The sequence below is a fragment of the Acinonyx jubatus genome, chromosome C1 (assembly GCF_027475565.1).
Source record: "Acinonyx jubatus isolate Ajub_Pintada_27869175 chromosome C1, VMU_Ajub_asm_v1.0, whole genome shotgun sequence".
Lineage (NCBI taxonomy): Eukaryota > Metazoa > Chordata > Mammalia > Carnivora > Felidae > Acinonyx > Acinonyx jubatus.
In genome coordinates this window covers 196,596,743-196,740,921 of record NC_069381.1, presented here as the reverse complement: position 1 = coordinate 196,740,921, position 144,179 = coordinate 196,596,743, and the positions used below count along the sequence as shown (strand labels likewise).

Sequence of the window (144,179 nt, the reverse complement as noted above, 5' to 3'; positions counted from 1 at the left end):
CTTTGTACCTCTAGCATATCCCATAAAAATGGGTGCTTAATAAATATTCTTGATATAACGGAGGAAATCGCTATGCACACTACTGCTTCTTTAGCACTGGGTGACATGCAGAGTCACCGACAACTTCAGGAAACACTGGGGCAGAATGACCACACACAGTGCTACTCATGTCCTTTCCAAAAGTAGAGGAAAAAGTAGTATACTTCAACTGCATAGACAGGAATTGTGATACCATAAACCCAACCTAGGACTTGGGGTCACAATGAGGAAAATCCATCATGGCAAATTTCATAAAGATCAGAACATGCCACACTTCATCATTTTCCTCTACCTGAAATGTAGAAAAGACCCTGTAATGGTAAGGAGGAAGGGTGGGAGGAAGGTACTTATTCCAAGATGATTTGCTTCCTCTAAATCCATGAGAAACATATTTTGGAATTTTCACTAGAAGACTAAGGTCCTTAGATTTAAAGTCATATGAGTTCAGGAAATTGATACTTGGCCAGGAATTTAAAGACTGCTTTTTTTATTAGGTAAGAAAATAATTTCTGAATTTACTAATGTTTTTGTAACATGAGTCCTTTTTTAAAAATCTAAAATGTGAAAAAAAAATTTTCTATTTTAAAACATTTAAAATGTGGGAATAAACTTTGTAAATGAAATGGCTAATACTCATCTATAAAGTAGCTATTTTTAAAAAAAAAATCAGTAACAGACTGCTGCTGATTGTCTTACATTTGAAAGAGCTGAAAATGTGGAAAAATTCTTTATAATAAAGAAGAATATGCCATTAAAAAATAAAAATCTGTTTAGGAAAACATAAAAAAAAAACCCAACAACTAAGAATGATATGATGTGGTAGAATTTTTTAAAGACAAATAATCCGGGTACCCGGGTGGCTCAGTCAGTTGAGTATCTGACTCTTGATTTCAGCTCAAATCATGATCCCAGGGTCATGGGATTGAACCCTGCATGGGGTTCTGTGCTGAGTATGGAGCCTGTTTAAGATTCTCGCTTTCTCTCCCTCTGCCTGTCACCCCTCTCGTGCTCTCTCTCTCTCTCTCTCAAAAATTAAACCAAAATAAAATAAAGATAAATAATTCTTCCATTTGGCAAATAATTATTGGTGATCTAGTATATGACAGGTATTATTCTAGATGTTGGAGATCAATAACAAAAAATTCCCTATCCTCATGGAGTAATAATCTAGTATAGACAGAAGGTAAACAAAGCAAGTAAATAAAATATTTAGTATGTGATAAGGTGATAAGCACAGATGAGGGGAAAAAGTACAGAGGTGGAGGATTGTATTAGTTTCCTGTTGCTGCCATAATAAATTGTGAGGTGGCTTAAAAAAATAACATACACTTCTTATCTTACAATTCTGGAGGTCAGAAGTCCAAAAACGGTTTCACCAAGCTAAAATCAAGTTGTTGGCAGGATCGTGCTCCTTCTGAAGGCTCGAGGGGAGAATGTTTCCAGCCTGTTCCGGCATCTGGAGGCTGCCCACATTCCTTAGCTCCTGGACTCCATCCAGCAATGGCATCACTCCCTGCTTCTATCTGCTTCTATCATTTACCCTTCTCTGATTCTCACTCTCTTGCCTCCCTCTTATGAGAAACTTTGGGACTACCTTGGCCTCACCCAGATAATCCAGGATCATCTCTCCATTATAAAGTTCTTACCCAGCTATGGATTCCAGGCACCCAGTATTGACTGCCCTGCATTTTGTGAGGCTAAAACCAAGATTTTCATCTAATCTATTTTCTTTAGAGGTCTCCAAGTCTCTGTAATGTTCTTTGGCAACACTAAATATTCAGTCCTGGGTACATCATTTTGCTAGGGATGATTGCTTTAAGGGGTTGCATATTACTTGTTTCCTACAAATGATAAACTTGAGGCCAGTGCTATGGAAATCTTGTATGTCCTACTAACTCTTTGAGTCCCTTAGAAAGTGAGAGATGGACATTAAACTAATAAAACTTCTGAGGTTCCAAGAGAATGACTCCTCTCCCTGAAAAAATAGTTCAGGCTTCACATGCATGTGCTCAGAGAACCTCACCCCTCGCATGTACCCAGAGCTCCCACGCCAAGACTACTAAACTGAATAATAAATTGGAGAGAATGGCTTTTGAGCTTTCATTTTAATGTTCTGAGCTTCTTTTTAGCCCACAAGGATAATGGCATTTATTTATAGAATTTAATTTTGTTAGATTTTAATATCTACAAATTGTAACTTAAAAGGGAGGCTTTGTTTATGGAATTTATAATTTCTTCCTAAGACTATGATCATTGAAAAATGTTATATTTGTGAAATGTCTAAATTGTTGAAATTGTACTAGTGAAATTTCTATGCATTTTATTATTGGAATGTCTTTATGGTAGTATTTGATCTCTGAAATGACCTGGGATACCATGTAGGTTAGGAAATAGAATAGGAAATGAACACTCAGCCTTGGATCCAAACTGGCTTTGAAAGTAGTTGAATTAATCTATTTCTCTGACCCACTTCAGAGCTTTCTGCATCAAAACTACCCTACTCACTGGAAGTCCCAGAGGGATCCTCGGTGGAGGGATGCTTGGTATTAGGAGTGACCCCATAAAAGAGGGAGCAGGATTGTCCCTGGAGGGGGGGCAGCCACACTCTTGGCTGCCCATGGATTCAATGGTGATTTCAGTGGATTGAGAGAACTAAGACCCAGGAAAGACTAGGAAGGAACTGTCTCCACATCCATGACATTTCTTTCCATATTGAAGTTGCTCCACTAATAGAGGAGCAGTCCTGGCTTTTCTGCCCCTCCTCAACCTCCCCCCATCCAAGTTTTCCAAGGAAGGGTGACTTACCTAATTGGTAAATTTGAGAAGAATAAATTTGGTACATTCACCAGACTTGTCTGCTCACTGATAACCCTTTGGGAGGCCCAGCCCAATGCAGAACTATCTTGACCTGGAACCGGGTAGAAAAGTCCACCCAATTCTATGGTTCATATTAAGAAGTCCATGGGGCTTTAATGCCAACTGGTAGTCTTTGTCCGTAATAAAGGTGATATTTGGGCCCCTTAATGTTTTCTTATATCTCAGTTGACTCAGAACCTAGGCATGAAAGAGTGATGCTATTTGCTGGGCCCCTGAAAGATTCCACCAACGGAGAGAAAGAAGTGTTCTCTCTGCTGGAGTTACTAAATTAGCAGATTAGAAACCCGGAGCTGCTGGTAGACATCTCATCATTGTATTTGGGAGTGTGGGAAGTTCTTCCTGAAAACGAGCCCATTTGAAGAAGACAGAGTCAGGAGTGTTGGAAAAAGAGGGATCCTTATGCCCCATACTATGTGTATGTATCCAGCTGGGTCTGATGCCTGTCAACTTTTCAGTTATAGGGACCAACACATTCCCTCTTTTACTAGGGCCAGTTAGATTGTGGACCCTTGCATCAAAAGAGACTTGGCCAATACTGTTTAGGGATGGGCTGTTTTTCTTGACTCACAGTTATGAAAACATCTGCCTTTTAATTTATTTCTGAATTAGATAAAATGTAAATTAAAAAGTTGTAAACCATTAGCATGAGCTTAAGAGGTTAATGGGAACAGAGTGAAATGTGATAGAAAAATTAAATATGTTTCCTTAAAGAAGGTGTCAGAAGAAAAGGCACATTAATTAGAAATTACCAGCATTAAGAGTTTCAAACTGATCTCATGTTTGTCTCATTAACGTTTTAGGTGTACAAATATGCCTATCATCATAGAAAAGCTTCCTAATGACTCTCTTATCGAGACTCAATTGTAACACTCAGAATATTTCTCTGGGCAAAAGAAAATCATGTGGAACAGCAGAGGATGGAGATTCTACTAGAGATGTTCTCCACCAGCATCAGAGCCATTGGGTCATAGCTCTGAAATGGCAAACCCACTGCAGTACATGATTTGGTGATCACAAGGGAAGAAAAAAATAGGCCTTAAGAGACCAACAGGATATCTAAACACAGACAACTCACTTAACTGTGAAATTGGTTGCATAATTGTTGGTCTGTCTACATCCACATGTAATCATGCATAGGAACGGGAAGAATAAACAAAAGATGGGGGTGAGAAATAGGCTACCCTTATGCCCAAATTTAGGAAAAGAAACCATGTGTAAATCAGATAACTCCTAGCATTCATAATTAGTTATGTGCTTTCTTAGGTTTTCTTTCTTTCCTTTAAATTCAATGGATTCTTAAGGCTATTTAAACATGGTTAATACCACCTCTGAAAGTCACAGGGTGCCTGGGTGGCTCAATTGGTTAAGCATCCAGGTCATGATCTCACAGTTCCTGAGCTGGAGGCCCACGTTGGGCTCTGTGCTGATAACTCAGAGCCCGGAGTCTGCTTCGGATTCTGTGTCTCCCTCTCTCTCTGCCCCTCCCCTGCTCATGCTCTGTCTCTCTCTTTCTCTCTCTCTCTTGCAAAAGTAAATAAACATAAAAATAATAAAATCACTGTCAAAATTGAATGGCTTTATTTCATTAATTTTCATTAAACCTTTTCGTGAATACCCATAGTAAGAGATTTTTGTAGGGAAGCTGCCATCTCAGTCTTGAAGTGGATGAAATGGAAAGTTAATCTACTGAAGTAATACAGGTTGATAAGAAATTCTTTTTTTTATCCATCACAGGAACTAGAAAAAATTCACGCAAAACAAAAAAGAAACATGATATTGTGTACCTGACACTAACATAACGTTGTATGTCAACTATACTTCAACAGTAAAAATGCTTCAATTAAAAAATTAAATGCTACAAGCAATAAAGAAAAGAAGCCAAGTAAAATCACATTAATTACCCTGGGGAGAAAGTCTAGCTAACTTGGGTTCAATCCATACCTATCAAATGTTAACTGATGTAAAACTTTCAATATTAACATTAAAAATTAGATTCCAAGATACTCAGGAAAAAAAAATCCTTAATGACTATAAAAATGAGACAAAAATTTTGATTGCTTTTTAACTTTATGTCCAATAGATGTGATTTGATATGTCAGAATAGATATTTCTTTAATAACATTCAGGCATAGTGTTAACACTGTAATTTTTTTCTACATAATCTGTATTTTTTACAACTTTAATCCACAATGACAATGAATATAATCCATTTTAAGGAGACTATTTCACATTTCATTTTTTCACTGAAGAACACGCATGTATAATCATTAAACTGGGCACAGAGGCCTTGCAGTTCAGGCCGCTCAACATGCTTCCAAAAAGGATGCAGAATCAGTAAACTCTGACCATTTTGCTGTGTCTTTATTCGGTAAATTAAACTGAATTTGTATCTTGTGTATGTGAATTGATGTCATCCTCACTGTTACTTGCATACTATCACATTAGTTTGGGTTCTTCATTGCAAGCAGCAGAAACCAACTCGGGCTATTGTAGACCAAAAGGAATGTATTGAAAGAATATCAGGGTTTCCTAGAATCAGCATGAAATTGAAAAACTGGGTTTGGGGTCAGAATCTTCTTTGAGCTCTAGACCTATAACATCTACAAGTGGATTTCTTTTCTTTTCTTTTTTTTTAATGTTCATTTATTTTTGAGAGAGAGAGACAGAGAGTGAGCAGGAAAGAGACAGAGAGAGAGGGAGACAGAGAATACAAAGCAGGCTCCACACTGAGCTATTAGCACAGAGCCCGATGCAGGGCTTGAACTCGCGAGCCAAGAGATCGTGACCTGAGCTGCAGACACTTAACCGACTGAGTCACCCAGGTACCTCAACAAGTGCATTTCTTAAAGGCATCTCTGAATCACTTCCTCCCCTTTCCAGACAAACTTCCATCCTGCTTAAAACCCTTCTATGGTTCTCCACTGCCCCCAGTATAGTTGGGTATCCTCAACAAGACGTCTGTGACTTTATTGACCTCGAATGTGTTGCTCGCACTAAATTCCCCGTCCCATTTCCCAGTCACCTCCCAGTCCTCTCCAGTCCAGCCCCTCTCTATTTTGTCGGCATCCATTCATGCCAAACTTCCCAACTGGTTTGCCAAAGTCCAAAGCGCTTCTGCAAATTGATTGCAGATATGCCAAGATGTTGAGCCTTTGGACTGCCAGAGGCACAAACTGGCCCATCGACTTGCATGCAATGGTGTGAAAACTACCAGGAAACACTGCTGAATTCCAGCCACGCTGATCTCCCTTCAAGTCCACAAATGCATCAGCCTCTCTTCCACTTCAGGGCTTTTACTTTTCCCCAACCCTTCACCCAACTTTTGCATCAGTTCTAGGCCTTCCCTGACTGCCCACATTTGGTTAGCACACCCTATCATTCAGTCCCACAGAGCCTTTTTCTCCTCCTTTTGAAATATTTGTGGCACTTAAAATGAAATCACTTTCCTCAATGTCTGAGTTCCCCCTCTATACCGAGTAAAGCAGAGATGCAATCTGGTTCACTACTAAATCCCCAGCAGCAAGAACAATTTATGGAATGGATATTCAATAAACTTTGTGGCTGAATGATTGTTGGCAATCTTGATTTCCCAGATTTATGTAAATAAAAAGAATAGTAATTACTGCCTTATATGTGTGTGCTCTTTTAAAATTGGTTTTATGATTAAAATGCTATCTTATTTGGAAATAAAAAAAAAGTGAAGCATTGAAAACAAAAAATTGGCAACATGCCTAAGTGCAACCCACCAGTGGGTGATCAGTAGTGAGAACTTGGGTTTCTTGCCTTTCCTCTGTGTTAATTAGAAGTTTGGGAAAACTTTGGACACATCTGTGACTTTTTAAACCTGAAATTCTGCAAGCAACTAGGATTCTTTTTTCAGAAAACAAACATGTTTCCACAGACAGACTTTTTTGGTAGCATGATGTGTTGGCCTGACAAAGTATACCAGTCACCACATGCTCATATCACTTCCTGCTGGTCTGTCTGAAGTTTCAAGAATTTAGGAGAGATTTGTTACGAAAATTCTTGATTTTCTGTTATCTATCAATCTTGTGTTTTGATTTAAAAAATACACCTCAAATGTGTTAATTAATTAGATGGAGGGATCTTTGCATAATGAATACGTAGATCAAATTGCCATGATGTACACTTCAATATCTTGCATTTTATTTGCCAATTGTACTTCAATAAAGCTGCAATTAAAACACAAATAAATAAATGTGATAGGCAAAGTTCTTCTGAAAACTTTAATTCATTCATTAAAAGGGGAAATAATGCATTCAAAAAGATAAGAGTTTCAAAAATATGCTATTGTGATGGTTAGACAAAGAATTCTTTTTTTTCTCTACAATTTTATGACATTGCTGGCTCTCCACTTGGGCTTTTTTCTAATGATTCCTCACAATTTACAGAGGTAACCTGCAGGGAAAACCTTCTGGTAAGAAATATAAGGTGGTAAATGATAGCAATGATGCATAATTCTGATTTCTTTTCAGTGGATCATGTGACATTTCTGATTATAAATATACAGCAGACAAACACTGGTATGAAAAAATGTACTGTTATGTAACGCATGACAATATGTCAGATGGAAAATGTGAGTCTTTTACTGGAAAGTGAGTTATCTGTTCTTTCCATTTGTGTTTATCTTCAAAGCCTAAATTAAAAGCAGAAGATGTACTGTATGCATTGAAGATCTGAAAGCCTCTGCGGTACTCCAGAAATCTCTCAGCAATGTAAAGGAGAGCCTACTAAGCTGGCCAGACAGACTCTTATATTTATTCTCTAGTATTGTTGTGGCACGTTGAGATGACAGGGTTAAGGAAAAATGTACCCTGAAATGAGAATTTCCAACTTCTAAATATTCAACATGAACCCTAGGGCCAGACAGGGATTATTTTAGACTGTTCACAATGCCCTGGGAGGCGCATCGTGCTGAAAGTTTTCTCATTCAGAAAATATTTCAGTCTTTCATGGTTTTGCAGTGCCTATATGAAAGAGGACTTGATATACGGAGAAATGATTTCCTATATGGCCACTTGAAATGTATTTATTTTATTTTCATATCACCTGAATAATTTATGTGATGTATTTTGCTACTCAGAGAGATGAGGAACTCAAAGGCAATTTTTTAGAGCTAAGAAATCTTTTTTCTCCCATAAACATCAAGCTACTACTCAGAATGTCCTTATGAGCAATATAATAAAATAAAAGATGAATATTTAATGTATAAGTAGAAATAGAAAAATTCACACTTACATTATTCCCATACACCTCAATGAATAAAAGAATTACAAACCGTGAAACTAAATGTCAAGATGACAAAACCTCCAAAAGGAAGTCGTTCCAATGGCCAAGAATGTATAAATTATTTCTACTTTCAATACTGGAATAGAAAATTGTACCGCACTTTTTAAATTTGGAAACTAGGAACTAATTTTAAGGTAGCATATGTGATGATAACAATGGGGAATATGAAGTGCTTACCATGCTCCCCAGCCCCTCCCACATGTAATTGTCATACTAGCCTTCCTACAAAGCACAGTTCTGAACATATTGCTCCACAGGTTACAAATATCCAAAAGTTTCTCTTATCTATAGAAGAGTTAAAAACCTTTTTTCTTTAGAGATATATAGGAAATATTTATAGAAAATTAATGGTATGACTGAGATTTGCTTCAAAATAATCTGGGAGCATGGATAGGTGGGAGGAGTTGGAGACACAGATGGACTAAAACTGGCCATGAGTTGATCATAACAGAAGATGGGTGATAACTACATGGGCTTCATTATCAGATTTTACCCACTTTCGTATGTTTCATAAAGTTTAAAAGAAAAGAAAGAAAAACTCTTTACATTGACTCAGAAAATTTTCTATAACTGCGACTTAATAATTTACCTTTCCTAAGTTTACAGTCAACTTCCTCAAGCATTGGAAGCCATGTTCAAATTCATTGTCAAAAATGTTTTCCCTGCAGCACCTGGGTGGCTCAGTCGGTTGAGTCCAGTTCTTGGTCTCAGCTTGGGTCATGATCTCAAGTTCGTGGGATCAAGCCCCACATTGGGCTCTGCACTCATAGCGCAGAACCTACTTGAAATTCTCTCTTTCCCTCTCTCTCTGCCCCTCTCCTCCTCATTCTCTATCTCTCACAATAAATAAATTTAAAAAATAGTTTTCAAAAATGTTGTCCCTGAGTGTAACTTTTCTCAACCCAGTGTCTTTGTTCTAGTTGTTTTTCCTTCCTAGAATGTTCTTCTCATTTAGCTTCACTTATTTTCTGAGCCTGGGTACCCTCTTCTGTAAAATAATGCTGTTAGACCAGATAACTTCCAACATCTCTTCTACCCTATGATGTCTGAGCTTGGTTGACCACTCAATCCTAAAGAAAAAAATTTACTTAGGAATAAAGGCTATATACTTAGGAACCAACTAGCCACAGTCTGATTTAGAACCGATAAGCACCTCCAATATCAAGTTGTTTGGGGATTTTTGATAACATTAGGTTTCCTCCCTTTTTTTATATCTCATAATTATTAACTTCTTAGAAACATATCCCAAATGAAAGCTGTTCCAAATAGTCTCTAATGTCTACTTAACAATACATCAGATGATTTCATGGAATGAGTGTGCCTTAGGGAGAGAAGTAGTTAGAGACAGAACAGATCACAGGGACTGCCAATAGGAATTTGGCTGAAGAGCATGAGACTATGAAACATGGAAAGGAAAAATGCCTAACCCGATTTTGGCTGTCTACATATCATCCCAGCACTGTTCCCCTTGTTTCAAATGACTTAAAGGAAACATTTTTGCTGCATGGATTTCCATTATTAAATGTTAACTAAAATTATTTGAAGAATAAAAACTCCTAACAGCCACTGAATTTAACAAAAAAGCAAGATTTTTTCCCCCTTTTCAAATAAATGTTCTTATATTCTGATTATAAAAGTCACACACATTTTACTTGTTATATTTTATGATAATTAGAGAAAATTCTCTTTTATAATTATTCTTTTCCAAAATGTTCTTAGAGATTGAAACCAAAGGACTTTTGGTACATATCTCTATCCCTCTTTGATGAAAGTACCTCTCTTTACCCACCTCACCTACTGGGGTAAGCATCAACAACAGGCATGTTTGGGCTCTGTGAGTTTATCTGATACTAAATACAGTTGATTGGACTAGGAGTTAGAGATTCTGTCCACCAGGATTCTATAATTGGGACTGAATTTAATTAATCTGGATGGGTAATGCCCAGTATTAAATCTGAATTAGAACACATTTGGTTGATAGTAACAGAAATAAAAATTCAAATGTGTTTATACAACATATAAATAACTTATTGGCTCATAAAGTTAGAAGTCTAGAGGGATTTTAACTGCTTTGCTGGATATAGGTGTTCAAATGACACCTTTAAGACTGAGTCTCTCCATTTCTGAGTTTGTTTTCTTTGGGCTGTCTTCTTTCCCAGGCAACCTCTTTCCCTATGGAGAATGTTACCCACCAGTAGCTTCACACCTACATTCTACTATTTTAGCAGCCCTAAAAGAAAGTACAATTATTAATTAATTCTATAAAAATTCTCAGGAAAGATTTAATTGGCCTAGTTTGGATTGTGAGTCCATGAACCAAGAGCAAAGGCTAAGGCATTTCAATGCTCTGATTACCCAGAGTCAAGTCAAAATCCCACATTTGAGGTCTTCTATGCCTAAAAATCATAGATGGAAAGTGGAGAACGAATGGTTCTTCAGGGGAAAGTCAAGGTGTTTATCTCATCATGGGATCATATATTGAAAAAAGAGATGATTGCTTTGGTTAATTGGCTCTTGGTTAATTAGTCTGTGGACTGGCCATGTAGGGCCAGTCTTAGATTAGTCTGTTCTTGGATAGGAAATATATAAACAAAAGTTATTAGCAGAATGGACTAACCAGATGGCTATGAACCCAGGCTTTTTGTTATCTAAATGGCTATGATGCTTTCCCATTCTTCTGACTGGAGGTTGAGGCTTAAGCAATGGTCATTGTTCATCTTGGCTTGGGTTATGTTGGAAGGGAGTGACTAAGGCATTTGTACCAATCAACTGATGATGAAAAAGCATACACAGTACTCCTGGGTAGTCGAGATAAATATTGAAAGTTCGTTTACCAATTTCCTGGGTTAAATCTCATACATCAGGAACGAGCCTGCTTATCCAATATAACACAGTGTCCTATTATTCCAGTGGGCCTTATTGGTTTGTTTGCTTGTTGCTATGGTCTGAATGCTTGTGTTCTCCCAGAACTCATATGCTTAAATCCTAATGCCCAAAGTGATGGTATTAGGAGAGGGTAACTTTGTGAGGTGATTAAGCTGCACCCTCATGAATGAGATGAATTTTTTATGAGACCAGAGAGAGCTCCTCAGCCCCTTCCATCACTGTGAGGACACAATAAGAAATTGGCAGTCTGCAATGCAGAAGAGGGCTTTCACCAGAATCCAACAACACTGGCACTCTGATCTTAGACTTCCCGGCTCCAGAACTGTGAGAAATAAATTCTTTTGTTTATGAATCATCCAGTCTGTGGTATTTTGTTATAGCAGCCTGAATGGACTAGGCACTTGTTTACTTATCTTTGAAGAAAATGAAATTATACAGACCTAGTATTTGCCAACAGGCAGAATACGTGGATTCAGTGTCCAAAGAAGCAGATATAATCAGTTTCTTATTGCTACAAAATAAACACTTTTTTGTGAATTTGAAATAATTTAGAAAGAATAATTTCTCCTCAACAACAATTGCAGTTGACCCTTGAACAACATGGGGGTTAGGGGTGCCAAACCCCACATAGTCAAAAATCCACATGTAACTTTTGACTCCCCCAAAACTTTCCAAATAGCCTCCTATTGATGAGATGCCTTATTGGTAACATAAATAGTCAATTACAATATATTTCATGTGTTACATATATACTGTATTCTTACAATAAAGTAAGCTAAAGAAGAAAAATTTTTGTTTATTTATTTATTTTGAGAGAAAGTTCAAATGGGAGAGGACAGAGACAGAGAGAAAGAGAGAATCCCAAGCAGGCTCCACACTGTCAGCCCAGAGCTTGATGCAGGGCTCAATCTCACGAACAGTGAGATCATGACCTGAGACGAAATCGAGTCAGATGCCCAACTTATTGAGCCACCCAGGTGCTCCAAGTAAAGAAAATGTTTTTAAGAAAATCATAAGGAAACAATAAGAAAAAAAAAGAGACTCCTAACTATAGAGAACAAACTGAGGGTTGATGGAGGGTGGGGGTGGGGGATAGGCTACCTGGGTGATGGGAATTAAGTAGGGCACTTGTGATGAGCACTGGGTATTATATGTAAATGATGAGTCACTAAATTCTATACCTGAAATCAATTTTACCATATATGTTAACTAACTAAATTTTAAATAAAAACTTTAAATAAAAAAAAGAAATCATAAGGAAGATAAAATACATTTACAGTACTGTACTATATTTATGAAAAAAATCCACATATAAGTGGGCCCACCCAGTTCAACCTTATGTTGTCATGTTCAAGGATCAACTGTATAAAAATTCAATTTAATTCCATTCAAGTCAAGTTTCATCTCCTTTATAAATCCTTTCTTGATCACTCTGCCTGTATCAATTTCCTTCCACTTTTTCTTCCATCTTCTTTTCCTCCAAAAATATTATTTATTAAGTTTATTTATTTATTTTGAAAGAGAGAGAGAGAGAAAGAGCATGAGTGGGAGAGGGGCAGAGATAAGAAGGAGAGAGAGAATATCAAGCAGACTCCATGCTAGCTATCAGAGCAGAGCTCGACTTGGGGCTTGAACTCACGAACCATGAAATTATGACCTGAGCTGAAACCAAGAGTTATATGCTTAAATGACTGAGCCTCCCAGGTGCCCCTCCTCAATAATTTATTAAATGTGTTACTCACTGAGCAATTGCTATGTACCAGGCAGGCACTGTGCTAATGATTTTCATAGATTATCTAATCCATTCAACAAGTAGGTTACTGAAGGTGATGCTTGTTTCACAGAACCACAAAGATGCTAAAAAACCTTGTCCAGTATCATATAATTAGTGAATAAGCATAGCTTTGAACCCAGACAGCTTGATTGCTGAGCCCACGTCTTCAGCCACTTCCAGCTCAACCTCTTACAGCACTTTAGTCTGGACCATTTATCTATACCACAGTGCCTGGCACATAATAAGCAGTCAGTAAATGGTGGTCATTGATTTCTTTATTATTACATTGCAATATTAGGTTCTCAAAAAAATGTCCTGTATTTTCTTCTCCCCATAACACAGCCCCCTACAACTTGTTAGGCATGCATAACACTTAATGTGTCATTGGATTTAATCTATCAAATAGACCAGAAGTGGAAACATTCTAAATATCACTGTCTATTAGCAAAAGTAATGCACACTTTTTTCAAATTTAAAAAGGAGAGGTCGTTTGTAATTTCTTCAGTTCATAAATGTACTAATTATTTCAACTCTTAACTATTTTTTTGCCGTTAGACTTGCTGTTATTTATTGCATACATGTTACCTCCCTTGCTTGACTATTCCAGTTTTTTTTTAAGTTTTTATTTAAATTCCAGTTAGTTAACATACAATGTAATATTAGTTTCATGTATAGAATATGGTGATTCAACACTTCCATACAACACATGGTGCCACAAGTGCCCTCCTTAATCCCCATTACCTATATCACCCATCCTCTCACCCACCTCCCCTCCAGTAACCCTCAGTGTGTTCTCTGTAGTTAAGAGTCTGTTTCTTGGTTTGCCTCTTTCTTTCCCCCGCTATGTTCATTTATTTGTTTTGTTTCTTAAATTCCACATGAGTGAAATCACATGGTATTTTCATTTTCTGATGACATTTCACTTAGCATAATATTCTCAAGCTCTGTCCATGTCATTGCAAATCGCAAGATTTATTCTTTTTTATGACTGAGTATTATCCTTGGCTATTATTTTTAAAGTGGTGCCAGGTAAAAAATGTACCATGGATTCTCTGGAATACATTCTCAGATTCTTACCAGATTTATAGTATTTCATTTTATTTTGTTTCCAGCTTTATTGAGATATATTTAACATACAACGCTGCATAAGTTTAAGGGGTATAAGGTAATGATTTGATACATATATATATTGCAAAATGAGATTAATTTTATAACATTTTCCAACTATTTTTAATATTGACTCATGGAATAATGAGTATTATTTTATAATTTAGAATAGAACTAAGGTTAAAATTGAAATGTGTTAGGAGAACACTGACTACATTTAACACATTAGAAAAATCCTCCAAGGGTTGCCATTTCCAAAAATACACCCCATCCTCTAGTGGACATCTTGTACTTGGAGAAAGATCCCAAGTCATGGATAACACAGTTATGATACTTGAGGATTTTACATCCAAGACATTTGGGATCATGTTTAATATATGTGGTAGACAAAATTCTAAAATAGTCCCTTAAGATTTCTCACTCTAATATGATGAGCTATCAAGCCCAGATTAGTTACATTATATAGCAAGAGGGATTTTGCTGGTGTAACTAAGGTCACCAATCAGGTGTCTTTGGGTTAATCAAAATGATTATCTGGACAGGACTAATCAATCACATGAGTCCTTTAAAAGAGAGTGCTTTCTCAGGCTTGCGGCAGAAGAAGTCAGAGATTTGAAGCACAAGGATTCAACATATCCTTGCTGGCTTGAAGATGGAGGGAGCCACATCGAGGACCAAAGAGGAGCTTTGAGTTCCTGGCAACAACCACAAGGAACTAAATTCTACCAATAATCTGACTGAGCTTGGATCCCTGCCCCACCTTGATTTGGGGCTTATAAGACCCCAACCAGAGAATCCAGGCAAGTACGCCCAGGCTTCTGATATACTGAACTGTGAAATAATACTTAAGTCTTATTTTAAGCTGTCAAATTTGTGGCAATTTGTATACAGCAATAGAAAACTGAGGTAGGATTTTTTTTAATTGTTATTGATTTACACATATGACATTGCCAATAGTCACTGTTCATCTATAGAAATAACGATTTCATTTCATTCAAAGTAATATTATTTGGATGTGTTCAATCTGTTATTATTTGGCTGATGGGTTCTCATAACTTTGGCATTGTAGGAACATAGCAAAAAAAAAATGTTTACCCACTCCCTTATCTTTTACTCTCCAAGATGCACACATCAAAAAAAAATGCATATATGTTTATGATCTCATCAGTCTTACACCAGAGAAAATGTCTCCTACCTCTAATTATGTTGTTTCTAACTACTGCTATTACCAATTTTGAGCCATATTAAAGCTTTTGTCTGTTCTCAAATGTAATCTTGAAGTATTTGAGGCCAGAAACTATATGTTTATTTCCAATATAATTTTTTTACATAAAACTCTCTTAATAAATGAACATGGCAGGGGTGTCTGGGTGGCTCAGTCAGTTGAGAATCTGGCTCTTGATCTTGGCTCAGGTCATAATCTCAGGTTCATGGGATCAAACCTCACATCAGGCTCTGTGCTTACAGCGCAGAGCCTGCTTGAGATTCTCTCGCTCTCTCTCTCTCTGCCCCTCCCAGTTTTTCTCTCTCTCTCAAAATAAGTTAATAAACTTAAACAAACAAACTTTGCAATGTTTAGGTTTCCAATGGTGACCTTTTGAAATTCAAAGAGTATATGATTCAGTTATGCAGAGTGATGTGGGGGATTTTGTTTTGGCATGACGACAGTGGGGGTGGGGTGGGGGGGGAGATGTTTTACAGTTGAAACTGTAGATTGAAACATTTTTTTCCTACAAAGTAAGAAAGCAGTTGAGAAGTATGGTAAGCTCCTATGCACAGAAACAAGACTCCAAGAGCTGATGATTGAGCTGAGAATTTAACAAGCCATCTTTTCAAAACAATTCATGAAAACCTTTAAGAACAAAAAGGAGCAGAAGAATCTTCATTGGCATAAATAATCCCAGCAATCGTGTTTTCTTTACAAAACATGTATTTTTTTGTATTTTACATGTGTGAACCAAAAGACTCAAAAAGTGAACTCAGTGTAAGTAGGCACGTTTTGATGCCACAGTGAGGATTTTGAGACAGAGTAAAGACCAAACAGCTCCTCCTAGTTGTCATTGAGGGTGCGGCATTTACTATCAAATCAGGAAATGTGTTTCTGGTGAAGCTTAACTCTGGGATGCAATAAAGAAATTAGTCACGTGTTTTGACCACTGTTGCCTCGATAATGCTAAATCAATGTAGCTCCATCCATCTGGATAAAAGAAGCTGTGGCTAATTTATTAGAAAAGTTATAGCCAAGACAGTAGAATCCATCTACTTACCAAATCTTCAAGACCATGCTTCCAAATTGATAGCGTCCATTCTTTGGGCAGCTTTTGTTCATGAGTTTCCTCTCATAAATTTTAGAATTTGTCAAGTGATTTCACCAACAAAATTTTGATCATTTACAGCATTGTTTTAGGAGTAATACATAGAAACTATTTTCAGAAGTAATAAAGGAATACTAATAATATAAAATACTTCATACTTGCAATAATCTTTTAATCTTGTTAGAAAATAGATATTGTTCTCAATACTTTAATTTGCAAAAATTCATTTCCAATGGTCCTCTTCTTCCACTTAGCCGATTTTAAATGTTCCTGATTCTTTTTTGTTATTGTAAGCAGAGGCATGATGGTTAGTTTTAGTATATTCTATTAACTAACATAAAAGGGAAAAAAAAAACTTTGAAAGAGTTGACATCATTACATATTTCAATAGCTCTTACAGAATATTAGAATTGGAAGAGAATTTGGAAGTCAACCAATAGAATACAAGCATGAATGATTCTCCTTCAAGTACCATCACCAAGTGATCATACAGCCTTTTTGTAACTAAGGCAGCCCATTTCAGTCTTGGATAGCTCTTACCATGAAGAAGTTCATCCTTATGTCGAAATAAAATCTCTACCTCCCTATCATTTCTATCCATTGTCATGAAGGTCAAACTGTACTTAAGATTGTAGCTATTTTGTTCTTATCTTGCTAGTTATTATTTCATTATAGATCTTTATCTAGTCACTGAAAATTCTGCCAACATATTCATTCTATCAAGCCATATTCTACATCGTACACTGACATATATTTCCATAGAAGCAATTCCCACAAGTAGGATTTTAATTTCCAAGTGGCATACTCTTAAACATTGTCTCAGAAGCCATTTCATTCTTTAAATTCATGGACAGCCATTCTGAAACACTTCTGAAACACTCACATGAACTCCAAATTGTGAAAATGAGTTATATTGCCTTTGAAGTCAAAGGTATTTTAATTCCTCCAAATAGAAATGTTAAAACTAAAATGTCAGAGTAAGCAATAGTAATGCTAACACAGTTAATACTGAAGATAAATGTTAAACATGTGCACACATTTCTTTGCAAAGAGCATCTGCAAATGTAAAACCAAGAGTGGTTTCATTATGGACGAATCTACCTGAGAAGTTCTATTAAATTGCTTTACATGCCATATCTTGGCATTCTCTAAAATTTAAAAAAAATTCACAAAGGTTTATTTCCGGAGAACATAGCCAGTAATGACTGTGACCGTACGTTTAGAAAAGAAGCATCTTTACCCTCTTCCTGATGATTTTCTGTAAGCACAGTCCTGGTAATTCTCCTTGACCTTCATCTCATTTTGTCTCATCTCTGGAGAAGTGAAGTGAGTTACTGGATTGGTAAATTTGGAAAGCATAACCAGACAAGCCAGCTGAACTCTGCACTCCTTTTTCCCCCTAGGTATGGAGGCTGGTCATTGAAATCTTTTTTGCCTCTCTGCTCCTCCATGCATCTGGCCTTGCTAGGACAGTCATGTGCCCTCTGTGGGTCACTCCAGTCCAGTGGTGCCTTCAACCGGCAGAGGAGCCTCCCTAATTCCGGGCACAGTTAGCAGGTCCATCGTGAATCGCTACCTCCATCCTAGCCCTCATTGGCTGTCTCTTTAGGATGCAGGCAGGGAAGAGATGCCTGTTTTGTGAACTGCACTGCCCACCTCCAGGGACCCCCAAAAGAGGAAACCATGAGGTAGAGTAACAAAGGTTTTCTGATGACTTAAACAGAGGGGAGAAAAACACAGTTTTTACTCTTGCTAGAGATAAAGCTTTATCTCTTCAACTTTTCTCTTACTTAGAAACAAAGCAAGTTCAGATACAAACCCATATTCCTTGCTAAAATATGTATTTCAACTTTCTGGGTATAGACAAAATATGTACATGAATGGTTAACAAGTGTAAATGTGTCATTATTTTACATTCAGCCATTTTTGAAAGTGAAGTTTAAAAATTGCAAGTGATAAGAGCTGTTTTATAATGACGTACTTTTTTTTGCCCAGAAATACTATAATTCAACATACCTGTTTTGGACATAAGGAAACTAAGGCACAAGTGTTTTTTTTTAAGCATAATCAAGGTGACACAGGTGTATGTACTGATAAAGCAAGGACCAGAGTGCCAGTTATATAAAACTGCTAATTGATAAATATGAAGCCAAAAGCTGCCGTAAATGCCACTCTGCAGACCACTCTTTGCAATATACTAATGATGTGGAGATGTAGACAGGTATAATTTTATCCAGTTTTCTTAAAAAGAGGGTGAAAAAATAAGTACTTTCCCTGAAATCATAAGGCAAATGAAGAATAAAATTAATAACCTAATTTTTGTTAGGTTTCCCATACCCGAGTACACATATTTAACGTTTGACAATTAATTATACATTGAGTAATTATACGTTGCAGTATATACCTTGTCTGTATACAAAACTTTTGGTTAATTGGCAACCCAAAAGCATTTTTGTCTTAGGGTAATAAGGACCCTTAGACTAGGCTGCTCTACTACAGATTTTTAATCATATTCCTGAGTAAATAAAAGTGAAAACAGTTGAGGCAAGAATTATGCAAATTACATATAACGATTGGCCTTCAAGGCAGCTTTGTTATTGTTGTCGATATTAATGACATCTTATAACTCAAGTTTTCGGCAGCGTGCAGCAAACTCTCCCATCTCACCAAAACTGAGCAAGCTTTCCACTGCGTCCTCCTCTTTGTCAGGAACAATAAATAATGTGCCCATTTTCAGTCACATTGTTTTATGCGCTATGAAGTCGTTTGAACCTTATGGCCTTCTTTCACATCAGCGATTCTGACAGGAGGCTTTTCTTTGAATGCTGCTGCTTAGGCAAGAGTCCAACATCGAGGCGGTAGATGAGAAAGCATAAAAATGAATCAGGAAAGCTGAAGTGTCATTTGGGAGAATGGCAAAAAAGAAATACAGCGTCACAAATCAAAACAGATTGAGGGCCTAAAATCCGTGGTTGAGCAGACCTGTCTGTGTGGCTCTGAGAACTGACTTACCCCAGGCATTGTCACCTCTGGCTTGTGGAAGCTTCACTATCTAACCTCCCATCGGGACACTCTAACTGAACGTTTGTGGCGCGTTCCATTCAGCATCCCGTGCTTGGGGAAAGGATACAAGAGAAATGTGAAGATGACCCCCTGCCCTTATGGGGTTCATACTTTAGTTGGGACGAGAATGCCAAACAGCGGAAATAACCAGACTACAATTTCAAAGTAAAATCTCTTAAACAACTTCCACTCCATCCATGCACCGTATTGGCCTGTGCTCTGCTTTCTGTCCATGGAACGTAACAGTGATGCCACGCATCCTCAAAGCCATGGTCCTGTCCACATGTCAATCAATGCTCTTCTGCTCCAGTCAGTCGGGTTTACCAGGGCTCAGTTCTTGGCTACCAAACTGTTTATTCCATTTCTACTTGTTTTCATAATCATGCAATTTAATTAAATATTTTTGAACCTTTGAGGTACAGAAGTGTGAAAAGAGCATTTTCTTTGAAAATTAATTTGAATTACTCTGAAAAGACATGATAAAGTGCAGAATTTAAAGTATTGCTTTGGAATTGGGTGTGAACAAGGCAACTAAAAAGATTAGAAGAAATATTATAGTCATCGGGAAAGATACTTCACTCAGATGGTCAACAAACTTTTCTTAAAGGGACAAATAGTAAATATTTTCAGTTTTGTGGTCATGTGGTCTCTCTCCCTATATAACTCTGACACTGTAGCAAGAAAGCAGCCAAAGGCAATATGCTAAAAAATGGGCATGGTGGTATTCCAGTAAAATGTCATTTGTGAACACTAAAATTTGAATTTTATATAATTTTCTCATGTCATAAAGTATTATTCTTTTGGTTTTAAAAATATATGGGGCGCCTGGGTGGCTCAGTCAGTTAAGCATCAGACTTTGGCTTAAGGTCATGATCTCATGGTGTGTGGGTTCGAGTCCCCCGTTGGGCACTGTGCTGATAGCTCAGAGCCTGGAGCCTGCTTCCGCTTCTAGGTCTCCCTGTCTGTCTCTTCACCTCCCTGCTTGCACTCTGTCTCTCCCTCTCAAAAATACAATAAACATTAAAATTTTTTTTTAAATTAAAAATAAAAATATAAAATCTGTTCTTATATCACAGCCTGCATAAAAAAATGATGGGCTAGATTTGGCTTCTAAATTTGCCGATCTGTGGGTTAGGTTAGGTATCTTAAAAAAAAAAAAAAAAAAGACAGGAATTTGGGATCGCTGTATTGAAAGACGTGTGCATGTTGTTTCCAGTGCTTATTTAATTTCATTTAATGCAATATAGCCCTGGTATAATTTTGAATATTTTTAATAGGTATACATTAGATCATCAACACATTCTAAAAATAATAATGAATCCTCCCTACAGATTTCTGATCTAGTGTCTACGACAGAAATTGCTTAGGTAGACTAGAGGAGAGATGAAGAAATTGTCAAGTGCCTCGTTGTTCAAATGTCCTCTTGGTCAGGATGTGTCAAGGTATCTGAGCTCTAGGAACAAGACTTTTGCTTCCTTCCCAAAGAGTTGAAATAAATCTTGTTTGCCAAAGACAGCTTGGGTAGTGGATTCTCTCGCTTGTCCTGGCCTCTCATCGGCCTTCCAATTTGGAAAGCTACTGAATGAGAGATAAGTACAATATCTATCTCCAGTACTAGAATTAATACAAACATTCAGTTTAAATCAAGTGTTTTGATAGTTCTTTTTCTTTATTATTTTGCTTTTTTATAATTTTATTCTATTTTTATCAAAAGATAATGAGTAAAATTTCTTTTGAAGTTTATTTGTTTATTTTGAGAGAGACAGAGAGAGAGAGTGGGGGAGAGGCAGAGAGAGAGAATCCCAAGCAGGCTCACACAGTTAGCGTGGAGCCCCATGCGGGGCTTAGATTCACACCATGAGATCACGACCTGAGCCGAAGTCTGACACTTAACCAACTGAGCCACCCAGGTTCCCCATTAGTACAAAGTTTTTTATGAAAAACAGCTGTTCTTACCCCACCCCTCCCCATCTTTCCTCCATTACCTTACCCACCCCCCTGTAAAGACACTTCCCAATTCCACCATAATATCTAATAAAATCAATATTCAGAGTTTCTGCTGCCCTATTTTTTTTAATTTGTGAGTTATTTCTTGCTCCCTGAAGGCCCATACATATATAGATTACTAATGTTTTTTTATTCATACAATAAATCTCTTCTCTCTCTACAGTCACTGATTTTCGAGTTTTCATTTATTTTGTTTTTCATTTTCTCCTATTTCTTCCATTGTCGCTCATTCAAATCTTTTATTTTGTCTTCTGTGTAAGTCCATTCTGCTCTTTCTTCATGTAAGAGGTTTTCCTCAAATGTTTGGTGACCATTAGCTATCTATTGAGATTGAGAATTGAGGCACCAAAGATCTGACTGGAAACTCTGTGCACATGACGGAGCCTAATGACCGACTGACATCACTATAGGTGATTGGGGTTGACATCTGGCTGTTTCATTGTATCTGCATATCACTCTCTCCAAAGATACTTAATCCAGAGAGAAATTCTCCCATCTGCCACATGGAGAGTAAGCGTGTCGATTTTCAGTCAATCCTCCTGTTTCAGCACTGGGTTTCCCTTCTACCACTCTTCCTGTTACTGCATTTGGTATTTCTGGGCCATCTATTCAGTAAGCCAAATTCCTAGCTCCTGCTTCATGAGGTGAGGATGTGGCGAGTTGGCCCTTGGTTAGGTAGACTAGAGGAGAGATGAAGAAATTGTCAAGTTCCTGCTTATAGAGAGACATTCAAGTACTTCTCAGTCCTTCACTTCTTCCCTACCTTTAGAGGTACCCGGTGCCTCCAATTACTTGTTTTATTATTTCTTTAACATTTGTTCACTTTTAAAAGACAGAGAGAAAGCATGAGTGGGGGAGGGGCAGAGAGAGAGGGAGACACAGACTCTGAAGCAGACTCCATGCTCTGGAGCTGTCAGAGCAGAGCCCAACACCGGGCTCAAACCCATGAACGGCGAGATCATAACCTGAGCTGAAGTCGGCCACTTAACCGACTGAGCCACCCAGGCACCCCTCTGGGGCCTCCAATTATTGACAAGAGACATGGCAACGGGGCATCTAAGGAAGACTGAGATAGACCCCCACTGTTGGTTAATGTGAAAGCTGGGCTGCTATAAAAAAAAAAAAAAAAAAAGATGATCAACAACACAGAGGCTTACAGCATAAAGGAGTGTACTTCTTTCTTATGCAATTGTCCCAGAATGAATGGTCCAGGTCAATGGTGAAGCTGTGCTCTGCTCACATGAAGAGCAGAGTCAGGTCCCAACCTGTTTCCAAGACATTTTCATCATCTGCAGGGTAAAAGCTGGATGTTTTCCAAGCTTGCGTGGTTTCAGCTGGTGGGAAGGAATAAAAGAATCTGGAGGAGGTATGCCCATTGAATTAAGTCCCAGACCCACGGTAGAGACACATCACTTCTCACATTCCATTGGTGAGAACTATTTCCACTGCAATTTCTAACCGCAGAGGAGGCTGTGAGATGTAGTCTCGCTGTGCACAAAGCAACTAACTGTGGAAGAAGAGAATGGATCTGGTTGGACAGTCTCCACTGTATTCCTTACAAAACCTCAAATAATAGAAAATTTAAAAGACTTTCTAGTAGAAGTGAATTCAGTGCTTACCATCAAAGAGTTTACAGTGCTATTGAAGAGAAAAGAATCCATGCAGATTTTTTTTCAAGAAGCCATAGAAATATGCCAGTGTATGTGGAAAAGAATGTAAGTGTAATCAAAATAAGAAAAATATCAGATTGGGCCAGAATAATCAGAGAAGGCCTATAATTGTTATCATTGCCACTAATAATCATAATTTTCCTATTGACTTTCTGACTTGCAAGCAGAGATAACAATCAATAACAACTTCACACAGAACACAAGTTATGTCACATTATTTACATACTAATTATATTAAATGATAATAGATTCCAGGACTATCTATCAATTAGCTTAATAACCATTTAATTCAACACCTAGAGAAGCCCCATGGTTATAACATTTATTTCCTGTGGTGTCTTTTCCATGGATTTGAGCTTAGACTTTCTTCCAATTTCAGTCTTTGACATCATGTTCCAAGAGAAATAAAATTTATTGTCAAAGAGTAAAGTGATAGAAAAGGACATAATGCTTTATTAGCTAAAAGGAAATATGAAGACAATAGTAAAAAAAAACCTATGTAATAAAATACTGTCAAAAGTAATATTTTTTATTGGGCACAAAATAAAAGAGACACAAAACTACCTAAAAATGCATATGTAATACATATAACTCCAAGTTATATTTGAAATAAGGCATAGTATTTTTTCAAGTTACTGATTAATATATTTAAAATATCTGAAAACTGAAGAGCAGTCCCACTCTCAGCTAAGATAGGATCATAGGAAACAAATTTACAATCTCACCCAAAACAACTTTTTAAAAAATTGGGGGGGGGGTGGAGAGAGAGATTGAGAGAAAAAGAGAAAGAAAAAGTGTATGAAACCATGATCTTCAAGACACTGGGTATCAGGCAACAAGGGACAATGATCCTTAAGAGACTCAAAACAAATGGCATAAGAAAAAAACTGTAAACTGTACTTGATCAAATTAGAAAAGTTTACTCTTCAAAAGATACCATTGTAGAAAAAAAAAAGACAAGCTATTCATCAGGAGAAAATATTTTCAAAGCATATATCTGATAACTGATAGAATATATAAAAAGTTCTCAAAACTCAATACAAAAAAAAAAAAAACAAAAAATGAGAAAAAGGTTTGAATAGCCACTTTATAAGAGAAGATGTATAAATCGATAAGCACTTTGATCCTTAACATCACTGGTCATTAAGAAAATACAAATTAAAATCACAAAGACATCACTACATACTTATTTAAATGGCTAAAATATAAAAGATGGAACATAGCAAGTGTTTTCAAGGATGTTAAGAAACTATAGTCCTCATACATTGCTGGTGGGGATGTAAAATGGCACAACTAGTTTGGAAAACCATCTGGACTTTTCTTAAGATGTTAAAAAAATATATACTTATGATATGGTCCAGCCATTCCACTCCTAAACGCTTACCCACAAGAAAAGAAAGTGTATGTTCAAACACTTACATGCAAATATTTCTTACGGTTTTTATTTCTAGCCATCAAAAACTACTCATATGTCCATCAGCAGATCAATAGATGAATATATGGTGGTAAAACTATTTAATTGAATACTATTTAGCAATAGAAAGAATGAACTATCCATAAACGCAACAGGATAGATGAATCTCAAAATAATTACACTGAGTCAAAAAAGTCAGGTACTGAGGAATATATACTGTATGCTTCTATTTATATAAAACTCTAGAATGTGCAAATTAACCCATAGTGACAGAAAACAGCTTAGTGGTCACCAGGGGATAGACAAGGCAGGAGGGTGGGACTGCCCAGGGAAACAAGGAAACCTTTGAAGGTGATGGATAGGTCCACTATCTTAATTGTGGTGATCACTTCTTGGGTGTACACATATACCAACATTTATCAGATTGTACCCTTTAAGTATGTGCAATTTATTATATGTTAATTATACCATTAAACAGTTAAAGAATCTTAAGGGAACATTTTAGAGAAAACAGTATGTCCTTGTTTTTTAAATGTTAAAAACTTCTTTAAATACAGCTTTCTCTAAATAATCTGTTATTATTTGGGAATAACCAAAAACATAATTTGCTGGAATATTAGAGCTGGCTGTCTAGATTATAACTTTAAGCAATTTTAATTTACCCACAATTAAACAAATTTGGTAAAGAACAGAGAATGAAAAGATAAAGATTTTCACAAGTAAAGGAGAATACCTACCTTCTAATTTCATATTATGTGTGCCTAAATTGAAAAACTTGGGGCACCTGGGTGGCTCAGTGGGTTAAGTGTCTGACTTCGGCTCAGGTCATGATCTCTGGGTTTGTGAGTTTGAGCCCCGTGTTGGGCTCTGTGCTGACAGCTCAGGGCCTGGAGCCTGCTTCGGATTCTGGGTCTCCCCCACTCTCTACTCTTCCCCGGATCATGCTATGTCTCTCTCTGTCTCTCAAAAATAAATAAACATTAAAAACATTTAAAAAATAAAGATAACTTCCTCAGAGAAGTTAGATAGTATCAGAGCAAATTTAATGCTCTAATCATAATTTATGCTTAGTATTTCTCTCTTCCAAACTGAAATGAGTTTATAATTTAGGGTCTGTAAAAATTTGTATTATTTTGCTTCAAAACTTAATTGGACAAAGCAAATGGGAAGATTAATTAAATCTGTAAGTTGTTAAAGTACCAGGAATCTTTCAAGAATTTTGTACAAATTGACAAAAATGTGACCACTATGCTGTAAAAAATAGAGAATAAATTATCAAGTATCTTTAGGATGAGCTACAACTGATCACACAGAACTGACAAAGATGTGATACATATTTTGATTTCCAAATTAATAAAAATAAATAGATTCTCTAGGTTTTTTTAATTTTTTATTTTAATGTTTATTTATGTTTTTTGAGAGAGACAGACACAGAGCACAAGCGGGGAAGGGGCAGAGACAGGGAGACACAGAATCCAAAGCTGGGTCCAGGCTCTGAGCTGTCAGCACAGAGCCTGATGGGGGGCTTGAGCTCATAAACCACAAGATCATGACCTGAGCCCAAGTCGGAAGCCTCACCTACTGAGCCACCCAGCCACCCTTGGATTCTCTAGTTTTCAAAAGATGATGAAGAGTCTCCAAAAGGTATAAATGATTAGTGATGCATCAGGTCTGTCTAAGAAAGTTTGTTTCTGCATAAGGAATTTATCTACACGAATGTTGGTAAGACCTTGGTATTTACTGCTCACAGGAGTAGAGCAATCCAAACAAGCTTTCCTTGACTTTACAAGCTCTCAGCTAAATTATTTCAGTATCTGAAATGACTTAAAAAGCAAAGCTCATCTTTACACATATGAAAAATGTGTAAAAACTTCAGCTTTTCCATACATGCCATTTGTAGATTTATGAGGGATTTTTAAAGATAAATTTCCCTTTTTGATCTGGTAAGTCTCTTGATCCCATATTCTTTGCATGAACCAAATTGCTTGGTGGATAAATCAAATTATTTCCAAGGGAGTTAGGAAGTTACAACACATATACTTAAAAATAAAATCTTGCTTTGTTTTCTTTTCTTTATAATTTATAATCATTAGGTCATGTGCTCCTATCATCAGAGCATTTTACTCTGGGAAAGATATAATATTTGAGGGGCACATATTCAGCAGAGAAAAGGAAAACATAAAGGCCAAGACGTGGGAAATGCAAGAAGAAATCACTGACTGAGTCATATTAGTTGCTAAGTTTGGAAAAGAATTCATGTGTCCTAAATCTATTTGGCTAAAATTTACAACTTAAACCATAGCTTATGTGAACTATTCATGTTATCCTTAGAAACTGTTGGAATCTGTATTATTAGAGTTCAGCAGGAAATAGAATTCAAATGATTTCCTCTGAGACACTTTGGTGAAGGCCTGTTAAAGACGTATGGGCATAGCCAAGGGATAAAGAAGAAGGGATGTTTGAGGCTCCCAGGGACCAGGAAGGTATGAACTTTTATTACTTCTAGGGCTGTCATCATAGGAGGGAGCCAGGGAGGGCTGGAGCCTCAGAGAACAGTCTGGCAGGAGACGTCGCTCCAGAGCAGAGTTCCTCTCCATTTCTTTTTAGTTACCCCCACTTCAACTGCCCCCACTCCAAAAATTAAATCTAATTCAAATTTTACCTAACAAAATAAATTAACAACAAAGGAATAAGATTTTATCAGGTAGGGGTGTAGGGGTGAGTTGTTTGGGTTCTTTTTTTTAACCCCCACTCACTTCTCAAGAACCAGTTTTACCCTCTTGGGCGCAATATTGCTCCCACTGAGAAAGAACGCATGTTCTAGAGACAGGCAGCTGCCCCCCAGAACTGCGGCCCTGAAACAGGAAACAGACTTCAAAAGAAGCACCCTGACCTCTTTGTCCTCCTGCCCTCCAGCAAGCAGAGATTTCTGCCATACAGTCCAAGGGGTCAGCCCCCAGGTCAGAGCAAGGCAGTGACAAGCAGAGCATGAAGATCTGCGAGGAACCAAAAAAAGTAACCACCAAAGAATTTTTCCAAATTTCTTAACACTTATAGGGAACAGATCTCTTTGGGGGAAGCCTCGTACGCCTTGGCAAAGAACATGGATTTTGTGTCAGGAAGAACTTGATTGAAGTTCCAGCTTTGTCCCTCTCTCACTACACCAGCTTAAGGACCATCTTTAATCTCTGGAGGCTCAGAGAGAAAAATGAGGCTATTTATATCTATTTCTGGCAATTGCTTTGACAATAAACTATAATAACAGAGGCAGAGCACTTAGTAATGTGACCGGCTGGATAAATAATCACTAAATGTGAATTTGAGAGTGCCTATCGTGTGCCCTTCTTTTCTTTCATTCATAGGTGCCAAGTACTTACCCAATAGTGCCTTGTGTCCAGCACTGGGCAGACAGAGTAAACAAGACAGAGACTCTGCCCCACCATGCTGGTAGTCTACTGGAGTCAGGTAATGGTCTTCTACATGAGATTCACAATATCAGAACATAGGCTGTTGGAAGGAAATTGGTTCACAAAAGAATGGCCCCAGATACCACAGGTGACAACTGGTAACATATCAGGTAACAGAGATCTGTGTGACATCTTCTGAATAAATTAGTCTTCTGTTGACTAAATCACCCACTAAATTCTTTAGCCAATTGCTTTGCCTATACATTTGTTCCAGAGGAAGATCCTTAAGTGATACCACAATTTCAATAGGACTGGCAATTCAGAAAACATCCTTCGAGTTACTTTTCTAAACCTCAGACCCTTATCTGTAAAAGTAAGTGAGTAGAGAATAGTATTTACTTCAGAGGGTTGTTGATGGTTGAATGAAAAAAAAAATGCGTGTAAAGCACTTAGTATCAGGTCTCAGAGTTAAGTGCTTAATAAAATCTAGCTATTTTTTATTTCTCTTTTGGTGCTAGAATCTTTAAGGCCTGATGCAGATACTTAGACTTGCCTTAGTTTTCCATGTTTGACACAGTAATGATTTTAGATTTTTTTTTTAAGATTTTATTTTTGGGGCACCTCGGTGGCTCAGTGGGTTAAGTGTCCAACTTTGGCCAGTTCATGATCTCATGGTTCATGAGTTCGAGCCATGCTTCGAGCTCTGGGGCTGACAGCTCTGAGCCTGGAGCCTGCTTCAGATTCTGTGTCTTCCTGTCTCTCTGCCCCTCCCCCCCCTTTCTCAAAAAAATGAATAAACATTAAATTTTTTTAAAAGATTTTATTTTTAAGTAATCTCTACACCCAACATGGGGCTTAAACTCCCAACCCCAAGATCAAGAGTCACACATTCTTCCAACTGAGCCAGCAGGGAGCCCCAACACAGTAATGATTTTAAATGTTTATTGCATCTCAGTAAAATTTTATAGTTAATGAGAGAGTATCTTAAATTTATCTAGAAAATGGCTCAGCAAAGATTTAGAGATAAATATATTTATGCTTTCACTTTTATAATTGAGTTGAATGTCTTTAATTTATTGTAACTAATTAATCATTTAAAAAAGTTGGTAGAAAGAGTGCCTACTGACCACCTGTATGACAATAGCCTTTTGTTGGCTTGAAAATTTATTTAAGAGATAATGTGTACAGTTATTTTTAAGCATCTGACACAACCTTCATGATCAGCTGCATATCAGAAACTGAAAGTATGTAAATGTAAAAGGATATAAAATAATTTAAATAGTGGAAATCTTTTCAGTTTTTTAAAATATTTTAAGTTTTTATAATTTACTTATTTATTTTTTTAATGTTTATTTTTGAGAGAGACAGAGAAAGAGAGTACATGCTGGAGCAGGGGAGCAGCAGAGCGAGAGAAGGAGAGAGAGAATCCCAAGCAGGCTCCACACTGTCAGTGCAGAGCCTGATGCAGGGCTCAAAACCCACAAACTGTAAGATCATGACCTGAGCCAAAATCAAGAGTTGGACTCTCAACTGACTGAACCACCCAGGCACCCCAAGTACTTTAAGTTTTTTTTAAATAATTTGTAATGTTTATTCATTTTTGAGAAAGAGAGAGGCAGAGATAGAGGGAGACAGAGGGTCTGTGCTGTCAGTACAGAGCCAGATGCGAGGCTCAAACCCACAAACTATGAGATCATGTCTTGAGCTGAAGTTGGATGCTTAACTGACTGAGCCACCAGGGCACTCCAAGTTTTTAAAAAATTTTTTCAGCCTTTCAAAACAAACCTTTAAAGACACTAACATAAAATAAAGCAAAACTGAAAAAAGAAGCAACACACAAAAATAAAAATTTTCCCAGAAACTGTTACCCATCTTGGGAAGCTGGAAATGTTCTCTTAGCGTTGGTTAAGTGTTCCAGCTACACAGTAGTTAGTTCTGTTTTACTGGATGGATTAGACTTCTTCGCAAAGCCTTTTGGGAGTTAGTCTAATGAGAAAAGAGTACTCCTGTTTAAAAAAGTGGCGGGGGGGGGGGGGGCTTTGATTAAAGCTTTTAAAAGTGCTGATTAAATAATAAAGTAACTTAAAATATAAACAAAATACTTATTAAGTGGAAGCTGGCTAGCTTTCAAGGAATAAATTAACGCCCTTATCAAATGTTTTTTCCCTGGTTGTAGGTGCCCTGTCAATTACAGACAAACTGCTTAGACATTCAACCCACGTCGGCTGCCCTTGGGGCAATTTATTTTTCCTTCTCACACCTGTGTTTAATGAGTAGCAGTTTTGCAAGCTTGGCCATTTTCAAGGGAAGAAGATGGGAAGGATTTCATGCCAAAAAAATAAAATCAAGATAAGAAACAAAACTACTGCAATTTATCTCTCTCCAGCCATGAAATAGAAAAAGACACTACAGTCTCTTAAGGCAGAAAGTTCCAAAGGTCTCTAGTCAATGGCCTTCCCTCTAACCGGACTGAAAGAGATTAAGAACAGGATAAAAGCCAAAGGTTTTCAGGAAAAACAGCCTACCTTCCTTTAAAGTAACCTTTGGGTCAAGAAGTTATTTCTTATCAGGGCTAAGGTTTTTTTCTAATAGAAGGGTTTCAGGTAGCAAGGGTATTTTCTGCCATGTGTGTATTAGTCTTAAAGGAAACTCATTTTCACTTGGAAAAAAATTGCCTTTTAAAATTTATCCCTTAAATTGTTTTTTAATTTCAATCCTCTTTAAATGACTGGATCTGATAAATTCTTTTTGTGCTTAACCATAATCTTCCACTAATAGTCAATTCAACTCAGATTTCCATAATTGTTCATAATCCTCAATATCCTCCTCTAATAACAAAACATCCAAATAACACCCCCCTCCCCACACACGAGTACGTGTGTTCCTTTTTAAGTTGCTCTCAATAAATTCTGGGAAAATCCTATCACCACGGCACCTCCATGGAGAAACAAGGCACAGTCCTAAGTAACGATTTGTTCTGTCTTGAAACATACATGTCATCTCACAAATACTGGGTGTCTTAAGGAGTTTCTGGCATAGAGGCACAGAATCTGCTACTGTATCAAAGGCAAACTTCCTCTCAGAAAGATGAAGACATGAGGCCACCTTATGTATGGCTGCAGCCTCTTGGGAGTGTGTCCTTGAAACAAAATCAGAAGAGGTACAAGTGAAAAGAATAAAGAAATACTACTTTTTGGTCAATTTGGTAAAAAACAACTTTATTGAGGTGTAATTTACAGAATGTCATAATTTTCACCCTTTTGAAGTTACAACCCCATGATTTTTAGGAACTTTGCCAGGTTGCACCCGTCCCAGCACAGTCTGGTTTTAGAACATTTATTTTCATCACCCCAGTAAGATTTCTTGTTCCCATTTACAGTTAATTCCTGGGCCCAGCCCCAGACACCTATGAATTTACTTTCTGTCTCCTTTGTCACACTTTCCTCTCCAAATCAAGATGAGGAAAAAGAAATCCAAGGATATATCCTGCAAGTAGAAGGATACTATTTACTGAAGAATCCATCCTGTCCAAATAGTCTCCAGAATTCTTAAGAAATGCAAGGGAATCTTGGACCCTAGGCATATCAGTTGAGTTAGAACAGAATCAGAGAGGTCTTCAATATTTAATTAACTCGCTAGTAAGAGATACTAGACTTACATAGTTACAAGGGATTTTGATAATGAAAGAATACCAAGGCAAGCCTTGTTATCTTAACCAAAGAAATGTCTCCGTCTCCAAAGTTTAAGAATAACAACAAAAGTTCAAGTAAAAGGGTAAACTTCCAAACATTCCTATAAAATTCAGTCTCATGTTTTTATATTTTTGCTTGTAAGATATTAGAGATGTACTATTTCCTGAAACAAATTATATTTCAATAGGATTGAAATATAAAAGTTTCTTCTCAAATGTAAGGTGGTCCTTTTTCCACCAAGCTCTCATATATATATTATTCTAATGTATTTTGAGTACAGCAAATATATCAAAATATCATGCTGTTGGTTGATGAAATACTTTTCTAACCACTTATTTCCTTCCCCCAGAATCTATGTATTTTAAGAAAGCTTTAGTTTCAGGTTTATCTTGCTTTCATCCTGATTTCCAGGTATCCTTCCCTCTGGCTTCCCAGAAATTTACTAGGCATTTTACAAGGGGCCCTTTTATACTTGAAAGAGAAAACTGCTTTGTTGAATGATGATGAGAAATTAAAACAAACAAACAAACAAACAAAAAAGTCTAACCCAGACGGGGCTCTAAATTTGGGGAAACCCATGGCACTCTCTCAACTTGAAACGTTGGTCACAAAGATTACTCAAGGAGTTATTTTATACTACTTGTAAGAAACTGATATTTGCTGTGGGGTTTTTTTAATCCCTGCGTTAATAAAAGCAAATGTTAGTTTTGTGTCTTTGATGTGTTGGGTATTTTATAACCATAGAGTTCTTTAACCCATGGCAGTTACTGGAGGTGGAACTTTTGGAGAAAACAAGTACTTGCAGAAATAAACATTTTTCCAGTACTTTTCATAGGTTCTTAAAGCAAACAGGAGGTCTGCACCACGAACATTACTTCTGGAAGGCAGAACTTTGAGTCAGGGTCTCTCTGGAGTTGCTGAAGAAAACTAGAGTCTTCCTTTTGAAGACCTTTTTAAAGCCGAGTGTGACTCTGGTTTGTCTGAAAACAAACTGATGTGATGAATTGCTAAATGCTAGTCTTCTCAGATTCCCTTTCAACCCTCTGCATTTAGAGGGAAAGAGGGAGAGACCTTAAATGGGAACTTTCCACATTCTTGGAATATGTAACAATTGAGATGTATTTTTTTTTTTTATTGGCAGCAGGGGCTGGGGGAAGGGCATTCTGTGATGAAACTGATGTCTACCAAAAGAAAATGCCAAATAAAAGCAAGGAAGGGACTATTGGGAGGCAAGGCTGTGAATGGTCTTTTCTTAGCTTTTAGTGAGTCAGACAAGATCTCTCCCCCGTGTGCAACAGGCTTGGTGAACGTGGGCAAAGACATGAAGACCTTTCTCTCTCCAGGTTTCAGGTCATCCACGACTGATTTCACTTTGAGTGGAAACAGGCACCCCATCCCCAGGAAAGAGACTTTCCCGCACATTTTTTAACTGCTGCTTTGTCCTTCCAAAAAGAAAACTCGTTCTCTGAATTTCCCCCAGATCCTCCAAGCACCCCGCAGAACTTAGTAGAAGCTCATTAAAGAATCGCTTTCTCCCCCCTTCCTCAGAACCCGGCAGGTACAGCCTTCAGAAGGGGAGAAGTCTTGAATAGGAAGCTGTGAAGGCAGAGAAAGCCAGTCCCAAGTCAGTGCACATTAGACCAAAGAGAGGGAACAGGAGGGAAGCCAGCCCCGCCCTGGGACTGTAAAGTCTACATTCCTCCAGCTGCAAGGTGGTGGCTACTTTATGGTTTGTCCTCCCCCCAAAATACACTCCAGTGAGCAGACTTTTTTTTCTCAGAAGTGATGCAATTCCTCAACTTCCCCCCGCCCCAGTAAAAAAGAAAAGGAAAGGCGGGGGGGGTGTCTTGCAACCCCTTCGCCTCGCTCAACTCCAGCCCCTCCCTTTCCTCCCAGTCTACCCCTTTCCAGCCGCTTCCCATCCCTCCCCCTCAGCCCCAAGAAAGTTTGACGACCGCAAAGGAAACCAAAAAAAAGTTCCTTTGCCCCAGTCCTGGCGGGCGATCAGCATCTCTTTTGTTCGCGGCGAACCCACAGTCCCCTGACGTCACCCGGAGTCCGGGCCAATCGGCGCGCGGTCGGCGGCGGCGGCGGGGGCCGGAGGGTGGGGGGAGCCGGGCCGTCCCTCCTCCCCGGCGCCCGGGGCCTCGTGGGGGGCGGGAGGGGACCGTCCCATATAAACCCTGGCGCTCGGGGCTCGGCCGCCCGCGCCGGCAGCGCTTTGCAGGGGGAGGTGAGGGAGCTCCAGGCGCGAGCGCCGGAGAGGGGACCTGCAGCCACAACTTCTCTCGTCCTCTCCTTCCCCTCTGTCCCTCGGCCGTCCCCTTCCCCATCCCCTGGCCCCTATTTTCTTGGGGTCACCAACCCGCAGAAGGCACTGGAACCTTCTCCCGCAGGTTGCAAAGGGAGACAAACTTGGTGGCAACTTGCCTTCTGGTGAGGGCGTCTCCCTCCCGCACCGTCTCAAGATGCTCAGGGGTCCGGGGCCCCGGCTGCTGTTGCTGGCCTTCCTGTCCCTGGGGACAGCGGTGCCCTCCACCGGAGCCTCGAAGAGCAAGAGGCAGGCTCAGCAAATCATTCAGCCCCAGACCCCAGTGGCTGTCAGCCAGAGCAAGCGTGAGTACCGACCGCGGGCTGAAACAGGCTGTCCCCGGGACGGGACCCTGAAGCCAACCAAAGTTGTGGCTGAAGTTTTGCGCGCGCGCGTGTGCGGCGTGTGTGTGTGTGTGTGTGTGTGTGTGTGTGTGTGTGTGTACGCCTTAATGAGAGTTGCCGAACGAGGGCACGAAAGGCTCGGGGTTTGAGCAGGCTGGGTCCGAGGGCCTTAGAATAAAACAATGCATTGGAGTACAGGGGCTCCTGCAGCGCTCTTGTCAGCGGTACCTATTAAAGTCGTCCTCCTATGAATTCATCCAAACTTGCTTTTAAGGAGGAAACTGCCTTTACATTTTCCATTTGGTATTAGTGTGATCCTTACGCTTCAGATTTTCTTTGTTACTAAATAATTGGTTAAATATTTTCAAAATGGGGATGGTAGGAGGGTGTCCAAATAGTTACATTGTTCCTAACGAACTTGAAAGCGATGTGATTGGTTCACAGTGCTTTGGGCCCTTCAGGATACTTCTCCAAGAACAGATCTGAATTCCTCTTCCAGTTTTTCAAAGACACACCCTCCCATAGCCTGGGCTAAAGGAAACTGCTTAAAGTTGTCCTTCTTGACTTATTACCTCAGAAAAGCATTGAAGGTCTTTGCATATTTTAAAATGTAATTCCAGGTATCTGTCTTCCAAAATGTTTCCACTCCTTTGATGTAGACCCCTGGCCAGATGGAAATGACATCATTGTATAACATTTAGCTAAGTTAAAAGAGAGAAAAAAGGAATACCTAAATATCTACATGTACGAATTGTGGTTAACTCCCTAGATAGCTAATTTCTATATATTTTAGAGTGGAATATTCTGATCCTCTGTTGATTAACTTATTTTTCTATGTTTGTTGCTTAGTCTTGTCAATTTAGTTGTGTAAGAAAATTCCATAATTTAGAAAAAAGAGAAGATGGAGATGTAATCACTTTTTTCTTCAATCATTTATAGCTGGCTGTTATGACAATGGGAAACACTATCAGATAAACCAACAATGGGAGCGCACCTACCTGGGAAATGCCTTGGTTTGTACCTGTTATGGAGGGAGCCGAGGATTTAACTGCGAGAGTAAACCTGAACGTAAGTGGTGGGAGCCTGGCAGTTAGTATCTTTTGATATATGGGGAAGTGGGTGCTTGTTAATTAAACTTAGCATTGGTAACAAAAATATGTACACCATTTTCCCAGTAGAATTATCTATCATTTCCTCTTTAAATAACTGTTAGTAACTGCTTTTATTTGTCTTTTACATGTTACTTCTACCTTTAAAACCAAACAACTAGTGTATCTGAAAGTAGTTTCTTGAGTCTACTTTTTGTTTATTCTCTCAAAGTTTTTGATGAGAAAATGAAAGATTTTGTGTTTCCCCTCCAAAGAAACCACTTATAAAATTTTAGTTTATTAGAAAAGAATTTCAAATCTTAAACTACATGTAAGATTATGGGCCAGAAAACACTTTGGGCACTCTATTATAAAGTGATTTGTCAGTTACATAAAACCAGGAGCTGCTTACTTCAAAGTTCTCATTCTTTTGTGACCATTTTTCTGTTTCTTGTAAATTATAACAACACCTGGAGAGAAGCACGGATGAGGCTAAAATGGAAATAGGATTAAGCCATGACAGTGCCTGGTGGGAGGTGGAGATCTTCAAATTGTTTGCTTTTAGTGTGGACCTTGGTTTGAGTGAGCCAGAGATTACAATGGAAGCCTTCCTTCACAATCTAACCAGTCCTAAAGTAGTGCTTAATACAGTTTTTTCCTAAGGGCCTGAGAATCCTTTACAATAGAAATTAATTTACAGAAAATCAGACAACTGGTCAAAGTTCAAAAGTTGAGCTTCATTAAAGCCTGCAGTAAAATCTAGGTCTCCCATTTTAATTTTTTACATACTTCTGTTGTACTGTGCTACTCATAGAATGAAAAAGTGAGTTTTTCTTTGGATGGGATTAGTGGAATAAAAAAGCTTTTATATATGTGAGGCTCACATGAACTTTCTTTCTCTCCTCAGCTGAAGAGACTTGCTTTGACAAGTACACTGGGAACACTTACCGAGTGGGTGACACTTATGAGCGCCCTAAAGACTCCATGATCTGGGACTGTACCTGCATTGGAGCTGGGCGAGGGAGGATAAGTTGTACCATTGCAAGTAAGGAAGACATTCTGCAAAATGTCAATAAAATAAATGAATTTCTCCATTACCGTCACTGTCACTTTCTGCTATCCATGACTGGATATTCCTAATTTGGGGCTTTACCCCAGGTGACTGGGTGCTCTTATGTGATCACCCAACTGGATCCTGTGCTTCTGGAAGATGGCTCTGTGCACAGGTGGAAACAGTGTTTAGTTTGTATGGACTTGTGAGTACCCAGTGGATCTCTTGAGTTCCATTTCAGTAAGATATGCTTGGAGGAGTTGTTCATTTTAATTTACCTGGACATCTTCAAGCTAGACTGACCAAGTGATTAGGAAGATGGTCAAGAAGAGGAGAATTAGCCATTGTGTGGTCTGCTCTTCTTGTTTGTGATGCACAGACTTCTTACATCCCACAGATACAGTCTAACTTCATTGTGACTTATAGGATTTACCCAGGAAACAAATCTCTATTCCCAGGGATAATATGGAATGGTTAGCCTACTAGTGTTTCCAAGGACCTTTGGGGACTGTGTTGACTCTCATTAATTCCCGTTTAGCTAAGGCAGTCTTTTCATTATTATTCACTAGGCTACCAATAGACTCTATTAACATAGCATTTAGTGGGGCACCTGGGTGGCTCAGTCAGTTGGGCATCTGACCCTTGGTTTCGGCTCAGGTCATGATCCCAGGGTCATGGGATAAGCCCCGCATCAGGCTCCACACTGAGCATGGAGCCTACTTAAGATTCTCTCTCTCTCTCTCTCTCTCTCTCTCTCTCTCCCCCTCTCCCCCACTCTCTCTCTTTCTGTCTCTCTAAAAAAAATAAAAAATAATATATTAATTAAATTAAATTTTAAAAAGAAAGCATTTAGTTTTTTTAATCCATCCTTTAAGTATAAGTTACTTGAAAGGCTTCTGTCCAAAAGAACAAAGCAGTCCTTTGTGAATAGACCCAATCAGCTTTTCCTGTACTTAATGTTAGGGTTTATTCAAGTTTATTAGCAGTCTTATGAATTAGTGGTCCATAGTGCTTATAATCTAATGGACAGTTTGGCCTCTGATGTGCCACTGTGTTTAATAGCTTAGAAGAGTACCCAGATTTCCACACTTGATAGGTGTGCATCTATGTGATTTCCACCAATGTGACATTTTTTATGCTGGGGTAAAACATGGGCTCTCCCACTCCTGAAAGCTGGAAAGCTATGCCCAATGTGGCCTTTTCATTCCGTCAGGCTCAATCTGCCTGCCAGCCTTTCTTTTCTGCCTTAGGACCCAATTTCCTGTGATCTCTCCGAGGAACCAGGATTTATGACCCCTTTCTTTGCCATTCAATTTTCTGTGTGATTTCCCATCATGCTTAACCAAGACCCAAAGTGACCAGACCTGTTAACTTTCCCCCTGCCTCTGATGGGAAAGCTGTTGTCTGTGTTCTTGCTTTGCCTAACCCAAGTACCTATCCTGGGTGGAACATGAGACCTTTTTTTTTCTTTCTTTCTCTTTCTTTCTTTTTCTTTCTTTCTTTCTTTCTTTCTTTCTTTCTTTCTTTCTTTCTTTAACTGAAATATTCTCTTGTCTTTTTCTCTAACATTTGCTTTTTGTCTTGAACAGACCGTTGCCATGAAGGGGGTCAGTCCTACAAGATCGGTGACACATGGAGGAGACCACATGAGACGGGCGGTTACATGTTGGAGTGTGTGTGCCTTGGTAATGGGAAAGGAGAATGGACCTGCAAGCCAATAGGTGTGTGGCTCTGAGGGACGACGAAGAGGCGGGGAAGCACAGCCAACATGGTGGATTGCACCAAAGGCCCTGTGGATGCGAGATCTGAATTCCAATTCAAAAAATAGGGAAGTGGAAATTTTATTTCAAATACTGAAATAAGTTCATAATCCACAGCCCTGAAGGAATCAGGCCCAAAAGTACTAACATTGGTAGATGTCTTAATTTTGTTTCAAAAGGACAGGATCGAATTGAAAGATTTAGGAAACAGTCATTTCTTTTGTCTACTGTCTCATCGCTGCTTTCTCCTTGGTCAAGATATAAATTATTTAAAAGAAAAAAAATAGCACTTTTGACATCTTTCTTTATTGGAACACGCTGGACCGAAACAATACTGTGTGTGCTCTGTCACACCTTGGTAATTTTTCTTTTTCAAACTCAAACTTTTTGAGCTTCTTTTGGCCTTAATCTTAAACTCTATAAACACAAGTCTAAGTCTCTGCCTATAGATTTGAATATATAAATTGTTCTTGAATCAGACTTTTTGTGTTGTAGTTATTACAGAAATCAGATTTTAAACAGCTTTCTTGTCTTTTTTTTATGCATTCATAATTAAGATCGGAATTGTGGGTGTTTTGTCCCCCACAGATGAATACATATACAGATCCTTTTCACTCAAATACTTGTGTGAGAAATGTTACTAGCTGAATATATATAGTCTATGTACTTAGTAGGAGAATAGAATTTCCGCCTGCCGGCTCGTCTTGGGCTTTCTTTCACTTTGGTTACTTACTATGTGCTTAGTTATAGGGCGTGCCTTTCTTTTTGAACAGAGTACCACTTAAAAAAATGTGGCTGGATTTTTGCTTACACAATATACTTTAAATTACAAGGAGCCTGCACAATTCAAAATAACCCTTTCCCCCCCACCCCTGTTTTTCATCCAAATTTCCTTACAGCTGAGAAATGTTTTGATCATGCTGCTGGAACTTCCTACGTTGTTGGAGAAACTTGGGAAAAGCCATATCAAGGCTGGATGATGGTGGATTGTACCTGTCTGGGAGAAGGCAGTGGACGTATCACCTGTACTTCTAGAAGTACGTCTTAGTTCTTTTGCTCAAGATGAGGCGAGGTATTGTTTTCTGGATTCCTAGAGAGACCTGTAACGTGATGTCACTTATAACACACCCACCACACCAGCATGCTTTGGTAACATTTGGATGTCAAGAAAAATTCCACAATCAACTTATTCTATTTCTTCAAAGAAAACTATAAAGTTTATTAATAAGGTCTTCGGCTATGAGTGACTAAGAAAGATCCCAAATATGCATTAAAATGCCAAATATGCTGTGGACCTGAATTAGTTGCAAATGTTTGATTAAATTATCACTGAGATATTTTCCAAGTATTAAAAGCAAAGAAATCATTAAAATCCATGCAAATATATCTTTGGGTATGTAGGTACTATTAACAGAGAATGGAGTGAAGCTCTAAAGTTTTAGGTTTCCTTCTATGTTTGAAATTTAACTGGGGCATATTCACTGGCAAAACTGATGAAAATAAAAAGTACATATAGGTTGAAATTATGTGTCTACGTGGGACTAAGGACAGTGTCTCTTACCCAAAGCTCTTAAATAGGCTTCTTAGTGCCATAAAGAAGCTGACCTCTAGCACCCCAGCTGCTCCTTCCAGGATTGCCTGGAGGCCCTACCTGTTCCCTAGGGATTCAAGGCTCCTCTTTTGAACTTTTCAGACCAAAGGCAACTAGTTTATTGAAGCAAAACAACCATTAATGTTGCTGTTATAAATAAATTCTAAGTCAAATCTCAATATATTGAACCTATTTTGTTTATCTAGGTTAAAGTGTTTAACATCTTAAAATGTTCAACCTCTAAATTTGAATTCTTTGCTAACAAAAAAATGAGTCTTTCATGGAAAGTGATAATAATTCTGGCAGACTCTTTCCCAGAAACTTGCTTGTTCATTAGATCTTTTGCATTTAGAATGTTATTATGATCATCAGACTTTCAAGACCTTGGTGGCAAAGTTTTAGCTCAAGACAAAGTAAGTGTCTGACTCAAACCCTCATCTATTATTTAAAGTTCTTCTAATAGCAAGTTGGGGGAAAGTTCCTCAAAGAAAAGTCATGTATTGCATGAAATTTTGTAAGTCCCCAGTTTATACAGGATGGTATAGGAATGCAAAAAATAAATTGGACATTAGTACAGCCTCCAAAAGCACTTAGTTAGTCGGTTAGGGAGATAAGAAAGGCTTAGACATATTCATTTTCTACAAAGTGTAATATTAAGGGCTTCAAGAAAAATACTGAAAATAGTGTTACAGGGGTTTAGGGAAGTACTTTTCCCTGGGATATGGAGAAAAGCTATAATATCTTCCTCCAGACCTCCATTCTGATGCTAGATCAATGTGGGTGTGTATTTGTGTGCACTTACATCAACTGTCTAATTATGGTCTCTTTCACCTCGTGCTGTGATTTTCTGATTCATACAGAAATCAAATCCTCCCTCCTCACATTGTAGCATATGGACAAAACTGGATTATAACTGAAACAATCTATTTGCCAGATAATTGAACACATACACTAATGGCAATTTAGTTACAAATGATCACTTTATGTTAATAATTCCATTTTTCCATGAAAGGTTCACACTGAGCCATTCAAAAGAAGCCATTTGACTGGTAATTTTAAATAGGTGTGTGTTGGAGGAGGTTAGAAGAGAACATTTTAAAGAAGTTGGCAGTACTCTGAATTTTCTTACATAACAAATGAAAAAAGAGATGCTACTGTTTTTTATAGCTTCTTTGGGGCAGTTGGGGGAGACCTTTTGAAACCTACTTGCCTCCTATTGCTTCTCACTTTCTAAAGAAAGTCCCCTGTTGAAAGGCTGGTCATATCCAGCAATTACTGGGAGAAAGCTGGGAGAGCATGAGAAGGAAAGAGAGGGGGAAAATAGAAAGCCAGAGAATGAATTTGAATGAATTTGATCAAAGGACCAATGTGAAAACAATTTTTTTTTAATTAATGGACGAAAGATGATGAAAAAGTCCTTTGGCAAAGGCGAAGAGGAACGAGACTAAATCCTACAAAGTCACACATCTCCCTTTCTGCTCTAACAAATGGAATCCCATCTTTCAGAAGGTTGACACCTGTGCTACCAGAGCCACATAGAAACCTACCACCAGAGAATAGCTCACCAAACTTTAAACCACTACGTTCTTTTTTTAGCGTTGACTTGAGCATTTGCCCAGCTTGACATGACGTGTATATTGAAATGCTTCCTTTCTGATACAGACAGATGCAATGACCAGGACACCAGGACATCCTACCGAATTGGAGACACGTGGAGCAAGAAGGATAATCGGGGGAACCTGCTCCAGTGCATCTGCACGGGCAACGGCAGGGGGGAGTGGAAGTGTGAGAGGCATGCGGCTCTGCAGACCACGTCCGCTGGTGAGGCACAGAACTAGCCAGAAACCGCAGCACGTTTCGAAACCTATTTCTGCAAATCCATCTTTCCTTTGACACGCCATTTGAGGATGAGTTTGCCATGTTTCTGCTAATAATCTGAGTTCATTTACAGACTGCTAGTTGTTAAAAACTTTGTTTAATATCAGGTTTTAAATTTTTAAAAAATGAAATAAAAATAGATCTTAGAGGGAACAAAAGGAGGTTTAGCCCCAAGAGATTAAACGATGTTTAAGGCAATGCCAATGTTAAAAAGCCCACACAATTAATATATAGATATATATGTAGATATGCACACATATACATTCACATACATATGCATTTTTTTGCCTATGCATTTTTAATACCTAAAGTGCATTTTAATGGAAATGAAAGGGTTATGATGGGTTACACGACTACTTAGTTCTTCTGCTAGGAAAAGGGAAAAAAGTACATTTGTTCTTTTCCCAACTGGAATATATTTCCTTGTCCTGACATTCAGCTTTCTTTGTAGCGGAAACAATTCTTTATGCGTGGTTTCCATGCTCCAGCAGACTTTGTTGCATTCCATAAAATAATGCACAATCATTTTCTTCATGTATTGGCATTTACAATTCGAGAAATTCAGAGGAGGCCTAGGGATGAGAATGAATGACACAATGTCTAAAGCACTTAAAAAAAAATAAAAAAAGTAGTTTTCATTATTTCTGGCACAAGAGCAAGATCGTTGCATTGTAACTTGTTTTGTAAGAGTCTGAAGACAGAAATAATGGCGATCACGGTGTGTGCTTCTGTTATCCTTCTTAATATGTTCTCATCAAGTTTTCACTGCATAATGTACTAGCATTATTGTTTAGCCCGTTATCAATCAACCATTTAACCATAAATAAAAATATTATTTGTTTAGATTTTTCTCCCTTTGATGAATTTTCGTCTTGCTCTGAGCACTTCCAAAGGTAAACAAGATTAGACTTGATAGTATCTTTGAGTTATTTGATTATTTTCATTTTTATTTTATTGATTGATTGGTTGATTGAGAGAGAGAGAGAGAGAGAGAGAGAGAGCAGGTGAGGGGCAGAGGGAGAGCAAGAGAAAGAGAGAGAATCCCAAGCAGGCTCCATGCACAGTGTGGAACCTGAAGGAGGGTTCCATTTCACAATGGTGAGATCATGACCTGAGCTGAAATTAAGGGTTGGACACTTAGTGACTGAGCCACCCATGCATCCTGAGGTTTTTTATTATATCAGTGAAATTACTGCTAACCAAAAAAACAAACAATTATAAACATCAATCTACTGAAATAGTTTGTTTTATTTTTTTCCCCTCCTCCAGCTCCCCTACTGAAATAGTTTAAATTAAAAGGGTAATTGAGGTGTAACAGGATAAGGATTCAATAAATGTTATCTAATTTTATTAATATTACTAATATTATACAGAAAAGGTTCTATTTAAAAAGTTTGAGAAGTATTGGGTCAAACAAAATGGATCCTGCTTCTATGAGATCTTTATGTTACTTTGTACTGTGGCTCTTCAGTGGGGTATATACAGATGCCCACTCCCCGGTGTGTATGACCTTGGGACCCATTGTATGTAAAGTGTCTTTGGGTTCTAGTGGTGAGCAGGGCTTAGAGAGATGCTGAATTCAGTCCATCAGTTATTCTGGCGTTCATTCTGACTCTTCTCCTGTGGGCCTGGCCTTTGAGAGAACAGATTTCCAACAATTTAGAGAAAAGATCAACATATTGTGTTGTCTTACTCTGAAAACAAAGCTGTGTTAAGCGGATTGATTGGGTTTAGAAACACACACACACACACACACACATACACACACACCAATTCTCAAATAATCCTGGGGGGAAACAAAATGTGGAAGGAGGAACAACTTCTAGAGAATCCAGAATGGCTGCCCAGGATGCTTTCATTGAGATCAGAGTTAAACAGATGGCCACAGGTCTGCCGCAGGGTGTCAGGGACTTCTCAAAAACAATATTGGCAAGAGAAATGCCTAGTTATATTGAACATATAGAAGCTGCTAAGAGAGCGAGGGTGAGGCAGACCATTCCAGGAGAAGGGAAAGACATAAAGACAGTACAGGGTACAATGAGTGAATGAGGAGACAAGGCTTACACCAAGGAAGGACGTGGTCAGAGGTGAGCTGGAAGAACTTAAGTGTGGGGGATTATGAAGCTGTGGACCATGTGCTTCCTGGATTGAGTGAGGAATTATTGAGGGCATCTGCTCTGTTGAGTGGCAGGATAATTTCTGTGATTTAGAAATATAATTCAGATAAGCTGGAAGATGGACACCCTTTGGTTAGACTCTTATAGGTTATTTCCTAGGCCGAACGTAAAAGCTAACACAGGGAGGGGCATTTCTTTTCAGTTCCAGATCAGTAACACCATGGATTTCAGAGTGATCTGTATGGGACCCTGAAGATCCCCACTCCAGAAAGTAGTTAGTTGGTTTCTCTTACCCAGCTTTATGACTTCCCTTTCTCATGCCCTTAGGATCTGGCTCTTTCACAGATGTCCGAACCGCCATTTACCAGCCCCAGCCTCACCCCCAGCCTGCTCCATATGGTCACTGTGTCACAGACAGTGGTGTGGTTTACTCTGTGGGGATGCAGTGGCTGAAGACACAAGGAAATAAGCAAATGCTGTGCACTTGCCTGGGCAATGGTGTCAGCTGCCAAGAGACAGGTCTGTATTATCTTTTCAAAAAATAATACTGATAGCTTTTTATTATTAAATTTTTGAGAAGCAGTACATTCATTTACAAAAACAAAAAAAAAAAAACAACAAAGTAAAACAATAAAGCAAACAAGAAAAGCTTATAATCTTACCACCCTGTGATAACAACCAGGGTTGGCATTTCATATATTTTCTTCCAATCTTTTTAATCTATGTATTTTCTTTCCTGTAGTGGGGATTAAACTGCTATGTATTATCTTTATTTGTCTAAAATGTTGTTATAAGAGGGCTGCTTTCTGAATAGCAAACCAACCATATTTTATACTCTGAATCTCAAATTTTTGGAGCTTCATGATGTAAACTTTCAACAACTTAATACATTGCTTCTGGGCTACAAGAGTGATAGTAACCACTATAGTGGTATAACTATATAATTGGTAGTAACCAATAACAATTGGTACCTTTGACTTTTTCCCTAGAATAATCTCATGTATTAATTATTATGGCACCAACAGAGTTCTGTATATCACTCCAGTATACTTTGAACAGCATTCTTAACTAGTCTGTATTAATACACCATTGCAAATGGGGAAACTGAGGCACGGCAGCAAAGGTGGCAACAAAGGACATGGGCAGAGGAACTCCGGTATCACTCTATTCACAAAAGATAGGTTTGTTGAGTAATACATTTGGACTGACTAGGTGATTCTCTGTGCTGGCCGCTTGAAGGCACAAGCTTAGTCTCCATTAAGCTATAAAGAAGCAGCTACTGGTGGGAGATAAATGCAGCTCTATTTACTGAGACCCTTTTGGTTGTGCTTGTAGCTGTAACCCAAACCTACGGTGGCAATTCAAATGGGGAGCCGTGTGTCTTACCATTCACCTACAACGGCAGGACTTTCTACTCCTGCACCACAGAAGGGCGACAGGATGGACATCTCTGGTGCAGCACAACTTCCAATTATGAGCAAGACCAGAAATATTCCTTCTGTACAGACCATACTGGTGAGTCTCCCAGGAGGAAAGCACAGCAGTGAGAAAAACCCATTTCTCACGCCCTATTTTTATTTGCCAGCCTTCTGGGCATTCATCTTGAGGCTGCAGAAGACGTATCACTTTTGTTCAGTCTGGACCCAGGAGACATGAAGCGAACTTAGCAGCTGAAGATCCTTCCATGTTCCCCAGGACCCTTGGGAAATGACACCGAGGGGAAAGCCCTCCTGTTCAATTATTTCTGACACACTGGGATTATGATGTGATTAAAGATACGGGTATATTAACATCCGTAGGCAATCCCCCAGCACTAAAGAATACACAGGATGAATGCCTGAGTGCTTCTGCTTCTCTACTGGTTAACACTATGTTTTATTCAAAGCGACCATTTGATCTTTTCTCTTTTGGCTGGGAAAATGAGAGTGAAATTGGATTTAAATCTGTTTTGAAGGTGAAGGTGAATACGCTAAGGAAGCTTGAGACTATATTATCAGGCATCCTTTCTTCTGAGGTAGACTCCCCGTGAATTAGCTGCAGAGACCTGGCTCGCTCGGAACCTTCCTGTGGTAATTCCCCACTGTAAGCTGGGGTCATATGAAGCTGTGTGCTTAGTCCCCACTGTAAGCTCAGTTGTCATATTATTTCTTCCTATTTGTCTGTTATTCTGGGCAGTTTTGGTTCAGACTCGAGGTGGAAATTCCAATGGTGCCTTGTGCCACTTCCCCTTCCTGTACAACAACCACAACTACACGGACTGTACTTCTGAGGGCAGGAGAGACAACATGAAGTGGTGTGGAACAACGGAGAACTACGATGCTGACCAGAAGTTTGGATTCTGCCCCATGGCCGGTAAGACAAAGCCCTGTAGACACCCATTTACGCAGTAAGACAGAAGAATAGTGTCCGGTTTACTCCTATTTTACCCATTAAGTCTTAATTTTCAGATAGCATGCAACTTTGTAAGATATATTTATATACATATACTTATATAATATCATATATAATTATTATATATTATATAACCATTCATATAATTGTAAAATCCTTTCGATATAGTTGAATTCCAAAAACATATAAATGCAATAAAAATGCTTTTTTTTAAAGTCTGGAAATGCACATATTTTACAGGTTTGTCATTTGTAAAGAGCATACAACTTACAGCATTTAATACATAACTGCTGTAGTCACAGACCCATGATATTTACAACATAATTTTGGTTTGATTAGAATAAGCCCGGTCACTTATTAAACACCAAAATGACCAAAACTCTGCTTTTCTTTCAAGTATGGGATCTTTTCTTTTTTAAGGGGGATCTAGTTTGTAAGGATAGAGAAAGGGGGGCCAACCCCTTTTCTTTGTTCTCAAATTTCAAGAACGCCATAGGTTACAGTTGATCTTGTAGTTTTGGAACTGAGAAGCCGTGCACCGTATGTTGTGGAATGTGAGGCCATGAAACATAAGAAAACTAACTATACTTTTATTTCTCTCAACACAAGAGAATGTCGGATTTAGAAGAAAAACATGCTCTAGCTTACAATTCTATACCCAAATGCATAGTTTCCCTTCAGGATAGAATAAGCTGGAAGTAGAAAAAATTATGAGGCAGTAGTCAACATCAGTCTTCTACGACAATGCAAACCCTCTACATGAATGTGTAGGCATTATTGTGGTTTAACAACCCTCAACCTTTCCTGTAATTATTCCCTACAACATACTTCACCTGTGGACTATGTTTGCTCCCTCTGGTACTTAAAACTCTACACATGCAGAGAGCAGCCCCGAGACTTCTTTGAGGCACACCAGACTGCTTTCCAACCAATTCTTGGTTATCCTATTAGCCTAAGGACTGATAATACTGCACATGTTTTTATACCTTGTGATCATTTCTCCATCCATTTCTATATAGCCCACGAAGAAATCTGCACAACCAATGAAGGGGTCATGTATCGCATTGGAGATCAGTGGGACAAACAGCATGATATGGGCCACATGATGAGGTGCACATGCGTTGGGAATGGTCGTGGAGAATGGACTTGTGTCGCCTACTCTCAGCTCCGAGGTATGCTTGCTTATTAATGAGAGCATGTGAAAGGACCGAGACTGCAGAGAGGACCAAGTTTTGTGGACGTTTGTACTTTCCAAAAGCAGGAGGGGAAATGTGTGACGCCATGCCATCAGTCTATCGTGCTAGATAGGTTTGTCATGTTAGGCAGCCAGTGGAGAGAAGCTGGCAGAGCACTTCTAAAATTTGAAACATTCCCAGGATGTAAGTACTTAGGCTGAGAAGATGACTTCAAAGGCTAGAACACAATTATTTGATCCTGTTAGCTTTTAGTTACACCATTGGATTCATGTCTAGAAAAGATTGAATAATTTCTGTGAAGAAAAGAGACTTCGCTATTCTAAAAACAGATCCTTGCAGATCCAAATTGAAGGTGACAATCAGAGAGACCTATTTCTTTTGCTCAGCTCAATTTTTTTTCCCTTGAATCCTGGGATATAATATAGGGATATCGATTTATGAAAACCATGTTGGTACTTCTGTTTCTTTGATTTGAAGAGTATGATTTAGGTACAACTCTGAACCAATAAATAGTCCATATAACTGGTGTGTTGACCTTGGCCTGAACTTGTTCTCCTTTTGTGGGAAACACAATACCAGAGTAATAATAATTCCACATGATGTTGCAGAACAGAAAGGAAAGACATACAGACTAACTCTTCATTTTACAGAGGAAGGAGCTGAGACCCAAAAAGGGAAAGTAATTTTCTCAGGATCTCTCAGAGAGTTTGGAACACAGTTGGCCTACTCTTGTGTTTTGTTTTGTTTTTAATTTCACAAATGCCATCAATGTTATTTTATTTCCCAAGTCCAACTATCTCCCCACCCCAGCCATTCCAGAGATCAGACCATCACACCATGCTGGGTACTCCATAAGTATGCTTAATTTTCCTCCTATTTCTCATAGCACGCAGAGATCTAAAGGACATTATCAAATTAGCAAGAACTTTTCCAAAAGTAAAACATGTATTTATTTAAAAATTACCTTTCCACAGGAAGGTGTATTTTACCACATTCTTTACTTAGTTGTATAGACTTTGACCTCTGATATTTAAGTTTATAAAAAAGTTGATAAGACAGAGAATTTTTTTTTTCCAAATCCTGTATTCCTGACTAAGGTTTGAAAAAATGTTCTTTCTATGCTAGTAGAAAAGTTATTTTAGTGGGAGGTGTTGGTAATTTAGTGGGAAAAAAACTGTATGCTTTGAAAAACATGACTTTTTTTTTTATCTCATCGTGAAACTTAAAACAGTTCTCCACCATCCCACTGTCTCCTAAACAGATCAGTGTATTGTTGACGACATCACTTACAACGTGAATGACACATTCCACAAGCGTCATGAAGAGGGGCACATGCTGAATTGTACCTGCTTTGGTCAGGGCCGGGGCAGATGGAAATGCGATCCTGTTGGTAATTAGCCTCATGTCTCTAGGAGGTTTTGGACGCTGGGACTAGTTAACAAGTTTCAGATAAGGAGAGCCATTTGATATTACATAATGGAAGTTGACTCCAGACTTTGATCAATGGCTTGCAGAGAGCTTTGCAAAGTCTTTTCTCTAATCATAGACCAAGATACCAGTTTGATAGTGACAGTTATCTATTTTTGTTGAGTTTGGTAACACATGCAGGTTTATTTTAATGGAATGGAATTAGTTCTTTGGTTCTGAATCATAAAGAGAATCCATGTTATGAAAGAGAACTTTCCTTTGCTGACTGTGCAATAACGCGGGCAAGTGAGCATGCCAGTAAATACCTCCTTCCAAATACTTTATTTTTCTTGGCTGCCCTTTATAATGGATCTAAGCAAATAGTGAAGGTTGAGCCTTAAAAGAGCTGCGTGGCCAGCCTTAAGGTAATCCATTAATATTCCCTTACCAAAGGAGACCTGTTGCTCACCACGAAAACAAACTGATCAGATGAGTTTGTTTGACATGAGATTATCAAAGCTGAGAGAGAAGCCTGAGAGGTATTTTTTTAGAAACTGCTCAGCAAGTAGTCGTTGTTAAAATCTAGTTCATCCATGTGCATGTAAAATTAAGCACTGCAAAATTTAAAGAGGTATATAAAGTGATCCTTTGTTCTTACTATTCAAACGGTAAGTCAGTGCATCAATATAGGTTAAATATAATATCTAATTTATTGTTCCAAAATTGATATTCAGAATTTCAGTATATACTGAAATCTAAATCATAAATTTTTTATTTAGAAATATCGTCTTTTTTGGGGCGCCTGGGTGGCTCAGTCGGTTAAGTGTCTGACTTCAGCTCAGGTCATGATCTCATGGTCTGTGAGCTTGAGCCCCGGATTGGGCTCTGTGCTGACAGCTCGGAGCCTGGAGCCTGCTTCAGATTCTGTGTCTCCCTCTCTCTCTGCCTCTCCCCAACTCATGCTGTCTCTCTCAAAAATAAATAAAACTTGAAAAAAATAAAAATAAATTTAAAAAGAAATATCTTTTTAGAAAGCTAAACATTTCTCCCAATGGGTACTTTTTTTTTTACTACTACTAATTGCTCTGTAAGGTAAAAGATATGAACAAAACATTTTGTAACCACATATATTTGTAAGGACAGTTGCCTCTCTGCCCCTCCCCAGCTCATGCTCTGTTTCTCTCTCTCTCTCAAAAATAAAAAACATTAAATTTTTTTTAAATGTAAGGACAGTTGCAAGTTTCCATTAAAATTAAGAATATACGGTCTGAAAATTTACAAAAAAGGAGGGGGAGGCGTCTGGGCTCAGTTGGCTGAGCATCCGACTTTAGCTCAGGTCATGATCTTATAGTTTGTGGATTTGAGCCTTGCATCAGGCTCTGTGCTGACATGACAGCTCAGGGCCTGGAGCCTACTTCAGATTCTGTGTCTCCCTCTCTTTCTGCTCCTCCCCTACTCACACTCTGTCTCTCTCTCTCTCTCAAAGATAAATAAGCATTAAAAAATGTTTTTTAAAGAATATAGGAGCGCCTGGGTGACTCAGTCAGTTAAGAATCCAACTTTGGCTCAGGTCATGATCTCACAGTTCGTGGGTTCGAGCCCCGCATTGGGCTCTGTGCTAACAGCTCAGAGCCTAGAGCCTGCTCTGGATTCTGTGTCTCCCTCTCTCTCTCTGCATGTCCTCTGCTCATGATCTGTCTCTCTCTGTCTCTCAAAAATAAATAAACCTTAAAAATTTTTTTTTAAATAATATATGGTCTAGCACACTGAAATTAAATTTGTACCTCCATGTCTTCAATGCTGCTTCTTCTACTTGTTTATATTTTAGACCAATGCCAGGATTCAGAAACCCGAACATTTTATCAAATTGGAGACTCCTGGGAGAAGTACGTGCATGGTGTCAGGTACCAGTGTTACTGCTATGGCCGTGGCATTGGGGAGTGGCATTGCCAACCTTTGCAGACCTATCCAGGTAAGTACCTTTCTTAATGCAAACTGAGAGTCTTTAACGGAGTTTCCAAAACAGAGCAGCATCAGTGTTTTTAATACTCTGATGCCTGCATTGGCCTCCTCTCTATTTTCTTTTTCTCTTGTCTCTAATAATCAGATTTTTGACTAAAATAATTTTCCTTTCTCCTCCATCAAGTTAAAGGTGTGCTCAGCTGTGAAAATGTGCCTGTGTGTAAATTTGTTTCTGAACACTGTAGAGCGTTCCATTAGGTTAAAACACTCTGGCTAATTTCATCTCACATCCCCACGTGGAAATAGAAACCATACCGTGAACTATACTGGAGGTAACGTGTGGGGTTGTATGTTACAGCTCTTAACAGAAAGGTTGCCTAGAGAGATTATGTGAAATACAATATAGGGTATGTGTGTTCGCTCACCATTTCATCTGGGGCTTCTTTGTGTCAAAATTTTCATTTGTTTGATCAGTTGGAGTCTAGAACAAACTATCCTGGGTCAAGAGTTGAGTAATTTGGTCAATTTTCTGCCTACGCAGTTCAAATATTCTCAAATGTTTATTGCTGGGTTTGTTTTTTTCTTTTTCTTTTTCTTTTTTTTTTTCTTTTTTAGGTCACAGGACATAATGCCTAGCTGGAGGTGTGATTAATTCATTTTAGACAAAAAAACATTTTTTAAATTTAATTTTCACTGAGAGATTATAATAAGACACGGTGAATTATGAAGCTCAAATTTTTAGGCACCAGTTATTTGAGCAACTACTAAGCTGCAAAGCCTCCTAGGCCTCTGTTACCCTTAGACCTAAAACATGGGCCACATTCAGAAACAAAAAGAAGTTGGGAGAGCATCAGATTCTGCCTGTTGCAGAAATTAAGATTAAGTGAACTAGGGACACCTGGGTAGCTCAGTCGGTTAAGTGTCTGCCTTTAGCTCCAGTCATGATCTTACGGTTTGTGAGTTTGAGGCCCATGTCAGACTCTTTGCTATCAGTGAGGAGTCTTCTTGGTATCTTCTGTCCCCCTCTCTCTGCCCCTTCCCTGCTTGTGCCCTGTCTCCCTCTCTCTCTCTCTCTCTCTCTCTCAAAAATAAACAAAGAGAAAAAGATTAAGTAAACTAAATCCCTCCATAATGTCATAAGAGATTAGTATCCCTTATTACACATATTCACTATCACAGACAACAGGATATGGAACAATTTGGCCAAAGGTAGAGTTTGCCAAGACATGGGTCCTGGCTGTAGGCTGTGAAAGAGTTCCATGTCAAGCTTCACTCACTAGTTTCTCATCTGTAAAATGGGGATATTAAAGTTGATTGCCTTTAAAGTTCCTTCTGCACAAAGAACCTAACAATCTCTGATCCTAAACACTAACCGCCCAGATACACCCTTCCAACAAACTTGGAAGAAACACTGCTCTCCCCAGTCCTCAGTCACTGCCAGGGCCGTACAAGGTGACTTTGCTTAAACAAGCTCACAGCACAAATTGACCTGGCTCTTAAATTGTATTCATGGTGAATTTAGGTGTAGGAATCACTTAAAATATATTTTTTTATTTAATAACGTTTAAAATATCTGCTTGCAGAAGAACTTTAAGTTCAGAAATTATATATATATATTTTTTCCTTTAATGAGGCAACTAAAGGGTAGAGCCTTCTAAAGAAATGCTCCTGAGTTTCTATGTTTATGGTTGTTATTGTTGTGTTAACTTGTTGAAAATCGCCCTCAATGATTTAGAGAAAAAAATTTTTCTCACCCTTTTACAATGAGCCTATTCACAAAACTGCTCGCTGGAAACATTTAGGTGAACCGGACAGGGGTGAAATCTACATGGGAAGGAAGCCTTCTGCTTTGGAGTTTACTTGTTGACTTTGTTCCTATTTTTTAAAAAGGGTAAGAAGAATGCTCAGGGAACACAGAGAAGGAGATTTGGAGAGGGGATTGGTGTTTGCCCTCAGTACGTGTTTGGGTGCTTATCTCCATGCCTGGTTTGCTCAGTGGTTCATGCCTAGCACGCAGGGCTTCATGAGGTTGGGGAGAATAAAGGAACCACAGATGACCAGTAGACTGTCTCTGAGCCTTGCCCTGTTTGCTCCCGTCTACAGAGGATTTGGTGGAGTTGTTCAAACTCAGAGAAGATAAGAGGCATTTGGTTTGTCAATAAACAGCCAGGGAAGCACAGATCTCAGCAAACAAAATAGAGAAAAAAGGACTGAGTCACAAACTCATAAATATTTAACTTCCCCAGGGTCATCGTTCCTGGAAATGATTCATTTCGGCCTTATTTTAAACTGATTTTAAAAGCATACACATTGTGTCATATCTTTACTTAACTATTTTATGGTTAGCCTGACCAGATTGAATAAGAGAGGGAGTAAGGTTTTTACTGGTAATTGCTAGTATATACCAGTTAGGTTAATTTTAGTTTTACCAAATCTAACCAATGTAAATGATGTCAGAATTTTCAGATGTCCTGTCTTCAAATCATATGTAGATTCAAGTCTAGTGGTAACCAGAATTTAGTTGGCCTTACAAATGATGGACACGGGCTCTTTACTTTCTGATAAAAAATACACTAAATGCATGAAATCCACACTGATGTTCAGTGGTCTATGGTACAAGCCTAAATTTTAAAACCTACAATTTCAAACCAGTGCTTGAAAGTTTAGAAAGAGAAAAAACTCCTGTAGTTTTGCTCCATCACTGAGGTAAAAACGAGTGAGTCACCTTTTTTGTTTCCCTCCCCTCTCATTCATTACCTTGTGGACCCAGGAACAGGATTAGGGTTAAAGGTGGACAGTAATTGTCATTTGTATTGTCTTTCTAAAACTTAATAGACATTCAACCATCATAAACTTTTTCTTTTAATTAAAAGCTAATTTTTTTTTCGAGCAGTTTTAGGTTCACAGCAAAATTGAAAGGAAGATACAGAGCTTCCCATACAGCCCCTGCCCCACACGTGCCCAGCCTCCCCTATTACAAACATTCCGACCCAAGCAGTGCATTTGTTACAATCAATAAACCTGCATCAAGACACCATTTTCACCCCAGGTCTTTGGTTTACATGAAGGATCACTCTTGGTGTTGTACATTCTATGGCATCATAAACCTTTTCCTCCCTCAAAATCATGACTGTCAAACTAAATAATATACATATCAGAGGTCTCTTTACCTAAGGAAATTATAGTAGGAATTCCTTAAAGGATTGATATTTGAACAACCTTATGCCAATTATTGTAAATAATGTAAGGACCTGATATTCCTGTATTTACTGATGTTCACAGAAGTCACATCTCTAACATACTGCTTCACCATTTGTCTTTAAAAATTTATTTGTATTTTTGAGGAGCTTCATGAACAGAAGGAGTAATTCAAAGAGTGACATGGAATTATAGAAAACTAAGAATTCTGTACATGGATTTTGATATTTAGGTGACTTAGAAATAGGTGCATTAAATGAAATTAAGATTCAAAGAATCTTAACTTGTTAGTTTTCAACCACTTTGAATTATTCTCAGTGTGGAAGTGAGCATATTATTGTAAAACTTTTAAGTCTACACAGAGATGCAAGTTATATATTTGTTCTGCTACAGAAAACTTTGTTTTCAAAGAGAATTTGACAGCAAAGATAATTAGGTTTGAAAATCAATATTTTTTTTTCCTAAGAGCTTTCAGAAAACCTAAATCTGTTAACAATCTGGTGAAATACTTTACTAAACTTGCAAGATTTTGCTGTCTTTGATAGAGTGGCAGTTAGAAATTCTTGGAAAGGTTATGACAAGAAACTTTGTTTTCATTTCAAAAAAGTTGAACATTGACATCATGAAAAAGACAGTGTTTAGGGAAAAGATGTGTTCTGCTCAGCAAGCATAAATTTTCTAGGTAATTCATTATTATCCTAAGTGGAGTCTACACTATTAAGAAATTAATTCCATTTTCCTTATATTGTTTTTTCTTTAAAAAAACATACTTTAAATTTTGTAGGAAACAATCATACATACTGAGATGTGGAAATACTGAATTTAGTATATACTTCAACCTGTCATTTCAGCTGATAATTGCTTTTCAAAAAAAAAAGTTTGATCTCTTAATAACGTGGCCCATCAGTGATATGATTTTAGAGTATACTTACTAAGTAAAAATAAAATGAAAACTTTTTCCCTAATGGGATGTGTAGGCTGATAAGAAATAAAACTGAACCTATAATTACTGCTTTTGTGTATTCATCTAGGATTCTACTCCATTTAGAAATATGGGTGTTTTATGTCATGTCATATGACCTTTAGAATGTTGTTTCCTTCTTAGTGGGTGGATTCATTCTAGATGAAAAGCTTCACAAATGAGAATTTGTTTTAAAGTAGCTTAGTATGATAAATAAATGGGAGTTTGGGTTCTTTGTTACTTTATTTGGGTTAGGGTAGTTTGGCAGTTTTCTCAATTCTTATTTTGAAAATGGAGACAAAATAAAACTAAGGCATTTTTCAAATTTTATCTTATTTGCTATAAACAAGTTCTATTTGCATTTCTCATGTGAATGACAATGACTTATTGACTAAAAAGGATTTTATTGCATTGATTTCCAAGGACAATATGTAAAAAAGTAATCCCAGAATTTTTTTTAACTATACTCACCCTTACTGATAAGCAAAACTATCTTTTAATGATGGCCATCCACGTGCACTAACTTTTAAGTTGAAGCAAGTGAATACCCAAGATCACCAAATCTCACATTCTCATTTTCAGGCACAACTGGTCCCGTCCAAGTCATCATCACTGAGACCCCCAGTCAGCCCAATTCTCACCCTATCCAGTGGAATGCACCAGAGCCATCTCACATTTCCAAGTACATTCTCAGATGGAAACCTGTAAGTATCCCACCCACAAATAGGACATTGAGGGTTCTGAAACAAACACATTCTAAATATTTGTTTTCCAGCTTTCGAGCCAACCGATCTGATGAACTATCTGTGATTTGATATATAGATTTAGCTTTTTTGGTATTTAGAAGGATTTAGAAAGATTTGTTATTTAGAAAGATCTTCTTTTTTTTTTTTAATTTTTTTTTCAACATTTTTATTTATTTTTGGGACAGAGAGAGACAGAGCATGAACGGGGGAGGGGCAGAGAAAGAGGGAGACACAGAATCGGAAACAGGCTCCAGGCTCCGAGCCATCAGCCCAGACCCTGACGCGGGGCTCGAACTCCCGGACCGCGAGATCGTGACCTGGCTGAAGTCGGACGCTTAACCGACTGCGCCACCCAGGCACCCCTAGAAAGATCTTCTTAACAAGGAATTAGAGATGATAATGTCTGAAACAACTCTTCCCCGATATGGGAAGGGAATCTAAAGGCTTTGTATATCTTGCACCTCTGTCAGAGGAAGACAGTTATTGGCATCATTTCCATGATTTGAAAAAATTAATATTTAGCTATAGAGGTTCACTTTTTAAGGGATCACTTCTTAAAATGTTACTTTTGTTTCTCTGAAGTTATTTAGGTAGAGGGGGAAAAGAGATGATTCCAGGGAAGAAAATGAGGGGAGATAGTTGGCTTGTTTAAAAAGTGAACCTTCTGAGTTTTTAATGAGAAGCATCTAGAAATTGAAGAAATCATACTGAGGAAGATGTTGATCTAGTAAATTTTAGGATTTCTTACCCTTCAAACCTGCCTGTTAGATCTCCAAAATTCATGACTCATAACTTAAGAAACACTCTTTTAAACCCAGGAAAAAAAATGTCCACTTTTAGTCACAGCTGTTAAATCCTAGCAATTAAAAACAAAATAAAACAAAATGCTGGACCAACTCAGGCAATTGTATTTAAACTCTTTGGGAAAAATTCAAGCTGTGAAATCATTCTTTTTTTAAAAAATCTTTTAAATGTTTATTTTTGAGACAGAGAGAGAGAGAGAGAATGAGCATGAACAGGGCAGAGGCAGAGAGAGGGAGACACAAAATCCAAAGCAGGCTCCAGGCTCTGAGCTGTCAGCACAGAGCCGGACATGGGGCTTGAACTCATCAACCATGATATCATGACCTGAGCTGAAACAAAGAGATGCTTAACCAACTGAGCCACACAGGTGCCCCAAAAGCATTCTTTTTTGTAGCATACTCAGTATTCTTGTCATAGTGTCCAGAGCAGCCATTTCCAGAACTTTGTATTTAGTGATGTTAGCCAGTGGGATTACTATATTTTCCCCTCCAATACCTTCTTGTCTCTCATCTTTACATCTCACTCCCAGTTTTATTTACTTTAAAACTAATTCTGAAGTATTGCATGAGATCACTGTAATAAGGGACATTTATAGGGAAGTAATAAGATGTACATTGAATTGGAAAATCTTCAAAGAAGCAGCAGTGATTAATTTCTTTAAGATTTTTAACGATGAAGAATTTTCAGGTTTTTCCTCAATGGATATTATCCAAGAGTGTATTTTTGAATACTTTCTTCTGATGCCTAACCTTCTAGAATTGAATAAAACAGTTATCATGAAATCTGATCTAATTGTAATGACTAATTTGAGATTTTTTTCAACGTACTTGAGTTAAAATTTAAATTTAAAATATACTACGATCCATTTCATTTATTTCAAAAATATAAATGGGGGTGCCTGAGTGACTCAGTCGGTTAAGTGTCCGACTTCGGCTCAGGTCATGATCTCACAGTTAGTGAGTTCGAACCCTGCATCCAGCTCTGTGCTGACAGCGCAGATTCGGATTCTGTGTCTCCCTCTCTTTCTGCCCCTCCCCCACTCACACTCTGTCTCTCTCTCTCTCTCTCAAAAATAAATTAACATTAAAAATTAAATATATATATGTATATAAATGGACACTTGAGTATTTGAATTATTGAGGAACTGGTTGATTGGATAATTTTAAAAAGTCACTGGGCATTAAAAATGTATTTTGACTTAGCTTAGAATATTTACACTTAAAAGGATCTCATCTTGTTTGAAGTAAGTGTGTTTCTTTTCCACACATTTTACTGCAATGAGTTTTGTGATCCATGACATATTAATGAAGCTGGACGGATGTGAAATGTAAACTGGAAGCAAAGATTAAATAAACCGAAATCACATTCTTCTGCAGTCTTGCCCAAAGTTGGCTAACCGCTTTTGATGGGGTAAATCATATCCAAGAATGAGTCATACAGCCAGACCAGCTGAACCTTATATGTGATGGTTGCAGGAACTGAGTCACAAAGTAATATTATATCTTTGACTATTTCTGCAAGGCAAGAAATTTGTATCCTACCAAGTGAGAAGTAAAATATCTGGCCGTTTCCCACCTAAGAAAAGAATATATCTCTGTGCATCATAGACATTTAAAAAATGGGAGAGGCAAAACTTAGGCTCATCGTATTTTCTTGCTAATATGAAATAAATTCGTCTGGCAAAAAGGAAGGTGCCCCGTGCCTGTGACTGTGTGACCTTGGACATGTCATATAACTGTTTCTTCACCTGTAAAATGAGGGCATTTATACCATGAAGTTGCAGAAGGGAGAGATGAAGACTGAATGAGAGAATGCAAGTAAAAGCATAGGGTGTGGTACACAATAAGCTATCAGTAAATATTAGCCATACTAATAATTATTATTGACATTAAACTCTGCTACAGGTCCCTATTCTGATTTCAGTTTTCCACGATTTTCCTCCACAATGGAGCTGCACAGGTCCCTCGTTCTTTGAAGATTACTCATGATCATCTCTGAATCTTCATCCTTGTGAATACTTATGTGATTTTTTTCTTTTAAATCTTTAGAAAAATTCTCCACGCGGTTGGAAGGAAGCCACCATTCCTGGCCACTTGAATTCCTACACCATCAAAGGCCTGACCCCAGGTGTGGTATATGAGGGACAGCTCATCAGTGTTCAGCACTACGGCCACAGAGAGGTGACACGCTTTGACTTCACCACCACCAGCACGAGCACAGCAGTGACTAGTACGTACCCGAGCCATCCTCATGCTCATGCCTGTGTTCCTCAGAGCTGCGCTGTCCTCAGGGAGTGGTTTGCTTCTCAAGTCCTATTCTTCCATGGATGGCCCCAATACTGTTTTTAAAAAATGGTGTTCTGTAGATGACAGTAGGACATTTTCTTGACGGCTGAAGGCTCCCTCTCCCCTTCCCGTGGCTGTCTAGGCAACACTGTGACAGGAGAGACGACACCCCTTTCTCCCGTTGTGGCCACTTCTGAATCTGTGACCGAAATCACGGCCAGCAGCTTTGTGGTCTCATGGGTCTCGGCATCAGACACCGTGTCAGGATTCCGTGTGGAATACGAGCTAAGTGAGGAGGGAGATGAACCACAGTACCTTGGTAAGCTAAATGTGTTGCCATGACAGCTTTTGAGTGGCTGATGGTGACTCTATGTGTATGTGGGTTGGGGGACCTCCAAGAAGGTGTTCATTGAGTTTTGGAACTAGTTGACAGCTCAGACCGAACAAACTTCCAATGTGAGGAAGGAGAACAGCTGACCCTTTCTAGAACTGAGCTTGGATTTTTCCTGAGCCATGCTCACATTTTCCTGGTCCCAGTGTGAGCTGCCTTACCCGTTTGCCTGGGCACAAGTCTGTACAACCATAGTATTTTCTCCAGGGAAGTGATTGCCAGTATGAGGACCACAGCAGAAAATGTTAGCCTTTGGGGGTGTACTCATGCTTTTCAAATTCTCATGGTTAGGGGCTTTTAAAAAACTTTATTGTAGGATAACATATCATAGGCATACAGCTTGATGAATTTTTATAAAGTGAGGACATCCATGTGAGCAGCACCCAGATTAAGAAAAAGAACACTCAGGGGCATCTGGGTGGCTCAGTTGGTTAAGCTTCTGACTGTTGATTTCAGGTCAGGTCATGGTCTCACAGTTCATGGGATCAAGCCCCGAGTTGGGTTCTGTGCTGTTAGCAGAGCCTGCTCTCAATTCTCTCCCTCTTCTCCTCTCTCTGCCCCACCCCCACTCATGCTCTCTTTTGCTCTCTCCCCCTCTCTCAAAATAAATAAACTTAAAAAAAAAAGATCATCCCTCCTACCCCACACCCCCTTGTCCCCTGACCATAACCGCTACCCTGACTTTTAACTACAGAGAGCTGTTTTTATAAATTTGGGGGTGGATTACAAAAATTATATATCTTCAGAGAAAAAATTCAGAAAAAAAATGGTAAACAAAAGAAAAATCTCATAATGTATTGATAATTATCGATTACGCATTAGTACATTTCCTTTTAGACTTTCCCCTTCCCTTATGAATGTACAGTTTTAAAAATATCCCCTTTATAGGTTGTGGAGTGATTTGAGGGATTGGTTTGCTCTGATTGGTAACCTTTCCTTTTTTACTTTAAAGATCTTCCAAGCACGGCCACTTCTGTGAGCATCCCTGACCTGCTTCCTGGACGAAAATACATTGTAAATGTCTATCAGATATCTGAAGAAGGAGAGCAGAGTCTGATCCTGTCTACTTCACAGACAACAGGTACATGTGTACTACATGCTGTTAGAAGAATTGTTTGTCTGTAGAACAGGCCTAGAGTGATATTTCCTGACTGTTTTCCTCATTTGCCCTTTACTTTTTGTTGTTAGCGCCCGATGCACCTCCTGACCCTGCCGTGGACCGAGTCGATGACACCTCGATTGTTGTTCGCTGGAGCAGACCCCAGGCGCCCATCACAGGTGAGCTTGGCCTCCTCTCCCTGGCTGCCATGTTAGTCTTGATGGTGTAGGTGGCGAGGTGGCCGATTCTAACCTGTGGACAGGGAGGTCACATAAATCTTCTGCATAATTACTAGTCTACTAGGGTAGAGGGGTATGTGTGTGTGTGTGTGTGTAATAGTAATTCACAATGTGATTATCACCAAGGCTTACAGCTCAATTTTCTTATAGATCATTTCCCATCATATCCATTTTATTGACCCCCATACACACAGACACACACACACAGACACACACACACACACACACACACAATTTCTTAAATTTTTTTTAATGTTTATCTTTATTTTTGAGACAGAGAGAGACAGAGCATGAGTGGGGGAGAGGCAGAGAGAGAGGAAGGCACAGAATCTGAAGCAGGCTCTAGGCTCTAAGCTGTCAGCACAGAGCCCGACGCGGGGCTCGAACTCGTCAGCTGCGAGATCATGACCCAGGCTGAAGTTGGACGCTCAACTGACTGAGCCACCCAGGCTCCCCAAGACACACAATTTCTAAAGCCAGCTCATGGACTTATTTAACCAGGCATTTCTGAGGCCGAAGAGGGTTAATTTTTCTGAAAACCTCATTCTAAGACTTATTCTTAAAGAGGTAGCTCAGTTGCCTTCTTAGCTCATTAAGTGACTCAGCTGCCTCTAAAGTTTCTGAAAGAGACAGTGCTAGACAATCTGCGCTCAAGGTAGTTCACTAATTGCTTTCAGTGCTCAGAGCTCAAAGAGAAGAAATCATTTTAACATGAGTATTTTCGCCTCATGGCATCTCTAATAGACATTTATTAAGGATATTAGGTCTTCAAGGATATTTATTATTTAAAAAGGTTTGCACGGCTGCTCTTATTTTACCTTTGTACTGAATAGTCCTTATGAGAAGTGGCAACATCTCTGGTTCTTAACTAATCAAGCAAGATGCTAAGGGTTTTTCTGATAAGAGATTTACGACTTACGAAACCTCTGTTTCATAAAACAGTGTGGCTAACGTTTCCCCCTTGAATCTGCAGGATACAGAATAGTGTACTCGCCATCAGTTGAAGGTAGTAGCACAGAACTTAACCTTCCTGAAACCGCCAACTCCGTCACCCTCAGTGACTTGCAACCTGGAGTTCAGTATAACATCACGATCTATGCTGTGGAAGAAAATCAAGAAAGTACTCCTGTTTTCATCCAGCAAGAAACCACTGGTGTCCCGCGTTCAGGTAACTTAAAGTCACTTCTTATGGCATTGTATCTCTTAGGGCTTAACGAGGAAACACGACTAACCGCTCTTTTGTTGGAGAAATAAAACTATCCTTGGACTGTGTTCGTTTCCTTAGCATGCTAGGGAGGACCAGAAATGTTAGACGAAAGAATAGTTGTTTCTGTGGGAGGGTTGCTTCGTCTCTGTCAACATTTCCTCCATGCAAGTGATCTTATAGATTAGTTTATCCCTAAACTTAAGAAATATGACTGAAATGTCCACACTATTAACTGACTTATCAAAGCTGGCTATTGGCCTTCCCGAATAAAAACTGACACCTTAGCGTCTTCACATTTTTCTCTAGAAACTTAAGGCTCACTTTCTCGATTCCTTTGAAATACTATAAAATGGTTCAGTAAAATACAAACCACATTTTTTTCTGTTGTCACAATAAGGGTTTATTTTATTTTATTATTGTATTGCATTGTATTGTACTGTATTTTTTGCATGTTTATTTTAAACTACTTGATAGGGCACTTAATATGTTGGAAACTCTTCGGTTTACCTACATATTTTAGATAAAAACTTCAAATGTTCTATGTAAGCAGTATGTCAGAACCGTGAAAATATAAGAAAAAATTCATATTTTCTAGTTAAGAGACAAAACTTGGCATTAGTTTGGAATGAGAACCCCTGTGAATTTCCTTATATACATCTAGGAAATTGGCTTTTAAAAAAAAAACAAAAAACAATAGTCTTCAGTAGGAATTGTGACTGACCAATTGGCTCTTGTCTGTTAGATAAAGTTCCCCCTCCCAAGGACCTGCAGTTTGTGGAAGTGACTGACGTCAAGATCACCATCATGTGGACACCCCCTGAGAGCCCCGTGACGGGTTACCGCGTGGACGTGATCCCCGTCAACTTGCCTGGGGAGCACGGACAGAGGCTGCCCATTAGCAGGAACACCTTTGCGGAGGTCACCGGATTGTCCCCCGGGGTCACCTATCACTTCAAAGTCTTCGCTGTGAACCAAGGGAGGGAGAGCAAGCCTCTGACGGCAGAACAGACGACCAGTATGTTCTGCTCTCCTCCATCTCCACCCCGAATCCTCCACCCTCATTCCCGATCTGTGGTGCATGTGCAGCAAACCATTTACTCCTAGGTTTATGGTTAGAAATAGGGAAATACCCAGTAGATAAGGAAATGCAGAGTGGACGTAAAGCACATCACACCTGAAAGCAAAACTGAGACCCACTCCATCATGCTAAATGGTAACCCGTGCCCCAAATTCATGCACCCACGTAATGGCACTGAGAGAGGACAACTTCAGAGAACCTAATTTTCTTTGCTAACAGACACATGGATTGCAAACCTGAGTGTATTTTTTTTAACTACATTTGTCTCCGTCAAACTTGAAATGTATGCTCTTAACCCTTCTATGAGAGAATTACTTACGAATAGTGATTGCTTGAAACATTGCTTATTAAGTGCCAGGTCCTCTGCTCAGTTCTTTACAAGCGTTGTGCTTATATTTAATACTCTTTTGGATCTAATGAGGAAGGTCTTATTATCCTCATTGGATTCATGAAGGAATTGAAGCTCTTAAAAATTTCTGCAATTTGTAAAGTTCCAGAGCTAGGAAGTGATGGAGCTAGATCTACAAAGACGTAATGGCATTTTGGCTCTATGTCTCATTCTTTCAGTGATTATCCTTGACTCTCTCCTAAGCATTCCCTTCATCTGAAAAGCGTTTTTAAATTACTGCAGGGAAACCGCTAGTAATCATACTCAAGGAAACTCACGATGTGTGTGATTCTTTCTGATAGTGCACACTCACCAGTGTCTTACCATGATTCTGATGTATATGTTATAATTATTACCTGATAGGAATCATGGGAAAATTACTTTTATTTCTCTAGCAAAGGACTAGTCATTCAATAAATGCAGAGAATACTGTTTCTGTTCCTTGTAGAGGTTATGTCTTGCCCTCATTTTAGTGGGCTTGTCTCTCATTTCTTAACCTGTTTGGCTCAGAGCAGAGTCTAATTGTAGCCTTCACAAGTATTTTCGTTTTTGTATTTTTAATGCTATCTCTATAATGTTAGTACAATTTCAGAGGGTGATGGGAAAGTCAGGATGGAAAATTAGACCTTCCTCAGGATCAAAGTCAAGCAAAAAAGAAAAAAAAAGCAGCAATTTCTCATGACTGACACAGTTTTGCAAAGTTCTGTGTAGCACTCCATTTCTTAATGGCTCAACATTTCCAAGGTTTTGACTTTTGCTTAGTTTCAACCTTGAGAAATCTTTAGAAAATTCAGCTGGGCTTTTAAGTTTCAGTATGATCATTACCAAGGTTCAAATATTTCTTGATGTGTTTCATCTTTTCTTTCTAGAATTGGATGCTCCCACTAACCTCCGATTTACCAACGAAACTGACTCCACTGTGATCGTGACCTGGACTCCACCTCGGGCCCGCATAGCCGGGTACCGACTGACCGTGGCCCTGACCCGGGGAGGCCAGCCCAAGCAGTACAACATAGGGCCCTCTGCCTCCCAGTACCCGCTGAGGAATCTGCAGCCTGCCTCTGAGTATACTGCAACCCTCATGGCTGTCAAAGGCAACCAACAGAGCCCCAAAGCCACTGGCGTCTTTACCACCCGTAAGCCAAAGTTTACCCTCTTTTCTTAGTGATGTCATATGTTCTTTTACCTTTATTTGCATTCTCTGTTCTTCATCCCACTTTTAAAAAGTTAACTTAAAAAACCTTAGTATAAGGGGCGCCTGGGTGGTTCAGTCGGTTGAGCTTCCAACTCTTGGTTTCTGCTCAGGTCATGATCTCACAATTCGTGGGTTTGAGCCCCACATCGGACTCTGCACTGACAGTGAGGAGTCTGCTTGGGATTCTCTCTCCCTCTCTTTCCCTCTCTGCCCCTCCCCTGCTCTGCTCTTTCTCTCTCTCTCTCTCTCTCTCTCAAAACAAATAAATAAACTTAAAAAAAAAAAAAAAAGGAAGATTTAAACCAGTGCTACTCAAAATGTGGTCATGGACCAGCTATTTGAACCATGAATTGTTTCTTATTGGACAATAAGGAGCTTGTGCCATAATATAAATCATGAAACACACCATTCAGTTCAGTTGATTATTTTTCAAAGCAAGATTTTCTGGATGAAGGTAGCAGCATGTTAAACTACAAATGTTGCCAAGCTTCTTCTTTCCTCTGGGACCACTTTGAGTAACACAGTTTAAAGCACCTAGTTATTTGAAAATTGAATGCTATTGTATTAAATGAATTTACCAAATCCTAGTTAAGGCAAGGAAACAGCACCTATGTCTACATCCTAATACTCTGGGTGTTGAATGATAGCAGTAAATGTAGAATAAAAACATTTACCAACTATGGAAACCAACAGACCAAGAAGATAAGGAAATGATTTTTCTTTTTTTTTTTAATTTTTGTAATGTTTACTTATTTTTGAGAGACAGAGACAGAGCACGAGCAGGGGAGGGGCAGAGAGAGAGGGAGACACAGAATCCAAAGCAGGCTCCAGGCTCTGAGCTGTCAGCACAGAGCCCAATGTGGGGCTCAAACTCATGAGCCATGAGATCATGACCTGAGCTGAGTCGATGCTTAACCAGCTGAGCCACCCAGGTGCCCCAGGAAATTATTTCTTTATGAGACTGCAGCAGATCAAAGTATTTCTGAGGAACAGAGTAACTTTTTTTTTCCTTTTATCTTTCTTAAATTACTCTTGAAGTTCCACTTCAAGAGTTCTTAATAAGAAAGAAAATACTGACAATTTTTGGTCACATCTATCCTTTTTTATTCAACCTTTTATAGGAAGTGGCCTTAAATCTCCTATGTATCTACAACACAATAAAGACCTATATTCATAAACTGATTTCTATTAAAAACATTCTCATTTATATTACAAAGAATTACGAGACCCCTAATTTCTAGCTTTATTGGTTATTTTTAAATCGACCTTTTCAGTTACAGAAGCACGTAACACTTTTTGACATATATTACAACTATCAACTAGTTTACATTTTTCTAAAAGCTTTTAAAAATACAGACGTTAATAAGCATTCAAAAAGTGAATATAAGTTTAGTTGTAAATAACTATGGAATTTACTTCCCAAAGAAAATTCATTTTCCTGTAGGAATTCATAATTTACCAAAAATTTAATTCCATTTAAATTTGGTGTATGATTTTTGTTAGTGGAGTCTTTTTCTTAAGTAACTACTAATTGTAAGCAAGTGAAGTCTTTTTATTTGTAAGTTAACCTTTAAATTTTGCTATTTTATGTTACATGTTACTAAGATACTCTAGAATCCATTAATACGAAACCAGTGTTTTATATTTCTTGTAAATATCTATTTCTTACAGATGCCCTTCATGAATTAGAATGGAGATTTCAGTAGATTTAGCCTTTTCCTGACCACATATGATTCTACAAATTATCATTTTTACTTTTTCACTCCTTAACATGATACATATTTTGTGTAGTTTCTTTTGTTGGACTGAGTGCCCACGAAAGAAAAACCATTTTCACTGGTACTAACAGTAATTAAGTAGAGTATGGCGGGTCAGTGTAGACTATTTGGAGACTTTGATATATTGGACATGTTATTTTTATTCTCTGCACAGTATATTTATGTAAAATAAAATTATATTTGAGTTAAGGGAAGTACTGATAGTCAAAACTAATTTTATTAGATAAAGGTTAACATAGTGCCTTGCACACAGCACGCTTTCAAAAAATATTCACTGAATAAATGATTGAGGGAAGAATGAGAACGAAAACAGTTCAACCAAGCTTCAATTTAAATAAACCTACTTAAGTAGGGAGTTCCACAACTTCATTTGAACTTGGAGAACTCTCTGAGGCTATAAACATCAGTAGGGCTTGCATATTTTTGAAATTGCTGTAAGTTTCTGTAGCTTTTTACTGTCTTACCAAGCTTAATTCTGGGAAGAACTTTTCTGGATTTTACAACTTGTGCCAAATTCTTAAAAGCAAATGTGAAGGTGGGGGGTGGGGGGCTGTTTCTGGGGAAAATACAGCTTATTCCTTTATAAATAGGGAAAATTTTATTTCTTTAACAGCTAAACTATTCTTCATGTATGACCTGCCAGAACCCATAATTCATACTACAGTCACATCCTTTGTTTGACATCAGTTTGTGGGTTTGTGGTTTGGAGACTTTCCTGTAATGGTCTTCCCAGGCAGAGAGCATCATCTTAAACTTAGGAAGATTCTAGCTGGCTGGCTCAATCAGTAGAAAACACCCAGTCTTGAAGCCCAAGACAGTTGAAAAGAATGTAATTTGTGAAAAAGTTGTGGCTTTCACAGATGTTCAGTACAAGAAGCTGCTTGCTTTCTGAATTTTTTTTTTTTTTTTGGTGGCCATTAACATGGTCACTCAGGGCTGGCCACGGCATTTTGTCAAAGTCAGCAGCAGCCAAGTGGTGTATGATTTCAGAGACCCTGGGAAGGCACCATGGATTACCCATCCTGGTTCCCCCCAAAACACCCTTGAAATAATAACATAGTTAGGAAACAGCTCACTAAACCAGTAGAACTTCAATTTGGCCATTAGAGTAAGTAATTACAAAGTAGCCCACACACATATTTTATTTTTCCCCCACACAGTATTTTCAAAACAGTTTTTAAAATCACACATTAAAGTCCAGACTGGGGAGGGGGGGGGAAGGAAGAATTGCAATGGTGCCTGAATTCCCATGTGATCACAGGGAAGATGAATGACTGGAGCTGAGTAGTGAGTGGGGTCTTGAGACTTTTAATTTCCATGTGTGTGCCTCTGGGGGATAACTGTCTCACCAGCCATTCACAATTTAGCATAAATGCATTTAATAGTTGCTTCCCCCAGTGGGCACAGAATTTGGTTGGTACATAAAAAAGAAGGAATTATGAAGACACCAAACACGTGATCTGAGCTGGCAACACACTTGAAACCCTTGAATTTGACACTTGCCCTGTTCAAATGTCTTGGCTTTTGAGACCTCACCTTTCCCATAGCAGCCAGTTATTAAAATGCTCATTTCCTTATTACAAGGTTTAGTTGTTCAGCTGATTATATTTTAGAGATTCTAAATCTGTAGTAAGATTCATAGGACTGTTGAAAATGTCTATCTTTTTTTTTTAAGTTTATTTATTTATTTATTTATTTACAGACAGAGACAGTGCGAGGTGGGGAGGGGCAGAGAGAGAGCAAGAGAGAGAATCCCAAGCAGGCTCTGTGCTGTTGGCACAGAGCTCAATGTGGGGTTCGAACTTGTGAACTTATGAAGTTGTGAACTCATCGAACTCATGAGTTGATCTCATGACTCAGGTTGTGAGATCATGACCTGAGCCAAAACCAAGAGTCAAATGCTTAACCAACTGAGCCACCCTGGTACCCCAAAAATGTCAGTCTTAAGTTTGTGTACACACACTCTTTCATCCTTTCTCTTCTTGTTTTTAAATTTGTTTAATGTTTATTTATTTTGGGAGAGAGAAAGAGAGAGTGTGCATGTGAGGGGGGGAGGGGCAGAGAGAGAGGGAGAGAGAGAATTCCAAGCAGGCTCCACACTCAGTGCAGTGCCCAGTCCAGGGCTTGATCTCACAAACGATGAGATCATAACCAGAGCCGAAATCAAGAGTCAGTCGCTTAACCAACTGAGCCACCCAGGCACTCCTCTTTTCTGTTTTTTTCTTTTTACAGTAATATTTTTATTAAGAGAAATAACAGTGAGGTTAGGATGTTAGGAGATGCAAAATTAACTTTTGTTATAATTCTTAATTTCAGTGGCAGAGTACTAAATTTTTTCAGTCTGATTATCCTAAATGGGTAATCACATATTTAAGGAACCTTTAGAATTTTTAAGTGTGTCTATAGTGGCAGATTTTGTTTAACTTTCATGTGGCATTTCTTATTGCAACCAAAAATAATTGACCATAATTATGGAATAATTCAACTTAAAGCTATTTTCAGATCTCATCTGTAATTTAACTATTGTTCTCAAATTAATGATTTAAAAAGCAGAATGATAATCAATTTGTGGTCAGTTTCATATTTCAAATGGGATTCTCCAGGGAAATTAATTGTCCTAAAACTCAAATCCCAAACTTGATGAAAAGACACAAATCATAGACTGCAAGGACTTGAAAGTGTCTTCTTTGTCACTTAGCTCTTTGTCACTCAAGTACGATGCATGGACTCAGCATCAGCATTCCAGAAATGCAAACTTCTAGCCCCATGTTGGTCCTACTGAGTCAGAACCTGCATTTTAGCTAGGTGTCAGACAACTTGTGTGGCACAGAAAAGACTGAGAAGCGCTGACCTACTCTAAATTCTCACCCAGTGAGGGTGTTACATTCAGGATCCACTAGCTGAGTAAACAGAGGTTCTCCATAAAAGTACTTGTTACTGGGGTGCTTGGGTGGCTCAGTCGGTTGAGCAGATGACTCGAATTCGGTTTGGGTCACGATCCCAGGGTTGTGGGATTGAACCTGCGTTGGGGTCTGTGCTGGGTGTGGAGCCTGCTTGAGGTTCTCTCTCTCTCTCTGCCCCTCTCCCCACTCTCGCTCTTTCTCTGAAAAAACAAAAACAAAACAAAAACAAAAAAATTGCTACATGCATTCTGTGCAATAGTCTGTGATTCCAGCACATTGAACACATGCATTGATTCTATTTCACAGGGCAGCCTCTCGGCTCTGTTCCACCTTACAACACAGAGGTCACTGAGACCACCATTGTGATCACATGGACACCTGCTCCAAGGATTGGTTTTAAGGTAAATTGCAGATATCCCTAACCTCTTGTGAGACAGCCCTGAAGTGGCCTTATGTTTCTGAATGTGGTAGAAACAGGATGTTTGGGAGTCAGGAGACCTGGGTTTTATTCGCTGCTTCTGTCTGTGCCTCTCTGACCGCATTGTCCAGGTATAACATTACTGTGGCCTCACTGGATTTCTGGAAGGATGGACTGAGGCTGTGGAAGTGCTTCGCAAAAGGATAAAACATTAGTATGGAACTGTTGTTGTTATCTGATTTTCTCCATCCTTTCCCCCAGGGGACTGCATTTTAAAATATATAAGGAAGCGCCATTTGTTGTGTTGTTCTAAATGGGTGTCAACAAGTTCACAAAAACCCATTTAGAGAGACCAATTAAAGTCAGAGTCACTTAAAAATCACATTTTCATCCAATCATTTCATCTCAACTTGTTCAAAGCCCCTTGGGTGAATTTCTTAATAGAAGTTAAGATTAAGGTCTTCCTTGTAGATATCTGGATTCATGTTCTTTAAAGTAATGATATTAGGAAAGTGATGAATACAAATGAATATGTTTAAAAGAATTCCTTTCTTTGGCATTTAGAGTATAGGGAGAGAAATATTTATTATAATTGGAAATCAAGACTAAATCCCAATGACAGCTTGTTTAAAAAAATACACCAAAGGTCACTTTTTTTTGAAATATGCAAATAGCCATATTGATGATTATGCTACTTAAATATAGAGATACGGTTTTTGAAGATTACCTTTCAAATTCTCCTTAATCGTGTCATTCTGACTTTCAGAAGCCTTGTAACCTGCAAAGGACATCTCTAGAGTAGAACACCGTTTGATGATACGGTATTGCCTAGGTTTTGAAATAAAATATTAAAAAATTGAAAATTATGGGCACATTTATTTTAATTCTTCTTTTGTAATATATTGTCCTGCAGTTTAAGCTATGAACATACTTCTTCAAAAGAAATGTTTCTGAAGTACAAAATGTTAAAGGCTCTACTAACCTTTACATTGAATGTTCCTAACTCATTAAAAAGAGTGCTAGAGGATTTCTTCCAGCAAAAAAGAAAATAGAGGGGCACCTGGGTGGTTCAGTCGGTTAAGCATCTGACTTCGGCTCACGCCATGATCTCACCGGCTGTATGTTCGAGCCACGTGTCAGGCTCTGTGCCGACAACTCAGAGCCTGGAGCTTGTTTCAGATTCTGTGTCTCCCTCTCTCTCTGCCCCTTCCCCGCTTGCACTCTGTCTCTCTCTCTCTCTCTCTCAAAAAAAAAAAAAATAAATAAATAAATAATAAAAAGAAAATAGAAATGAACTGCCATGTTGCCCCAAGCCCCTGTGTACTTCTGGTTTATATCAGGAGATTATTTATCAAGCAAAACCTTATGTAATGACAGTTCTCCAGAGACATCCATTACAAGCCAATGTAGTGCAGTTTGGGAAGATACCTCTCCCACCTTGCGCCCCCAGTCCAGGGAGCTTCCAGTTGAAGAATCTAATAGAGCGAAAGGCAGGCGCCGACTCATTCCCTAATAAAAGCACAGCATGCAGTGTGCATAGAAGCTCACATTATACAAAGCATGACCAAAACCTCTCGGCAGTAACCTAGCTCTGGAAATATTTGCCCTTGGTGTTTATTTTGCTTTCCTTCTTCTAGCTGGGTGTACGACCAAGCCAGGGAGGGGAAGCACCACGAGAAGTGACTTCAGAGTCAGGAAGCATCGTCGTGTCTGGCCTGACTCCAGGCGTGGAATACATTTACACCATCTCGGTCCTGAGAGATGGGCAGGAGAGAGATACACCGATTGTAAAGAAAGTCGTGACACGTAAGAGGAGTCCTTTGCCTCTTTTCTTTTAGCTTTTAAAACTGTTCCAATTTGTAAAAATAACTGATATCAGTATCACTTTTTGCTTCTGATGACAGTGTAAGAGGAAGATCCCATGTCTCCTTATCTTATTAGCTATTTCTAAATTTGGAGCAGCAAGTTCAACTCTTGTCATATATTCCATGGCATCAGAACTGTTCTTTCTAATGTCAAAAATATTTATGAACTGGAAAGACAGAAAGAATGTCAATAGTATTTCAAAATTGTTAATTGTAAAAAAAATGGTCTCAGAGAATTGCTGTCCACCATGGTTTCATAGTATAGCTTCTATGTTTTTACTGATTCTTAAAAAGAAGGGATGGAAGGAGGGAGGGGGAGACAGAGGAGAGAGAAAAAAGAAAGAGGAAAAAAGGAAGGGAAGGGGAGGGGAGGGAAGGGAAAGGAAGGGAGGGAGGGAGAGAAGCAAAGGGCAGTAAGAAACATTCCACAGGTCAAGTGCTTGGTGTTAGCTTTAACTTGTAACTTAAACTTTTTTCTGCATAGCATTGTCTCCACCCACAAACCTGCACCTGGAGGCAAACCCTGACACCGGTGTGCTTACAGTGTCCTGGGAGAGGAGCACCACTCCAGGTAAGCCTGGGATGTATCAAGGGCAAGTCTGTGTGGTACTGTCACAGGACAAAGGTGTTGGAAACTTTGAGAGAAAGGGTCAACATTATAAGTACCCAGCTTTCCATAAAAAATATAGTACGTGAGCGTACATCACAGAGTGACATATAGAGTGTTTCACTGCATGTATCTTTAGATAACAGGAAAGTGAACAAGGCAGACCCTTATCAAGCTGTAGGGAATCATGAGGGCTGACAGAAACCATTCTGGATGGTACCTTTTGCTCAGTGGCGCTCAAAATTGCCAGAAAAAAAAAGGCTGAAATCATACTGCAGAAATTTCCTTTTGTCTATTGTTAGAGATTCTAAGTATACTATTCAATGAAGTTTTACAAATATTTTGTCATGAGAGGCACCACAAAACTCTAAAGGTGATGAAAGACAGAAATGACCTCCAGTTTGAAACTTTAAGCTGGCAAGTCGTATGCTTGTTTGAAACCAGATCATTAACATTTAGTCTTCGTGGATGGTCTAGGCTGCCTGTCTGGATGGTCACTAGCAAATGTAATGACCTAAACCTTTATTTCCATCCAGTTGGACTTTCTTGTCTAGACACCATTTTCGTGTCCAGCCTGTTAGTAAGTTTAACTTAAGTCACCCTTTAGTAAGTTTAACTTAAACATATTTTCTCATTTAGTCTGGTCCCTGTGGATCTCTAATTATCACTGTTTTAATTTGAATGTCTCTCTCTTCCCCCTCAACACTCTTACTGCCCAGTTTCTATGATTCCTTACATCTTCCACAGTGAGCATTTTTTGTATACAATATAAGTATAGCCACTTTTGTTTTTCACTTTGTCTCCTTTCCTTATTCCCTTCCTGTAAATCCCATAGGTTCAGACCTTGTAAATTAAGAGAGCCCATATTGGGGAATATGCTTAGGGTTGAGAACCATTCCAGACTAAGCAGGTAAAATGGAGGATTCCTCATCTGTCCTGAAGATGATCTGTTAAGGCAAAGCAGGGTATAGTGGTAAAAGGAACCTGGATTAGGAGTCAGACAAGCCTATGGTAATCACTCCCCCATTCCAAGATTTTCTTTAAACTGAGGATATTAATACCTGCCTCAAACGGTTGTTGCAGCACTGAATAACAGGAGAGTCCTCAATAAATGCTGGGTCCTTTCCCCATTCCCTTCTGTGGGTCCATCATTGGGGTCTACTTTGATTCAGCCTGGGTCACAAATGCTCTGTGCAGTAACTGCCTCCTTTCTGTCCTCTCTAGACATTACTGGTTATAGAATTACCACCACCCCTACAAATGGCCAACAGGGATATTCTTTGGAAGAAGTGGTCCATGCAGATCAGAGTTCCTGCACTTTTGAAAACCTGAGTCCTGGCTTGGAGTACAATGTCAGTGTTTACACTGTCAAAGATGACAAGGAAAGTGCCCCTATCTCTGATACCATCATCCCAGGTAATGGAACAATAAGCAGTTATCCTAAGAGTGGCAGATTCGATGAGAGTGGGGATTGATATCTTAATCCCCAGATGGTTGAGTGTGTCAGATACATTTGGGATTTAGTTCTGACCTCCCAACCACACTCTCCCAAACCATGAAGTCAAAGCAACTATTTGGACAAATGCTTGCTGTTAACACCGCTTTACTTTCTGTGCTTCACTGGGATGCTGTTTGTTGCGATGGGTATGTAATGGAGTGGCAACCATGGCCTTCACTCTGTACTGTCAGCTCACGTGGAAATATTACTAAAACAGTGTCATGTGTCTGTCCTCTGTACTGACAGGCTAAAAGTAATATGGTAAATGCATCCCGTCGGTACATCTGTCCCTGATTTTACAGTCCATATCCATTTTCAACAGCTGTCTGTACAATCGTACCTATCTCCACATGTGAGCATTGGCTTAGCACTTGGTTGACACGTCCAATTCTTCGTCTTGCAGTTTCAAATCCTTCCTTCATAAAACTGAAGAAAAAAAGAAAGGCCATACCTTCGGGTGTTCTTTCTGGTGGATTGAACGACAACACTGAAAAGACCTATCTAGGGATAGGTTTTTTATTTGCCCCAAATTGGATTGTGACTGAATGAAAGCATTGGACAGGCGGTGTTCTCCTTTGCCCTGTTTGGTAGAATGCTTTTACTAATGCTAATTAAATAACTTTGATTATGAATTAAACAAAATATTGGCAATAGTATTGGACTCAAGTCTGTCTTCCACCTGAATGTGCTTTTGTATGGCACATTTCACACCATACAATGATACTGCATCAGCATTATGGCCATAATGTTGTCATGAGTTTTTGTATGGGAAAAGAAAGAAAAACCCACCGATGTTTTTTTTTCTTAAGCTTCTTCATGCAAGCTCTATTTTCCTACTAAAACAGTTTGGATTTAAAAAAAAAAACAGCATTGTTGATACTTACTACAGATATCATGTCTAGGTTCTAAGAATGGTTTTGACATCCTAAATAGGCCTATAATTTTTAGGAATCTGAGACGTTCAAATTCTACTATTTAGAGACATTTCTAAAATGCAAGAAAATCCCAAAGAATATTGTAAACCTGTCTTATTCTCCCAGGAAAGCAAACTATTCAGGATGATTAGGATGTCTTTTCAGAAAATTTGGAAAAGATTGCATATTACCATCATTGCTTTAACATTCCATCAATTATTACCACTGGTAACCTGATGTACACTGCTTTATTTTTTCCTCTTTTTTGCCTCTATTTTCCTTTTGCCCCTCTTTGCTTTGTAACTCAATAGAGGTGCCCCAACTCACTGACCTAAGCTTTGTTGATATAACCGATTCAAGCATCGGCCTGAGGTGGACCCCGCTAAACTCTTCCACCATTATTGGGTACCGCATCACAGTAGTTGCGGCAGGAGAAGGTATCCCTATTTTTGAAGATTTTGTGGACTCCTCAGTAGGATACTACACAGTGACAGGGCTGGAGCCGGGCATTGACTATGACATCAGCGTTATCACTCTCATTAATGGCGGAGAGAGTGCCCCTACTACACTGACACAGCAAACGGGTGAATTTTGAAAACTTCTGTGTTTGAGACGTGGACGGTGTTGCATGCTGCCACCAGTCACTCTGGTTAAATATGGATGTTTCGTGGGAAAAGCCAGCGATTTGCCAATGATTAAGAAAGAGAGGGTGGCTTGAGGCCCGGGGCGAAGGAATTGAATGTATATGCTACACTGATTGGATGCAGGCATATGCAAGTGGTCTTAAAGACACTTTCATTTCAGCCACAAATGTGTAGAAAGCTAGCGAGATCTGATCTGTTGAACACAAAATGGCAAAGGTTAAATGAATTTGCAGACTTGGAGTTTTTACAAAGTATCTCACATGAATACCAACTCGGATAATGAGCACCAGTTTATGAGAGAGGTACTTATAGAATGTGCCGTTATGCTCTTCTTTCGACTCCTTGATAAACCCTACCATGTTCCTTCTTTGCAGTGGACTTAAAAACCCAGTCAAATTTAGGGTGGGTTGAAAGGGGGTTGTCTTGACATAGGAGAAAAAGAAACTTTGGGGCACTGTGGATTACATTGCCATGGCTAGGTAAAGAAACTCCTCTTTAACCAGTCTGGGGCCAAGCATGCAACATTCCGAAGGTTCTCTGCCCTGCATGGTAAGAAACATGCTGAGAACCAATCTGCATGAACCCTTTGCACTCGTAGGTAGAACTCACGGAGTGGGATCGTAGCGATGCCGGTAGCTGTAGTCATCTCACATCAGGGGAAATGTAGGACCTCTTGTCTTTTCGTCTGTGTGCATGTGTTTGAAAAGTACCGCTGTGTTTCTCTTTGCTGTGTGGCAACTTCAGCCTCTTCAGCCTGGGATTAAATAACTGTCACTGGTGTTAATAATGTACTTACAATCAACATGTTTGAAAGTAGATGAAAAGTATTCTTTGAAATGTACTGATGGCAGAAAGGTTAAAGAGGCCTAACAGTACTGTGTGTAGTGTTTTATTTTTAACAGTAGTTCACTATGATTTAGATCAGATTTAGATTAGAATGTTTGCATGATTCTGACTCATTTCCTTAATGCATGAACTATTGGTTTTACCTTTCCAGCTAATTTTTGTTACCTTTCATTTTAAAAGTGACATTGACTCCGTCTTCCTTCTTATTTGAAACCAGCTGTGCCTCCTCCCACTGACCTGCGATTCACCAATATCGGTCCAGACACTATGCGTGTCACCTGGGCCCCACCTCCGTCCATTGAATTGACCAACCTCCTGGTGCGCTACTCCCCTGTCAAGAATGAGGAAGATGTTGCGGAGTTGTCCATCTCTCCTTCAGACAACGCAGTGGTCTTAACAAGTAAGCAGTCAACTGTATCTGTTCCATAAATGCTAAGCTAGAGCACGAGGAGAGAATTCCGGGTTCTCAGGGAGGAGCAACTAAGATCAAGACAGCTACAGCAAAACTACAAACAAAACCCCAAATGTGATGTGTGACTCTGTATACTTTGAAAGATGTCACATTTGTCACTATTTTAATGTATGTATCTTTGAGATCCACAACTTTTTAAAGATCACAGTAGAAAAGCACCAGCAGTGAAGTTCGAAGACTTCAAATAAATTCTGCTTCCAAATAAGCACATACAAATAAATGAATGTCAAAAGAAAATAGAGGACTAAATTTAGATGTTCAGAGAGAGAAACAATAAGGATTGAAAATAGTGTCACCATATCTGTTTTATTCTCATTAAAAAAAAAAAAAAAAAGTGCCAGTGGGTAATCTCCAGCTTCTGAAAACACAGAAACAGTGACATGTTACCAGGATAGATCGGGATGATGCTGTTTTGAAGAAAGAGCCAGAAGTGTAATTGGTACTTCAGAAAGAATCTTTTGGCAGGATTTCTCTGAAGGCTGAGGACCCAGAAAACAGCTAACATTCAAATAAACAGCAACCATTTATGTGTCTTTCTGGATCCTACCTTTTTGAAATAGACATTGTTTATTAAAGAAAATAGAAGGAAGCTGCAACATGGTGCTGTTTTTCCTGTAAATGTTGCTTCTTATTATTTTCACCATAATAGTAAAATAAGCACATGAGAATAGCATAGGTTTCTACGTAAGGAAAGAAAGAGCTCACATTTAGGTATATTACCAAATGACGGTCTGAAAATATCCTGTATGTTGCAGACACATTTTAGAGAATGAAAGGCAGCTCAACATGACTATAGTCTTGGCTTCTCATTTCATGGCTGAGGGTGAGGACATCCTTAGTTCTGCCTATCAACAGGGCTGTTGTTTCTGTTCTAGATTACTCTGGAGTCAGTAGTTACAGCATCGCTCATTACACAGCTCCTGCTTCAGGACCACTGTCTGCCCCACTGACTGGTCACATGTTCATCACACATTCTAAGATCTTATTTTAGATCCTGCTGTAGATTGCAAGGTAGCCATCCCTCACCCCCTGCCCCCCAGAGAAGCCATTATTACCCAATTTTACAGATGAAGCAACCGAGGTCTCTAGTGGCTAAGTCAATTGCCCCTGGGCAAGCAGGAATAAGGGAAGTAGAGTCCAAGTATCCAGCTCTTTAGTCTGGTGCTTTCCCAGACCTTGCGGCCTCTGTACAAAGGCTGAAGAGGAGATGGTGTAGAGGGGAATGAGGTCTACTGAGTAGGAATTCAAAGGTTAGAGACCCTACTCTGTACCTTTCTGGGCCTCAAAATTAAGAGTAGAGGATACTCAGGAATGTGTATGTAATTTTTTAAGTAGTCTGTTCTTCCTTCAATATGGTGGAACCAATCACTTTCCTCATGGAATAGGACTCTTTTCCAGTAAAGGTTAATTATTAAGACCACTGGTCTTGGTCTGGGTCAAATCCTATATGATCTAGGGCAAGTACACCAAAGAAGATGACTTCTCTGCACCTCAGTTTTCTCCTGTGTAAAATGGGGATGGTTATAAACCAAACTTTTGGGGGAAATGGGTACTTTCGTTGTTATGAATGTGGTGATGGTTTCACAAGTTCCTACATACACCACAACCTGTCAAAACTGTACACTTTAAATATTTGTAGTTTATTGTATGACCATAAGTCCACTTTCAATTGTAGCAAACTACTTCCTGAGGTTGTTGGTGAGGAGTAAATGATAATCCACAGTGCCACGGTCATTATTACTATATGCCTTCAATAGATATCATAATAAGTGGATGACAGAGATAATCTTACATGGCAGCGACCATCTTATTGCAGATGGCTGAATCACTCTCAGAAGTGGAACTGAGGGCAGAGCTTAGAGATGTCACAGGGTGAGGTGACCTTTCCTTATCACCTTGTTACAGCCCATCTCCAGGTAGCAATAGTCATGTCAGTATAAGTCAGTTATAGGACTGAGCCTTTTTGTATTTTATCAGTTGAAATAGTCCTAAGGGTGCTTTGCTTTTTCATGCTTTTGAGCACAATTTAAAAGTAAGTGCCACTTGCCTCTTCAGATCTCCTGCCTGGCACCGAATATTTGGTCAGTGTCTCCAGTGTTTACGAACAACACGAGAGCACACCTCTTAGAGGAAGACAGAAAACAGGTGAGTGATGTTCGCAGTATGCTTATCAAATAGCTCTCACCTACCAATTTTAATAGCAAAGTAGAATACTGCTTCTAAAACTACATCTCCATTCTTGTGATGGTAGTGGTGCTATAACCTTGTCATTCCTTTTTGATCACCAGTCTTAAAAATTAAATGATACTTCTTCAAGTATTATCCTGATTTCCAGTCACTAAGATTATACTCTCTGCTTCCAGAGAGGACTCAAAATAGTCCAGGAACTTTGTTATCTTTCCTTGTAAAAAATCGCCCAAGAATAATATAATCCCTATTTATTTAGAGATAGCGAACATTCCTTTTCATTAGGCAGCTCTAAGGCTGACCCAACACTGTCCTTGTCATGGAAGTCTTTTCCCTCCTTTGCTAAGCCAACAAGTTTATCTTTTTTATCTGCTTGATGAAATATGCATGCATAATGTAAAGAAGTTGATTTGAATCCCATAATATTACATTAAAGTCCTTAAATATGAGGGCTTCTATTAATTATTCCTTTTAAGAAACTGCAATGTGATGTATCCATTAACTTATGTATTATAATCCACTTGCTTCCCCAAAAAAGTTGCGACATCTCAATTTGGTTTGAATATGTTATTCAATAGAATAAGTAATTATTAGTACTAAAATAAAAATTTTCTGGTAGTCCCAGGGAGATTAAGTGACTTGAATTTGAGATAAACTCTAAATTCTGATTACTTTTTCCATGGTACACTAAATTTTCAATTCATGAGGATTTACCTGCATTGTAATTTGTCCAGGATGATGTCTTGTTTTAGTTTTTGAGAGCTTTATGTTTGGCATTATTATCACCCCATTGACCTATCAGTTCCCTTTGAGTATAGAAAACTTCTTTGAGAGCCAAAAGCTTGAGAGTGGGCATAACTTGCCTTATTTTGAGAGACACAGGATAGAAACGTGGAATATTTGAACACTGAAGCATTTGAAAATTATTCCCAGGGTATCTTAAACACCCATCTTTAAGAGTGATGCAGAAGCCTAGAATAACAACACACATACATAACTTGGATTATTTAGCAAAAGAAAAAAGAGCTTGAGTTGGCTATTTGGAACTGAGTCAGTTTAGGATTTCGAAATTTGTGTGTGGCTTAGAATCAGTGCTTCATAACTTGAGGTTTATGGCAATATGTTGTGTTAATGAGAACACAACAGAAGGCTGTGTGTTACCTTCCCTGCATTCTTCCTCACCTTCTAAACTGGTGGTGTCTTTCCCCATCCCCACCTTTCTCCCCTGGGTGGGAAAAACAGGTCTCGATTCCCCAACTGGCATAGACTTTTCTGATATCACTGCCCACTCTTTCACTGTCCATTGGATTGCTCCTCGAGCCACCATCACTGGCTACCGGATTCGCCATCACCCTGAGCACACTGGTGGAAGACCTCGGGAAGATCGGGTGCCCCCGTCTCGGAATTCCATCACCCTCACCAATCTCATTCCGGGCACAGAATATGTGGTCAGCATCGTTGCTCTTAATGGCAGAGAGGAAAGTCCTCCCTTGATTGGCCAACAGTCAACAGGTAACTTGTTTTCTGGTCTGCAAAGAAACTCTGAGGACTTTCCTGTGCAGGGGGTGTCTTCTGTGAAACAGCTTTGTGTTGTCTGAGTCATTGTCTCTTAAAAATAGATTGTGGTTATGAGACATGGAGAGAGAAGTGAGAGTGTATGTGGAGAAAATCTCCTTCTTAGACTGTATCAAAGATCATTTTTTAATGAACATCTTAGTTTTTATTTTCTGAGAGAGATAGAGAGCATGAGCACAAGTTGGGTAAGGGCAGAGAGAGAGGGAGTCATAGAATCCGAAATAGGCTCCGGGCTCTGAGCTGTCAGCACAGAGCCTGATGCAGGGCTCGAACCCACAAACCGTGAGATCATGACCTGAGCTGAAGTTGGATGCTTAACTGACTGACCCACCCACGTACCCCGAAGATCATTTTTTTATTGCAAAAAATTTCTCACCGAATTTAGGTATTTATATGTTTCCAATACCTAAAGTTTTATTCAAAATATTAAGAAAGTCCCTGTTTCAAAGTTCCTTTAAAAACACAATTATTTTAATGTAATAGTATCATTATTTTTAGGAGATGGATACTGAAGTATTTGGGGGAGAAGTAGTATGATGATATCTGTACCTCAGTCTCAAGTGGACTAACAGAAAGACAGAGAGACAAGCAAATGTGGCAGATGTTACCAATTAGCAAATGCCTGTGAGAAGGGGATATAGGTGTTCAGTATATTATTTTTGTGACTTCTCTGTTGTTTTACAATTTTTCAAAATAAAAAGTTGAAGAAAAAAGCACTATGATAAATTTGTAATAATGATTTCATCACAATTTGAATTGCCTCTTTAACCCCTTACCTTGAATTGTTCATAATTTTTAATTCTACTAATCTTGCATAGTATTTACATTATTATATGAGAGAATTATAAAGGCGCTGACCTGAAAAATGAGCGAAGAGTGAATCTGGGCATTGTTTGAAAGTTATAGATGTGGCAACTTTCCCGTGTTTTTCTAGTTTCTGATGTTCCGAGGGACCTGGAAGTCATCGCCGCCACCCCCACCAGCCTCCTGATCAGCTGGGATGCTCCCGCTGTCACAGTGAGATATTACAGGATCACCTATGGAGAAACAGGTGCGTTAGTAAGACACTGTTTCATTCCGATCAAGTCGGATTGTGTTGTGGGTAACCTGAACGCCCAGCAATGGATACGTATGTAAAGAAACTTTGGCAAGTCCATTCAGAGGAGGCTTGTCTTTTCTAAGAGGATGTGAAAAAATACGTATGCTATAATGGGTGGCAAAATCAAGAAAAAAAAATCGTGTAATACTAAAGGGGGAATAGAAGGGCTGAGGAAGAAAGAATTCAAAATTCACAAATATATGATCAGTGGTAAAATGATAAGTGATTTGTATTTTTTTTTACTTTCCTATATTTTCAAAATTTTATTTATCTATTTATTAATTTTAATATTTATTTATTTTTAAGGGAGAGAGAGAGGCATTGAGAAAGGGAAGCAGAGAATCCCAAGCAGGATCCACACTGTCAGCACAGAGCCTGATATGGGGCTCAAACTCATGAACCATAAGATCATGCCCCGAGCTGAAATCAAGAGTCGGATGCTTAACCGACTGAGCCATCCAGGCACCCCTTCAAAATTTTATTTAACATGAATATATTGCATTAATATTTTGAAAAAGGAACACAGTCTATGCAGTCCGGGTTGAGGACTTACCTTCTTTCTTTTTCTAATCTTAACCCACAATTCAGAGACATTTTAAAGCTGGAATGTTAAGCATTCCACAGTTAAGCATTAACTGTGATTTTCTCCCAATTTTTACACACTTATTAAGGTTCACTACATGCATAAATAAATATGTTTCTGTTTAGGCCCTATTAATAGCACTCTTTTAAGAGGAATAAGAAAACGTGTGACTAACTGCTGTCTCAATATGTTATTATAGTTACTCAACAATCCCTGACTACTTCTCAGCCCCTCACATTTTGAACTAACCTCTTTTCACACAGGAGGAAATAGCCCTGTCCAGGAGTTCACTGTGCCTGGGAGCAAGTCCACAGCTACCATCAGTGGCCTGAAACCTGGAGCGGACTACACCATCACCGTGTATGCTGTCACTGGCCGTGGAGACAGCCCAGCAAGCAGCAAGCCAATTTCCATTGATTATCGAACAGGTACCAATCCCTGCTCTGAGGTGACATGAGAATATTTACTTAGTTTTACAGAGTTCTTCCAAAGTACTCTCCTCATGTGGAATTAGTTTTCTTTTCTTTTCTTTTTAAATTTTTTTTATGTTTATTTGTTTTTGACAGAGAGAGACAGAGCATGAGTAGGGGAGGGGCAAAGAGAGGGAGACACAGAATCTGAAACAGGCTCCAGGCTCCGAGCTGTCAGCACAGAGCCCGACGTGGGGCTTGAACTCACAGACTGCAAGATCATGACCTGAGCTGAAGTCAGGGGCTCAACCGACTAAGCCACCCAGGCGCCCCTGGTTTTCTTTTTTAATAAGAAACAACATAGCCAGCCAGCAGAGTTTTGAGCCAGATATACAAAGAAGTATCACCAGATATACAAAGGGATTTTGTGTATTTCGTTAATGGATATATTCCATGTGCCTGCAATAAAGACAAGCATAGAGGGTGTTCAATATATTCGTTAATGAGTGAAGGAATGAGGTGATAAGAAGACAAACACCTACTTGGAATATAGTCTTTGTGAATGAAGCAGCCATCTTGAAAATAGGTAATGGCATCTAGAGGCATGCCCCACCTCCAGAAGGCAATCTCTGTGTTTCTGCAAAAGATACACCCGTGAGTCATTAATGGTAATAAGAGATGATTCTGTACATACCAGAACTGGAAACAAGACTTGTCCATTCTTGTCCCCATGGGCTGGGGCTTCACTGATTTCTCCTTGTGTTTATGTGTAGAAATTGACAAGCCAGCACAGATGCAAGTGACTGACGTTCAGGAAAACAGCATTAGTGTCAGATGGCTGCCTTCAAGTTCCCCTGTTACTGGCTACAGAGTGACCACTACTCCCAAAAATGGCCCAGGACCATCAAAAACTAAAACTGCGGGTCCAGGTAAGAAAAACCAGCATCTCACATACATCAGGATAAACAGAATAGGGTCACACCATATGGTTTTTAATATAAATGGCCACCTAGGTCTGAAGTACTATATATTTTCATATCATGCATCAGAGATCCCCATTTGTGAACTCAGGGCTCAAGATTGTTACAAACTCCCTCCATGGTAGCATTTTTAGGATAAGTGTGTTTCTACTTTTACATGCGTAGTTCTGTTTGATGGTGTGAACATCTTACATGATTAGATCTATCTTTGTGGGTTTGTTTATCATGCACACCAAAGAGAGAGATGGCCTAACTTTTTAAGATCCTTTTAACTCTTGTTTTTGTTTTTATATAAAATGCTGGTGAAATTGGGATCCCAAGGTAGTATCTTGAGGTCAGGCTAATTTTCATTTTTTCCAAGAGCAGCATCCTTCATTGTTGGAGACATCATATTAAATTTTAGAGTGTCTCCTTTAGTTTGACTTTACTCCAGTATGGCAGTTTGTATTAGCAAAGAACATGTTTGTCCAAGGGAAATTCATATCTGACTCATCCATGTTTTCATGGTAATTCTGCAAATGAAAATTCTGGGCCACCGTGCGTTTATTACGGAACTCTGAAAGTCACTTAGCTGACCTTACAGTGGATGACATAGATGCATTTGCTTTTCACTCCCTTTGCAGATCAAACAGAAATGACCATTGAAGGCTTGCAGCCCACAGTGGAGTATGTGGTCAGTGTCTACGCTCAGAATCGAAACGGAGAGAGTCAGCCTCTGGTTCAAACTGCAGTAACCAGTATGTAACCAATGCTTATTTCCCATTTTCAAAGTCAATTGTGTTCTTAGGCAAATGAATGCCCTCTGCACGTCTTTTGCGATTATACCTAGAGAAAGCCAACTTGGTTAGTTTGAATCTTGAGCTGAGCCCTTTACAAACATTTTTCCTTCTTGGTGCCAAGCAATGAACACATAGGGAAGGAAGTTTGTGGAGCTATCATAGTTGCTGTGCTTTGAATTTCTTTTGCTCAAATGGCCTCAGCAAAATCTTGTTTGCCTATAGCAAATCTACAAAATATTTTGCCTGGACCTATTTTTCTACAACTGGATGGTAAAGTTGATTGCGGCATGCTTCGTGAAGCTATTGTGTTCGGAGCATTTGGAAAACTGTCTGGACCAGCGATTAATGTAAATAATAGAGTGGGGAGAGAAGAGTTAAAGAAAGGTTGTAATAATCTGACTCTAACATTGAAAATCAACTTTACCGCTTCCAAGGTATAGAAAATTCAGGTCTGTGAGACTAACATCACATTGCAAAAACAAATTGTAAAAAACAAATTGTGAAAAACAAATTTTACAATATCGTAAAATTAATAGAAATAAATCCTCATTGTGGGGACATTTTACCAGGTGCCTATGTGTCTCACATACACCTATGTTTTGATAAGCGATGTGACGTTAAATAGTTTCTAAAAAACCTATTCAGGTGTCAAGTAATTTTCCATTTAATAGTGGGTTCATTGGAATTTAATTCATCAGAGAAAATGGTATCTGCAAAACTGCTTTGCATGTTGTAAAAATGCTTATTTCACAACTTGCTTTTCACATAACCTCTTACCATTAATTTGCCTAACAGACATTGATCGCCCTAAAGGACTGGCATTCACTGATGTGGATGTCGATTCCATCAAAATTGCTTGGGAAAGCCCACAGGGGCAAGTTTCCAGGTACAGGGTGACCTACTCGAACCCTGAGGATGGAATCCATGAGCTATTCCCTGCACCTGATGGTGAAGAAGACACAGCAGAGCTGCAAGGCCTCAGGCCGGGTTCTGAGTACACAGTCAGTGTGGTTGCCTTGCACGATGATATGGAGAGCCAGCCCCTGATTGGAACCCAGTCCACAGGTATATCGGTAACTGCACCAGTGGGTGCTCACGGGAGCAGTGGCTTTATGCCCTGCTGAATGAATTATACTTTCTCGGGCTATTGATTCCCTGGAAGGGGGTTAAAAAAAAAAGCAGCCTCTCTAATAGGAAAGACCCTCTTTAGAAAGGAATAGTAATAAGCAACAAAGTTTAAGGGATATTCAGATACAGTCTCATAAAGGGAAGTTTTAGAGTGGCTTGGCTTATAAATAAGGCCATAAAGTGAGAAAACTGAAGATGGTCCTAGAATTGTGAATTATTTCTTAAACTGGGATTCCCTGTGGTCACACTCACCGTGCATAAAGGAAAGGAGTTTGGCATCCTAGAGCTTACTCTAAAAAAGGAACCCAAACTGGGCTATTTCCTAGCAGCATGATTCTGAGAACACGTAGGTAAGACCTTCCTTCTCTGGTTAGATATCATGTGCTGAGTGCGCAATTTGCTTATAGGTTTTGGGAGTCAGACACAGCGGAAACAGTTTAGGGCAAATGCTTTCCACTATACTTTATCCGCTTGTGCTTTGTTTCTGAAGCAGAGTGGAATGCTAAATTTGTGTCTGTGTGGCACCATAAACCTTGGAGGTGACTATCTGTATTATTGCTCTTTGCTTCTCTTTTCTGCTTCTGTTGTGAGCCAATTTTCTTCTTATGCTGCACCACAGAGAATACTTCAAATTTAGCAGCACTATCTGCTGTGGGGTTCAAATAAAGAGGATAAAGACATAATTCTGTCTTTTGGGGACGGAATACTCTGTGAAGTGGTTTTCCATACAAAATCACTTATCCGGGAAAAGGGCTATTGCTCATCTTTCCATATAAAATGGAAAATCAATCCTAATGGCCAATAAGCCAACTTGACTTTGTTTTTTTATGTTTATTTTTTTTAAGGGAAAGCAAAAAAAAAAAAAAAACAACTTTTCAAACCCAAAGTCCCTTAGTCTTCTGGCATTTTTCCAAGTGTTTCCAGTGATTCTGAGAATTGGTGGATATAAAACACATTTTTTTCAGCAAACATTTTCTTTATTTTGCATCCTTTCTTGTACTTTCTCATACTGAATCTTGACCTGACCAGGGAACCCACCTCACCAAACAAGCACAATCTATACTTCTCGGAATTCACTTTAATTTCCCTTTTCCCCGGTTCCTATAATATAACCTCTAATTAATGACCATCCCGACAGCCATTCCTGCACCAACCGACCTGAAGTTCACCCAGGTTACACCAACAAGCCTGACCGCCCAGTGGACAGCGCCCAATGTTCAGCTCACTGGATATCGAGTGCGGGTGACCCCCAAGGAAAAGACTGGACCAATGAAAGAAATCAACCTTGCTCCTGACAGCTCATCTGTGGTTGTATCAGGACTCATGGTATGCAGTGCCCTTTTTCATGGGAATAAAACAAAGCTGACCCTTGAGCAATATAAATGTGATCTGTTTGGGTCCACTTATATATGCTGATTTTTTTATAGTACAGTAGTATAAATTTATTTTCTCTTCTTTATGATTTTACTAATAACATTTTTTTTCTCTAGCTTACTTTATTATAAGAGTACAGTATATAATGCAAATACCATACAAAAATATGTGGTGATCAGCTGCTTATCAGTAAGGCTTCTGGTCCATAGGGGGCTATTACTAGTCAAGTTTGGGGGGCAGTCAAAGGTTATAAACAGATTTTCAACTGGGCAGGGGGGTTGGCACCCCTAACCCCTGCATTGTACAAGGATCAATTGTAATCATCTCTTACACATTTTAAGGTGGTGGAGATAAAATATCATAATAAATCTATTGTGTTTTGGTGCCTCTGCCACCAAATAATTTTCTTGTAATTCTGTATCTGAATTATCTATAGTGATGTAAGCTTTTCCAGATGACTCTCTCGGACAGAATTTTATAAACAGCTTTGGATATTGCACAGCTCTTTAAATGTATTCTGTTTATTTTAAAAGATTGTATGTGTGTATGTGTGTGTTGAGGGGGGCAATTCATATATCCATAGGCTGAATGCATAAATCCATTTTGGTTATGCATTTTTTGAGCTCTTTTATCTTGGCAAGGAGTATTCTCCAGTGTGTACCAATCCAGCCTGACTCTCCCTTCATTGAAACATTTTTAATCCTTCTAGATAAGCATGTGGAAAACTAGCCAGGAGTCTAGGATATGGATGGACTTCTTAACATAAGGCCAGTTTCAGGAGAAATGACAGAAAGAGGGTTCTGAGATAGAGTAGAGTGTTCTTTCTGCCTCTCGGTGGTCAGAAAAATTCACGATTGGCACCTGTCAGATCATAAAGGAGAAAAACAGGACAATACCTGCTTTCCCCACTTTGTATCAGCTTTGTATCAGTGTAAGTATGTAAGTTAAAGCTTACCTGGTGTTGACCCCTAAGCACATTTTTAAATTCATGTAATTAACACGTCCTGTTGATCATCTGCAGTGTGGGAATAAAACTCATCTAGGAATTTATGGCACTGTGGGTTTTGCTAGTTTATTTTTTCTTTTATAACCATTGTGCTTTTCTAATGCTGTAGTGAAAATGCCTCGGTTTCAGTAGATCACGTTACTAAAACTTACCGTGTCCTCCTTTCTAGGTCGCCACCAAATATGAAGTGAGCGTCTATGCCCTTAAGGACAGTTTGACAAGCAGACCAGCTCAGGGAGTCGTCACTACTCTGGAGAGTGAGTAATCAGGCATTTTAATGTCGACAGATATTCTGCATAAGCAAAAATGAAAGAATGGTAAATGATTTTCTAGATCACCAAATTCACAGAAGCATTCGCAATATGGAAACTGATTTGCTTGCCCATCTTTTTGACTGCCTACAGTCACCTTTTATGCCCTCCAGAAAGTGGTGTACTGGCACATAAATGGAATCACTTCAAAATGTGATAATGTTAGTGTTATGAACTAGGACTTACATTTAGTTTATGCTTTAGTTGTTGGAAATTGTCTTCATAAATCTGTGGAGGCTAGACACATAGACTTCTGCTGTACCTTAACAGTACAATAAGTATTGGACAAAATTGGGTCAAAATTCTAGTTTTGTGCCATATCAATAATTTATAGTATGCTCTTTCAAAAATCACATAAAGTATCAAAATTTCCTATTCTATAAAATACAGTTTCCATTGCATATGTTGAGAGAAAAAAATGAAGGCTTATAAAAAGGACAAAATACTAGCAATATTATATATGTTATTGCTGGCTGGCCATATCATTGTAACTCCTACCACCCATATTTTATGTTAGAATAAATTAGTAATTTTAGTACTTACTAAGATATTTGTAGATACTGTAAAGTCAGACTCAGAAACCACTGGTAATATCTGCAAAGGTTTTTAGTTTTGCAAAAAAAAAAAAAAAAAAAAAAGCATGACAGGTGAATCTTTTTGTACTTTCTAATTACTGTCAACCTTTCTCTCTGGATGCAGGGGAAAATCTACACATTATTAGTTATTCATAGAAATGGATATATCTGGTGTATAATAAAGAAACATTTTAAAATATCAAAACCTTACCTAAATGAGTCAGCCGGGCGCTAATCTCCAGTTGTGATTTGTGCAGATGTCAGCCCTCCAAGAAGGGCCCGTGTGACTGATGCTACGGAGACCACCATCACCATCAGCTGGAGAACCAAGACTGAGACAATCACTGGCTTCCAAGTTGATGCCATCCCAGCAAACGGCCAGACTCCAATTCAGAGAACCATTAAGCCAGATGTCAGAAGCTACACCATCACAGGTCAGGGAACTCACTGGACTGATCACGTTTGTTGATTGCTATTCACGACATAAATTAGCTTCTCAGTTACTCTGCCACTCGCAATGATTAAATTTACTGTCAGTGTTTTACAATAATCCAGATATAATATTTAAAAACTCACTTTCATACTATGATTAGAAATAATTGTATTCTGTGAATGCCTGATTTTGTCTAATGTTTGCCAAAGAAATGGCACAAGTTCCGTTCATTAAATTTAACCTTTCATCAATGTATCCTTTCTTATATAAAAAAATATATATAACATAATGCTTAAAACCAAAAGAAACTAAACAGTGGCATACAGTTCGTAACATTAATATTGATTATAAAACATAATTAAATTTTAAAAAGCAAACAACACTACTTCATAAAAATCAAAGTGGTAGTCTGAGAATGTTCAATATCTGGGTCAATTTAGGTCTGGTTACCAGCCAGTGACTGATTACAATAAGAGAAAACACACTCAGCAGGTGCTCGCCCCTTATTCTCCGAGACGACCACTTCTAATAGCATTTTTTTAACTTTAAAATGTATTTTAGCCAATATCTTTGTATGCATCAGTGATTTTCTTTTGAGATATGTTTCTTATTAGCACCCATGCCACGCTCTAATTTACTGCTCAAATGTGGTCTGTATGGATGGTAGAGGAACTATGAAAATTACACAGGAGTTTGAAAATTCTCCTAAAAATTTAAGATCAGATAAAAAGCATCTGTTTACAAATCACAGGTTTACAACCCGGCATGGACTACAAGATCTATTTATACACCCTGAATGACAATGCTCGGAGCTCTCCTGTGGTCATCGATGCCTCCACTGGTAACTACTTTTTTTTTTTTTTGTAACTACTTTTTTACTGAAGAAATGCCATCAACTTATAGGTGATCAGTGATGTGAGCTTAAGAAACAAAAATGAGACTGACGTTGTATTGCAGATCACAAGTGAATCATTTTTATAGTTCTAGAACTCTCAGATTCTCTCAAGTCTGTTGATAAGGGAGGGAAAGGAGTGTGGGAATAATTTCCTTGCTTACTCACTTTCTTAGAGACTTAATTTTGTTTTCTTTTAGCCATTGATGCACCATCCAATCTGCGTTTCCTGGCCACCACACCCAACTCCTTGCTGGTATCATGGCAGCCACCCCGTGCCAGGATTACTGGTTACATCATCAAGTATGAGAAACCTGGGTCCCCTCCCAGAGAAGTGGTGCCTCGTCCTCGCCCTGGTGTCACAGAGGCTACTATTACTGGTATTGGGGTTTCCATGTTGCTGTTTTCCTCCAGACTCCCTAGGACACACAAAGCACTTAGCAGATCCCAACTATGCCTTTGACGCTGTATCACAAGAAGAAGAAGCCCTGTTTCTGGTACCTTCAAAAAGCATTCTCTGTGGAAGAGCTGTAGAGCTCAATACATCTGAAAATACAGGAATTCGTGAAAATGCAGTAACTCTAATACTGTCATAATGGCATAACTAGATTTATTGGCTGTATGTTTGCCAAATACTTGTCAGTCCAGTCCTAGAAAAAGACATTTTTTCAAAAGAAACTAATTGTGATCCTGTCCTCCCATGAGCTCCCTAAAGATCTGATGATCTTACAGGACTTGCCAGAATGCCACCTGCCATTGCCCTCATTGCCCAGTTTCACAGACTAGGTCTTGAGGCAAAGTGATTCCCAACCACCCATATTGGGGAGAATGCCTGGAATGGAGAATAAGAGTTGTGCATTTCAGTGGGAAAGATCATAAGCCTCTGGTATTATTTTTGTTCCAGGGGATTAAGATTTTAAACTATGTACAGGATATCATCTGGATTTTAAAATACTACGGAACACAGAGAAACCAGAAAGAGATGCTGCTTTTTTAGAAACTTTGGAGGAAGGAAAATAGAATCAGATGTGGAAGGAGTTGAATTGGATACTTCCTACAGGGACCACACAAAGATTGGCTGCTTTCTCTTACAGAGTATTTACCTATAGTCTAACTTTTCATTGATCCTGTCACTGAGGACCATCTGGTTATTAGGCCTAAGTAGATTCATGTATACAATCTGCAGTGATCTCCCCCAAATGTGTATTCCACCAGTGGTTTATGATGCTGATAGACTTTCTTGAATTCAAAAGGGCAAATAAGACCATGTGTTAAAGGAATACCCGCAAAAAATTAGCATAAACATGTTTAGTCAGGTGTCGGATTTGGTAGGAAAATTATTAATTTGCCAAGTGGTCATCCTATGTGGAGTATTTGGGTTTTGCAGGAAAAAGGTGAAGTCTGTTTTACTTTTCAGGAGGCCAAAGGCCAGCTAGAGAGAGGATGCTTGCTCCCCAGTAGCATCAACTTCCATTTGACTAGCTGAGCATACAGACTTTAATGTGATGATCTGTCCTTCCGTCAGGTCTGGAACCAGGGACCGAGTATACCATCCAAGTCATTGCCCTCAAGAACAACCAGAAGAGTGAGCCTCTGATTGGAAGGAAAAAGACAGGTAAAGGGCACCTTCTGGGTAGGAAGATAATCAAGACAAAACTAATTATAAGTGATAAATTTTGCCGTGAAAAGGTTCTCGAGGTTTTGATACCTTTCTCCTGGAAATTGTTTCTTAAACAGCTTAGCATGTATATTGTGCTCTTTGATATCATGAATAACCTAACATAATCGGCAACAGTTTTTTTTTTTCTTAGCCAGTCAATATAAAGCCTTCTATTCACTTTTCAAAAATGTAAGCCAGTTATTAAAATGTAAAAAGCAGGTTGCTATCACCGCTCTTCTTTTATACCTTCTGTTGAAGTTAATGTTAAACAAACAAACAAAAAAAAAAAGTAGGGAGAATAATCCTTCCTATTTGTCTTTATTTATTATTTGGTTTCTGAAACTTGAGCTAAATAATTTTTTCAACTTTATGATTCCAATTTCAGTTTAATTTGAAGAAAATGCTATATTTACACTGATAGGAGAGGTTTAGAAATAAACATGTATGTATATTTATCATTTCAATTCATGAAAAACTGTTGAGTCAAACCTCTGGAATTCTCATACTTCAGATGCTGAAATAATTAGTCTGGATTCTAGTCCTTATAACATGATTCTCAAATGAAAAAAAGAAGAAAAAAGGCTGCACATTTCAGTTCCATTAGGCTTAATTTGAGCAGAAGCAGCTTCTATGGGGCTCAGCGGTTCAAAGCTTTATGTGTATGATAAACTCATACGAACGCTTTTTCATTCTAAACTATAAAGAAACCTTTGAGAAAAATCATAAAGATTTCTTTTTGGAAAAAGTGTTTTGTGATTTAAGAACTGCTAATTTTCTAAGGGCTTTGATCAGACTGATAAAGAGTCATTGTTGCTTGAATTGATAACGACTACTGCTGCTACTTTTGGGAGCTTAACACGCTTTGCTTTTTTGGCTCTAACCTCTCTTGGCTAGATGAGCTTCCCCAACTGGTAACCCTTCCACACCCCAATCTTCACGGACCAGAGATCTTGGATGTTCCCTCCACAGTTCAAAAGACCCCTTTCATCAACCCTGGGTATGACACTGGAAACGGTATTCAGCTTCCTGGCACTTCTGGTCAGCAGCCCAGTGTTGGGCAACAAATGATCTTTGAGGAGCATGGTTTTAGGCGCACCACACCGCCCACAACGGCCACCCCTGTAAGGCATAGGCCAAGACCATATCCGCCGAATGTAAATGAGGAGATCCAAGTTGGTCATGTCCCCAGGGGAGACGTAGACCATCACCTCTACCCTCACGTTCTGGGACTCAATCCAAATGCCTCTACAGGACAAGAAGCTCTCTCTCAGACAACCATCTCTTGGACCCCATTCCAAGAAAGCTCTGAGTATATCATTTCATGTCATCCCGTTGGCATTGACGAAGAACCTTTACAGGTAATTGCTTTTCCTCTTTACTTCTGAGTTGCCTGGAAATAAGTAAGCTAGGTAACTGAAGTGACCAGAGCTCAACTATAAAGTGGCTCTATTTCTAGTACCTTTTAGAAAGGTGACAGGCGTAAGCCCTGATTCTTCTTTTTAAAATCTCAGGATGCCTTACATTGGGGGATGTGCCAAAAAGTATCATTAGCTTTTGTTTAGTAGAGAAAATAAAATAACTTCTATTATTCTCACACATTTGAGGCTCCTTAGTAATATGGACAAAAAATTACCTGAGAAAAGACAGATCAATATTCTGCCTGAACTTACATTTGTGCAAGAAGGGCTAAAATGCCATCCTTGGGACACCTGGCTGGCTCAGTTGGAAGAGTATGCGACTCTTGATCTCGGGGTCGTGAGTTCGAGCCTCACGTAGAGTGTACAGATTACTTAAAAATGAAATCTTTATAAATAAATAAATAGCCACCTTATAGTTTGTCCATGAAGAATCCCATTATCTACAATATGTCTAAGGAGAAGGAACTTAAGTGAAGCCGTGCATATCAGCTGTTACAAGCGATGGATTCTCTAAAACTTTTGTTCTTTGTCTTGCTGGTATCAATTTTTATTGTGTTCTTATTTTTAGAAAGTGGAAGAGTTAAAAAACAAAAACAAAAGAAACTAACCACACTGTGAAAGTTTCATGAGCTTAGAAACATGAGTTTGAGGATTTGCCAAAACGCTTTAAGGCCCCCATCTGGGGGTCACATGCCACCTTGCACAGGATGAACAGATCTCCCTCATGGCACAGTGTCCACATTTTATGTGAAATGGGGTGGTGAGGGTTTCCAGTGGGCTTACACAGACCTGCGATTACAGCAGGACGAAGAGGAGCCTGCCTATTAAATTACTGAGGGCTCCTGATAACTAGGGAGCACAGAGGGTAGATTTTTGGCAGGTCAAATAAAAAAGATGGCCTCTCCCCCAAGTTCCATTTCTCTCTACGGCTGGTTTGAGACCTTTCCACCGTCCTTCCTTGTTTGCTTTATTTACGTAGCACGGGTTACTGATAATAGGGCAAGTCACATGAATTCCTCACCATAACGCTCTTTCCGTCACTTTGGATGTGCCGATAATTGCAGTTCCGAGTTCCTGGAACTTCGGCCAGTGCCACCCTGACAGGCCTCACCAGAGGGGCCACCTACAACATCATAGTGGAGGCACTGAAAGACCACAAGAGGCACAAGGTTCGGGAGGAGGTCGTTACCGTGGGCAACTCTGGTACGTGCATGCCTGGTTACTCGGGCACAGGCTCCCCTCTGGACTACCCCAGAGACCCTTTTTCTCTTGACTGAATGTTCCTTTATCGCTGTTGTCTTTTAACTTTGGGAGGTAATGCCATTAAGTAAATGAGCAACTTTAAATGCAATGATTTTTCCCTCATGATATCCAACTATCTTTGTAAAATGCATCTACAAATAGTTTCAAACAGTGTATGATAATAGACCTGGAAGGGACCTCAAATATTATTTAGTCCAACATTTTGACTACCTGCCAGTGAGTATCTGAATTGATACGGGGCACAGGTCTCCTGGTCTCTTTTCCCAGGCCCTCTGCATCTCACCATGTTGTTGCCTCTTCAGGGATTTTTAAGTACTGGAACTGATTACCTGTAAAGGAAATTCCCTATCTGCAAACATTAGCGACTGCTGGTTTTTGTTCCTCATGTAAAATGCTGCCAACATAGCCCCTTTCTGTTCAAGGAGCTCCCTTAGTCCAGTGTGATTTCAGTTTCTTTTTCTGATTATATAGGCCCAAAGCTGAAATAGAGGTTAAACGGTCACCGACATCTCTTTGTAGCACTTGCAAAGTCCTTTTAAGCCAGTAGTGTATCACCTGCCTTTTCAACCTGCATCAGCTGAAGATTCACCAAGGAACATGAGATAGGGAATAATCGAAACCATGAACCTTCCATCTTCCCACCAGAGGGTTCTCTATCCCACATCAGCAGGGAGTGCTAAATTCTATCCCTGTCAAGGGACGGGCTTTATTCCAGGGTCAGCTGCCGAATGTGTAGTACACAGATGACCATGCTACTTTACGTGTATAAATGTCTGTGAATTTAAGCAGTTGACTATTTGGTGGGGGGATCATTTTGTGCTTGTTGTGTTATGTATCCATGGTAATGCATGCCTTCTGCCTTGCGTGGTTTTACTAGTGGGGAGCCACATGAAAGGAATTTTCAAAAGCACAGAGGTCTTTGTGCTTTTCCACATCATTTTTTTTTTCTTTAAGATTCCATCTCCATAACTTAAGTCAGGTGGAATTTTAACTCCTGGCTATTTTTAGGAGGGTTACCGAAATCCCTAGTAACACTTCAGTTTCCTTTCATTTCTCTTTCCAACCCAGTATCCCCAGCAGCAGTATTCTGCATTCTAGCCAGGTTCTCCTGGCTTTTAGACATGTCAGACTTCTTAGTTTCTTTCAAACTCTAGTTTCTTCCAGGGTGATGCCTTTTAAACTATTAGCCACTTGAAATATCTATTGCTTTTGAGATTTTGATGTTTGCACTATAAAAAGAAATAGACCCGGTGGGATTCAAAGTCACCGAAGTTAGTTTATTTAATTTTTAGAAAATCATTGGAAGCATGCTTTGTTTGCACAGATTACTTTAAGTTTTCTCAAAACATAAAGACCAAGATCTGAGGCAACATGAAGAGACCTCATTACTCATTCCTGAGTCGTTCATATCCCTTGCTTTCTCTTATTTGAAACAGTTTATTTTAATGCTAAAGTAAAACAGTCCTACTACTATGATAATAATGTACAGAACCTAGGATTTTTGCACTATTTTTGCACGGTTATGCAAAGCAAAGGCTGCAATAATAAAAGTGAATATTGCATTCTAATGGTATATATAAGAATGCCTGAGACTTTTGCATTAAAAGCAAAAGATGCTCTCAGGGGCACCTGGGTGTCTCAGTCAGTTAAGCATCTGACTTCAGCTCAGGTCATGATCTCACAGTTTGTGAGTTCAATCCTCGCATCGGGCTCTTTGCTGACAGCTCAGAGCCTGGAGCCTGCTTCAGATTCTGTGTCTCCCTCTCTCTCTGCCCCTCACCTGCTCACTCACTCTCTCAAAAATAAATAAACATTAAAATAAATAAATAAAAAGCACAAGCAAAAGATGCTCTCTAATATTTTTTACTTGTTGAGCACTTTCTAAGGGTTAGCAATGGACCAGTGCTTTGAATTCATGCTATAATATCTCCTTAACAAGATCCTGAGCAGGTAGATATATTTTTATTAGTATCCCCGTGTTGCAGGTGAGGGAAGTAAGACAGAGAAATGCAAAGTAACTAGCGTAAGGTCCCTCAGGTACTCCTGGAGAGACAGTCCAGCCTCTGCGTCCCGCTCAGGTTCTGAACTAGCTTAAAATGCCTTGAGATGTGTTCCATGTTTTGCCAGAAATGAGGATTTTTTAGAAGTGATGGCAAAAATGAAATGTGGGCTCCTTTTAAGGTGCTTGGGCAAGTGTTCACCGGCAGCATCTAAGCACTGTTAGAGCAGCTGATGCATTGGGTAGAACAGAGGCATGTTTCTAAATGCTGCTGGGATTTCTGGTTTAGACTAAGTCATTATAACCGTAATTCAGTTTTCTCCTTATGCTCCAAAACCACCAATAAGATGTCTTTTCTTTTTATTTTTCCTCCTTTTCTTCATGTAGTCGACCAAGGCCTAAACCAACCTACAGGTGACTCATGCTTCGACCCCTACACGGTTTCTCATCATGCCGTCGGAGAGGAGTGGGAGCGGCTGTCTGAATCTGGCTTTAAGCTCTCGTGCCAGTGCTTGGGCTTTGGCAGTGGGCATTTCAGATGTGACTCATCTAGTGAGTAGCTTGCTTTGTCCATCTCCTCCGGTTCCAGGCGTTAGCACAGTGTGCCAAGCAAGCATGTTTGGCAGACAAGGGCTCTTCCAAACATGAAGCAAATGAGGGGAGACTGCTGGCCTCAGAGTAACATTTTGCATCATAAAAAATGATGGGAAATTTTACTTGTTGACTCCTGCCTCATTTCCAGGGTTATGGGGCAATATGACTATTAATTAAGAATATATATGTGATGATAATGTGATTTTTTTACAAAAATTTTCTGTTAAGATACTAAAGTCAAATTCTCCGGAGCCAAGTCTAATGAAGAATAGAAGAGATGTGAAGGAATCCCAAATCTTTTTTAATCTTTAATGTTGAGTGAGCTCAGAGGTGAACATTTATGCTCATGTTCTCTTTCAACACACACCAAACATACACATATCATAATATATACACACTCTCACGCATACACACCCTCGTATTACACACCCATGTACACACATCAGGTAGTTTGAATCTTGCCATGTAATGTAGAGAGAACAGATACTCATCTCTACATAATTAAGAATCGACTTCATTTGAAATATATTTGAGTTTCAAACTGTAAAAAGATTGTAATATTTTTAATTATACTTTCAGTTAAAATGATCCTAGAAATGACTTATTATGCTTTGAGATTTAACATTAGAATTTACAAAACTCTCATTTCTGCGTTTTTTTGTTTTTTGTTTTTTTTTTTTTTTTTTAGGGGATGTGATTAATATGGACAGTTGGTTTCTTTCTATAGGTGTTAACCATTATGGCTTATAAACGAGCCTCCTACAAGACATATCCAGAAGTTGTATTTGGGGAAATCCAACATAATAGATTTTTAAGAGATTTTCAGACTAAAATGTGAAGTGGTTTAATTCAGACTAACATATGAAGACAACTAATTTTTTCAATGCAGGCTGGTGTGCTTGACCATCTGAAAATGGAAAGATGGAGCAGGTGTGCCCTATGCCGTTTAGTAGGAGTTGGAGGTTTTAGCATTTGGCATCATTTAGGTGGCTCTTCATTTCTGACACTGAACTACTTTAGGTTTGTATATTTATTACCAAGCTAAGTACTTAGGCGCAACTGTGGGAGCAGAGCTATAAGGATTTATGTGATGCTTTGGCCCAACTCACATGTCCTTTGCTTATATGTCGTAATTGCCAAAGTAAGGAGTGACCGACTTGATAAAAGGGAAGAACTGGTATACTGTTATACACACTTCTGAGGTGCATTTTGTTTTGGAGATTAAAGACATCTTTTATGTGTAGTAAAGATACAGCACTGTGACTTTTAGATGCTCCTCAGAAGCAGCCTTGTTTGTAGGGATAATAACCAGTGATCTATCATTTTGTTTGTTTTTGTTTTGTTTTGACACACAGGCCTATTCGTTTACCCTTTCCATTTACAAGAAACAGGGTGTGACTCGTGGAAACCAGCTGAGCTTTGTTTTTTGGTTAATAGAACTACTTTGTATCCAGGTTCTCTGCAAATCCAAAAAGTGACTTTTCATCTATGATCCATTCCCAAAAGACTATTTAAATCCTACTTTGGTTTTCAGTAATTTTAAACCTTAAGAGTGAGAATGCAGATGAAGGTCACTGACAATTCTTGTGACATGATTTTGGTGGAATACATCGCGTCTTAAAATATCCTAGAAAATGCGAAACTGTAAAGATAATATTTTTAAATCCAACCCAAAACTGGTTTGTCATGGAGATCATGACTTTCAACTTTTCTTGCCACTCCTTCCAGGTTGCCTGGCGTTCGAAATCCTGTGACGTGTCCCAGCTCACGCACTGTCTTGCGAGTCAGAACACCCTGGTAACTCTCTGCCTCTGACTTTCCCCACCCTGCAGAATGGTGCCATGACAATGGCGTGAACTACAAGATTGGAGAGAAGTGGGATCGTCAGGGGGAGAATGGCCAGATGATGAGCTGCACCTGTCTTGGAAATGGAAAAGGAGAATTCAAGTGTGATCCTCGTACGTTGCCACACATCATTTTTAGTGGCTTATTCAGCACTCCCACTTTTATTACTGAGCTGCAGCTCTCATTCACTGAAATGATTGGAGACTTTAGGTCTCCTTGAGGAGTGAGCAGTGGGTTTGTTAATCTTTTGATTTGGGAAAGTGGAGACAAGCTTCAAAAATGAGCCATGATTTAATGTTATTACAGGGCACATGAGCACTTTTCCTCAGTATTTTGACCATAAGCTGCAATGAAATACTACAAGAAAGCTTTATGGTTCTTTAGATTCAACTTTTAAAATACGAACCTTATCCAGTTTATCAGAGTTAGTTTCTGGAAGTGCTGCCCTAAGATCTATACAGCAGTACCTCTCCTAACAATGGTTTTCACAAGCATGTAGGATTTCGGCTGTGATGATGCAAATTTGGGAGAGAAACAGAACCCACCCTCTTCAGGAAGGTGAGGTCTGTATTATTCTCAATCTTACATGAGCTTCTGACTTGTGTCTCCACGCAGATGAGGCAACGTGCTATGATGATGGGAAGACATACCATGTAGGAGAACAGTGGCAGAAGGAATATCTTGGTGCCATTTGCTCCTGCACATGCTTCGGAGGCCAGCGGGTAAGGCCAGCCTCCCTCTAATTTAAATAAGACAAAGAGGGGGCTCCTGCACTGGGGATTAAGAGGTCAGCTTCCTGTGTGTGTGCTGTACACAAAGGTGTGGTAGTGCCCGTTATGAAAGTAGAAATACCTCATTTCCTGTTGGCACATAGCTGCCAACGTTAGGCCCCTCTACGCCCCTTCCCAGCTCTCCCCTCCGTGGCAGCCCCAGCCCTTCTTCTCACACCTACTATTCTCGGGCTGTCTCAATTCTTCATCTTAAATTAAAGTGTTAAATGCTGCACAGCACTGGGCCTCTAGATCCATTCTGATAGGTGTCCCCGTGGCATTGCTGTTAAATATTCTGAATAACATCCTAGGCCTAAGAAATTACCACTTTCTTGTATCCTCTCTCAATCCAGTAATAGATCCCTGCTGTTGGTCTAGCGCTGTGCTTCAGGAATATGGGACAGAGGGAAGGAGAAATGGTCCTGGCTTTTCATGATATATTTGGAAACATTAAATTAGCATACACTGAAAGTCAAGCTGATTAAGTTTCTTAGTGAGTCTGACAAATACTTTCCAGGTAGGCTGGAATCAGCAAGAAAGTTTCCATGGAATGAGAAACATGAACTGGCTGGGGTTTAGGATGTTTCGTTTTTTGTTTTTTTAAGTTTATTTATTTATTCTGAGAGAGAGCGTGTGAGTGGGGAGAGGCAGAGAAAGAGGGAGAGAGGGAGAATCCCAAGCAAGCTCCATGTGGTCAGTGCACAGAGCCCAGCGTGGGGGCTCGAACTCACAAAACCTGAGACAAAATGAAGAGTCAGACGCCTAACGGACTGAGCCACCCAGATGCCCCTAGATTGTTTAAAATAGGTTGAGGGAAGAGGAGGAAGCAGAGAGACCAGAGTAAAGCACCTGAGAAGGGAAGGGGCTGGCATATGTGGGGTCCAGGGAGCCACCCGTCTTACAGAGCGTCTTATGGTAACAAATCAGATGAGAAGAAGTGGGAAGCCACTTATGGAAAGGCTTGGAAGTCCATCATTTAAACTGGAACTTCTCAACCATTTCCTTTTATTTATTGAGACAGAGAGCATTTGCGCGTGTGCACGCAGGGGAGGGACAGAGAGGGAGAGAATCCCAAGCAGGCTTCATGCTGACAATACACAGCCTGACTCAGGCTCAAACCCGCGAACCGTGAGGTCATGACCTGAGCCGAAATCAAGAGTCAGACACTTAACCAACTGAGCCACCCAGGGGCCCCTCAACCATTTCTAGTCTGTGCTCTACCTCAGTATGATAGAAAATGCTGTGCTTTTCTCTAATATTATTTGAAATTTCAAAATAAAATGGTTCTTATAACTCACAAGCCATGAAACATAACACTCCTTTTATTTTCAATGAAAACACACCCTCTCCAACAGCTCCTCACATTCTGATACATGAAGAGCCTGCTCCCCACCCTAGGGTAAGATTCACTGGTTGATGCCTTTGGTATTAGCCAACTGTAGGTACCCAAGAAGAAAAGGAACATGATGAAAATGGTTTTTAGAAAGGCAGGGAAGGGTCTTCGGGTGTCTGCCTCTGTCCTCACCTGAGGACCTGAGCTCATGGAAAGTATTCTGACCTCCTCCCTCTGATGGAGGGAACCTGTGGAGGTGCTCACTGTCTCTCATTAAACAAAGACTGTGATCATAGAACTCAGGCATTTCTGGTAAGTGGTTGGTATAGAAATGTGTGATGGAAAGTTAATTTTTAGACTGTGGTCTCACTTCAGCATCTCCTCATTATTTACACACATGAAATCTTTCATTTGTGACACCTATTCTGTTCTAAAGAAAGTGCTAAATGAAACACTAAAGACAGCAGTAGAAACTGTTACATTTTTATGTGTGTAGAAGCCAGATTCAGTGATTCTGTAAGTAGGTATTTACCTGTGTTAGGTATTAGGAGGAATATGCTTTTTTATAAGTTTTATTGAGAGAGAGCAGGGGAGAGGCAGAGAGAGAGGGAAAGAGACAATCCCAAGCAGGCTTTGTACCACCAGCGCAGAGCCCAACATGGAGCTCGAACTCCCAAACCGTGAAATCATGACCTGAGCCAAAATCAAGAGTCAGATACCTAACCTACTGAGCCATCCAGGCGCCCCGGGAATATACTTTTTAATGGAGAAATATGTCTGGAATATTTAAGTGACAGTAGAAGAAAGTGATTGTATTATTTGAGGTTCTTTTGGTTATGAGAGGAAAGCTCAACTCAAGCTGATTTAGGCAAAAAAAGACTCACAAAGCTGAAGAGTCCAGGATCGACCAGCTTCAGAGCTGCTCCGGCAGTGGCATTCAGAGTCTCTCACTCTCTCATATACTTTGTTCCTTTGTATTGGCTTTGTTTTCTAGAAACTCCTGCTGATAGTGAGAAAGATGACCTCTGTCAGCTCCATGTTTATCACCTACAGGCTTAGGAGCAACAACGAAAAAGAACCTGTTCCCTAACATTGCTAGCAAAACTCTCAGGGAGGAGTCTCAGTGGCCCCGCTCCGTCCTGTTCCCATCTCTCATCCCGCATCTGGCCAGATGAAAGGCTACAATGCACACTAGGCATGGAAATTTAGGAAGAAGTGACAACAGATAGAGATGGCCGGGAGTCACGCAGCTGGGTGGCAGTCCCAAATCCACCGGCAGTTCAGTACGGGGTTCTCCCACTTGCTCTGTGCAAGTAACTCTTTGGGCCTGAGTTTCCTTATCGGCAAAATGAGGGTGTTTGTCCCTGTGATCGCAAGTCCATTTTAAAAAGCTCTAGGATTCTAGGAAAACCTCTCTGTCTTCTAGTGCAGAAAGCTTACTTAGGAAGTTGGGACCGGAATGACTCTTAGCAGATGGGTGGGGTTTGAATAGGGAGAGAAGGGAGAACATTTCAGGAAAAGCATAAGTAGACAGGGGCAATTATAAGATATAAGCAATAAGCCCAAATGTATTCTACAAGTTGTAAATGCATAAAATCCTCATCTAAGCTCCCTCAGTGGTTAACCGCTTATAGCTTATACTTTGCCAATGTGGAAGACCTAAATTGTGATGCTCCCAGGTTATCATAAACCCCATCTGACTTCATGCCTGTGTTCTCTCAGGGCTGGCGCTGTGACAACTGCCGAAGACCAGGGGCTGAACCCGGTCACGAAGGCTCCACCGGCCACTACAACCAGTACTCGCAGAGATACCACCAGAGAACGAACACTGTACGTGCACCTGCACCTCAAGTGTTTCTTCCCTAAACGCAGTTAGACACCTAGTAGGGAGTCTCTTTCTGTAGCTACCTTTCTTCTGAATGAACCAAATATTTTTAATTTTTAAAAAACACCTTTTTTTTAAATATGAAATTTATTGTCAAATTGGTTTCCATACAATACCCAGTGCTCATCCCAACAGGTGCCCTCCTCAATACCCACCACCCACCCTCCCCTCCCTCCCACCCCCCATCAACCTTCGGTTTGTTCTCAGTTTTGAAGAGTCTCTTATGCTTTGGCTCCCTCCCTCTTTTTTTTTTCTTCCCCTCACCCATGGTCTTCTGTTAAGTTTCTCGGGATCCACATACGAGTGTGTACCCTATGACATAATTTAGGTTCAGACTTATTAAACTCTTAAACATCTCCTATTGCCCGGTACATTGATAAGTTCTTGAAGCTAAAAATCATCTATCTATAAGTAGTTGTCATAAAATCCTCCCCACCTTTTTTCTGTAACTTTACAGGATTTTTTTTTTCTAAATTTTTCTTCTATTTTAACAGAATGCTGCTTTTTTTTTCTTTCCTTTTCTGTTTTCACAGAATGTCAACTGCCCAATTGAATGCTTCATGCCTTTAGATGTACAGGCTGACAGAGAAGATTCCCGAGAGTGATATTTTCAATCCAGAGAAACAAGCATGGATTCTCTGCCAAGGTCCATCCAAACTGGAGTGATGTTAGCAGACCCCATCTTAGAGAGTTTCTTTCTTAAGCCCTTTGCTCTGGAGTGACTTCTCCAGCTTCAGCTCAACTCACAGCTTCTCCAAGCATCACCCTGGGAGTGTTTTGAGACTTTTCTCATAAATGGAAGCAGTACATCGCCTGTTCTGCTCCGAAGTATTCAATACCGCTCAGTATTTTAAATGAAATGATTCTAACTTGTGATTTGGTTTGGGATCAATAGGGAAGCATAGGCACCAACCGACATACAAAATGTATTGAAATGATATTCTCAAATTTTTAAGTAGGAAAGTTACCCAAACACTTCTGCTTCCACTTAACTGGCCTGCAGTATTGTAGGGACGGCATGTCCTTGTAACTGTGATATTTAAAATATCCACAGTATTCACCTTTTCCAAATGATTCTAGTAATGGTCTCTAGAAATATCTTTCTCTTACCTGTTATTTATCAATTTTTCCCAGTATTTTTATATGGAAAAAATTGTATTGAAGACACTTAGTATGCAGTTGATAAGAGGAATTTGGTATAATTATGGTTGGTGATTATTTTTTATACTGTATGTGCCAAAGCTTTACTACTGTGGAAAGACAACTGTTTAATAAAAGATTTACATTCCACAACTTGACTGTCGTGGCTTGAATGTTGTATAAAGGAATTTGGGGTAAAGGAGAATCCCCACAGATGTTCCTTTTCAGGGGCGCCTGGGTGGCTCGGTTAAGTGTCTGATTTCAATTCAGGTCATGATCTCATGGCTCATGAGTTCGAGCCCCGTGTTGGGGTCTGTGCTGACAGCTCAGAGCCTGGAGCCTGCTTGGGATTCTGTGTCTCCCTCTCTCTCTCTGCCCCTCCCCCACTCACGCTCTGTCTCTCTCTCAGAAATAAACAAAAAAATTTTTTTTTAAATTAATGTTGTTTTTCAGTTCAGCAAACATTGGAAAACCAATGATGTGTACAGCTTCCCCCTTGGCGATTTACATACAAAATTTTCTAAATCTGTCACTACAAAAACAGATTCATTCTTATCATTTCATCTCTTCAGTAATGGAGCTAGTTTTATATTTCTGCTTTACCAGATTTCAGTGGACTCAAATATTTATTTAGCTTGCTAGCTGGTTCTTCAGAAGTGGGATTGAAAGAACCTTTGGTTGTTTTTTTCCACCTATCATTCTTCCTTCCCTCCCCTCTCCGTGCCATCCTTCATTGAATAAACACCCATTCAAAGAGGTTACCTGCAAGGAAAACAAAAGGAGGCCAGTGATGTTCAAACTACTTGAACAGTATATCCTAGAGGAGTTCTGTCTTAAGGAGATGCTGTGACAGGAGAACCTCAACCCAGCTCTGCTTGCTTCCTGCCAGCTGACACTTTTGAGGTGCCCCAGCAGAGCGGGGAACAGAGTGTGCACACTCCTGACCTACAGAGGACATCTCCTTTTCAGTTTAACTTTGGGGAAACAACAAAACTTTGAGATCGAATCTGGCATCTAAAACAGTAAATAATGGTGTTGGAAACAGCTGAATTCTAATTAGTTAAAAATTAGTAATTCATAATATACAAGAGATGGAAAACATTTTTTTAAAGTTTATATTTGAAAGAGAGAGAGAGCATGCGTGCACACACGCGAGTGGGGGAGGGGCAGAGAGCGAGGGAGAAAGAATCTCAAGCAGGCTCCACACTGTCCTCGCAGAGCCTGACACGGGGCTCAATTCCAGAAACCGTGAGCTCATGACAGGAGATCATGACTTGAGCCGAAATCAAGAGTTGGACACTTAACCGACAGCCACCCAAGGGCCTTTGGAAAACATTTTTTTGTACACTGTTGAGTAACAGAAGAAAATATTTCAATAAATACTTGCCAATGAATATTAAGACTAAATACAGAAAGAGATTTCCTCAGGGTTCATTTGTTTAAAAAAAAAACATCTCACATCTGAATTGATTTATGGTTTATAAAATGCCCTGACATTTAGTGTCTCACTGGGACAAGGTTTTACAGTCTAATTTTATAAAGAATGCAGCTCAGATCAGTTTTCCTTAGCAGGACATAGAAGCTAACCCTAGGTTTCTGTTTAACATTCCTCATCTTTCAGCTTTATTAGGCCAGTAATGACCAAGACAGCAGCTCTGAATACGTTTAAAAAAGAGAGAGAGAGATAAATCACAGAAGAAACAGATCATGGTGATATTAAGTGACTCTCTCGTTTGTCATCATTCATCGCTGAAGAGAACATGTGATTCGATACAAATCTATGCACACTGTGCAGTGGATTGTCCCACTGAAGGTGCAGGCCTACCTACGAGAATGCACACGGGTCCCTCCATTTCCATATGTGAAGAGGAAGCCCAGGTAACACGTGGGTCAAGATCTACACCCCGACTCCATCTTGCTTAACAGTCTTTATATTTTAAAACATGACCAAAGAGCAGCTATCAGTTGAGAATGTGCTTCGAACCACTATCTGCAACCTAAAACTATCTTCCCAAATGTGAGTTTAGGTAAATCCACTTGGACTGTATTGATTAAATGGACAGCAAAGCTTCTTGACAACTTATACACTGATATGTAAAAAAAACCACAAGCTCCATATTTAAGATTTAAAAATACCACGTTTTCCAAAATGTCTGCTAGATTCTCAAGAGCAATACATTAATTTTAAAATTAAACTGTTTCAATAGTGAATCGGTTAACTACATTCAAATAATCAGAACAAATTAAACAAATTTCAGTGGCTTTTTATGTTTTGGCATCACAATGCAAGAATGGTAAAACTTTGTTTTACTATTTCTCAGAAAAATCATTCAAAAACAAGAACCAAGAGGATTTCCAAAGTTCTTTAAACAGTTTTTACTGACTCATGATACTTCTTCCTGAGACCTGTCTTAAACAGACCAGGTTGAAAATGCATAATTAAAAGACCAACCTGGGGGCACCTGGGTAGCTCAGTCAGTTGAGCATCCAACTTTAGCTCAGGTCATGATCTCACGGTTCCATTGAAAGCGAGTTGAAGCCCCGTATCAGGCTCCCTGCTGCCAGTGTGGAGACTGCTTGGGATTCTCTCTCCCTCTGTCTCTGCCCCTCCCCCACTGTGCATGCACTCTCTAGCGCTCTGTCTTATTCTCTCTCTCAAAAGTAAAATAAACATTAAAAAAAAAACCAAAAAGACCAATCTGGATTCAGGCAGGAAATTGCCAATTTAAGAAAAAATCAGGTAAAACTAACAAATATATCAGAATCAAAAAGAAAAATCATAGGTTTGAAGCTTTACCTTGCCTTGCTGCATTTGATTTGCAATGAAATTTACTGTGTATTTATATTGTTTTCAGCTCTAATGACCTAAGTGAATGATGCAAATTAGTCTGTATAATAATATCACTATAAGTCTGTAAGGCACACTTTCTAAGGCGGTGAATAAAGAAATGATCAGGTGGAAATTACAAGTATAGGAAATGACTTTTCTATTTAATTATATTTCCATCGAAAATTCTATTCCATTTCTAGTTGCATGAAACTCATTAAAGTGATTAAGAAACATCACATCAGCACATTTAAATGCTGAAATTGCTTCCTATTCAGTAAATTCCCATTACTGTGGTAGGGAAAGTGGCAAGCTACAATTAAAAAATCCCATTTTCAGGAGATAGATTTCAACCATTAAAAAAAAAAAAAAGACCACTCTTGGGACTTCTGGTGTTCGGGGAACACTTAAAGATAAGCATAAAGGCTGATAAAGGAGAACAACACAAGGATGACCTTGCCTGCTGTGGGTTTTTCAGGCTAAGAACATTGTTTTTAAAGAGTATATGGCACTCACATTTGAAATGAGAGTTATAATCATTGCCACACTGGCTCACTCCATGACTTCATTGAAATAAAAGATTAATTTGAATTGCAAACAAAAATCTATATAAATCACAAAGGAAGAAAATACTCTAATAAAACAGCAAGAGAAATGGTGCTTCAGCTGAAAGCAAAGAATGGAAATTCCTTTTCTAACATTCCTCACTAGGGTCAGGTAGAAGATATTAAAGCATGTTTTACATTTCCTTGAATTCCTTTTTACTTACTCTTTAGAGACATGCGCGTTTTAACAATCTTAGGAGCCAAATTGATCTCTAAAATAGCTCTTGTGTGGAGCCCCGAAGACTCACAATTAGCGCTGCGTGGAGGCCGAGGGAGGCAGGCAGCTCGGGGCCCTGGAACACATGTCTGCACGCTGCCCGCCACAGGAGGCTCCTCTCCCACATAATGCAGTGAAGGCCAAGGATTTTCCCTTGGCCTTCTCTTTTCTTTCCTTGCATTACAGTACTTTGGAAACTGCCGTTTCGTTCCAGAAGGAAACGTTGCCTCTGCCAGCAAACGGCTGGACGGGACTTTACAATGAAACCTACTGATCTAATTAATTCAGCATTAGATGTAAGATGCTGAGCCAAGCGCTAAAAAGTTATATTTGCCTCGAAAACACGCAGCTTTGGTAGAGAAACTGAAACCCTCATCCATTGCCGGTGAAAAGGTAAAACGGTCCAGCTGCTGTGAAAATTTGGTGGTTCTCCAAAAAGTTAACCCCAGAATTGTGTAGAACCCAGCAATTCCACTCCTAGGTATATACTCTGGAGAACCAAAAACAGATGTTCACATCAAAACCTGTACACGAACGTTCATAGCACCATTATTCCTAATAGACGAAAGGTGGAAACCATCCAAATGTTTATTAACTGATGAATGGATAAACAAATGTGGTGTGTCCGTACAAGGGAATAGTATTTGACTGTAAAAAGAAATGAAGTTCTGATACACACCACAACACGAACCCTGAAAACACTATGCTAAGTGAACGAAGTCAGACACATATATGAAGTGTCCAGGATAGGTAAACCAAAAGAGAAAGTAGATTAAAGGGTACTAGGGGCAGGGAGAAGCAAGGAATAGAGTAACTGCTAATGGGAACAGGCTTTGTTTTGGGTTGATGACAATGTTCTAGAACTAGGCAGTGGTGGTGACATAAATTTGTGAATATATACACTTAAAAATCACTGATTTGTACACGTTAGAATTGTTAAAATGGTCAATTTTGTGTTATGTGACTCTTATTTCAAAAAAAAAAAGAGGGGTCCTGAGTGGCTCAGTTGGTTGAGCGTCCAACTTCAGCTCAGGTCATGATCTCACAGTCTTTGAGTTCAAGTTCCACATCGGGCTCTGTGCTGACTGCTCAGTCTGGAGCCTGCTTCGGATTCTGGGTCTCCCTCTCTCTCTACCCCTTCCCCACTCCCACTCTGTCTCTCTCAAAATTAAATAAACACTAAAAAAATTTTTTTTTAATTTAAAAAAAAGAAAACAAAATGCCTCTTTACTTACAGAAAGTCTCTGCAATATCTTTTTGCCTACTGGTAAGAAGTGAGGTGTGGGGAAACAGAGTCGATGAAAGGCTGAAGGAAATCAGACATCTCTTGGCTACCTATTTGGAAACTGAAATAAAATCTTCCACAAATATACACTTACTACTTTTGAAGCAAGTTCCATGCATTCATGTCATCCTCCACTACCTTCCATATACACAAAAAACACCAGGAACTAGCATTTTTTACAGTATTTATTATGTTCCAGGTGGAATTCTCAGTGTTCTTACACATTGTCTCACCCACCCCTCGTAACAGCCCTATGAGGTGCATAGAGACAGAAAGTGAGGCAAAGGCTGAGTGCATAGCCTAACATCACTCAGCTTGTTAGTAGCAGTGTTGTGACCTGAACCTGACAAACTGGCTTTGTGTGTCTTTAACCAGAAGTACTTTTAACCAAGAGCTACTCAACCTTTCCAGAAGCAAATCCATCTTTATTTTACAAGTGAGGAAGGAAACAAACTGTAAGAGTTCAAACCACATACCCAAGATCACCCAACTGGTGAGAAGCAAAATAAGTTATTGATTATCATAAAAGGCACAAGGTAGTTTCCTGGAGGGAAAAATGGGAAAATAATCCAGAACAGGCATGGGGGGGCTGCTGGCAAAAATTACTTTCCTTAACCTGGTTGATGGTGACATAAGTGTTTCTTTACATGTTCTTTTTTTTTTTTTTTTTTTTAAGTGTATTTATTTTGGGAGACAGCAAGTGAGCAGGGAAGTGGCAGAGAGAGAGGGAGAGAGAATCCCAAGGAGACTGGGCACTGTCAGCACAGAGCCCAATGCGGGGCTGGAACTCACCAACCGTGAGATCGCAACCTGAGCCAAAGGCAGACGCTTAACCGAGGGAGCCACCCAAGCACCCCTGTTCACATATTATTCTTTAAACTGTAGATGTTTTATGCACTTCCCACAGGCATGATTTGTTACAATTTATTTTTAAAAATGAATTTGTCCCTAAAGAGACCACAACACTGCATATAATTTCTACATGAGAGAAAACGCAGGAGAAATGGCAAGAGGTATGCAAAGTAGTTAACAGAAACCTCGGAAAGACTGTCTTTAAATTAAAAAAAAAAAAAAAAAAAAAAAGGTAGGAGAAAATGTCTCTCTCTAACCCTGAATTGAAAATCTGGGATTAACATGGGAGTTTTGGGGGATGAGAATGGAGAAACTTTCTTTAAGCAGGAAGAAGTTCTTATTAGGGGAGAAATATATAGTTATCAGTTTAAAGCAATAATACAGGAAGGGAATAAAAAGTGGTTTGAACTTTATAGATTGGATGGTAGAAATAGGGTCCAAATATATCAATAATTGACATGAATACAAATGAGCTGAAAGCAAAAGGAAAGGTTGGCAAAGTGCATTAAAAACAAAAACAGGTTCCAGATGTATCTGTACCTATAGTGTAAGAGCACCAAAGAAGAATGAAAAGTGGTATTAGACATATATAAACCAGAAAAAGAGCTAGTCTAGCTATGTTCATAGTAGATAAAATAACTTACTTTATATATTTTATCTAAGACAAAAATTGTTAGTAGGATTGGAGTTAGTACATAATAAAAGCACTATGAAAAATAGTAACTTAAAAGTGCAAGCACTTTTTTAGCTTCAAATATACAAGAAGCAAACATCTATAAATCTGCAGGGAGTGACGTAAACTCATCTTCACAGAGCGAAGTTTCAACCGATCTTTCTCCACTGTTGATAGATCAAACTTAAAAAAAAAAAAAAAAAAAAATCAGGGGCGCCTGGGTGGCTCTGTCGTTTAAGCGCCCGACTTCGGCTCAGGTCATGATCTCACAGTCTGTGAGTTCAAGCCCTGCATCGGGCTCTGCGCTGACAGCTCGGAGCCTGGAGCCTGCTTCCGATTCTGTGTCTTCCTCTCTCTCTGTCCCTCCCCCACTCACGCTCTCTCTCCCTCTCTCAAAAATAAATAAACATTTAAAAAAAATCATTAAACTACAACTAACACTTTAAAAGAGATTAAAAAAAAAGAGGCACAAATAAAATAAAATGACATTATAAGAAAGCAGTAACAAAATTCAGAATATCAGAAAATCTATGGAACCAAAAAGTGGGCATCTTCAATAATCGACTGCAAAAAATAAATAAAAATAAAAAAGGAGAGGAACCAGTCAACTAACAAACTTGAGATGTACCAGCCAAATGCAATGTGTCTCAGGCTCGGATCTTATTCCCAACAAACTAAGGGGAAAAGAAGCCAGTGTGGAAGATCTGGACAGTTACTGGGTATTTGATATTAAGAATGGTTAGGTCTTTCAGTGTGATACTTGAATTATGGTGATATATTTAAAAACAGAAACAAAAACTTATTTGCTAATAGTTTGATTTACAGAAAAAATTGTGAAGATGGTACAGAGTTCCCATATACCCTACACCCACTTTCTCCTTGTTATCATCTTACATTATTATGGTACATTTGTTACAATGAATGAATCAACACTGACCCATAATAAACTACATACTTCATTCAGACTTTTCTTAGTTTTTACCCCATGTCCTTTGTTCAAGCAGTCTATCCTGGGGACACTACATTTAGTGGTTGTCTCTTTAGTCTCCTCTAGATAGTAGTCCTCAGACTTGCCTTGTTTTTGATGATCTTGACAGTGCTAAGTACTGGTATTTTGTAGAATGTCCTTCAGCTGGGAGTTGTCTGTTTCTCTCATGACTCAGCTGGGGTTACATGGTTTTGGAAAGACCAGAGAGGTAAAGTGCCACTCCCATTTTTAGGCATACATACACTAACAGCGTGACACAGTGGTTCAACCTTCACCTAGCCAAGGTGGTGGGCAGCTTTCTTCACTGTAATTACTCTTTCACCCTCCTTTCCATGCTACGCTCCTTGACAAGTCACTATGCAGAGGGCCCACACTTCAGGGGTGGAAAGTTATGCTCATATCCTTGAAAGTGCAGTATCCATATAAATTACTTAAAATTCTTCTTCATGGATTTATTCTTCATATATTTAGTCATTCATTTATGTTGGCGTTGAACTCAGATATTTCATAGATTGGGTTATAATCCAACACTACATTATTTTGTTGCTCCAATGATTCCAGCTTTGGCTATTGGGAATTCTTTTCATTGGCTCCCATGTCTTTTGACATACTCTCATTATATTTTTGTTTTTAAACCACTTCCTTAACTGAAACTAAGATGCTCCAGGCATCCATCTCATCTTGTATATTTTCTGCCCTAGTCTTAGAGTCGGCTGTTTCTCTAAGGAGTCCTGGATCCTTTTATCGGATAGCGTCAGAAACCAAGAACTCGGCATTAGGCATGTTCTTTGCTGCTGGGGTATTATTATTTCTTGGCCCCTTCAGCAGATAGATTGATTATATATTTTAAAGAGTAAAAATACTTTAAAATTTTATAGAGTCACTTTAACTGAAATACTTACAGAGGAAATACCTATATTGTGTTTCACAATAATCAGTGTTGAGGAGTGGTTAAGTGGGCAAACGTATAAAACTAGTGATCATGAGTTACACTTGGATGACAGGTACAGAGTTTAACTGATTTGTGTCCATCCCAAAACCTCCATAATAAAGACCCTTTAAAAATTCAAAACAATATAGCCATGTGCCAACAATCTTGACAACTTAAGACAAAATGGTCAAATTCCTAGGAGAAAAAAAATATACTTTCTAGAGTTGACTCAAATGTATTAAAAATTTATTTACTTTTGAGAGAGACACAGTGTGAACGGGCGAGGGGCAGAGAAAGAGGGAGACACAGAATCTGAAGCAGGCTCCAGACTCTGAGATGTCCGCATACAGCCCAATGCAGGCCTCGAAACCACAAACCACAAGATCATGACCTGAGCCAGTCAGACGCTTAACTGACTGAGCCACCCAAGTGCCCCTAGAATTGACTTAGAAATTAAAAAAAAAAAAACAAAACTTAAGAAATGGAAGCAGTGACTAAAAATTTTCCTATGATGTTCACTGGTGTTTCTGATTCTCTTATGGGTAGACTATACTAGACTAACTCTTCTACAGATAGTTATAAACATAGAACAAAAATGTTACAAAATATTTGAAACCACTGGAGAGGAACCAAAAGGTGGTAGAAACCAGAGGGGATCAACCTCCACAGGGAAAGAAGAGGACATGCCAATTCTCCACAAATTGATCTATGGATTCAATTATCATTCCAATCAAAATGCCAACAGAATTTTTTTTTCCCCTGAGAGAAAGCTCAAGTGGGGAAGAGGGGGAGAGAATCTTAAGCAGGCTCTATGCTCAGCACCAGGCAGACACAGGGCTTGATCCCACAACCCTGGGATCATGATCTTAGCCCAAATCAAGAGCCATATGCTCAACCGAGTCACCCAGGAACCCTCCAACAGGATTCTTTATAGAAATAGAGTAGTTAATTTTAAAACGTATAGGAAAATGCCAAAGCCCTGGAATAACCAAAAAACAAGTTTTAAAAAGGATAATGATAAAGGACTTCCATTATCTGATTTCAAAATTTACCACAAAGCTATAATTTTTAAGACAACGTGGCACTGGTGTTAGGTCAAATAACTATGGAACAGAACAGAGGCCAGAAACAGACCCACGCAAATAATGGTTAACTAAGCAAACAAGGAAATCCAACAGGAAGTTTTTCCAAATGATGATAAAACACCTGGATGAACGTATGGAAAGAAAATGAAACTTGACACATACATCATCACACTAAAATTTAAACAGATCTTACATGTAAACTGTAATAATAAAAACTATAAATTGTCTAGAGCAAAACATAAGAGAAAATCTTCCTAATCTTTGAGTAGGTAGCAAAGATTTCTAATTTTTAAGTTTACATAAAAATGTAAAGATCGACATGGGATTCAGGATGAGGTTATCTTGGAGGAGATAGGATAGCGTGGGGGAAGATGGGGACTCCAAAGGGCTGGATTCTAAGTTATTGTCCAGATCCTAGATTTTGTCCTGGAGATGAAGTCCCGGTCCTATAATGTTATTAAGACCATGTACATAAACCAGTCTGTCATGGGCTAAAGATTATTCTAATTCTGTGTGCCTGAAGTCCAAAATAAAAACTTACCTGGTTTAAAAAGTTTACTCTTTAACAGAAATACTCTTAAAGCATTTTGGGTCTTTAAAAATACCGCTTTTCTGGGGGCGCCTGGGTGGCTCAGTCAGTTGAGCGTCCAACTTCGGCTCAGGTCATGATGTCACAGCTCTTGAGTTTGAGCCCCACATCGGGCTCTGTGCTGACAGCTCAAAACCTGGAGCCTCCTTCAGATTCTGTATCTCCCTCTCTCTGACCCTCCCCCGTTCTCTCTCTCTCTCAAAAATAAACAAATTAAAAAAATAATAAAAAATAAATTATATAAGAAAAAAATACTGCTCCTCCGTATCTGGGAAGTAACGGAGGGTGGCATTTCAGCTCTCACACAGTCCTCTTCTGCAAATGTAAAACAGTAATTACAGAATGAATGAATTTGATGAATTTGCATGTTGGTATATCTAAGTAGGATATTTTGTAGTACCGTTTTCAAGAATATTTGTGCAAGCATGGATAGGCAAGACAGTGTTAAATACAGCAACCACTGTTTTGATAATTATACCCTTGATGTTAACTTTTGGTAAAGTTAAAGAACAATCAAGTTGGGGACATCGAATGCACACTTAATTTATAAGCCAAAACCTAGATTAGTCACCTATTACTAACAAATCACCCTCAACCATCGTGGCTTTAAGCAAACATGTCTCTGTTTCTGTGGGTCAAGAATTCACGAGAAGCTCCTTTGCACACTTGTGTCTCAGGTCTCTCAAGAGGTCGTGGCCAGATGTTGCCTGAGATGGGAGGTGGAGGACCACTTCCAAGACAGCTGGCTCCCAGACCTGGCAGGTAGTGTTGCCAAAACAGCTCCTCTCCTCGTGGAGGGCTGCCTAAAATGTCTTCACAACATGGTGTTCACCAGTCCCAGGTCAAGTAATCCAAGAAACTAAGGCTGAAGTTGCAATGCCTTTTAGGACCTAGCCCCAGAAGTCGACTATTTTTTTGTGAGTATTTTATTGGTTACGCCAAGTCAGCCTTCTTTCAATGAGGGCTGGGAAATTAGTCCATTGCATGACTAGAAGGATGACCTTAAAAAACACAAAAGTTTCAGAACTTTCAATTTAGGGAGGAGGTAGATTAAAGACATAGAAAAAGAAGGCCCCCTCCATTACGATGAAAAATCACAAAAGGTTTTAGTTGACCACAGGTATCATATATATCAGCAGTCAGGGCCACCTGTGCAGGGCACATAAGGGCACCATTCTGTGATGTGGGGAGGCACTGCCACCCCACTGTGCTCTACTTTCAGTAGTAAGCCTGTACATGGAATGCTGGGTCAACTTTTGAACAGCAAACATTGATTATGTTTCTACAGACCTCCAGAAGGGACACGAAGGGCTTGCTGATACCGCAGGTAACTTTTTATTTAACACGAAGGGAAGAGTATGGACTAGTATTACTCGTATATGTGGCCAACAGAAGACTTATTTATCCCCTTCTAAGGTTCTAGGCCCCACACTGCAAGGTGCTGTTTTTGTAGAAAGTAGAAAACCAAGCTTTTTAAAACTGTGGCTAAAAAAAAGGCTGCATGAGTGAAATCCCCTATGAGGAAAGCAGTGAGGCTGCAGGCTGCTCATGTTATCTAACGCCAGTGTCTGCTCGGCTTCTCTGGCTTACTTGATGATTTTTTTTTTTTTTAATTTTTTTTTCAACGTTTATTTATTTTTGGGACAGAGAGAGACAAAGCATGAACGGGGGAGGGGCAGAGAGAGAGGGAGACACAGAATCGGAAACAGGCTCCAGGCTCTGAGCCATCAGCCCAGAGCCTGACGCGGGGCTCGAACTCACGGACCGCGAGATCGTGACCTGGCTGAAGTCGGACGCTTAACCGACTGCGCCACCCAGGCGCCCCATTTGATGATTTTTAATGTTTGGTACAGGCAATGTTTGGGGAGGAGCTGAGTTCCAGGAGGCAGGAATATACCTGTATTTCTTACACACAAATATTTGTGGGTAATGTTTGTCATGCTAGAGAGCCTGTAACTTCAAGAAATTAAATACAACCAAAAGCTGTGGATCCAAGATAACTAAGACTTAATGTTTTATTTTTTAAAAAAGGCATCTGTCAAAAGGTCACATGCAATTTTTCACCTACACATGTGCAAACCATAAAATACTGCGCAACGAAATCAGTGATGAAAGAGCCGAAGATTCGTATGAGCGAGAATTATTCCCAGTTCATCACAAGCCTCTATCACAACTCTGTCGGCAGCAGAACCAGAAGGAGCAGCAATGTATGCCACGCCGCTCTGCGGGGAGAAGAGACATTGACTTTCAAGACACAAGTTCAGGTGAAGACACGCAAGAACCAAAATCCTCCTCTACAAAGCATAAGCTAACAAGGGTTCATAATACAGACTGATTCGCTCAGCCAAAAGAGCAAAAGAACATCAAATGGAAAAGTAAAATACTTAAATATTACTGATCACACTGCCATAACTTGGCTATAAAACTCACAGAACTTAAACACCAAAAGCAGGGTTTCTGAAGTGGTTTTACATCATAATCAATTCTGTGCAAATGCACATCATTTCCACACTTACCCTTTTAGCTCTGTCTACGTTATCTCTGAAAGGAAAGAAGGCATCAGAGCTGATAGAAACTTCATTAAGTTTGTCAACCCATTCTTTCTTCTCTGCTTCAGTTAGCAGTTCAGGGACTTCCTCAAACAATGCCTTCCACTTTACCAAATCTTCATCCTATGAGAAGGGGGTGGAGAGGGGAAAGAAAGATTTTGGATACAATCTTTAATACTATCTGATGCAAATCAGAATGCCAGAAAGCACTTGGGCATTTGTCCCAGGATTTAATTATAAATAATGGCTCATTCCAATTTACATCTCCAGAATTTTTTTTGATGCTTTTAACATTTCATTAAGAAAAGTAATTCTAAGTGTACCAAATAAAGATCATACCATTTAGTTTCAAAATCAGTTTATTCTAAATATATTTTGTTTCTTAATCTCTGCCTAAATTAAATCTACTATTTTATATCCCTGTATCAAAACAAGCAAACAGATGATGATGGATGTTCTAGAACTATATTTACACAGCCTCAAGTCTACAGTCAGTCATACAGATGAAATCAAGGTATGATTCACGGTATTCACATTTTTTTTTTTTTAATTTTTTTAACGTTTATTTATTTTTGAGACAGAGAGAGACAGAGCATGAACAGGGGAGGGGCAGAGAGAGAGGGAGACACAGAATCCGAAACAGGCTCCAGGCTCTGAGCTGTCAGCCCAGAGCCCGACGCGGGGCTCGAATTCACGGACCAGGAGATCATGACCTGAGCCGAAGTCGGACGCTCAACCGACTGAGCCATCCAGGCGCCCCGGTATTCACATTTTTAAAAAGGTGCTTCCATTTTGGATGATTTGTTGGCTAAAACAACATACTTTAACTCTTGTTCACATACATACAAAGATCCTTCCAGAACTACGAGCAAGATTTCACTAGTAATATTAAACAGGATAATACCAATATTAGGGTAAAAAAAGAAAGGCTTATGTTTTAAGTACTTTATGATTTTAAGGCACACTTATGTGACACTTATGATGTCATGGATTCCTGTCCCTGAACTTGTGGACAACGTAATGTGGTTAACTCACCTCCTCAGGAGACTATCGAGTATCCGATTACCAGACTTCTCTTTTGCTTTCCACATAGGATTTATCGACATTTGCTATGTCCAGATACAGGTTTAAATTCTAGATTTTTAGCAGGCTACTTGATAGCTGCAATTTTACTTATTTACTTATTTTTAACGTTTATTTATTTTTGACACAGTGCAAGCGGGGGATGTGCAAAGGGAAGGGGACATAAGATCCAAAGTGGGCTCTGCACTGGCAGTCTGACAGTGGCAAGCCCAATGTGGTGCTCGAACTCATGAACGGTGAGATCACGGTCTGCCCGACTGAGCTACCCACATACACCAACAGTTGTCATTTTAATGCACCCGTATGCTTTCTTCAAAATAGAAGACATTAAATATGAAATGTAACAAAAATTGAGTTGTTAATGACTCTGGTAGCAAGTGCAGGGGAAAGGGGCACCTGGGTGGCTCAGTCCGTTAAGTGTCTGACCTCGGCCTGGGTCATTATCTCACGGTTTATGAGTTTAAGCCCCACTTCAGCCTCTGTGCTGACAGCTCAGAGCCTGGAGCCTGCTTCCGATTCTGTGTCTCCCTCTCTCTCTGCCCCTCCCCCATGCACTCACACTCTTTCTCTCTCTCTCTCAAAAACAAACGTTAAAAAAAAGAAAAAAAGAAAAGAAAGTATAGGGGGAGAAGACACTGGTTACCCGCTATCAGATAATTTGTATTTCATGTTGAATACACACCTATCATGCAGAAGCATCATGCTTGGTTGGCACTGTGAAAGAAGCCTCAGGATAGGTGAAAAATAGTCCCTGCCATCAAAAGTTCAAAACCAACAGGGAAAGTACAAAGTTATAAAACTAAACCAATGGTTATAATTTTAAAAGACAAGGAAGGTCTGTGGTATCAGAAAGGGATTAACTATGAACAAAAAAATTAAAGGCAGCAGACAATGGAGAATTGGTAAAAAGTTTAGAATTACAATTTTAGACAATGTAAAATTTTAAGAAAAATACCTGTTACAGAAAAGAGTGAGCATACCAGTATACTCCACTCACAAACCCAGTGACTTTTACCTCGCCAATGGTTCCAGTAACATACTGATCAATGGCATTGGAGATTTCTGCTCTCTTCACTCCAGTTTTAAACTTCATTGAAAGCACTTGTGGATGATGTCTAAGCCACCAGTAGTTCGCCTTATCCCCTGCAAGGCGTGTGCAGTGTATTCGAGACTGCTGTCCTGCTCCAATGCCAATAACCTGAAGAACATGAACATTAAGATGAATCTCTCTTTCGATATTTTTTTTAAACAGGTCTTTTGTGCACATTTCCTAAAATCTATCAATTCTGTGAAAAAAACAGTAGGCCAAAATACAAATAATTCTTAAGTCATTAAGGGTGGGAGTAGATGTCAGTAACTACTATTAACACATTTTTCCTCTTTGGTGATATTTGAAGTATGGCTATTAATACTCTGTAAGTTTCTAGAACTCCTGGACATCAGTAGTGAGGCACAGTCTTACTGGAACTTATTAGAACCTGACTCCAAGAACACCAGTAACCACAATCCCCCAAGTTTTTGTTAACAGAAACAAGCAGTCTTTTAACAGTTGACAATCACTAAAATTCTGAATTTCAAAGTCTTCCAGGTCACATGCTAATGAATATCCACTTTCCCTCCCCCACTTATGGGACAAATAATTTAACAGGTGCCAAGAAGAGCTCAAGACACTGTGAGAAGGGCTCCCAACGCCGCGGAAGCTATGGCGAAAGCAGAACCAGTTCAGTCCAGAGTTAGAAGAGACCCCCAGGAGGAGCTGGCTCAGTGCTGCATTCTACGGCTCAGCCCACTAGGAAAAAGTGAAATATCTCGCTTGACGTCTATAAGAAACATTCAACACCTTGCTCGTGGTAGTGTCATTCATCGAACTACATAATGTGGGCAAACTGCTCAAAATTCGACACTTAAAAAGAGTAAATTTTATTGTATATAAATTATGTCTCAGTAAACCTGATTTTAAAAGATCACATTAACTTGCAGTCCACAGATTCTTGGTAAAATAACCTTAGAAATAACGCAAAAATATCCAACAAGCTACAAAAATACGGAGTAATAGGTAGCAGTACTATTCTTGACTCTCTCTTCACTGGAAATATCACAGCCATCAGGAGGAGGGGAGTGAATAAACTAGTTTTATAGCGGCTATTACAGTCCCAACTAACCCAAATGTGCCAACTCAGTCTGGGCAAGAAGTAATACGACCAATTTTAATGTCATTCTGAAGATACTTTGTGATCATCACTAACTCTAATGGTCTACCACATTACTGAGTAGATACCAACAAACCCAGAAAAGAAAAACCTGGCCAATTTTCCTTTCCAAGCAGTCTATCACCTGAGGGACGAGTATCATTTTGAAAAACAACAGTCTGCCCAAAGTGGGTTTGAGAGTGTGGTTACCTGACCATTCTTGGCATAGCACACGGAGTTAGACTGCGTGTACTTCACAGCAATGGTGGCTACAATGAGGTCTCTGAGCGCAGACTCTGGCAACTGAAAAGACACAGGGCGGTAAACTATGGTGGAATTTGTAGCTCCAATGGAAAACGTTAAGCATCTTACAAGTCATTTTCTTATAGACCTATGATGTAGTTGTACCTTTCAAATGATAGAATGGAATTAACTGTTCATAGAAAACACTACTGTGTTTTACTGAAAAAGATCAACATTCAACATACTTGTTGTGGAACTCAGCAGTGCCTAATGCATCACGGACTCAAACTAATGCCATTTTGCAGCAACTCCCGGTTAAGTGTGTTTACATATCATGCTGTGAAGTACCATATCCATTCCTAAACCGACAAATAATACTTTGTCTACCACAGTGCCAAGGAACATATATGGAAACATGATAAAGTTTATGTTGAGAAAGAACATGGAGAATAATTTTCACAGATATCACAAACAACTGTGATGTCTACACAGAGCCACGGCTGTTGAGGAAAAATCAAATTACGATCATTTTCTGCTTTGTCTAGAATATTCTAAGTAGAAACTATTCAAAAATACTTGTGAACTACCAGTCCTAACAGAATAAAGCAATTGCTATAGCCAGAAATGTCACTATGTTTAAAATTTTTTTTAATGTTTATTTTTGACAGAGAGAGAGACAGACAGAGCATGAGTGGGGAGGGGGGCGCAGAGAGAGAGGAAGACACAGAATCTAAAACAGGCTCCAGGCTCCGAGCTGTCAGCACAGAGTCCGATGCGGGGCTCAAACCCACGGACAGTGAGATCATGACCCAAGCCAAAGTCGATGCTCAACTGACTGAGCCACCCAGGCGCCCATGTCACTATGTTTAATGTAAAGAGCAAATACAAACTGAAAAGGAGGATTATCTATGTGGACAAAGACTATAAGCAGCAGCTAACTGATCAATTAGCTAAGGGAAAAATCAGACTTCATCAAAATTAAAATCAGACTTCAAAATTAAAACTTCTGTTCTGCGAACTGTATTAAGAGGATAAAAAGACAAAGTACAGGGGCGCCTGGGTGGCTCAGTCGGTTGGGCATCGAACTTTGGCTCAAGTCATGATCTCATGGTTCATAGGCTCAGGCCCCACATCAGGCTCTGTGCTGACAGCTCAGAGCCTGGAACCTACTTCGGATTCTGTGTCTCCCTCTCCCTCTCCCTCTGCCCCTTCCCCACTCATGCTATCTCTCTCAGAAATGAATAAACGTTAAAAAAAAAAAAAAAGTTAAAAAAAAACAACACAAAGTATAGACTGGGAGAAAATATTTGCAAACCACATAACCAAAAAAGGACTACTATTTAAGTAAGTAAAGACCTCTCAAAACTCCGTGACAAAAACAATCTAATTAGAAGATGAGCAAAAGACACGAAGAAACATTTCACTAAAAAGGATACACAGAAGGCAAAATAAATATGAAAAAACACCCATCATTAGCCATTAGAAAATGCTAATTAAAATCACAAGATACTGCTACACACCTAACTAAAAAGGGCGACAACACTAAAAGCTAGTGAGGATGCAGAGAACTGGGTCACTCACATGTTGCTGGTGTAAAACACAAAATCACACAGGCTCTTTGGAAAACAGTTTGGCAATTAAAAAAACTAAATATGCAACTATGATACTACCCAGCAGCCACTGATGATACTCCTGGGCCTTTTATAACAGAGGAATGAGAACTTATGTTCACAGAAAAACTCACTCATGAATGTGCAATGAATGAAAATTATAAAAGGGGGAACAGATTAGATGTTATCCAAGGTTAAGAAGGGGGTGGAGGCAGGAAGGAAGGGAGTGTGATTGTAAGAGAGCAACATAAGGGATCCTTGTGGTCGTGGAAGCATTCTTCCTGTGCCTTAACTGTATCAATATCATTACCATGGTTGTGATATTGTACTGCAGTATTACAAGGCATTATATTACCATCAGGGGAAATGGAGCAAAGGTTACATGGGAATTCTTAACAGTGCCTGTAATCTATAATTCTCATTTTTATTTCAAAATTAAAAGCTCAATTAAAAGAATTTCTTAAGAATTTCTTATTCTAAGATAGTATTAACGTAGTATATCCTTTCCTGTCTGTATCTGTTTGAGTCGCCAACTATACATTTTATTCCTTTGATTCTAAGAAAGATTAATAACATAAACCAGCTTTCCTACAGGTCTGCCCTGAAACATAACCCTGGTATTCTGAGACAGGATCAAGAAATATGAGACAAGACATCTCAAGGGGGAGATGGTATGGGGATGGGAGTGAAGGAATCCAGTCATATATACATGGCACAAATAGTTAAAACAAATTAAAGCATTATTTAAGAAAAATGGAAGAGGAAATAATTCAACCATGTTCACTAATTCTTAATGCGCAATCAATCCTTATGCTTCTCCCACTGTTATACACCTCCAAGGGTTTTGAGGCTGAAAAGTTAACAAAACACTGCTTTCAAAGGAGAGGGCAATACAAAGAAAGATAAAACCATCACTCTTATGCTTCACTTTCCAAATTTCTAATTAAAAATACATACGAAATAAGTAGAGAAGAATTTAGATAAAAGAGGCATTAAAACCATACTTCATTCCTTGTAAAAAAACATCTGAGTTAGTACAGTCAGAGGTACAAAATCTATCAAATACCGTTAAATTATTCATCTGTCCAATACCTACAAACCTATAAGGAAAACTTACAAAAGTTAAGAGTCTCAATAGGCAGGCAGGGTTGTCAACAGAGGTACTATGGAATCTAGGTCAATACTGTTTCAATATTTTAAAAAGACACATTAACCAGTCAGGTTAATAAAGTAAGAAGAAAAAGAGCCTCATATTACTATCTTATAATGTGAGCTGCCTACAGTCACAATGGTACAAAACCATGCTTCCATCTGGAAATCCCAGTACTTAATAGCCTTGACCAAAGGAGTAGATTGCAAAGGACTGAAAGCTATTTCTGTATGAAATGCCTACCATGTTCCTTTACTTCAGGGCACCGCTGATTTTTAAAAATAAAAATGGAAGAATAAAACAACAAAAATCGTGTCTCAATCACCATATACTTATTAACAGATCAAATTATTCCAATAAAGGCTTGGAGGTTTACTTTCAGCAACTCTACCTAAAGCCTCAGGAGTCAGACCTGGGAACAACTGCACCTCCTCATTTCTATTTCTGTTACCATGAATGACTTGTTACGAGACTAAACCTTTTCTAGGAACAAACAGGCTCAACAGTGAGGTAGTAAAACAGCAAGTACTGAGAAGCAAAGATCCCAGAGATAAAGGGAGTAGGAAGAAACGAGTGTAGCCGTCTATGCTTTTTGCTTCAAGCATTTTCTAAGTTGAAAGGCAGTAAGCTAAAAGGTAAAGGAACTGAGCCCAAATTTTGGCAGTGTTACAGGAATAAGTGGCAAAAATGGAGTTTAGTACACCAGGGAAAAGTGATACTAGCAGACCCTTGATGCTTTCAGCAGAGCAGGGGTGAACCATAAACACACTGGTCCCCACAAAGATTTAAGCCCAAATTCAAGTCAGCTTAATTCCTGCCAGGATAAAGATGGTCGGACTCCATCTGATCTGCCCGCCAAAAGGAGAAGTCAGCTTTTTCTGGAGGGAAGAAAAAAACACCATCCAGACCTTCAAAATAGCTCTATAGTTTTCTCACATTCAATGCCCAATCATTCAATCAAAAATACCAGACATACCAGCAGGTAAGACCACAAAACAGTATAGTTACACATCTTAAGTACTTGGGCGGGGCGGGGGGAGGGGGGGGCAAGTAGAGCTATTAGAACCAGCAAAAATATCCTTCAAAATTGAAGGTCCAATTAAGAGATTTCAGAAAAGAAATACCAGCTCATCCATTTCCATATTATGCAACCTTGGACAAATTTCTTAACTGTACCTGACGTCACAATTTTGTGATGTTTACAATAGAAATGATCGGGTAGTCACCCTTCCCCAACCCCCACATAGAGTGCTATGCCTATTAAATGATAGGGTATATATAAATACTAGAAAAAAATCACCACTATCATCCTAGGAATGTGTCCTTCCTAACAGATGACAAACAGCACAAGAACAAAAACTTGACTACGTGAACACACTGATCACAGCACTGAAAATGGAAACAATCTAAGTATCTATCCTAGTACATCTATACATGGATCGCCATGTGGCCTTTTAGATGAAGATGTGGATCTACACTTACTGATATAGAAAGCATATTTGCAGCTTAGTGCATGGTAAAAAGGCAAGTTATGGAACAGAATCATAAAAGATACAATGCCATTTACGTAGAAATGAAAATAAATATCTCTATGTACATACACACATTAGCTTCTAATATCATAATTTATTCTTTTTTTAAGCTCTCAAACTTACTTGATAACTTAAAAATGAGCTAGACATTTGCACATCAACCATTTTTAAATATGAGTCTTTAAAAATGCATAAGCTTATGAATATTAAAAATACTCACTGAGTAACTAGCATACAGTTCAGATATTTTCAAACTTACATCTTTATTCTTGGTCACAACATTGCTAAACAATGACTTGTCAATGACACCATTATTTCTCTTCTGACTTAAACGAAGACCAAAGAGAGTTCGAACTTCGTTTTCATCTGGACTGTAAGATGGGTCCATCTAAAATACAAATTTAGAGTCAAAACCAACACATCTACAACCTTTAACATTTTTCATTTAACTTTACAAAAAAATCATTATAAGCAAGCTTATATTCGTTTTTGCTAATTTAAGCATGTGTAAGATCCTTTCACTATGGGTATAATAGAATGGCTAGGCATCAATATTGATCTTAGACTATGGGCTAGTTTCCCTAATACCTAAGAGTGTGTAAAAATCAGTAAGGAAAAATCTCATCAATTAGAAAAATAGGCAAAGAATATAGTCTGATAATTTATAAAAAGGAATAAAAAATACTTTAAATATGAAAAGATGTTCACCACACACATAATGGGAAATTAAAGCTGCAATGAGATGCCATTTTTATCTCCTATTGATAAGAAGAAAAAGTTAAAGAACACAATGCTGGCAAAGCTATTAGGAAATCCCATTAAGACATAAAATTTGATGGGACAACCTCAAAGAGGAGCAGGACCTATCACAGACTGTGACCTGGTCCTAATTCACTGCAGAGCATGTGTGGTGGCTAATGACTGGGTGACTGGCTACATAAGCTACACCCATACTGGGCAAACTTCGAAGATGGTCAGACTGTATGCATTTGTGTCAGGAGGAAAAAACAACAACAAAAAGAAAAAGAAATGCAAATATTTCCTAAAAAGTACCAACTATTTCAGAAAAGACAAGCAAGAAATTTAAAATATTACCTTTTAAAATTTTTTTTTTTTCAACGTTTATTTATTTTTGGGACAGAGAGAGACAGAGCATGAACGGGGGAAGGGCAGAGAGAGGGAGACACAGAATCGGAAACAGGCTCCAGGCTCTGAGCCATCAGCCCAGAGCCCGACGCGGGGCTCGAACTCACGGACCGCGAGATCGTGACCTGGCTGAAGTCGGACGCTTAACCGACTGCGCCACCCAGGCGCCCCTAAAATATTACTTTTAAAGAGGTAACAGAGTGGCAAAAAGGAAGGATGGGGAGGCCTTTCATCAAATGATATTTAAATTTAACACCTTTTGAATAACTTTTTTTTTTAATTAGAATTTAAAACTAAGACTAAGGAAGCTACCCTCATCTTAAACCAAAAAATTAATAGTAAGAAAAAAAACCCTGTAGGATTAAGAATTAAAGAAACTTCAGTAAAGGGTAAATTCAAAGGTTGTCATCATAAAGAAAAGATTAAATATGGGGGAAAAGAAACATAAGAGAAGAAAACAAATTACTATTTCAAACATGAATTAAACTAACCTGAAGAACACAGTAGCTCCCGTTTTTCTTTTTAGAAAGTATTTTCAAAGCTTCATCTTCATATCCTGGGGCGATGATACCATCAGATACCTATAAATATATTAAACATTAATTTTTTTAAAGTTTTTATTTTGAGAGAGGGAGAGGGAGAGGTGGGGCGGGGGGAGGGGGGGAGAGAGAGAGACAGAGAGGGAGAAAGAAATCCCAAGCAGGCTCCATGCTCAGCCCGGAGCCTAACACAGGGCTTGATGCTGGGTTGAGCCAAAATCCAGAGTTGTACCCTTAACCGACTGAGCCACCCAGGCGACCTTTAAACATTAATTTCTATTTTCAAAAATTAGGGAACATTTCCTAAGCAATCTAAACACAATTATCTGTCTTAATGCAGCAGCATTTTCTGGTTTCTCTCTCCAGCAGATAATGCTAGTACCTATACCTGGAGAAGATAAGCCTATATTAGAACACAGAGTTCTACAGCTGACCTTATCTCACTTGCTCTCCTTTCAGGGTTTCGGGCTGTTTCAGTTTTAACTAAGAACAAACAAATGATTCACAGTAATACATGTACCTTAAGAAGAAGAACGATTTCTCACTATCCTGTTCATGAAGTGTTTTGCACTAGAAAGAGCCCGCTCTAGTGCCCTCTCCAGTGCCCTCTCCGCCAGTACTAGCAAAATGACCTTCGGCAAAGCAAGTTGCACAAGAGCAGGGCATGGGGATCAGATTACATCTTTGCTAATAACCTTAGGCAAGGCAAGTACCTCAACAGCAAGACAAAGGGACCATATTTAACATCTTTGAAAGATAGCGAAGTCATACTACAAAGCCTTATTGCTAGAACATAAAACACAGCAGGTCAGCTCCACTGTGGATGGGGATGGTAGAGGGATGGTAATGGTCATGGGGAGAATCCCCAAAGCAACTAAATGTTGTCAACCTCATGTAGCCTTCATTTCTACCTATTCGTTTTCCCTGCAAGCTATCGTCTTTTTCTTTCAGCCTGTCTCCTTGCCCCAAAACCCACCTTTCCAGAAGGCTTGTTTGATATTCAACTAATGGGGGTTAGTTTTTCAGAGCAGTTTATAATCTTCCCCTATACAACATCTTTCATTACAGATCTACAAAGGTTTACGGTAAGGCTCATTATTACATCATCCTCTGCTCTTTAGAAACATTAACTTTGGCATTAAGATAATGACTACTAGAGAATGTAAAAAAACCTAAATATATAAATTAAAACTTTATCATAATAGCAAAATATTCATTTGAAACACTCACTAAATCTCAAAATTACAATTCAGTCAAGGATTCACGTTCTACATAAAATATGAACATTCTAAATGATAAACTTAATTTAGAAATGGTGTAAATAAATATGAGAAGTTATAGTTTCAATGAAAACTATGACCAAATAGAGCTTTACTCAGTTATGCCTGGATCAAGATACAGGAAAGTCCACTAACCTCTCTGGAGATAATTTTGGCAGTAGGGACATCACAAATATCAGATAATGCGATAAAGTCACCAAATGAAGACATCCTATCAGCCCCTATAAAAATTAAAATGAAGTGTTACAAATGGTCTCTGCATAGAAAAAGATGTTTAAAAAACCCCAATGTGATCATATAAAATCCATTTCTCTAAATTTAACTCTATTATTTATATAAGATCTAAATAACAGATTAATAAGCCACTTAACTGAAATGATCATAACAAAGTATTCTTTAATTTTAACTTCTAAGGCAGCATTTGGCAAACTTTTTCTGTGGAAGGCCTGATAGCAAATACTTTTTAAGCTTTGCAGGCACACTGCCTCTGTCACACCTACTCAGCGGTGCCATTGTAGAAATCAGTCCCATCAATGAAGGGTCTTGGCCCTGCTTCAATCAAACTGTATTGACAAAAGTAGGTGGCAGGCTGGGTTTATTTCGCCCATGAGCCACAGTCTGCAACCCTGTTGTAGAAGGTGAACAGTGCTGTGAAGTTTCTCAATGATCTTCCATAAATGTTACAGTAATATTCACAAGTTATTAACCTCATGAATTAGATACTTCTGAAATACATAAAAAATAACTCTAACCAAATATAGTGTAGTTAAAACAACCATATAGTTTTAGTCATATATTAAACAATGTACTCAACAGCCTAATGTGAAATCAGATGCACCAAATTCTAATTATGTTTCCATTTATTACATTAAAATAGGAGCACACACTTTTATAAACAAATTTATTCTAAGGCACTCATAGAGTCATTCCTAAGTATTAATAAAAAAAAAAAAAAAGACAACTTGGAATCTTTTACTGAAAGAAAAGATATTACTACTTTATTCTACTTAGGATAAAACATTCTTTTCTCTTTTTCAAACAAAGAAACAAAAACCCTTTTACTGTTCCAACCTCTTGCTCTTGCATACGCAGTTGATATGGGTGTAAGTGTTTCATACAGATCATAGACCATGCAGACTCTGGCCTCATCTTCACTTAGTGGAATTCCAACAGCAGCACCTGGTATGGAAAACCATAAAATAAACCCCCACACGTTACTACTTATCATCTCCTAAATCAAGATAATATATATACATATATACATATACGTATATATATATATATATATATATTTTTTTTTTTTTTTAAAGTAGGCTTCGTGCTTAGCGCAGAACCCATTGCGGGGCTTGACTCACAACCGTGAGATCAAGACCTAAGCTGAGATCAAGGGGCGGACGCTTAACAGGCTGAGACACCCAGGCGCCCCAAAGCAACTCTTCTTAACATCTGGTCTATGCAGCATAATTTCTAGTGTCCATGCCAAATTACACAAAAATCTGGCCAGATAATTAAACAACAAAAATACAGTTGCAGAGGAGGGGGAGGAGGGGGGAATCTCTTCTCTCTGCCTTTTGAAAACAACCACTGGGTCTGCCAGCACCACACATCTACGAAGTTAGTTTGCTTCATTACTGACTCCCTCCACCTGGCTTGATACCCATACCATTTATTTCTTTCCTGTTTACATCACCTTAGTATCAAATAAGCTTCAAAGAATTATGTGTTAGATTTGACTTAGCCATAGAAGTAAAAATGTATCTTATACAGTGGCTATAAAAAGTTACAGAAAAGGTGCCCCTAGAACTTCTTTGTATCAGTTCTATTTCAACCTTGTGGAAAAATATTTAGCCATATTGCATTAAACCATTTTACTTTATTTTTTATGTTTCCACTATAAAAAAGCATTTTCCTGATCCTTATCTCACAGTAATGTTACAAAATTACATACACATAAATAACATCTATGTGTTAATTTACTACCAAATTTTGTCATGCTACCATATCAATATTGTTAACAGACTTGAAAAAAGTGGTTTGAGACTGCACATTAGAACATGTCAATTCTTTCTAAAATTAAAAAGTGAATTTTGAACAGTTCCAGAGCATTCAGAAAGCAGTGCTTTACCTGCTGGGCTGACATGTTTGAAAGAGGCAGCAGCAGGAAGGTCTAAAGCTTCTCTGAGTTCCTTCACCAGCTGCCAGGCATTCAAAGCATCACACAAGTTTATAAATCCAGGGGCTCCATTTAGAACTACATATGGAAACATACACAACATGTTACCAAGCAGGATCAATCAAGTCAGATATACAGTGCTGAAAACATAACCTATGTCAAGGCTGCACGAGTATGTTTTCAGAGAAGTATAATTAAGAGGCAAAGACATATACACAAACATAAAAGAACCTGATGAAAACAGAAACCAAAACACTAGAGCCTTAGCCTGCCTCACCGGCCCCCTGCCCAAAAAGAACATACAATACACACTCACATATGCCATATGCTATATGCTACTGAAGAAACCAAATCTAGCCAATCTAGAAATAAACCAACAGTGATTTCAGGAATAGGAGAACAAGACCAGTGATCGTCAGGGATCCACTTTAGTACAGAACTAAGAACAGTCATGGTAATTCTAGAGGTAGTACAAAATCTAATCCGTAAACTTTGTCAATACAAAAACATTACAAACTAATGCAAGAGCTGTGGATGGGGGAAAAATGCATTGGATTTTTCCTCTTTTATACCAGCCTCAGTAGGCCCTGCCTAAAATGCAGTTAAAAAGATGACAATTTCAGAGTTTCTCATTGCCTATTTTCTTGACAATAGCAAGATAAATATTTATATATATTTATATAAATTATAAATTCAGCACATACAAAAAAATGGGAGCCATTAGTTAAAAGCCAATTTATAACTGCATTTCCTTTGTATTATCTTGGATAATACATACTTCTAAAAATAAAACTCTGACAAATATTTACTGAGTGCCTACAACAATGTTGGGCACTGTTGTAGGTAATGGGGATAATATTATCAGTGAATAAGCTAGCCCCCCCCAATGTCTCATCCCCCAATCACTGCCTTCATAGAGATTATGGGAGAGCCAAAGAAGAAACAAAATAGGCAATGAGTAGAAAACGATAAGAGAAAATATTACAAACTTATACATATGAGTTGAAAACATGTCCACACAAAAACCTGGACTTGAAAGTTTTTAGCAACTTTTTGTAACTGTTAAAAATTGTCTTTCCATTTTTGATGTCCTTCAAGGGGTGAATGGATAAACTATGATACATCCTTATACCATGGGATATTGTTAAACAGTAAGAAATGAGCTCTCAAGCCACCAAAAGACACAGAGGAACTTAAACGCATACCGCTAAATGAAACAAGCTAGCGTTAAGGCTACATACTGTATGATTCCAACCTTATGACATTATGGAAACAGCAAAACTATGGACATGGTAAAAATATGAATGGCAGCAGGAGTCAGGGAGGTAGAATGGACGAAATTTTTAGTTGGTGAAACTATTGTGCATGATATTGTCAAGGCGGATATGACATTATATATGTCAAAACCCACAGAATACACAACACAAAGAGTGAGCCCTAATGTAAAGTGGACATTAGTTAATAATAATGAATCAATACTAGTTCCTCAATTTTAACAAACATACCATACTAATACAAGATGTAAAAGGAGGAAACTGGGGAGAGGAGATGCAGAGGGAGGGAATGTCTGGGAACTAACTCTCTGTACTTTCTGAGAAATTTTTCTGTGAATCTATTAACTACTTTAAAAGATAAAATCTACCAAAAAAAAAAAAAAGTTCCTAAAAAAGAGTTCCCTTGACCGGCACGAACAAAATAGCTTTTGAAAATGAAAAATACGGGAACTGAAAGTACATGGAGGTATCTCTTGCCTCAGAATCTAAATGGGAAACATTATAAGGAGGAAATACCTGAGAATAAAACAGGAGAATTTCTTCTAAGAAATCTAAACGTAAAAATTCATACAAAATGTCAAATTTCCAGGTATTCATTCAATAAATACTTAGGAAACATGCCAAGCAATATTCTAAGTACTGAGGATGCAGAGATAAACAAAAAGCTATGAAAAAAGCTGAGGTTTCTGTTCTCGGGAGAAGATGATTAAATAGGAGGAGACAATTAAAACATAAATACAGTAAAACCTTGGATTGTAAGTAACTTGTTCTAAGTATCCCACAAGATGAGCAAACTTGCAAAATTAGCAAATTTCTAATATTTTAATTTGATAAATGAGCAATGTCTTGCAATGAGTAGTATGTAACTCCAAATGTCACAGGATCACAACCAAGATAATGGTTCTTCTCTTCTCTCTCTCTCTCACTGCAGGACTGTGGGGTGATTGTCTCCCATCCTCGGATGCTCCATCTCAGCTCGCGGTATTTAGCAGAAATCAGGGATTTTTCAGAACATCGGAAGGTGCCCACAACTGGCACCAGTGTATTTTTTGTCACGTCAAAGCACCTCTGGACAGTCCTTTGCTTTTCCACACAACAGTCAGCTTAGGAATGCTTTGCTTCATTCCTTCATTCAGACCCTTTCCTCTGCTGCCTTATTGCCAGTTACATTCAATACAGCGTATGACAAGAGTTTATTAATACTGTACCGTAGTCAACATTGGTGTGAGCACATGCAATGGCCCCTACACAGAAAAAGGTTGAAAAGAAAGGCGGTAAGAAGATGATTACAGTGAAAGAAGAAAATCATCGAAAAGTACCAATGAGGTTATGTGAGTGGCCAAAATTGCAAGACTTTATAAGTCTAAGTCTGTGTCTCGTCTGCAGAGGAGAAGAAAAAGGCAGAGGAATCCCTCACTTGCAATGAGATTAGGGAGATATGTAAAATGTGGGAAACAGTGCAAAATTTTGTAGAAAACCACCACCCAAATAAAGCCGCAGCAGTGTGAGCGATGAATCTGCTTAAGGACAATGCAATGTCAACTTTCCATGAAATCCTCAAAAGGAGGCAAAACCAAGTGTCATTACATAGGTGCCTTGTTCAAGTTGCATAAAAAGAAGATGCCACTGAGCCAATAGACGGCAGTGATTCCCTTAGTGATAGTCAAAGTCATCCTACACAATAACCCTCCTCTCTCGTCTCCTTCACATGAGCAATGAAGGTTTTCAAAGTAAGTACAGGTTAATTTATTTTTCTTCGTATTTTGTATTTTCTTTATTATTTTGTATCATATTACATTATTGTAATCATTTTTATATGAGTATTTTCCAGTTGGGGAAGAAATCGTCTCAGTTTCTATTATTTCTCATGGGGAAATTCACTTTGATATACAAGTGCTTTGGATTACAAACATGTTTCCAGAATGAATTATGCTCGCAAACCAAGGTTTTACTGTATATGCAACCAAGTAGTGTTGTGAGAAAAGTGTGATGGGCAGCTACTTCAGTCTGGGTGATCAGAGAAAACTTTGAGGAGGTGACTTTAAGGTGATTATCTGAATGGCAAAAAAGACCTCGAAGACCAGAGCAAAGGCCGCAGACACTGTGCCTGTGGACCAAATGGAAACAAGGCGCTGAGGAGCATGGGGTAGGGGAGGGTTGCCACGGAGGAGCAGTCAGATAACAGGGTTTGTTACCTGCACAGGCATTCAAGTGGGAAGGAAAGCCAATGCATGGTCTCAAATTGGGTGTAACATCACCTGATTTACATGGTTAAGATTATTCTGCCATGAGTAGAAAAGACAAAGCAGAGAGAATTAGATTGTTGCAGTCTGGAGACTTTTGGGGTGACTGAGGGGGCTGGCACAGTGTTAGAAGAGATTCCCAATGTATCTGAAGTAGGGTAAAAATAGGACTGGATCCAGTGAATGGGAAGGGGAAAGAAAGGAGTATTTGAAATTCTCCTCAAATCTCCCACCCTGCTCCCTGCTCCTCTGTCTCTGCTGGTAACAAGGGAAAGGAGGCGCAGACAGGAGTACCCGCATCTTCCTGCCACCCCATGTACCAAGAAGCGTGCTCTCGCCCTGCCTTCCCAGTGTATGAAGAGAGCTGTCCTTGTGGTCACCCGAGGCCAGCACTCCTACCCAAGGCCTTCACACACACAACTCTCTCCCCTGCCCTCGGCACGCATGCAACCCGCCCCGCCCCGTCCCTGACCAGACAGTAGCACGTGTTCTAATGCCCACCTCAAGAGTAAAACAGGACAAAAAAGTGAAAAGCCTCTTTTAATTCTACAAACCCATGGAAGTCCTAACTGATTTTCCTGTTCAAAGAACTATCTTTATTATTGTTATCTCCTAACCTCACATTCCTATCTCGGCTAACTTCAACTGGGCTTCCAGAACCATCATTCCAGGGTAATTGCTTCATGAAATTTTTCCGGGATCTAACAGTCACTTTCCTGTACTTAGCAGCACTCCAAACCAGCTGGAGCCCTGCCGGTCTTCTAGCCTTGTGTTCCTCAGCTGGTCCCTCCACATCTCGACTCTTCTAGGAAATCCATCCATCCTGTCCCACATCTTCTAAATCATCTATATGCCAAGGACATTTCAAACTCCATCTCCAACCTGACCTCTCTCCAGAACCCATGACTGTCTCAACAGATTTTGTTCATGAGAACACCGAGCACCTCAGACTTCCAGTGGCTTTGAAAGGCATGATGTAATTTCATTTACCTTTTCAACGTGAACCACATCAGATATAATACAGAGAAAGACACACACACCCACACACAGCAAACTATGCCACCTAACACACAGCCTTTACCTGTGATGGGAAGCTTGGGCTTCAGCGTATATAACTGGGCAGGAGTTTGGTGAGGATTCATTCCATACCTCAAGGGCATCTGAGATATTCCTTTACTATACTGTTTCCTGAAGTAATCTGAAATCGCTTCATCATATTGTGCTGTATGAGTGAAAGCCTACAAAAAGGGTAAGTTTTGTGAAATATCAGCAGCATTTACCAAAGTTGGGGCGAGAGGGTTTCAGGTAGCACAGAGCAAACCACACTCCTTCCCACACACGTCTGTGCAAGAAAGACACCCACTATCACTAAAGAACACAACAAATCATTCTCTTTCCAAGTGTCTTTCAACTTTTTGACATTATACCTCTGAAATGTTTGGTTCTCTTCACTTATAGGAAAAGGATTTCAGCTCCAAGCAGAGGCCTGATGAGTGACATGGTCTTTAAAAACTGAACACCATTTGGTTTGGCAAACACTTTGCTCGATAAAAGTGCATCCCCACCTTCAAGGCTAACTGGCGTCTAGTCTCCAAGGAGGTGTCTTTACTGTCGGAGTTCTGCATCTCTGTGCAAATGGCCACATAGTCCTCAGGTTCACATACTACTGTTACTCGAGTGTGGTTTTTGGCCGCTGCTCTCAGGAGGGTTACTCCACCTTGGAAGAACAAGACAATTTGTATTTCCATGACTTTAACCTCCTTTAAATAAAGTCACTGTATACGTATTTCTACCTTAATTTTTGCCTTAAAAAAATAAGAAAAATGTACCCCAGAGGTATTTCTATATAAAGAAAGAGCTTAGAAAATATAGATGAATTATGGTCATCCCAGAACACAATCTGGGAGCAGTAACTATCTTCTGCTCTCTCAATTTTTTGATTTTCAGTGAACATCAAAACAAAATACCTTTTTTTTTTTTAATTTTTTTTTCAACGTTTTTTATTTATTTTTGGGACAGAGAGAGACAGAGCATGAACGGGGGAGGGGCAGAGAAAGAGGGAGACACAGAATCGGAAACCGGCTCCAGGCTCTGAGCCATCAGCCCAGAGCCTGACGCGGGGCTCGAACTCACGGACCGCGAGATCGTGACCTGGCTGATGTCAGACGCTTAACTGACTGCGCCACCCAGGCGCCCCAAAACAAAATATCTTTTAAAATGTAAACAGCCAGTGAGCACCTGGGTGGCTCAGTCAGTTGAGCATCCGATTCTTGATTTTGGCTCAGGTCATGATCCCAGAGACACGCGATCGAGCCCCACGTTGGGCTCCACAAGCATGGAGCATGTTTAAGATTCTCTTTCCGCCCCCCGACCCCCGGACCCGCCTCTCCCTCTCTAAAAAATAATAAATAAAAAAAGCAAAAAGTAAAAATAAATAAATGTAAATAGTCCAAAAATAAATAAATAAATAAGATATAATAATCCTCCCCTGTCAGTCTTCAAATATGTTTTTTCTAACTTACCAATATCAATCTGCTCAACAGCCTGTTCAACAGTTACATCTGGAGAAGCCACTGTCTTCACAAAGGGATACAGATTACAGACGACAACCCTAAGCCAAAAAAAAGGATTTAGCTGCCATTAGAAACACAAACTTTATGGGGTTTACATGTAAGTCAGTCAGTAGCTTTAACAAGACCAAAGAGTCTAAAGATGTAAAATATAAGCCTGGCATTTTAGAATTCTAAAAAGTATGTTGAGACATCAGGAGCTCCCACTGTTGCAGAACATAGGTAAATATAAGTGGCTTTGGTCAGCAGGTACTCTCAAAACATATTTCCCCTAAATCATTTTGCAATGTTGCTGTCCAGGTACACTTAGCTCCTATGATATGATCCAGTCATTAAAAAATTTGGTTAAATTTTAACAGAAATGCAAAATACAAGGCTGTAGATAACATCCTCATTTTGGAATACAATCACTATTACCTTCGACATTCAATTTTAGACTGTATTTCCAACGGGTTAGGTATAATGATGAAAAACGATAGACCACTCTAAGGGTGAAGTATTTGTTTTGTCTTCAGAGAGATTATATACAACGACAGCAACAGTAAGGCCAAAAGAATAATTTAAGATACAAAACTAATCTAAAATTAACCAGTGGAGTAGAGTTCTGTGCCTGGGCCTGCAGCATGAGGGGCTCTGTGGGCAGGTTCACACCCAGGGAAATAAGCACAACTGGTAAAAACTGGTAAAAACTGAAAAAAACAAAAAATTCCTCAACAAAAACCTAGTAAACTGAATCCAACAAAATATAGAAAGAAGCACACATGGCAGCAAGTATGGTTTACCCCAGGAACGTAAGGTTGGTTTGCTATCTAAAAACCAGTTAATGTAATAGCCCATGTCAATAAGACAAAGGACAAAAACCCACCTACCTCAACAGATGCACAAAAAGTATTCTGAACATTCACTCATGATAAAAACACTCAACAAATAGAAAAGAACTTGTTTAACATGATAAAAGGTAGTTAAGAAAAACCCTAAAACCCATAGCTATCATATTTAAAGGCAAAAGTCTGAATCCTTTCTCCTAAGATCAAGAACAACACAAGGATGTCCACTCTCACCACCACTATTCAAAATCGTATTAGAGGTTCTAGCCAGGTCAATTAACAAAGAAAATTAAATAAAAAGCATCAAGATTGGAAAGGAAGAGGTAAAGGTATCTCTATTAGCAGATGACACTATCTTGTACATAGAAAATCAAGGTATTTCACACACATACACACAAAAACTATTATCTCTGAATTCAGCAAGGCTGTAGGATATACAATTAACTGAACTACACACATCAGCAATGAATAACTCGAAAGTGAAACTAAGAAAACAATTTTACTAAGAGTACAATCAAAAACAAAAACAAAAACTATTTAAGAATAAATTTAACAAAGGCATAAGACGTGTGTGCTAAAGAGTACAAAACATTGTTGAAAAAATTAAAGAATCTAAACAAATGAAAAGCCACCCCAGTTTATGCCTCAATATTCAGATGGCAACATCTCCCAAATTGATATACCGATGCAATACAATCCTTATGAAACTCCAACTCTGATTTTTGCAGAAATGGGCAAGCTGACCCCAAAGTTCGTGTGGAAATGCAAGAAACCCTGAATGTCCAAAATGATCTTGAAAAAGACCAACAAAGTTGGAGGACTCACACTTCTCAATTTCAAAACTTGCCACAAAGATAAAACTAATGATGTGGGGCTGGCTTAATGACAGAGATACGGGCCAAGTGTCCAAGACCATTCAATGGGGTCTGAAAGAAGTCTTTTCAACAAACGATGCTGGGACAATTGGACAGCCACATACAGAAGAATGAAGTTGGACCTCTAACTCACACCCATATGTAAAAAATAACTTAAAAAAAATCAAAGACCTAAGCATAAGAGCTAAAACTGAAAACTCTTACATCTTTATTATCTTGGATTATGCCACCGCTTTTTAAATATAACACCAAAAGCACAGACAACAAAAGAAAAAGTAAAGTGGACATCAAAATTTAAAGCTTTTGTGATAGTCAAAGGACACCATTACAGAAAGGAAAAAACAATCCACCTAATAGGATAAAATGAACTCTTACAGCTTAATAATAAAGTTATTAAAAACAATTAAAAAATGGGCAAAGGATTGCAACAGGCTATACAAAATGGCTAATAAGCAAATGAAAAGATGTTCAACATCACTAAGAAAGGCCAGTAATAATCACAATGAGATGCCTCATTATACCCACCAGAACCACTAGAATCAAAAGGCTAGCTAACAGATGTTGGTGGGGATGTGCAGAAACATCCTATACTACTACCGGGAATGTAAAATGATCAGCACCTTGAAAAACAGTATGGCAGCTTCTAGAAAGGTTAAACACAGTTACCAGATGACCAAGGAATTCCACTCCTGGGTATATAACCAAAAGAAGTAAAAACACATGTCCATACAAAAACTTGTACGTGAATGCTCATGACTGCCTCATTCCTAATATACAAAATGTGAAAAGAATCCAAATGCCCATCAACTGATAAAACAATAAATAAAATAGGATATATCTATACAATAGGTTATTTTTTAGTAATAAAAAAAATGAGGTATTAAGACATACTAGAACATGGATGAACCTTGAAAACATGCTAAGAAATCCAAGGACCCCACATTATCTGGTTCTATGGGTATGATATACCTGTACAGATAAATTCAGACAGAGAAAACAGATTTATGGTTACACAGGGTTAGAAATTTGGGGGGAAATGAAGAATGAATGCTAATGGGTATGGGTGTTTGGGGGTGAGGGGGATGATGAATATGTTCTAATTTTAACTGTGGTGATGGCTGTACAACTCTGAATCTACTAAATAACACTAAATTGTATATTTTATTTTTTTTTAAATTTTTTTAACATTTTATTTTTGAGAGAGACAGTGTGAGCAGGGGAGGGACAGAGAGAGAGGGAGACAAAGAATCTGAAGCAGGCTCCAGGCTCTGAGCTGTCAGCACATAGCCCGATACGGGGCTCGAACTCAAATTGTGAGATCAGACGCCCAACCGACAGAGCCACCCAGGCGCCCCTAAGTTGTGTTTTAAATTGGGAAATTATATGGTATAGAAATTATATCTGAGTAAAGTTGTTATATACATTGAAAAGAAACAGTGCATATTTTTATGCAAATAAGTACAGTTAATATGTATCAAAATGTAGGTCATAATTTATTTTTAAAAAAAGTTCTTTTTGTTGTTTTCTCTTTGTTTTAGTTTAAACGTGAATTTTGGTAATATAAACTTGGCAGAACTAAAAATGCTCACGTATGTACAATGTCACATAGAAGGTATTCAATAAACGTTTACAGTGAGTGAACAGAAAACTAAACCTATTGTTAACCTTAGTCTTAAAAGGGGGGCACCATGTTTGTCATGCTTACAGTCTTTGATTCTCAACGTATTAAAATTTCAACTCCAGAATTTTTACCTGATAAGATTGAAATCAAGTCTAGCCATGTCAGCATGATCTTCTGGGATATTACGAGCCAAAATTCCTAATTTAACAAAGTTAAAGTATTAAGTTAAAAAAAAAACACATTATAATAAGGTACTTTTTTCCAATATAGTCCCATCAATCAAGTTAAACCCTCTAATACTGCCTAATAAAGAAAACAAAATAGTAAAAGATTAGTGGGCATATTTAAAAAGCTTTGTTATAAGTTCCTCATTTTCCATTTTCTTAAGATTTCTCATTTTTAAGTCATCTCTATACCCAACACGGGGCTTGAACTCACAACCCTGAGATCAAGAGCTGCATGCTATACCAAGTGAGTCAGCCAGGCACACCGATTATTCCCCCTTTTCTTAAGCAACAAAGTGTAAAAGGAATTTTCACATAATCATTGCCAGTTCCATTAATCTATGTGCTCCCAAAAGTAAGTGGCTTGTCTGGTGATCCTCCTTAGCCTAAGGATTTTATTCTGCCAAATTTTACTATAACTGTAATTAGCTATATACCTATCTCTTACCGTTTTTGGTTAATACGTAACTCTTGGTCTCAGATGAATAAACAAAACTAAAGCACTTTGAAAAAGAATTATTTTGATAGTCAGTTACACTGTGATACTTTATCCTAAGTGTGGAGTGTAATAAGTCTTTTCACACAAGAAACTGAAACATTTTCATTAACTACAGAAGGAAATAACACTTTTAGTTATCAGGACTAAAAGCAAGCAGAGGAAAATGATGTGAATCCATCACATAATAAAGCATTGTAGATTCTAAACAGGGTCTAACGTAGTATGAACTTTAGCAGCAAATGTGACAAAGCCAATACAGACTCACAGGTAATTTTTGGGGGGCTTATGACCTGCCTTTTTCCTCATTTATTCTATAAAGTAGTCAACCAAAATATTCCTGAAGACCACTGATTGTTTTGAATTGAAGGTACCAACCACTTACCAGCATGGACTGCAGGATGCAAGGTTTTCACACGCCCCCCTAACATTTCAGGAAATCCCGTCAGCTCAGAGACATCTCTGAAAATAGATGAACAGAATATTGCTGTTTCTGCTGAACTGTCATTTTTCCATTTTATGCTATTCCAAAGCATCTTTCAACATTATGTACACAGTTCTCATTTGGGGGGGGTTTTCAGGGCCTTAATTTTCAGAATTCAGAAACTGAATTGTAAGCCATGCGTTCAATTGAAGACTAATTTAGCAGTATATACAAAAAAGCACTAACAATCCCCTAAATATCTCAGAATCAGACTAAAGTAAAAACAAGAATTCAGTTTTAGGAATAAACAAGCATAAAGATGACATATCAAATGAGTGGGAAAATAAAACACTGTGTTTTAGTAAAGTGATATTCGTAATTGGAATAATCCGATTTTACTCCACATAAAAATAAATTCCCAATGAATCAAGGTCTGATTATTAAAAAAAAAAAAAAGTTTATTTATTTCTTTTGAGAGAGCGTGCACATGCAAGCGAGGTGGGCAGAGAGAGAGGGAAAGAGAGAATCCCAAACAGGTTCAGAGCCTGACGCGGGGGTCGATCCCATGAACTGTGAGATCGTGACTTGAACCGAAATCAAGAATCAGACACTGAACTGACTGAGCCACCCAGGTACCCCCAAAGGTTTGAGCATTTAAAAAAATCACAGAACTACTAAAATTAAATACGTAAGGCGTGCATTCAAAGCATTAAACAAAGAATTAATAGATCTATGTAAAATGTTAAAAATTTCACACAGAAAAAAAAGCTGGAAAAAACAATCTCAAACTTTGACAAAGGGCCAAATGCAAAACAATGTTTAAATATCGATTCATTATCACCAAACTGACATGAACTCCCCTATTCCCCAGCCTGATTTACAAGCAAATTTTAATGACATGAAGAATGCTGACAATATGTTAGGTGAACAAAATCAAGAAGCAAAACTATCTTCTGTACGAGCTGTGAAATTAAACAGATGTTTATAAAAACACTGGAAGCATATCAACTGTTAAACAGGATTATAAACTATTTATTACCTTCATTATAATTTTCTACATTTTTCAAATTTTCTACAACCAACATACACTGCCTTTATAATAAAAAAACAATAAATATTTTAAAGCAGCAAATTCCTGGGCACCTGCATGGTTCAGTTGGTTGAGCATCAGACTTCAGCTTAGGTCATGATCTTGTGGGTTTGTGAGTTCGAGCCCCACATCATTCTCACTGCTGCAGGTGCACAGTCTGCTTCAGATCCTGTCTCCCTCTCTCTGCCCCTCCCCGCCCCTTTCAAAAATAAACATTAAAAAAAACTAAAGCAGCAAATTCCAATAGGATACAGAATTTCCTGGGTACAGTCTCCCATGACGGGCCATCTGCAGATGACTGGTGTTTGACTAATGACTCACACAGTTCCAACATACACTAAAAACTGGTGACATGTTGTCCAATTCAAAATTCCCTTTCCTGGCATTCAGGAAATAAAATCCAGTTTCTCCAACTGAGGATGATTGCTAAGAACAGAGAAGGCAGATCTATCCTTAGAATGAAAAACCATGTGGGGTCATTAAAAAGCTTGTTGCTCTTTTGTATTCCAGAATTTATATGCAGCATCTGCAGTCTTCAAAGAGTCTCGGTATGCCCACTGCTGTAGAGTCACCAATTAAAATCTCATCAGTTTACCTCAACCTCCAGGTTAACTTCCTGGGATAAAATCTTGGCTCTGCCTTTTACTAGCTATGTTAACGGTTACGAACTCGGGCAAGTTACCTAACTTCTTTGTGCCTCAGTTTCCTTATGTATTAAATGGGGATAATACTACCTACACTGAAAAGTTGTTAGGATTACATGACAGTGTGTGTGTGTGTGTGTGTGTGTGTGTGTGTGTGTGTATAATATGAAGTGTGAACAGTCTCACGCTCTAATGGGAGAGAAATACATTTACATTCTCAATTTGTAAGAAATACATAGTTATAATGGAGGTAAGCGAGGAGTAGAGGCAGAGATCAAACAAGACTCCACAGCTGCCAAGTATTTAAACTGAAGAATGGATATGCAACATGAAGACTCGTTACCTTTTTCTACTTTTGATTATGTCTGAAATGGTCCCATGATACAAAGTTTGGTGGAGAAAAATAGGCTATAGAAGAGGAGCTTGCTTAATTTGAAAGGTCCAACTACAACAGCATCCATCATGCTCCAAAAGAAAGAACAGCTGAGATACTGGATTCTCACCCTGCTGCTCTTCAGAAAAGGCTGGCCTGTCTTTCACGATTCTTACAGGGTTCTTATGAGAACATGAGAGAGATGATGCAAAAAGACTTTGGAAAATAGAAAGCATTTATTTAATAAAGAAAATAAAGCATTCTCGCCATCTGAACTTGTCAAATTTAGGAAAGCTGGCTACAGAAGGCAGGATTACACAATGAAAAAGGCAGTAATCCAGGGGCGCCTGAGTGGCTCAGTCAGTTGAGCATCTGACTCTTGGTTTGGGCTTGGGTCATGATCTCACGGTTTCACAAGTTGGAGCCCCACGTTGGGCTCTGTGCTGGCACTGTGGAGCCTGCTTGGAACTCTCCCTTTCCCTCTCTCTCTGCCCCTTCCCCACTTGCAGTCTCTGTCTCTCTCAAAATAAATAAAGGAAAAAAAAGCCACTGCCATTTATTAGAGCTGTCCTACAGCCTTATTCATTTTCTACCCCTCAGCAGTTATCTCCTCACTCTCCCACCAGAACGCCAGCTCCTTGGGGTCAGGAATGGCAGCTGATTTATATTTTACTCATTCCTTCTTCCCATCACTTAGCCAGGTAAGGAACAGCTTGTGAAGAAGGGAATGAATGAAAGATGCGCGCCTTCATATCATTAAGAGGTGGTAAGGGAACACAGGAAGACTTGAATCTTAACAATGTCAACAGTTTCACTACAGAGCCAGTCCAAACATATCACGTGAATCGCGTGAATCAGGTAATCTGGGTTTTTTTTTAATAACAAATGGCCCGCCTAAATTAATTTTCTATAGGAAGGGGCTAAGAAAGAGGGCTCTGAAATGGGGTCTCCTGGGGCTTCAACCCTTAACTCCTCACGGTGCTCTGTAAACTTGAGCACAAGTTACTAAATCTGAGCCTCACTTTCCTCTTCTGCAAAGTGTGTAAGTAGTGTGCCAACCTCCCAACACTGCTGGAAGGAGTAAATGACTTCTTTCAGTCTCTGTGCCAGGAGTGCATTCCTTTCTGGTCAACGGGATCACACTCCGTTCCTCGGATTGGACTTACCTTAAAAACTAAGCTGTGCCTTACCTGACTGCCAGACCTGCATCCCTGAGAGCTTTTGCAGTCCCTCCAGAAGCGATCAAATTCAAACCAACAGAAGTTAGGTTTCTGGCAAATTCCACGAGGCCCGTTTTGTCAGAGACACTAAATAAGGCTGAAACAGAAGACATCTCCCCTCACTACTCGCAGTACATTACACGAAGTCCTTCCAGGCCTTGGGGAGTGGGGGGATCGGCTGGGAGGACGGCCACGAAACTCAAGGCCACCACGGCGGCCCACACTGGCCGGGCCTAACCCGGAGCCTCCCCCGGGTCAGACACCTGCCAGCCGCGCTACCGCGAACGGACCACGAGCCTGCAGTCACGGCGCGCAGCCCGGCGCCGCCATTGTGAGCTGAGGACGCCGCGGGGAAGGGACGCGGAGGGCGTGGCTCCGCGAGGGCGCGCGAGGGGCTCACCGAGCTGGCCGGGTGCCATGGCTGCGGGCTGCGGGGTCCCGGACGAGCGAGGGCAGCTGCGGGGACGCCACGTGTGGAGGGGCGCCGAGTGCCCAGAACGCGCGCGATCAGGCAAGAGGGGCGCGCCGGGCGGTCACCTGACCTGCCACGTGACCCAGCCGCCCTTCCGGGCGCCCCCGCCCTGTCAATTTCAGGCTTGAAATTGGAGCCTCCGGGTTGAAGGGGAAGGCGCCCCCAGGTTGGCGCTGGCCTTCCTAGGCCCGGATCTCGAAGGGATCACCGTTGCAATCTCACGTTCTAAGCGTGACTTGTCCCTTTCCGCAAAAGTGAGGCGGCACAGGACCTCAGGAGCAAATGCCAACAGCCTGTCCCCAGACGCTGGAACGCGGCCAGCAGTGTCAAAAGCACTGGGACAGAAAACGAGCAACACAAGGAATAATACCTACAGCGGCGAAGGTAGAAAGCATCTTAGCAATCACCTACTCCGTTTTAATAGATTTAAAAAAATAAATAAAATGAAGACCTGATGGTTAAAGATTAAGCGATTGACACCACGGTTCACGTAATAGAGGCAAAACAGTGAAATGGACACTTGTTAAGTTTTTGATTCTACATTTTGAAATAGTCTGAGATCTGCTTAAAGGTGGTGACTGGCTTGCATCAATAAATAATACTTGACTTAGCCTGGATGAAAGGAATGATAACGGTTAAGGGGGAAGGGAGGACATCTTTAATTCATTAAAAATAGGAAAAGCAACACTGCACACTCGTTTCATTTGGAAAATAACACCTTTGCAACAACATAAATTCATATTGCTGTTTACAGAGGTTTTTTTAAGTGTTCCTACTTAGGATTATATTATAAAATAGTACTGCTTATCTTTTATTCTTAGCCTAGGGCTCACAGATGCAGAAAAGAG

General features: G+C 39.1%; 2 protein-coding genes and 1 long non-coding RNA gene across 14 annotated transcripts; 1 reads left to right on the top strand and 2 right to left on the bottom strand.

Moving 5' to 3' along the window:
• Positions 1-33,740: 33,740 nt before the first annotated feature.
• FN1 (fibronectin 1) lies at positions 33,741-103,585 on the top strand. Of its 12 annotated transcripts, none has more exons than XM_015066707.3 (46): positions 33,746-34,177; positions 35,156-35,284; positions 36,212-36,349; positions 37,945-38,076; positions 39,015-39,152; positions 41,369-41,527; positions 44,029-44,220; positions 45,037-45,216; positions 45,877-46,053; positions 47,112-47,264; positions 48,550-48,678; positions 50,524-50,667; positions 55,399-55,520; positions 58,415-58,595; positions 58,794-58,970; positions 59,995-60,123; positions 60,231-60,320; positions 61,354-61,548; positions 62,330-62,602; positions 63,923-64,189; positions 69,236-69,330; positions 70,985-71,153; positions 71,697-71,783; positions 73,044-73,235; positions 74,543-74,815; positions 75,939-76,121; positions 78,249-78,338; positions 79,623-79,892; positions 80,890-81,006; positions 81,901-82,065; positions 82,821-82,976; positions 83,651-83,764; positions 84,602-84,871; positions 86,073-86,260; positions 87,484-87,571; positions 88,458-88,634; positions 89,385-89,474; positions 89,726-89,905; positions 91,051-91,140; positions 92,437-92,543; positions 93,668-93,806; positions 96,253-96,417; positions 98,292-98,417; positions 98,920-99,026; positions 102,130-102,237; positions 102,826-103,585. In XM_015066707.3, exons 1-46 carry the CDS (start codon positions 34,030-34,032, stop codon positions 102,895-102,897), a joined length of 7,071 nt encoding a protein of 2,356 aa, XP_014922193.1. In that variant the 5' UTR covers positions 33,746-34,029; the 3' UTR covers positions 102,898-103,585. The 12 variants fall into 12 exon arrangements, with proteins under 12 accessions (XP_014922191.1, XP_014922193.1, XP_014922189.1 ...); XM_015066703.3 differs by having other exon boundaries at positions 92,155-92,543; XM_015066702.3 differs by having other exon boundaries at positions 33,747-34,177; positions 92,080-92,543.
• Positions 86,445-88,540, bottom strand: LOC128314117 (uncharacterized). The gene is made up of 3 exons (XR_008295548.1): positions 88,412-88,540; positions 88,169-88,219; positions 86,445-87,887 (listed from the first exon to the last, which is right to left on the bottom strand). It is a non-coding gene; the product is annotated as an uncharacterized LOC128314117 (long non-coding RNA).
• Positions 103,586-115,474: 11,889 nt separating the features above from the next.
• On the bottom strand, positions 115,475-143,417 carry ATIC (5-aminoimidazole-4-carboxamide ribonucleotide formyltransferase/IMP cyclohydrolase). The gene is made up of 16 exons (XM_027051477.2): positions 143,260-143,417; positions 142,830-142,956; positions 139,494-139,570; positions 138,520-138,586; positions 135,018-135,106; positions 134,061-134,212; positions 133,577-133,733; positions 128,931-129,056; positions 127,877-127,984; positions 126,941-127,026; positions 125,478-125,567; positions 124,100-124,228; positions 119,516-119,608; positions 118,132-118,314; positions 116,001-116,156; positions 115,475-115,706 (listed from the first exon to the last, which is right to left on the bottom strand). Exons 1-16 carry the CDS (start codon positions 143,276-143,278, stop codon positions 115,587-115,589), a joined length of 1,779 nt encoding a protein of 592 aa, XP_026907278.1. The 5' UTR covers positions 143,279-143,417; the 3' UTR covers positions 115,475-115,586.
• Positions 143,418-144,179: the final 762 nt, after the last annotated feature.

Excerpts from the sequence above, each read along its gene's own strand:
- FN1 (XM_015066702.3), top strand. The coding sequence starts at position 34,030 with ATGCTCAGGGGTCCGGGGCCCCGGCTGCTGTTGCTGGCCTTCCTGTCC. Across the intron at positions 39,153-41,368 it reads TATCACCTGTACTTCTAGAA|ACAGATGCAATGACCAGGAC; the intron begins GTACGTCTTAGT and ends TTTCTGATACAG. Across the intron at positions 99,027-102,129 it reads CATGCTTCGGAGGCCAGCGG|GGCTGGCGCTGTGACAACTG; the intron begins GTAAGGCCAGCC and ends GTGTTCTCTCAG.
- ATIC (XM_027051477.2), bottom strand. Across the intron at positions 139,571-142,829 it reads GATGCAGGTCTGGCAGTCAG|AGATGTCTCTGAGCTGACGG; the intron begins GTAAGGCACAGC and ends ATCTATTTTCAG. Across the intron at positions 116,157-118,131 it reads TTACTGGAACCATTGGCGAG|GATGAAGATTTGGTAAAGTG; the intron begins GTAAAAGTCACT and ends CCCTTCTCATAG.